Source organism: Miniopterus schreibersii (assembly GCF_964146895.1).
Source record: "Miniopterus schreibersii genome assembly, chromosome: 8".
Lineage (NCBI taxonomy): Eukaryota > Metazoa > Chordata > Mammalia > Chiroptera > Miniopteridae > Miniopterus > Miniopterus schreibersii.
The window spans coordinates 58,313,483-58,457,661 of record NC_138109.1 but is presented as its reverse complement, the minus strand read 5'-3'; the positions used below and the strand labels follow the sequence as shown (position 1 = coordinate 58,457,661).

Genomic DNA, 144,179 nt, shown 5'->3' with positions numbered 1-144,179 from the left:
TCAGACTTAGTGCTCAATAAACAGTAAACAGTATTTAGTAGTGCTACATGCTCCATGTTCTACTGCTCCCACTTGATTCCCCCCTTCCCTGTGCACTTAGATTTGAGGAATATCCAATACATATGTTCCAGCAATTGCTTATATTTTACACGATGATAAAATACTCAGGTTAAATATATTTTTTTAAATTGTTGACAGTATTACAGATGTCCCCCCTCCCCTTACCTCCTTCCACCCAACCCCTGCCCCACCCCAGGCTTTTAGCACTCTATTGTCTATGTCCCAGGGCTATGCATATATGCATATAAATTCTTTGGTTAACCTCTTCCTGTTCTACCCCACACCCCATACCTCTGGACCTATTTTGTTCATCAGTTTACTTTGTTCATTAGATTCCACATATAAGTGAAATCATGTGATATTTTTCTCTGATTGGCTTCTTTTGCTTAGCATAATAATCTCCAGGTTCATCCATGCTGTAGCAAAAGGTAAGAGATCCTTCTTTTTTACAGCTGCATAGTATTCCTTTGTGTAAGTGTACCACAGCTTTTTTTATCCATTCATTTACTGATTGGGCACTTGGGCTCTTTCCAGATCTTGGCTATTGTAAATAATGCTCCTATGAACATAAGGGTGCATATATTCTTTCTGATTGGTGTTTTGGGATTCTTAGGATATATTCCTAGAAGTGGGAAGTGGGATCACTGGTTCAAACAGCAGTTCCATTTTTAGTTTTTTGAGGAAGCTTCGTACTGTTTTCCATAGTGGCTGCACCAGTCTGCATTCTCACCGACAGTGTACTAGGGTTCCCTTTTCTCCACATCCTTGCCAGTATTTGTTGTTTGTTGACTTATTATGGTAACCATTCTGGGAGGTGTAAAGTGATACCTCATTGTAGTTTTAATTTGCATTTTTTTGATGATTAGTGATGAGCATTTTTTCATATGTCTAATGGCCATCTTTATGTCCTCTCTGGAGAAGTGTTTATTCAGCTCTTTTGCCCATTTTTTAATGGGTTGTTTGTCTTACTGGTGTTGAGTTGTGTTAGTTCTTTATATATTTTAGAAATTAGCCCCTTATCAAATGTATCATTGGCAAATATGTTCTCCCATACAGTGGGTTCCCTTTTCACTTTGAGAATGGCTTCTTTTGTTGTGTGGAAGCTTATTAGTTTGATATAGTTCCATTTGTTTATTTTTTCCTTTGTTTCTCTTGCCCTAGGAGATGTGTCAGTGAAAATTCTGCTACATGAAATGTCTGAGATTTTACTACCTATGTTTTCTTTTAGGGTTTTTATAGTTTTACAACTTACATTTAAGTCTTTTATCCATTTTGAGTTTATTGTCATGTATGATGTAATTTGGTGGCCTAGTTTTTTTTGTTTTTTTTTTGCATGTACCTGACCAATTTTCCCAACATTATTTATTGAAGAGATTGTCTTTACTCCATTGTATGCTCTTGCCTCCTTTGTAAAATAGTAATTTATCATAATGGTGTGGGTCAATTTCTGGGGTCTCTATTTTGTTCCATTGAGCTATATGCTTATTTTTGTCTCAGTACCAGACTGTTTTGATTACAATGGCTTTGTAATGTAATTTGATATCAGATATTTTGATCCCTCCAACTTTGTTCTTCTTTCTCAAGATTGCTGTTGCTACTTGGGGTGTTTGTGGTTCCATGTACATTTTTTGAATATTTGTTCTAGTTCTGTGAAATACGCCATTGTTATATTGATAGGAATTGTGTTGAATCTGTAGATTGCTTTGGGTAGTATGAACATTTTAATGATGTTAATCCTTCCAATCCATGAACATGATATATGCTTCCACTTATTTGTGTCTTCCTCTATTTCCTTTTTAAATGTCTTATAATTTTCCAAGTACAGGTTTTTTACCTCCTTTGTTAAGTTTATTCCTAGGTATATTATTTTGTTGTTATTGTTGCAGTGGTAAATGGTATTGTTTTTTTAGTTTCTCTTTCTGAGAGTTCATTATTGGTGTATAAAAATGCCATCAATTTCTGGATGTTAATTTTGTATACTGCTACTTTGCCAAATTCATTTGTTAAATCCAGTGGTTTTTTTGGTGGAGTCTTTAGGGTTTTCTATGTATAATATCAATATGATGATATTGTAAATAATGAGTTTTAATTCCTCCTTTCTAATTTGGATGCCTTTTATTTTTTATTCTTGTCTGAGTTTCCTCTGTCTGGACTGCCCTTCCATGCTTCTTCTATAGGGCCAACTTATTTTCATCCTGCAGACCTGCCTTTAAAGCTTTTCTGGCCACCCTACCTAAAGTCACTTCTCCTGCATCAAAACACTATCATACCAGCCTATCGATTTCTTTCACAGCACTCATCACAGTGTGAACTTACCTTAATTATGCATTTGATTGCTTATTTACTTCACGGTCCCCCTTTCCTTTCAACTAGGATGGAAGCTCCATGAAAGGTTGGACTTTTAACATCTTGTTCACAGCACCTAGAACAGTGCCTGACACATAGTAGGTGCTAAATAAGTATTTATTGAGTGAATAAAAGAGACTTCCTGGGAGAGGCAATGAGGTGTCCACAGAGGAGGTAGTTTCTAGTCAGAATTTGAATCATGAGCCAAAGTCTGCCAGGTTGACAAGTTCAGAAAGTGAATGAACAGCCCGGCCAGGCGTGGCTCAGCAGTTGAGCATCAACCTAGGATCCAGGCGATCAGGGTTCGATTCCCGGTCAGGGCACATTCCCAGGTTGTGGGCTTGATCAATCACTCTCTCAACATTGATGTTTCTCTCTCTCTCTCTCTCTCTCCCGCTCCTTTCCTCTCTCTGAAATCAATAAAGATATACTAAAAAAAAAAAGAAAGTGAATGAAGAATATGCATTCAGGGAATTGGGGTATAAGGACAGGAGTGAGAAGGGAGGTAAAGTAAGGAGAACAAGCTAGGTGGGCAGGTTGGGAACAGGGGATGATGATATTTTTATACTATGCTAAGGAGTTCAGATTTTACCCTTTGTGTAACTTGAGCCCCATGTTAATTTTGAGCAGCAAACTCTTGTGTAATAACTTCTGTTGTTACCATAACAAATCACCACACCTTAAAATGATACCTGTAAGTTAGAAGTGCCACCTAGGTCTCATCAGACTGAAATAAATGTGCCTGCATGGCTCTGTTTCTTACTGGAGGTTCTGGGGAAGAATCTGCTCCCAAACTTATTCGTGCTGTAAGCAGAATGCTGTCCTTTATGGTTGGTTATAGGACTAAGGTCTGTGTTTCCTTGTTGCAGTCATCTGGGGGCTTCTCTTAGCTCCTAGAGGCCTCTCTGGTCCTGTACATGGGCCCCTACATCTCCGAGCCAGGAACAACATGTCAAACCCTCTTATTTGATCTCTCTCTTACTTCCCCTTTGGCCACATCTCTCTTCTTCCTCTCTCACCATATCTCTCTGATTCCAGCTGGGGAAGTTCTCTGCTCTAAGGGCTCATGTGATTAGATTGGGCCCACAGGGTATTCCAGGACAACCTCTTTATCTTAAGGTTTAAAATCTTAATTACTTTGCTAAGTAATGTGACATATTCAGAGGTTCCAGGGATTAGAGCTCTTCTCAGTGTGGGCGGGGTACTTTACCTCTACATTTTGTGATCATGTGTTCTTGTTAGATTACTCAGCAGGCTGTGTGAGGTAATCTAATTAGAATAGAAAGGGGTGAGTCTATTCCAGGTCAATGATGGAGAACAACTGAAAAAGATAAGAAGATCTGGGACGAAGAAATATTTAACAGATTTTATCTCCAGGCTTTGGTAACTGATTAGATGTAGGGGTTGTGGACAGGAGGATTCAGGGTGGCTCTAAAATAGGGCCATTTGGATAGGGCAGAAGATCAGGCTTGATGGGAAGAGAATAGATACTCCACATTCTGCTGATGGGTCATTTATGATTAGCAAATTACTCAAATGATTTTGTTGGTAATTTTCAACATAGTACCTTTTTGAAGGATTCTTAGCATATTAAAAGGAGATTATTTAAAAACACAATTAACAGTATTTACTCATGCTTTTCCAAACTTTAACAAACATTGGATGTGCTAACAGTCTTTAGTCTTTCTTTGTGTAAAGTCTGTAAAATCATTTTTTCTAGATATTTGTAAATGGTGCTGTATAATGTTTTATTTCTATCCTCTATTTAAGAAGACAAATAATTATAATACCATAGAAATTACTGAAGGGCACCATAGGTGATACAAGAGGAAAAGACACAATCCTTCCTCGCCTGGATCTTTGTTCTGGTCTTTGAGGGGCATTCCAGCCATAGCCAGTTTGCTCAGTGGTTAGAGCATCGGCCCTTGGACTGAAGGGTCCCAGGTTCAATTCCAGCCAAGGGCACGTACCTCGGTTGCAGGCTTGATCTCCCAGCCCTGGTAAGGGCAAGTATGGGAAGCAAACAATCGATCTGTCTCTCTCACATCAATGTTTCTCTCTCTCCCTTCCACTCTCTCTGAAAAACAATGGAAAAAATATCCTCAGATGAGGATTTAAAAAAAAAAAAGGTAACTGAGGGGCATTACAGGTTTGCATTATATAACACCTGACTAATCAGAACATACTTAAAGCTGGTCACTGTATTTCAAGGGAAAAGAAAGACAAATCCAGAAAAAGTGCTTGATATGAAAGTAACACTTGTGTAGAAAAAATTATAACATAAACTTGCTAGTACAAATTTGATTGTTTTTAAAAATAGCTATATTTTATTGAACAGTTACTCTTAACAAAACATGTCACTGAATTCTTATAACAAGCCAGAGAAGTAAGGTTTTATTATTACCATGTTCCAGAGGAGGAAAATAAGCCTAAGGGAGGCTACATAACTTGTTCTAAATAACAACAGTAAATAGTAGAGATAGAATTCAAACCCTGGGCTCTCTGATTATAAACTTCATATTCTTTACTCAGAGCTCCTGGGGGAAAAGGGACTTTCCTAACTGCTATTTATATGACTTCACCTTGGGGACTTTCCGTGGGCTACCTGGCTATATCATTTTCTTCTACCCACAGTTGTAATTCATTTGTGTAATTAATGTCTGTCTCTTCCCACTAGACAATAAGTTCCACAGATTCATGAGTTTATGCTTACCCTTGAGTTTACAGTTCTTAACTCAAGGCGCAGCACATACTAGGTGCTCAGAAGTTATTTGTTCAGTAAATGTATGAATGAATGAATGAATGAGTGTCATTTAACTTCACTGGACCACCAGTCTGCCATCTTCATCTGTAAAATGAAGCAATCAGGATAGATTAATTCATTCATTCAAAGCCTTTTTGGAGACTTATGAAATGATCTCTGGTTTCCCTCACAGAGACAAAATGCAATGAAAAAAATATATCTATATGTTTATATTTATCTATATCTATCCATTTATCTATATATCTAACAACACAGATGAATTTCACAAACACCATGCTATATGAAAGAAGCCATATATATTGTATGATACCAGTTATGTGAAAATTTAGAGAGGGCAAAACTATAGAAAGCCGATCAGTAATTTTCTGGGACTGAGAGTGAGAGGAGATTGATGCAAATGGGCACAGTGCAACTTTTTGGAGCAAGAAGAGTGTTCTAAAATTTGATTGTATTGTTTGCAAAATTACATAAATTTACTGAAATCCATTCAATTGTATACTTACAGTGGTAAATTTTATGGTAGGTAAGTTGTACCTCCATAAAGCTGTTAATAAATAAAGAACACAGTTAAAAGAAGTAACAGACTGTGAGAAAATATTTACAATATACAATCAACAAAGGATTAATATCCACAAAATATAAAAACTTCTCTAAAACAATACCAAATAGAATAACTAGGCTATTTAGAAATTAGATAGGTCTAAAGGGAAAAAAAATTACTCTCATACTGCTGTGAATTCGTTATCACATTTCTTTCCAGTTTTATTTTAATGCATACTTTAACATATTGAAATCATAATTCTGTAAGCCAGATATATTTGGGGAAACCTGAAGATTTATTTGAATTATTTGGAATTGTGCTGATGAATGTAGCTGAGGATTCAGTAGTGATCAAGAAATGACAGCCTTTCAAAGTCTCTGTCCAAAAGGCTTTATACAAATAATTCTAAATAATTGAATTATTACAAGCTTTGAGACTAAATCTGAATCCTGTGTTCATTAGTCATCACCCAATGTATAGATAAACCTACCCTTGGCCTTATTTCTTCTATGCAGCAACATCCCCATAAGGCTCTAGGTTTCTTTGCCCCCATTTAGTCCTCCTATTGCCTGTCTTCTAAACTCTTCCTCACTAACACCTGGAACTGCTCCAATATCAGCAAACTGGCCTATTTAATACTGTAGTTCACTGAAGCTCAGGCCTAGCCTCCTTCCCTTCTCTACAATTTCTCCTCCAGGTGAACCAATGCATTCTCATGGCTGTGTTCTATGTCCACTCCAGGCTGTACCCTTGAGCTCCAGACCTGTATAGATAATGCCTACTTGACATTTCCATACCACACCTTAATGCTATCTGAAACTTAACAGGTTCCAAATTTTAAGTTTGTGAGTTCTGACTGCCTCCTCTGAAAAAAGGAAGAGACAAGAAGGAAGGAAAGGAGGGAGAGGAAAGGTGGGAGGAAGGGAGGGAAAAGAATGACACCGTAGTCTATGCATATATGTAAGCAAGAAATCCCAAAGTTATCATTGTTCATTGTCTCCTCCATTCCTTAAACCCCATCTGATAACTGAATAAAGAAGTTAAGAGACAGGAAGATAGAAATCAATGTATCAGTTTTACTACTGATGAAGGCCAGGTTGAAGAATATGACTTACCTATGAGTAAAATAAGTCTCCTATCCCTAAACTCCAGCTTTAGGAAAATTTACCTACCCTGTCCCTGGTAACACTAGACCACTGCAGCCCTCTCAAAAAACTTGACCCCATGCAGACCAAGTGCATGCTTCTTGCAGGCAGCTAGTCCTACAGAGAAAGTAGGAAGGGCTGAGTCTTGCAAGCCCGGTTATTCCCCCAAACTCATCAATTTCATGGAAGGAGTATAAGATGAGGCAAGAAGCCAGGAAACTTTAAGAAAATCCTCTTCATGGAAACCAGAGGAGTAGGAAAGCATCTCTTTCTTAATACAATGCAATACTAAAGCTTATTGATTTCATGTCCAGAACATCTCTGACAAATTACCTTCTCTTCTTCTATTACCTCCTCCCTGATCAAAGCTAACATCACCTCTCACCTAGACCTCTGCAATAGCCTTCTCATCATTTTAACTATTGCAAACATCCATTCTCACCTGTTTACTATCTGTTCTCCACGCAGCATCCACAGTGATATTTTGCCAACACAGATCTGATCACATTTTTTTTCTTCTTCCCCCTTCTACTTTCCCCCTTATCAATGGCTCTTAGCATGAAGACCCAAATCCTTTGCAGAGCCCTCAGAACCTTGCAAAGTCTGGACCCATCTCCTGCAGCAGGAGATCTTAAAAGTGTCCCCTTGTTCTTTGCTCTCCAGTTACACTGGCCTTCTTTCTGTTCTTGAATGCATATAAATCCCTCCTTTCACAAGGCCAGTGATATGCTGTCCCCGTGCAGGAACTTTCAACGCATTGTTAACTCCTACTCAACCTTCAGATCTAGATCGATCATCATTTCCTTGGGGATACTTTCCTATCACACCAAGTCCTTCCAAAGCATCACGTACTTCTATTTCATAGCACTTTTCACAGTTATAATTTTTCATTTATGTGTGATTATTGGATAATTTCTGTCTCTCCCTCAAGACTCTAAGCTTTGCAAGGAAGGTACCATGCCTCTTTTTCTTCACTAATATATATTCCTAGTTCCAGACACAGTACCTAGCCCATAGTGGGTTCTTGATAAATGTCTGTAGTGATGAAACACCAGAGTAAGAGGGGAGTTAGACCTAGAGTGAGGCATTGTGAAGGTTTCAGTGAGGAAGCCACCTTTAAGTGAGACCTGAAGGACGACTAAGAGCAGTTAGGTGAAAAGGAGAGCAAAGCATTCTAGGCAAAGGAACAACTTGTGGGAAAGCATATGAGGCAAGCAATAGCCTCGAGAATGTGTCCCAGGAAACAACAGTTTCTGGAGACTGGAGCTAGGAGAGTAATAAGAAGACAGCTTGGTAAAGAGTTTGGAATTTATCCTAAGGGCAATGGGAAGCCTTTGAAGGGTTTTAAATAAAGTACTGACGTGGATAGATTTGCATTTTCTGGCTGCTGTGTGGGGACTGGATTGGGTGGGAGTGAAGTAGACAAAATGTGGGTAGACAAAATGAAATCTAGGTGCAATGTGGTGGTGGCAATGCGGATAATGAAACGAATAGATTTGAGACATCCATATCTAAGAGGTAGAAGGAATAGACTTGATGACTGATGAAATGTGGTGACTGAGGGAGAGGGTGGAGTCAGAAATGACTGCCAGGCTTTTAACTTGGACACTTGAGTGGATGGTGGGCATTTATTGAGACAGGGAACACTAGAAAGAGCTTTGGAAAAAGAGGTAGGTTAGTTTGGGGCATTCTAATTTTGAACTGTTCTTAAAACAACTGAGAGACGATATACACTAAATAATGGAAATATCAGTCAGTTGGAAACAGGAATTCATTGACATGGGTATAAAAATGTGGGAGTTATTTAGATGGTGATTGAAATCCCTAGGAAATTATTGGTAATGGATGAGATGCCTAAGGAGAGTGTATGAGTTAGAAAAACATCTCAGACAATCTTGAGGAATTCCAACATATAATGGTAAAAGAGAAATATCCCACAAAGGAAATTGAGGGGGACCTACCAGAGAAATTGCAGAAAAACCAGTAGAGCACAGTGCCATGGGAGTCAAGGGAACACAGTGTTTTTAGGAAGAAGAATCCTTTTAGATTGACAGTCCAGTTTCTACCACCTACATCTATTTCTAGGAAGAAATGGATCTAAAACAATTTTCATTTACTGAGCCTTTGTGGTCCATCTTCTGGAATGTCTTCACCCCCTTTCTCTCCTTTGGGAAAGAGGGAAAAAAGTTTCACTCTATTAGTGTTTCTTAGGGCATCTTTCACATTTTACTATAGTCAGTTGCTTCCCTAACTGTCTTTCCTATTACATCATGACCAGCACAATACCTGGCACATAGCAGGAGATCAGTGAATGTTAGTTGACCAAATGAGTGAATCAATTGATATAAATAATACTAAGAATATCTGCCATTTATTGAATATTTCCTGATTCTGGGCACCTGTGAGAATGCTTGATTTATAACAATTCTTTTAAGCTTTATTAAAACCCCATAAGGGGGCGTGATTATCCTCGCCCTACAGATGAGGAAACTGAAGCTAAGAGAGAAAAGTCACTTCTCCAAAGTTAGTAAGTTGCAGAGCTGCAATTCACAGACAAGTCTGCCTGATTCCAAAGTCCATGATTTTAACCACCACCTCTCCCAAGAGAAGTAAACATTCACATTTTCCAGACATCTGTGGAAGAGACATTTTTAAACTGGCAGCTTTCCCAATTCATCTCAAATCATAGCGCATAAGCAACGGCCTGCTCTTGTTCCAAGAATGCTTTACTTTGGGTCTGCCTGAACCCCCACTGAGCTGCCCTCTCTACTTGCAAAACAAAAGGTTTTTCCTTAATCCTCTCACCTAAACCATCTGCCCTGAACAAACTTTGGCTTCCTAAGGAGAAGGTCTCTCTCTTAGGATTAATACCTAATTTTATTTTCCCCTTCCTAACAGTTATTATCCCATTTGATTCATAGTATTACCTAAGAATTTTTTGCTTGAAGTGCCAGAGTAGTTTCTTACATACCTACTCCTGGTGTTGACCTATGGTCAACACACTAGAATGTAAGTTTCGTGAGAATGGGGACCTTGTCAATCTTGTTCATAGAATTATGCCAGTATCATGAACAGTGTGATTCCTGCGCCCAGTGGTTGCATGATAGATAATAGCTGACTGAAATCAGTCTGATGGTGACGCAGCCCCAAACTTGGCTAACCGTCACGGCAACATAGACATGCTGTGCTCTGGCACTTAAAGAGAGAAAAATCATTAACTCTTGGCTGCCAAGTACCTATCAAAAGCTCAACTGAGAAAACCTGTTTCCATGAAGGTTTGCCTGAACACTCTGCTGGCCTATCCTTCTAGACCCAAACCAAGGGGTGAGCAAGTGGAGACTAAGCTGTCTTTTTGGGAGGAGGTAGAATTCTTCACAAGTCACCAAAGATAATTCACAAAGTAATCTGTCTTAAAAATGTTTTAGAGTTAGTTATATAAGTATTCCCTGATTATTGAACTAAATAAAAATACCGAGAGTACATTGTCATGTTAAGCTCTAAAATCTTCCTATCTCAATAGTTAAGGTTCCAAAAAGTTGGGGGAAATTAGGAATTCTGGCACCAAACTTCTTCATTTGGCAGGGGGTTCTGATCAAATTACAGTAAATTTTTGGATCTTCTTTTATTCTCTTTTACTAGTTCAGCAATTTCTTCTGTCAAGTATACATGCAGGCAAAATAGTAATAGTGGCTTAATTATGAATGGTGACCCTCCTGGAACCTCCACCCAGGTTCTTTATCATGGATGGCTACATGGTGCATCTGTGCATTGACTTGACTTAGGGAAATATCTGGCACATGATTACTTTTCCTATAAAATATTCATTGTTACCCATATGGATAGAGAGAGAATGCTTTATCTCTTTATGGATATTTTAGGCAGAGACCCTTTTCCCCATTTTGTTCTTTAGAAAAATTTCGTTGAGACAAGAAAACTTCCCTCAGGGACTATTACAAGACCACTTTGTTTTCCTGCACAAGTCAAAAAAATTGTTGCTTCTAGGTCTTTAGTGCTTCTTTGCAACATTTTTTTCTTATTAGTCAGGTTGGCTATCATTGCTCTTTTCCAAAGCCTACTGCCAAACTCATCAATTTCTATTCTCAATCCTTGTTTTTCCTCTTCTCACTAAAAGAAACATCCCTTATGCATCTGTGCATATTTTTAATTTTAAGTTTTTGGATTACAATGGTAGAGAAAAGAACATGCATATATCTTTTAATACCTTCCCCTCCCCCTCTTTTATTACTGTTTAGCTCTCTCTTCTGGTAGTGCCCTCACAAACAGAATATTGGCAGTCAGCTACATGACCACTGTACACTGGATTCTGGCCTAGAATTATAATCTTATATGGGATTCCTTAGTGTACTTTCAAACAAAGACTTTTGAACAAAGACTTAGAGAGAAACTCTTACTTTTCTATTTCTCCTCAAAGCAAACGTAATGTGATTTTTAATTCAACATTCCATATATATAAATACACACTCACATGTATTTGACTATTAGGCATTTGATTATTTCTTTTAAGAAGATAAAGAAATAATTTAAGGTGGCACTTCCATCTGAGGCATTAGTGCCACATTATTTCATATGGAATGATTTCTTAATAATCTGTTATCCAAACTGGGTGAGACAGCAGTTTGGCATTTATCTTTAAAGAGGCCATTGTGAAGGTTTATTGAATTTCAAAGGAAGAAAATACCTAAAGCTCTTACTGACAGTGTACCAGGTGTGTGTGCACATTTCCTTTTGCCCTTGGGTCTCCAGTTATAGAGCCTAGGAATTCAGCTTTGGTCACATACTTCTCAGCTCACAATACTCACACTAAAAGGAGGAACATGACATGGGTCCAGTTTGAACATGGGAACATGCAATGAAGCCACCTTGATTATGGGTGGCCAGGTGATCTGTAGCTCATATGAGTCTCAGGGGTGACATATGTGGGAAGTGTGTGGTCTCCTGAGGTCTACAAGGGATCAGGTAGAGCAATTTGATCAGGGAATCAAATTGCTTATTTAGGCATGGAAGTCTGAAAGCAGGGACCATTACATTTAGACTACTGCATATTCAGTGTCCTTAGACACCTCCCACCTGAGCCAAAGGGGCTCAATAGATATTTACTGGATTAATGAATGAATGAACAAAAAATTTCTTGACATGTCTGGCAAAATGGTGGAGCATATGCTATAGAAATCTGAGCACTCAAAAGATTAAAGAAGCTTCTAAAAATAAGACATGTTCAGAGCAATTTTGAGAAGACTGTTCCTTCACTTGTCCTGCTGACTTGTGCTCGAGAAGATTACATAATCATTCAGAAGTGGTGTCACTAGATTCTTGGGCTCTGCTATCAACAGGAACGCCAATGCTGCCCAAATGCTAAGGTTGGGCTCGCTTTCTCTCCGTGGCAGCTGCTTCAAACTTGTTTCACTGTCCTCAAGTTTCCTGCCCACCTCCTTCAGGACCTTTGTACAGAAAGGCTTGCTGCCATTTTACAGAGAAAATGGACAGCATGTAGCAAAAGAAATAATCTCAGCTGCTTGACATAACAAGTAGAAACGTGCCAAATTGGAGTGTTATTATTCCTTCCATTCTCTTTCTCTTTTAAATATTTAAAAAAGACACTTATACAAGTTCTGTATTAAAACTGTACATACTTACAGTGTACAAGTTGATAAGCTTTGACATCTATCTACAACTCGGGAGTCATCATTACAATCATGACAATGAACACGTCCATCACCACCAAATATATCTTCATGTCCCTCTATAATCCCCAACGCCTCCCTCTGTCCATTCTTCTTCCTCCCCAATAGGCTACCACTGATCTGCTTTCTGTCACTGTAGATTAGTTTGCATTTTCTAGAGCTTTACAGAAAAAGAGGCATACAGTAAGTGTTCTTTTTGGGTTGTTTCCAGTTTGGGCTATTACAAGTAAAGCTGCTATGAACATTCTTGTACAAGTCTTTGTTTGGATGTTTCTTTTATTTTGGGTAAATATCAAGGAGTAAAGCAGATAAATCACATTCACTATATGGTGTGCATATTTGACAGCTTAAAGAAACTGCCAAGTTTTTTCAAGGTCGTTGTACCATTTTAGATTTCCACAATCAGTGCAGTGGGGGTCCAGTTGCTATACATCCTGGCAGACACTTGGCAGGGGCAGTCTAGTCAATTTTAGCCTTTCTCACATTTGTGTAGTGATATCTCAATTTGTGATTTTAATTTGGATTTCCCTAATAACATTTTCCCTGTGCTTATTTGACAGCAGTATAACTGTATATTCATCTCTTTTTAAAATCAGGTTATTTGTTTGCTTATTGGGTTTTGGAAATTCTTTATATATTATGGAGGTAAGTCCTTTATCAATTATGTGATTGCAAAAAACTTATCCCAGTTTGTAGACTGTCTTTTCGCTCACTTAACAGAATCTTTCAAAGAACAAAATCTTTGCCTAACACGAGCTCACAAAGATTTTCTTCTAGAAGTTTTTCAGTTTCGGTTTTACATGGGGTCTATGATTCATTTTGAATTAATTTTTATATACGGATCAAAGTTCAATTTTTGCACATGGATATTCAATTTTTCCAGTATCATTTTTGAAAACACTATTCTTTCTCCACTTTTCACGTTTGTCTTTTCATCTTTGCTGAAAACTGACCATGTGTTTGTGGGTCTATATCTGGGCCCTCTATTCTCTTTCATTGATCTATTCGTCTCTCATAATGCCACACTGCCTTGATAACTATTTTCCATGCCAGTTATGTCATAGATCACTTAGCAGCCTATGAATTTGTTTTTCTTTGGACCAAGTTCCCATCCATGGTCCAGTCAGCTGCACCCAAGTGTTAGAGGGATCAGGCTTGCAAAATATAAAGCATGGCTGTTGAAGACTATTTCTTCAAGAAGGTTGAGAACAGGGCAGTTTCCTTTAACATACGCTATGGCTATACAGGCACCATGCTCTATCCTGAAAACATTCTCTCTTTCTCTCTCCCCACCCCCCATCCAATTTTACTCCCTCCAAAAAATTTTTTACTTTGTAGGCCTTTTTAAAAAATATATATATCTTTATTAATTTCAGAGAGAGGAAAGGAGAGGGAGAGAGAGAGATAGAAACATCAATGATGCGAGAGTCATTGATCGGCTGCCTCTTGCACGCCCTCAATTGGGGGGTCGAGCCCACAACCCGGGCATGTGCCCTGACCGGGAATCGAACCCTGATCTCCTGGATCCTATGTCGACGCTCAACAGCTGAGCCACGCCCAGTCAGGCTGTAGGGCTTTCTAAACTGCAAATTTGATCATATGTTTTCCCTTTAAAATCTATTGATGGTTACCCATTGCCTTTAGGGTGAAGTCCAAGTTTCTTGACCTTTGAGACCTAACTTCTGCTTCCTCTTCCAGTTTCAATTCTTTCCACCGCCTCCCTATTCTCCCTTCCTGTGCTGTTCTCTAACACAGGAATTGTCATTCTCCAAACATGCTACACTCTCTTGTTCTTCCTAGGATCCTTTCATATTGCTCCCTTTGCATAGAATACACCGCCCACCTTTTCCCCAGCTAGCTTTTAAAAGTCTTTTAGGTCTTAACTTAGATATAACATCCATTCACTTCAGCAAATGTTTATTAAGCAACTAATGAGTCAAGAACTGTACTACAAGTAAAGGATGCCATATGAACATGTAACATGTCCTCATACAGTATATAGTCTAGAGGACATGGACATTAAATAAGTAATTATAATAAAATTTATATCTACAATGATGAAGAAAGTAGAATATAGTTAAATCATGTTCCCTGATAATGCAAACCAACTATAATACACCTAGCCATTAATCCTATCCTCTACTAAGTTCAGCTCAAGTTCTTAACTTGGGGTGGGGAGAGGCAAGGTTGAATGAAGGAAGTAGGATTCTGCATTCCCAGTATTCTCTTTATCCAATCTTTCTGGATTAGGCAGATGAAATGGGCACCAAGTAACTGGAGATTCTTGGAAACAGTGCTGTGATTCTGGAATTCCCAGCTAGTCATAAGACCTAGAATCAGTCCTAGTATATTCAAGCTGGAGAAGCCCAACTCCAGCTGAGACTAAGCTAGATTTTTTTTCTTTTTAATTCTCACCTGAGGATGTATTTTTTCCATTGCTTTTCAGAGAGAGTGGAAGGGAGGGGTAGAGAGAGAGAGAGAAACATTGACTGATTGCCTCCCACAGGCACCCTGACTGGGTGGGGATAGAGCCTGTAACTGAGGTACGTACGTGCCCTTGGCCGGAATCAAACCCAGGACCCTTCAGTCTGCAGGCCAATGCTCTAAGCACTGAGCCAAACCGGCCAGGGCTAAGCTAGATTTTGAACACAGACTGGACCCTTGGAGCCCTAGTCAGCAAACAACGTAGGGCTCACCCCCAGTCATTTCATTAACTTCACAGTGATATGACCTTGTAACATGAAATTGAGTTTTTGGCCCCCATTTGTTCAGTCATAGCGCGGGCTACTGTACGCATGAGTGTAACAAAGGGAAAGCACAGACACTATGTGGGTGTGAGGTAAAGGGATGGGCGTACTTCTCTGAGAGAGGGGTATTCAGTGGAAACGTGAAGGATGAGTAGAGTTAGACCAGGTGAAGAAGTGGGGAGATGGTTCCAGGCAGAGAGAACCTTCTCCAGGGACCCTTCCCTCTGCACCCACACTGGCTTAGGTCCTCCACCTCAGTATTTCCAAGGTTCCTCTGGGTGCTTACTCCTATCTTACGCTTATCACATGTATCACAGTCGTCTTTTTCTTTGTCTCCCCTCATTAGACCCCAAGCTCCTTGTGGTCAGGGATGAGTATTTAGGACCCATCTGACTATCAATTTCCTTTGTGTGAAGTGAGAAAGAGGAATTATAGACTCTCTTAGCAGAGAGATTATAAAGGGTGACACTCCATGTAGAAAAATTAGAAATAGGCTGATGTAGGCCCTTGGGTGCAAGGATTGCTTCACAAAGAAAGGCACTTCTGTGGGAAGAAGATGGCATCATTTTCTGAAGACTCAGCCCTGCACTAAGGGGCATGATTTGGTGAGTAGAGTACAGGCTGGATTTTAGATTCCATTCATTGCTTGGCTGCGTGTCTGTGCAATGCACAAACTCCACAACTGGACATTGTGACCCTACAGATTTTTTACTACAGTCTCTTCAGTGACTAGTATAGGGCCTGACACATAGTAGGTAAATATTTTGAAAACAGTCCATAGAAATAAAAGCTTAGACTAAGGTTCCCAGTGCTGCCTTGGTACCATGTGTTTTCAGGTTGTAAACTATGGATATGGAGGTGCCTGGACAAAAATGGTGGAGCATTGTGAAAGGCAGTCATTTCCAGCAGAAGGCTCAAACTAGCCACCAAAGATAGCTTGTTGTACCAGGGGAGTAATGAGGTTACTGGTAGAACTTATTCCTGAGTCCACATGAGAATCCCTCAAGGAACTGTGCAGGGGTTTTAAGGGTCCTGCAGCAAAAAGCGGGGTCAAAACCCAGTAAAGGTTACTTCTGGGTTACTTTAGTTGCAAAGAAAGAACTTGGGTATGAACTATCCTTCAATGTTCTGTATCCCTTGGGAACTTACCTCAATTATAACAGCCTGATCAGAGTATAAATTGAGGAGATTAAGGCTTGACGTAGTTTTGAACTTAGACAGTAAATAATGATATACTGGGCCAATTACTAGGTTTATGTAAGTCAATTTACCAAAACAGGAATTAGTTTATAAAAATGTCAGGCAGTTATTCTAAGATATCACTGATTGAAAAATATGCTATTATTTTATGAACCCCGCCCAAGGAAAAAAATGCCAGTTATAAACTGTAATTAGTAAAATACATCTTGATTTCAGAGCTGTTACTATATATACATATTATCCTCACCTGAGGATATGTTTATTGATTTTAGAGAGAGAGGAAGAGGGAGAGAGAGACATCGATGTGAGAGAGAAACATGGATCTCTTGCCTCCCACACTCAACCTGACTGGGGATCGAACCCAAAACCTAGGTATGTGCCCTGACCAGAAATTGAACCCATAACCTTTTGGTGTACAGGATGATGCTCCAACCAACTGAGCCACCCGGCCAGAGCAGATGTTGCAATATTTTTCAAAAAGTGTTACAGAATTGATAAAATATGGATTATTTTAGGAAAATATAGATCTTTAAAGAAAATAAAAGTTATCTTCCTAGTAAGACCAGACTAACAGTTTCAGTTCCCTTGACAGGTACATCTTCATGACAGAATGCAGTTTGCTATCAAAGTTTCATGACACCATCTGTTAAGATCATTTTCATATAATTCCTTACTCATTGAGCAAGTAATTTGGTGTTCCTGCCACCCTTCTCTATAGGGGAGGGAAAGCATTGACCAATCTGCCTCAGTAGTCCATTATGTTTGCCAGTCAAAACTTTTACTGTAAATTAATATATTAATGTGTGACTTATACATTAGGCTCTTGCACATTTCATGCATTTGAGCTTGATTACTTCTGGTCTGATTCCCAGCCTGCAAGCTAAAAGCCAAACCCTAGAGGAAAACGACTCCATGGCATTCTCATCAGCGCATGCGTGAGATACTAGTTGGACAATAAGCTGACCTCTTTCTTTGTCAACTTTAAAATGCAAATAGCACTTTGAGCATGTGACTTTTGATCTGTTCTAACGTAAGATATTTGAGAGCTCAGTGTGTTCTTTCCACCTTCACATTGTCCAAGGGCCCAGTACAATGCCCAGAACATCGCAGGCACCGCATGAATATCAGAAGAGAGGATGGCTCCGTGACTTCAGTGCACCTTTCGTGTCTGGGTGGGGAGGGATTAAATTCCTCAGCCGCCTGGAGACCACAGCCATTCTGTGCTGAGGGTGAATATGGCAATCAGGACGGAATCAGACAGAGAGTTTGTAAGAGACATTATAGTGGAAAAAAAGAGAAATGGATAAGAAAAATAAAGATGACATTATCATGTTATATTTTCAGACCTGGGTTTCTATTTCAGACTGAATGTTTCCCAAATCTATTTTTTAAAAATATATCTTTATTGACTTCAGAGAGAGGAAGGGAGAGGGAAGGAGAGAGTTGAAACATCAATGATGAGAGAATTGTCATTGATGGGCTGCTTCCTGCACGCCCCCGACTGGGGATCGAGCCTGCAACCCAGGCATGTGCCCTGACTCGGAATCAACCTCCATCTCCTGGATCCTAGGTCAATGCTCAACTGCTGAGCCACGCCTGGCCGGGCCTAAATCTATTTTTTAAAGGTTGCAACCACCATTCTTTTCCTTCTTACAACATATTTAGAAAGTTAAATAATACATGATAGAGATTTTAAGGTTCAATTAGAAGGCATTTAATTCTATTTACAATTAAACTAGAGCTATCAAAGTCCAATTTTTAATTATTGTCATGTAGTTAAAAGAATACATTTGTATAATCCTATCTCCCAATTATTGATTACAAAGGAAATCAATACATATAATGCAATGTTTTAGCTTACTATTTAATGTTCATTTTCTTTTAGTAAACCACATGGGATAGTTGAAATTACAGATGCCCTTTTTCCTTGGATGGATCTCAACCAAATATTCTGGAACATCTGGAATCTTTCATTTTGGAAAAAATTAACAATAACTGCATTTCTCAAGTTTAACGTGTACGGAAGTTTGAAGAAGGGCTAGTGAGGGCTTTCTTCTTACCAGGAGAGGGCTGGCTGGTTAGTTGCCAAGAGTCCTTGAGTAGTGGCACTTACCCAAAGCTTGGATTTGTCTCTCAGCCTGCAGGTCCAGTTGCTTGACTCCTTGTTAGGTTTCCATAGTTAGGACTCGGTTGCTATTTCCCCTTCTTTTCTTCTTCTTTCCTTTACTCCTGAACTCACTGCCGTGGGCTGAGCCTTATTCTTACCAGGGTCGCCAGTGATCTGTACTCCCAACGGACACCACTTATCTTTCATAACCACTTTGCTACATTTATATAAGGTGTGCAGAGGCCCTGCTTTGTGCTCACCAGGCCCATTTCCTTTTCCTTTAGGGCATACAGCCAAACTACATTTCCCTGGGTCCACTTGCAGTTAAGTGGGGCCATGTGACTGGAGTGCTGAGCAGTGGAAAGTGAGAAGCGATGAGTGCCACTTCTGGGCTTGGCACTTCAACTTATCACACTCAGGATTCTCCACATGTGTTCTCTCTCCCTTCCTCCCTCCCTCTCTCTCTCTCTCTCTCTCTCTCTCTCTCTCTCTCTCTCCTTCCCTCCCTCTCTCTCTTTCTCTCTCTCTGCAGAGGATCCAGAAGAAGACTCTGAGACCTAAGGGATGGCAAAGCCATATAATGGAAGGACCTTGTGTGGTTGAATAACTGCTCCCAGGCCTAGCCTCCCCTTCCCACAGACTGCAGTGGAGTGTGACAGGAATAAGAAATGAAGCTTGTGAAGAGATTAGTCAAAGAATATGTCTACATAGCCCATGGACACAGACAACAGTGTGGTGAAGGCCAGGGTGGGGTGGGGGGTGGTTGGGTGGAGGTGGGCAAAGAGGGGGAAATGGGGGACATCTGTAATAGTGTCAAAAAAAATAAATAAAAAAGAAATGAACTTTACTGTGTCAAGCTATTGAGATTTGGGGTAGTAAGCTATTACCCATGCTTCCTTGGCTTCTGTGATGTTACACTCTTGCCTGAATCTCCTCTTGTCTCTCTGTCCCTTTATTTCTTATTTTCTTGGACTTTTTCTTACTAATTCCTAATTTTTTTCTTTTTTTTACTTTAAAAATAAATAAATATGTCTTTATTGACTTCAGAGAGAGGAGGGAAGAGGGAGAGGGAGAGAGAAACATCAATGGTGAGAGACTCATTGATTGGCTGCCTCCTGCAGGACCCCATTGGGGATCGAGCCTGCAACCCAGGCATGTGCCCTGACTGGGGATTGAACTTCGATCACCTGGATCATAGGTCAATGCTCAACCGCTTAGCCATGCTGGCTGTGCCTGAAATATTTTTTATCTAAGTTTCCATGGCCCACTGATTTCTCTCCCTACAGGTGTTTTGTGAAAAAGCTTGTGTACTTTCATGGTCTACTTCTGATATGCTGATGAATTAGAGTAATAAATGTGCTCCTAAATATTAGATATAATTTTTACTAAATATATTTATACTAAACCTATTTTGTATCATGTTTTACAATATTTTGTTTTAACTATGATTTTGGAATCTTTTTTTAAAATTGATTTTAGAGCCAGAGGAAGGGAGAGAGAGAGAGAGAGAAAGAGAGAGAGAGAGAGAGAGAGAGAGAGATTTGCTGCTCCACTTACTTATTCATTAGTTGACTCTTGTGTGTGACCTGACCGGGGATCAAACCTGCAATTGGCATATCGGGACAACATTGTATTAAAATGGATTTTAGATTCCACTGGAATCAGTGCTGTGATTCTGGAATTCCCAGCTAGTCATAGACCTAGAATCACTTCTAGTATATTCAAGCTGGAGAAGTCAAGTAGCAGCAGCTTGCTCCAACTCCAGCTGAGACGAAGCTAGGTTTTGGTCTGAGCTATCTGGCCAGGGCCTGATTTTGAACTCTTTATTACTTGTTTCCTTATCTTCCCCATTCCTTGATAAATTGAGAGTTGATTATATCTTTTTGTGTAGTTCTTTTCTTGAACTATAAAACTCATTTATTCAACTATGACTTACTGCATATGTGCAAAGAACTGCCTTACTTCTTTTTCTGACAGTGCCTGGCATAGAGTAAGTAATTGGTGAATGTTGGTTGAATTGCACAGAATTATTTGTTGTATACCCACTATGTGTAAGGCTCTGTGCTGGGGACAGTGTGAGACAAAAATAAATATAAGAGATTTGATCTCTGTTTACTTTCTTATCTCTATCTCAAACATCCTCCTACCCCCACCTAATTAACAAACATATTGTAATATTTGCAGTTCCACAAATGAGACTGACTTATAGTTTTGGTGTGTCCAGAACCAGTGAGGTCCTAAGACAAATCCAAAACTTGACTTTATTACTAGGATAGTAGATTGACCAATGTTTCATTTTTTCTCTTTGCCTGAAATTCAGAAGTATTGGAATGTGGAGAATCACCTGTTTTTATCCAGTGTGAAATTGTATTTTCTTTTTCATTAGGTCATTTGTATATTTTATTGGGTAATTCCATTCACTAGAATAACTAATGGATTAATATATTGTGCTAATATTGTCAGGATTTTAAAATATTAATAATAGCCAGGTCTTGATTTTCCTTTCTTTGTTTTTGTTTTTAAAGATTCTTCATCAGGTGAATTCATCAGAGAATAGATGTACTTTGTAAATTTTCTCCCAGGGCCAAACTATTTTTCACATCTTGATTTTCATTCTCAACTAGAGTTTTAATGTCTTTAAATATTTTGGCAATGAGCCACATAACTGGGTGTTGGATTTTTCTGGTATGCCTGCCTTTTTTTTTCTTTCTGCATTACCTTATTCAAACTTTCTGCCCTTAGCAAGTTTTCTCCCACTAAGAGATTTTTTTGGCATCTATTTTGTTTATACAGTTTCATCAACTACCACTACTTTCACTATGACAATTACTACTATTACTTATATTACCATTACTATTTCTATGGTATTACAATTTAGTTGCTGACTTCTAGTATTGCATAAACAAACAGCTTCATTAGTGAGATAAGTGCCTGGTAATGATTGAGTTCTAAGTGGTTCTATTTGCTTGTGTTGTGATCTGTCTGCACATCAGTCAGTGGTGTACATTCGTAAGAGAGGTTTTTTGTTGCTGTTGTTGCTAAATGCTTTTGTAGTGATATAATGTTAGAATTTCCATAGTACATAATACTTTTATTTATTTTTAGTCGTAAATCCAATAGTAAACTGAGAATGTCCAATATTAATGGATTCTGTAGATGAAATGGCCCAAAAGATACTTCCCATTGGCTGAAAAAATATATATACACACATTTATATGTTATTCTTTACCATAAACGAGGAAAGAAACTGCATTTTTAAAAAATATATGTCTTTAGTGATTTCAGAGAGAGAGAGATAGAAACATCAATGATGAGAGAGTCATTGATTGGCTGCCTCCTGCATGCTCCCTGCTGGGGATCAAGCCCCTAACCCAAGCACCTGCCCTGGCTGGGAATCGAACCGCAATCGCCTGGATCAAAGGTCAATGCTCAACCTCTGAGCCACGCCGGCCCAATGAAACTTTGCATTTTGAAAGAGCCCAAACAGCTGTGTGACTTTGAGAAAATTACCTAACCTCTCTTTGCCTCATTAGGTTGTAATGAAATTAAATGAGTGAAACATTGGTACATTGTAAGTGCTCAACAGTGTTACCTATTTTTATTAACTAATGCAACAAGTATAAATACCTGTTGTTTGGAATCTATTTTTGCTGATAATGAGAAGTTCCCCATCCTATAGGAAAGAGAATATTTCTCATTCTTCTCAAATACGTGCAATTATAGTGTATTCCTCCGAATGCCAAGAACATCTTGAGGGTTTGGGGGAGCACAGTTTATGACAGTTACTAAACGAATAAAACCTTTTTGTTGTTGTTGAATGAGAGAACAGATTCAGAAACGCCAAAGAATTTATTAAGGCGGGACTAGTAGATTCCTGGAACTTTGGGTGCATGTCAATCACACACGTTAGCAGCTTCTGTTCAGTTTAAAAAGCAAAACCAACAAATAGCCTTTGATAGGTGTTTCTCAAAGTGCGAAGCTGTGCCCTCAGGCTCCCGCAGTGGATACTTGTTAAGAAGGTAGAGTGCCAGAACTCTCTGGGGACCTATCGATTCTTTAAAGGGTTAACCAGTATCTCAGGTTCTTCTTATATAACTTTAATTTGGAGACCCATGGGGCATTAAGTAATGCAGGGAGAGAGGATTCGCACAGAATCAAATTGGACCTAACCCAGGGCACCTCTTAGGGTAGGCTGTTCCGCTAATGGAGATGCCACTTCTGATGCTTTGTCTGGCCATCATCTCCCAATACTCGGTCCCCTTCAGATCCAGAAGCCTTCCCCTGCCATTACTCTTCAGCGGTAACTGGCACTCTTGAGCTCGTCAGCTGTTTTCCTCAACAGTGGGAAAAGAAAAGGAATCCTGGCACGCCAGTGATTGTGGAAATCAAACGTGGGCCTGCTCCACCTTAAAGGGCCTAGGCTTGCCTAAGTATTTGGGTCTTGCAGAGTTTGGGCACCACCATATTTGGAGCGTGCCTACTTTGGGGCGGGAACCTCCTTGAGAGTGATTAGGTCAGCGCTGGGGGAGGTGACCTTGTTTGGTTTCTGGCACCCGACAACAGAGGTGCACTGTTCCCGCGGCCCCGTTTCTCTAAGGGGCCCAGACGCTCCGCCAGCTTGAAGCTGCCCGAGCGCTCCTCGCTGGCCACCCCCGCGGCCCGCGGCGCGGGAGAGGCGGGAAAGCCGCGCGCCTGCGCCGTGGGAACCGGGGCCGGAGGCGAAAAGCGGGGAGCGGAGGGGGGCCTTTGGAGCCGAGTAGCGTACAGAGCGGCGTGTGACGCGGGGACGCCGCGCGCTCCCAACGTCGCCCCGGTTTGACGCACACGGCACCAAACTGTGAGTTTCAGGGGTTATTCGGTCGGATTCACCCGGACCCGAGTGGGTTTTGGGCCTCGGGGCTGTGGCGGCGGCGGGACTGAGGGTGGCGGAAGAAGTTGGGGGACCCGGCCTTTGGCGCTTGGGCCCGGGGAGCTACGCCCTAGGCTGGGTCCCAACCATCCAAAAGGACGCATTTTGCCGCACAGGCTAAGATGGCGGCGGCGGCGGAGGAGGCGGAGTTGGTGCTACACAAGGAGCCCGGGCCCCGGGTTCGGGGAGGCGGCGGCCGCGGCGGCTGCGGGGGGCAGCGGAGCCTGAGGTGAGCGGCGGCCGCCGCCGCGGGGCGGGACTCGGCGGAAGCAGAGGGGGGGAGGACCTTTCCACGGCAGCGTCGGAGGATCCGGTAGCGGACACAAAGGGGCTGAGCTGGGCAATAGATTTGGGGGTTTTGTTTAGTCACATGAAGCCCGGCAGCCAGTGAGCAGTAGGGGGAAGGGGCTGAGATCTGGCTCGGGCCCGGGCGGCTTGGGGAGCCTGGCGGTCGCCATTGCATTGCACTGAGTAACGGGGCAGTCCGAGAGCAGTCCCACCCCCTCTGCGGGCTGCCGGGGCTTGGTCAGAAGCCCCGGTTCTGGCACTAACTGTACACATCCCTCCCCTAACGTGGGACCAGGACCGCTTAGCCCTCCCTTCCCCCCCCTCTGCAAGATCTTATGCCGCTAGGTGCCCGGGAACTTACAGCAAGAGGTAAATCGCTCAAAGTGTTTGGGTTGCCAGGGGCTTGGTGGGTTTCCAGCTAAAGCTTTTTGCTTCTCCAGGTCTGATTCCCTGGCCTTTGTGTCCCTGGGACCTTAATCTCTGCCAGAGGAAAGCAGGTGTGCTCCACTTCTCCCGTGAACCTGAAGATGAGTTGTCCCAGACCCTTCTCAGTGATTGGAAACTTAGTTGGTGGAGCTAAAGGTTTCTTGTTACGAGACTTCCGCAGACGACTCTCGTGTTGGGATCCATCCGTGGTTTAGCAACATTAGTGGAAAACTTTTTCTTGAACTGTTTTAAGTAATATTGACATAAATTTAGTTGTTTATAAAACTTTTTTGTTTAGACTTCAGATTTTATGTGATCATTAAGAAGTACTCAACAAGGGATAAATACAGGTGGGGGCCTGAATGATGATCCTCTCTTGTATGCAAATTAATAATTTCAACAGAAATTCTGAAACAACGTCTGTTCTGGCCAGTCCTGACTAATGCCAAGCTTGTTGCATCTTGATGATAGGTTAGATTTGCTTTAATAGAATATTGCCTCTCTGCAGTAGTTCAGTTACAGTTTTTTGGGTCCTACAAGAAGGAAAACATTTCAAAAAACAGACAACTCAAATTGCTTAAAGAATCTGGCGGTTTGCCTTCAGTGCCATGTGTAAGTATCCAGGGAATTTGATGGCCGCAATATTGCGTTGGTAGGATTGGTAAGAAAAAAATTAGTTTTTTATAAAGTTTTATAGACATTTAAATGGGTGAAACATGAAGGCTCGACTAATAATAAAATGCGTGTATTGCTGTTAAATCATGGCAGCGTAAGTTTTAGAATTCCTAACATGTTTTAAAGTTATACTGCACTTATGGCGACATTGTACTTTGTATATTGGTATTAACTAATATTTAAACTACAAAACTTAGAAATGACTAATTTTTTGTTTTGGCCAGGTCGCATTAACAAATTAAAATGATTAAAAGGATACTTAAACACATTGTGATCACTAACTTGAGATCTCTGTTCAAAGTAAAATTCAAACTTTTCACCTTTTCCTAAAACTTCCATTTTCCTTGTCTTTTTCAGATTTTCCCCCTTTTAGCTTTTCTCCTAAAAGAACATTATTCTTATATGAATGAATAGTAGATATATTAACATTGGCAAAGTGTTTTACTGAATAATAGTTTTAGAGTGGAAGGAATCTCAGAGAACACTAGTCTTACCTTCTCTTTTATGCTGTATTATGGGCCAGAGATGATTAAGTTAGTGGCATAATGGAAAATTGTCTCTCAACTTCTTCCCCATTGCTCTTTTCATTGGTTATGATTTCTGGGATGGGAAGGCTACCGTCTGCAGCTAACAGTAGCTAAATAAAACAAGGAAAACAAGGGAGCATGTTTGAGAATACTTGTTAATTATATACTATTATATTAATGAGAACTTCTGTGACAGTAACCTAAAAACTTATTTAAGGAGATATGACGACTTAGTTTTTAAAGTGATTGTCAGTGAAACCAACTTAGATACAAAATAATAGACATTTCAGATAGTTTGAGAGCAATATTGCTTTTGAATTTGGGGGTTTTCAAAAAGCAATTATGACCCACAAATTAAAAAACAAACAGGTGGCCTGATAAGACTTCTTGAAAAGTTTGAAATAACTGCCATTGCTACCAGTTATTACATAAGAAATGAGATAGACACTGAAAACAATGGTGCTAGTGCGTTTCATTTTGTAATAGGGTTGTAGTGTGAATGGACATGCTACTTTCGCCCTAGTTAAAAACAACTTAAGACTAATTACTACTACTGAGTAGTAGGTCTGTAAGATCTGTTAGGAAATTAAACAAGTAGTAAAATCATTTATGGTGGGACATCACAGTTACCTTTATGACTTCTTTAGATATCAAATTTAACAAAAACAGTGAGATCGTCTTGAGGTTTTAAAGCTTTTATGGGTCTTTTAAGGTATATTTAAATTACTGACTTTTCTAAGAAAGTTGATAAGCTGTCTTTTAATTTTCACCACTATGTGAGTGGATTTAATTACACATTAGTCTTGTGATAATTAGCAATACACCCAGATTATTTATAATTATAAAGTAAGTCCATCACCTGCAAACCTTACATATTTTGCAGGTTTAATTTGTCATTCAAGTTATAAGAGGTAGAGTGTTGGTTGTGGTTTAATTGAGACTGTTGGGTGTCAGGAGAAAAGAATGACTTAAGGACAGCCATTAGAGGTGATTGAGGGATACCTGCATTTCAGAGAAATTGGTTGTCAGAAAACATCAGATTCACCTTTCTCTCATCGCAAATACACTGTTAATGTTTAGTGTTACTTATTTAGACTCTCAGGTTGTGATTCCAAAGGAAAAGAGTATCTCCTAGTCTTGTAGGAATGCTTTTCTCAAGACTGCTTTGCAGGCATATCTTAAAGCAATTGTAGTTTGCACCAAATTTAGAAATTGGTATGTTGAATTATCCAGCCCTAATCTTATAGAACACTAATTTTAAGAGTCTTTTTTTTTTTTTTTTTTATAATTTTTAAAAACTTTTTAAAATTGATAGCCCTATAAAATAAAACATGAGAATAAAAGATGGCTACTGTAATATTTTGGATAGATGTTCAGATGAGCTCTAATTTTTTTACATTTGTTTATTAACCCTCTGGTATAGAGTGTGTGTTGTTTTTTTTAATCCTCACTGGAGGATGTGCTCATTGATTTGAGAGAGAGAGAGAGGAGAGAAAGAAACATCAGTGTGAGAGAGAAATGTTGATCGGCTGCTCACCTGCACTTGCCCTGATGGAGGATCGAACCCGTAGCCAAGGTATGTCCCCTGCCTGGGAATTGAACCTGCACCCTTTTGGTGTACAGGACTACGCTCCAACAACTGACCCAACCAACCAGGACAAGAGTGTCTGTAGGTGCAGAATCTGTAAATATTGCACAAAGTTAATGAGATATAGCACTGACTGAAGTAGTTCTAGAAGTATACTGTGTCTTTTAATTCCGGTTTATTAGAGGGAAATAGCTGCTTTTTATGGTGCAAACCATTCACACCATTGAATTTTGAGAGAATTGAGAATAATCAAACTGATTCTAGCACTGGCTCACCCTGCTGGTTGGCTGAAGTATTTCTCTTTCCCATCTTAGAATAGCATACATAAAGATCACTTGAGACCTAGAAAGTAGAACACCAAATTCAGTTCATAGTCTTTTGTCAGGGAGATGGTGTCTCCATGAAGAAGTTTCTTCATCTCAAGGGCCCCAGTTCTAATGTTAAATTTAATTTTTTCTTAGGTCTGCCACAGTTGAACTGTGGAGTTACTGTCTTTTTGAATTTACGGAGAACTCTTACGTGATTATGGGGAATTGGTATTGTTTAGGACATCCTTTGACAATTGGGAGATGTTAGCAAGAAAAACAAGTCATGTGAGATAACTTTCCAGGAAGAGAAAAGCAGAGGATTTCAAGAGGGAGAGAAGGAGCATGTCAGAGCCAAAGCAGTAATAGTGCACACTTCTCTTGAATGGGGGAAAATTTCCTTTACACTCTACTAATTTTTGTTCTACTCCTCTTACCTACATAAGCTGTAGCTTTCCTATTTCACTTGGGCTTCTTGGAACTGTGATCTTGTAAGTAACTTATGAAGAGTACAGATGTGATTTGTTCTTTGAAATTTAAGTCTGTTAAGTATAGATTGTGGTGCAAGTGAAGATGGTTAGAGAGATAAATACAGATTTTAGGTATTGCCTTTTACTATGTATATATTATTCATTGAAGTTGAAAATACAGCTTCTAAGACTTTTGGTACAAAGGCCAGAAACTTAAATGTTATGAGCCGAACAGGTAATTTAAAATAAAAAACGAATAAAGTGTTAGGATTAAAGTTAATTTATAGTTTACAAAGCATATTTACCTGTATTTTACCAATGATTTATAAAATTTTTAAGTGATTAACATTTTTATCCTTTCATGGTGCTCATCCTTTTACTCAAAAGCTTAGTGCATATCTTTTTCACCAGTTTCTTGAGGAAGATGTTAAGTATAACTAGTACTTTGAAAACATCATTTATTGGGGAGGGGTGATTCCCAGTTGTTGAATGGTTTGTGAAGGTAGGTAAAAGCCTTGCCAAAGTTGGAATTAAATGCCTGTTGCTTACTATCAACTTACTGAGTATTACACAGCACACACACACAAAATCAGTTGCATTTATAATTATGTATATATAAATAAAGAGGCAGGATGAGATAAGCTTTAAAAGTGTAAGGCTTGAAGTTAAATTGGTGGGGTTAAAATCTAGCTGTTCGAGCACTAGGAAGGTGGATTTAACAGTAATACCATGTACATAATTTATATAAAGTCCTTAGCTAGCCTTCTGGTATACAATGAATGCTGAGAAAATGTTATCTTTTAGAATAATAATAGTTATTATTACCATTGTTTAATTATTTTTTTCTACCGTAACTTGGGATTTTTACCTGTGAGTGATTTGGATTTATATACTTTTGCTAATGTTTCATTTTTAGACTCCTGTCTACAAAGGCAAGGTTGTTATAAAGGAAGTCAGAGGTAGGTATCACACCGTGGCTTCTCCAGTTTTAGCTTTTCAGTATTTCAGGAACACATTCCCTTTTATGAGTGTTAGCTGATGAATAAGTGTACTTGGAATGAGTACATTTTAGTGAAGTTATTTCCCAACTACTGTGGGTTTGTTTTTGAAAAAACAAACTGAATTTCTTCATCCTTAAATTTTTGACCATGAGGATGGTGGTGACCATTAGTAGATGAGGGTGTGTGGCTATGTGTATTTGTATGTAATGTACATACGGATGAGAGTAAGGAGTAGCTTCAACAGTAGCTAGGTTGAAGAGAGGCATGCTATCTTTTTATTGCTTAGTCTGAATCAGGAATTTTCTCAAACAGCATTTTTTTTGGCCATTTTCCTCTCCATGCTTTGCTTTGCTTTGTATATGTCTGTGCTAGTATGGTCTTAAACTTATTTCGTCCTTTAATTTTCTTCTGTCTACCTCCCCTACCACTGACACAAATTTCAAGTTTAAAAAAAAATTGTAAAAGTTAGTAAAAGTAATTTTAAGTTCACATGATAGGTATAAATATGAAATACTTGAAGTTTCATGTATGCTTAAGAAGTATTTTCAGCAGTTTGGAAAATGAAGGAGGGAAAATTCACCCCAATCTTATTACCCTCATATAATCATTATTATTAAAGGAAAGGGAGATAAGACTGACATTAATTAAGCATCTGTTGTGTTCCTTTTAATAATACTGTGATATATATATATATATTCCCATTTTACATGCAAGAAAACAAACTCAGACTCAGGTCACAAAGATAGTATCAAAGCAGCCAAGTCTGAATTGAGGTGTATCTTGATTCTACAGATGAGATCTTTGTCTTGCCTTCCTGTCCTTTCTTTATTATCCTTTAACCCAGCTATCTTCAACCTTTTTCATCTCATGGCACACATAAACTAATTACTAAAATTCTGCAGCACACCAAAAAACTTTTGCTGATCTGATAAAAAAAAAAAAAGTCTTTATTGATTTCAGAGAGGAAGGGAGGGGGGGAGGGAGAGAGAGAGAAACAGAAACATCAATGATGAGAGAGTCATTGATCAGTTGCCTTCTGCACACCCCCACTGGGGATCCAGCCCTCAACCAGGGCATGTGCCCTGACCTGGAATTGAACCTTGATCTCCTGGATCATAGGTTGATGCTCAACTGCTGAGCCACACTGGCCAGACAATAGGTATAATTTTGATTCACACTGAGAGGCTATTGTAGTGGCTGTTGTCATTATTTTATTGTATTTTTTGACAATCTAAGGGGAAAGGTTAGTGCTCCTGACTGAATAGTCAGGTGTAGCATGTGTCTCTTGCAGCACACCGTTAGAAAATTATTGCTTTAACCTAATTACACAATTTGTAAGTTTTATCTCCTACTTATAAAACTTAACATTATAAAAGCATTTTTTTGCCTATTCTCATTTCAAGTGGTGTCTTATTGCCCACATTGTGTATTCATATCACCATGTAAAGGCTCTTTGTCTTGGCTGCTGGATGTTGGTATGGTACAGTGATATTGGTCAAAATGGAAGCTGCTTTTTTTTTTTTTTTTTTACTGAATGTCTAGGATGAAAAATAATCTAGCTTTATCGGAACTAATACTCTGGGATTAGAAATGCTACTGGTTTAATAATACTATCCTTTCTGGTGAGACATTTATCTCAAAATTTGATGTATGTAAAATGTAGATGACATGTTTAATTTATAGCTATTTGAAAACCAAACTTTTCTTATATTTTCACATTTTGAAATGCCTTAAGCTTTCTTGTCAAAAATCTTTTAAAAATGTTATTAAAATTAAATAGGCACTTAAATCCTGTTTAGTTACTATTAGTAATTCCTAATTTAATAAACTTTAATTTATTAAAAAAAAAGCTTTATTGAGTTTTTACATTCGCATTGGGTGGATCACATATACTAAAAGATAATTTGTGGGGCATTTATAAATAGATAGTATAGGTCAGCACTACTCAAAAGAAATATGCCACAAATGTGGCTTAAAATTTCCTACAGCCACATTAAAAAAGAAAAAGGAATAGGGAAAATTAATTTTATTAATGTATTTTATTTAACCCAGTATATTCTTTTTTTAAAAAAAATATATCTTTATTGATTTCAGAGAAAGGAAAGGAGGGAGAGAGAGAGAGAGAGATAGAAACATCAATGATGAGAGAGTCATTGATCGGCTGCACCCCGAAACCTGGGCATGTGCCCTGACTGGGAATCAAACCCCGATTGCCTGGATCCTTGGTCGACGCTCAACCGCTGAGCCACACCTGGCCGGGCTAACCCAGTATATTCTAAGCATTTCAATATGTTAACATGATTGAGATATTTTACACTCTTTTTTATTTTTCACACCATCTTCAGAATCCAGTGTGTTTTTTCCTTCCTTTTTTTATTTTTTAATAAATGCTTAATGCGTAAGGAATTTTACTTAAAAATTTTTTTTAAAAAATATGTTTTTATTGATTTTTAGAGAGAGAAAGGGAGAGGGATAGAAAGGGAGAAACATTGATGAGAGAGAAACATTGATCAGCTACTTCCTGCATGCCCCCTACTGGGGATTGAGCCCAAAACCCAGGCATGTGCCCTCACTGGGAATTGAACCCTGTGACCTGTTGGTTCATGGGACAACACTCAACCATTGAGCCACACCAGCTGGGCCAGTGTGTGTTTCTTAAGGCACATCTCAATTTGGACTAGCTAAATTTCAAGTGCTCAGTAGTCACATACTGTTTTGAACAGTGCAGATATAGAAAGTTCTGTACAAGTATGGAGAAGGGATAAAGAAAATTGGTAAAGGATGGTTGAGAAAAGAATATGCTGGAGAGGAAAACATTCTGTAAAGTGATGGGAATTTAAGTGGGAGATATAATTTGAAACCAGGTAATAGAGTGGCTTGAATGCAGTTTAGGGAATTTGGTTTGTATGGGGTGTGTATATGAGAGAGAGATGTTGGAGGGTGCATAATCCATGTCTTGGTCATGAACACTTGAATGAATGTTGAATTAATATTTGTGAATTAATATGAAGCAAAATAAAAATCCTGGAAGAATACTAAAAATGCCTTGTGGATCTTCTAAAAAGAGAGCTGTGTTTAGGGAATATTCGTGTTCTGTGATTAACCATGTGGTGGAGATGATCAAAAAGGATGAGAATTGAGATAATGGTTTTTAGATTTGACCATTATTGGTGCCTTGTTCCTTAATGTTCTATTTAGATATACCTTACATACAGAGAAATCCACAAATCTTCTGAGTACAACTCAGTGAAATTTTTACATGTAAATGTACCCAGGTAACTTCTATTCCCATCAAGATATGTAACATTTTCTGTACAGAAAAAGATACCTTGTGCCCCCTCCTATTAATTTCCCCCTTACAGAAGAACCACTATTCTGATCTCTATTACCATAAAAACGTTTGGTTTATTTTTGAACTTGCTTATGGCATATTTTATCCTTTCCAAAGGTAGTGAGAGTTAATTCTAAGCTGTCTGTTGTTTGACGTTGTGTGAATTTGGATGTAAGTCAGGTGGTAGGTAGTTGGTACTGTGGCCCTTCTGTTTTTTTCGAGTGTGGTTTATGTCAAGATCAGAGAGATGTTTCTTAGTTTTCATGAATAGTAATCCTTTAGAGGTTAGCATTATGACTAGAAAGTTTGTTTAGAATATAGAGATTAAAATTGCTTACACAGATAACATAGCTGTCTGGCTTGCTTTTATTACAGTATTCTCTAGGCATGTAGCCAAGAAGTAGGTAGAGGAGGTCTTGGATTGCCTCCTTATATAGATGCCTTTTGGAATCTTCTTAAACTAGCTTCTAGGCATTATGTAAGTTAGCTTTCAGGAATTTCAGGATGCTAGGGTATTTGAGTATTTCTGATTGTGATTGTAGGGATAGGAATAAATTGGTGTACTTATGTTTACAGGTAAGTTTCTACTTTCAACCGGAAAGATTTTGACATTTTTTATGAGTAAACAACTAGAATATTACCTTAAGGACAGTTGCACAAAAAGCTAAAATCCATGAAGGACACTTTTATAAAATGCAAACTGAAATGGAATTATTGATCATGATTTTTACTTCTAGTGCTTAAATCAGTTTTATTTTTCAAATGGAAGTAATGGTTACAGCATTGTTTTTCATAAATATTGAGCAGCGGAAGTCTTACTGTATATAGTGTAACAATTGATACTTTTGGGAGAAGGATTTTTTTCCTGCGATATGTATTATAAAAAAAATTGTGCTCTAGCTAGTTTGACTCAGTGGTTAGAGTGTCGGCCCTCAGACTGAAGGGTCCCAGGTTCGATTTTGGTCAAGGACACATAACCTCGGTTGCAGGCTCAATCCCCAGCTCTGGTCGGGGGCTTGTGGGAGGCAACCAATCCAGGTGTCTCTCTCACATCGATGTTTCTCTCTCTCTCCCCCTTCCACTCTTCCTGAAAAACAATGGGAAATATTCTTGGATGATAAATAAATAAATAAAATAAATAAATAATATAAAAGTTGTAAAAAGCACATAACAATGAAAATTCAAATCTTCATTCTAGTATGCCTAGTTTTGAGGAATAGATATTTTGTAAATTGTGTAGAAATGAACATGAAAATACTTTCTCATTAACCCTTGGATTATGAATACTTTTGAGCTTATGAATGAAAATGTATAAAGAAGTTTTGTTTTTTTTAATTTGTAATACGTTTGCTTAATATACTCTTGCTCCAAGAATTTTAAGTTGTCTTGAAGAGCCGTGGCTGGTGTGGCTCATTTGGTTGAACATCGTGTTGTACACTGAATGTCGCCAGTTCGATTCCTGGTCAGGGCACAAGCCCAGGTTTCCAGCTTGATCCAAGTTAGGGTGCTTGCAGGGCAGCTGACAGATGTTTCTCTCTCTCTTCCCTCCCTCCCTTCCTCTCTGTCTAAAATAAATTTTAAAAAAACTCTTGAAGAATAAAACCTGATCTATCAGCTTTTCTTACATAGGTTTTGTATTTGACAAGTGTAGAGGCTAAAGCAAAATTGGTTAGATTAGACATTGAAAAAGTATGTTTATTATCTATAAAATATTAAGATTTTATATAATGCCTTTTTTGGCATAGATTTCAAAAATTAAAAAAACAATTAGACTTATTAACAGCTTTAAGAGCTGACTTCTCTATAGAAAAAATAGACTTAAAGGTACATTCTTTGTTTTTGTGTTTTGATAAAAATGAATGTTATATATGAATTTAGTCTTGGGAGACTTGATTATTTTATATTCAAAAAAACATTGTTTATCTAGTTATATTTTCTCTAACATTCTCTTGCTTTAATTGAGTTAGGTATTACACAAAATTCATATATTAGGGGTAAGAATGCAGATACTATACACAGCAAATAATACAGTTCCTGCTCTCCAAGATCTCATGCTCTAAGATAACTTGAAGAGTAGTTAAAAGTGAAACATTTGAATTACTGGGCTGACATGAAATATATGAATAGTATATAGTAAGACTGAATTAATAAAGCTTCTTGGCAAAAATAATTTTTTAATCTATATTTTGAGACAGTGGTCTGTGTAGATTGGTGGAGAGGGAAGGGAAGATCAGCAAAGAGGAAAGGCATGTTGGGAATTGTGGATGTAAGCATTTTCCTTGCTCAAAGTAGAGTGTTTTAAATGAACTTAATGAAAAATAAAGATAAGACTGTGGCCTGAGCTGAAGGAATCTAGAGTAGTTTGTATTAGAAATTAGAAATCACGAGTTCTACTGAAGGTTATTGAACAGAAATACAGGGAGAAAATTAGCGGCCAGATATAACATGATTGGAGAAAAGACTGAAGTGAGAAAGGACAGTTAGAGGAGGTTATTTTGAGGTGTATATTAAGAGTAAGGAATGGGTAGTTTTAAAATAAAGAAGGTGAAATGCATGCTTCCTAAGTTTGTAGTGCAAAGTTAAAATAACAATGGAACCATTTTATTATCGTCTAGTATTGAAAATAAATTTACTTGGTCACACAGTTTGCAAGTAAGTTATTAACACGAATTGAGGTATATCTGCTTTGTTCTATAAAAGAGTGATGATTTTTTTTTAAGTTTGATTTGAAAACTGAGTAAAACCCAAGTTAAGCCATAGTGGTATTTTCTGAATTGCTAGTACTTTGAACTTAAAAAAATATATTTGAGATGAATACTGAAAAGATCTTGTATTGTAATGCTGTATTTTGAGTTATAATGGTGCATTTTAGCCATGTTTTAAGACAATTCTAATTGATATAAGAGTTGGCCGGAAAACAGGAGATAATAAAAATTAGTAATCTGGGCTACCAGTATTTAAATTTTTAAAAAATAGATACTTGTTTTAACATTTAGGAATAGTTAAAAACACACAGTTTATATATAGGGGGAAAATCTTTAATATATAGTTCCTTTGGGCAGTAGTATTCTTTTAATATTTGTTATATAAGATACTTATTTTTAACTGGAGTTTTCAAAAGTTCTTAAACTGAATGTATACTATTCCTTATAACGAGTAAGATTATTAAAATAGAAAAGTAGAACAACATGAAAAAGTTACAAAAATAATATAAAGAATCTTTTTCTGCCTTTTTTAGAGTTAGTACATACAACAATGTTTGGGAGTTAATAGATTCTTAGAGTTCTAAGATAGTATGTTAGCCTTTTTTTTTAATCCTCACTTGAGGATATGTTTTTATTGATTTTACAGAGAGAGAGAAACATCCATGTGAGAGAGAAGCATCAATTGGTTGCTTCCTGTACATACCCCAACCTGAGATTGAACCTGCAACCTAGGTATGTGCCCTAACTGGGAATCCAACCCCTTGGTGTATGGAAAGGATGCTCCATCTGAGCCATCCGGCCTGGGGAATAATATGTTAGTCTTATTATGACAAATTTACATTTGAAATTATTTATTTATTTATTTATTTCATAGCTTTTAGAGAGAGTTCGATTTGTTGTTTCACTTACTTATGCATTAATTGGTTTATTCTTGTATGTGCTCTGACTGGGGATCTAACCCACAACCTTGGTGTATGAGGACAACACTCTAACCGACTGAACTGCTCGGTGACCCGGGCTCATGACAGGTTTACATTTTAACCATTCTCACAGTTATCAGGGTTCATTCAGTTAATAAAGAAGTTAGTGAAGTTTCTGGCAGCATGGTACAGTAGGTACATTTGACTCAGATGCATCTAAGTTACCTGTTGAAGCACGTCAGCTAAAGCAAAAGAGAATAGGTTTTCCCATACTATTATCACTGGGAAAATAGATTTCATCTCTGAAACTCGGGGTTTCTTTATAGACAGTACGGTGAGAAAGGATGACAGCAGAACTCCCGACTGTTCCCTGATTATCCTGATGAACTGGGGGTATTGTAATGAGGCTTACCTGAAGGCCCGGCCCTGAACCTTTCTGAAGTAGTTTCCTGTTATACCTATTTGTGCTGCAGATTTCTTGGAAATAGATGGATCCCCACCTGTGTGAGCCTCTGCACGCTGACAGGCAGTGAAAAATCACTGCCGCGTGAGGAGGGGGAGCAGTTTGAAAGGGACGAGGACTAGGACCCAAACTGACCTCCATGCACGCTGGTCCTGCTGAGCAGCTCACACTGGAACTAGGTGGAGAAGATAGAACTGGCAGTGGCTGTGGTGTGACCCGTACTCTTGTGCTATGTGAGTGAATGTTTTCTGGTGGCAGTGTCATTAACAGTAACACAAATGGTATTCTAAGTAGATCTCCTTGAGTGTGGTATTGCTTGCCTAACCTACTCTTGGTACATCTTATTTTCCAACCCTATTCACCAACTTTGCTGTCAAATTTGGCTACCCTGTAGTTTTCCAATAGGTTTTTCTTAATTAAACTGGAATTGATTTCCTCCCTCCCCTTTTCAAACTGGATTAAAAATTCTTACTGTGTGGTTTCATGAGTTTTATCTATGTCAAAATGACACAACATTGAAAATAAGGGAATGGCAAAAATAATACTAAAACTTGCAAGTTTCATCGACATCAAGCAAAGGATAAAACCTGTCTAGAACAAAACTTTTGAGTGGAAATTTTTTTTAAATAAAATATTAGGACTAGTAACCAGTATCAGGCTTAAATTTTTGTGTAATAAACTCAAACAAATAGCATTAAAACAATATGAAATATAGTTTCTTTAGAGAAATAGGTAAAACCAATTTTTTTTAAGGAAACTTGATAATTCACCTCTCAGAATTTAATAAATCAAGTAAACAAAATTCAGGCTATAAAGATCTGAATAGCTATACGCTTTATTTAGTAGATGTACGTCAAACTTTGTTTCCAATAGAGACTATACATTCTTTTCAAATTCTTGTGAATTCTTTTGAAACTGTGTCTTGGGCTTCAATGAGAATTTGAAATTTTAAATAAGAGAAATTGTACAGGCCAATATTTTCCTGACTATGGTTTAGTAAAACTAGATGTTAAAGCCAAAATGAGTCTGTCTACTTGGTTGGGGTACATGTGGGAGGCAACCAATCATCTTTATTTCTCACATCAATGCTTTTCTCTGTCTCTCTCCACCCCCTTCCCCTTTCTCCCTCCTTTTTTCCCTTCCTCCCTTCCTCTCTAAAAAAAAATCAATAAACATATCCTCTAGTGAGAATTAAAAAAACAAAATACGTCCGTGTCCTACTAGAACTCGAACTTAAATATCATACTATTTAGAAATGAACAATGAGGACATGACATCAAAACTGATAGGTGAATGAATATTAATTTAAACATGGTGGATTAAATAACCATTTACTTTTTTTGCTGTTAGATCTGTACTAGAATTAATGTTTTTAAAAAAATAGGTATAGGGTGTCAAGGACAAAGAAAAGTGGAAAGTTTATCACTATTAAAATTTTAGGAGCTAGAAAGCAACAAGTGGTAAATAACTAGATGTGAGAAAACGGAATTTATTAGTGGAGAAGGCCTAGAATTGGTGCTTTATAGCCCTGGGATGCTTCAGGATTGGTGGCTGCAGGTACCTTGAAAGAATTGTCTGAAAGTCTCTAATAACCAGTAAGCAACACATAGTACCAGGAAAGGATCTCTTCAAGTTTCTTTGATAAAAAGGGAGGATCTCTGTTCTTGCCGACACTAGTCACAGCTCGGGTTAAGGGTGTCATACTGAGAGAATTGAGTAGAAATCTACATGTTGAACTGGGAATCACCCTCAGCCTCTTTTCCCTTCCTGGTTCTGAAAACCCTGTGTGTCAGGCTCCTAATCCCAGAATATGAGATTGAAAGATTCATCCTGTTACAGCACACTGATGATCAGGAGGAAAGACCAAGAGATAACAGACTGCCCAGACTGATCATCCTACAGTGACACCTATTAACACAAATTCTAGCAACTTTTGTGTTTCATTTTAAAGTATGAGATTGAAGATCATTAAACATTTGAGGATAACCTCTATATGAGAGAGAAGAAGGAAATAGAAATTCAGGAAGAAAATTTTATGAAAAAAGTTATTGATACCTTTGGAAGTAAGGTGATAACTACATCTTTGAAATAAGAAGGGATGCTCTAAAACCAATCCTCAGAAAACTGAGCTCTTGGACATTTAGAACATGAAATAGTAGGATTGGAAATAAAGAATATGAAGGAAATTAAGAAAAATAATGCCTTCAAAGTCCTGAATGTAGTAGGCTAAAATTATGAAGCATGAGGTGGTTAGACTATTTACTTCAAATGCACTCTATGTCAGGAAGTTGCTGGAGGACATGGGTTCCATCAAAATGTTGGGATAAAAAAGAGAGGATCCAGCACAGGAAAGAAGTGATTACCTAGGATGATGGTGAAAGGAGATGCTCGGAGGGTGGCCGTGTAAGTGGGTCTGAAGAGAGTAATCAGTTCAGTTTGGGACAGGACAGGAGGACAAAGGGATATAGATATGTCTTTAGAAACACACACAAGATGGAGGTTATTTTTATCTGTCATTTCTTGTGATGTCTTTGGTTTTGTTATGAAGGTAAAAATAGCCTCGTAAAATGAGTTAGGAAGTGTCTCCTTTTCTGGTTTTATTTATTTATTTTTTTGAAGAAAATTGGTGTCAATTCTTTTAAACATTCGGTATAAAGGACATTTATCAGAGAAGCCATCTGATCCTGGGCAACCTGGGAAAGTGGGAAAGGTGTATTTAGCTTTTCTATGACTTCTTGATTAGTTTTGGTAGTTTGTTTTTCTGGGGATTTGTCCATTTCACTCAGGTTATTTAGTTTATTTCTCGTGTTCCCTTATAATCCTTTTTATTTCTTATATAAAGTCAGTAGTAATGACCTCCTTTTCATTCCTGATTTTAATTATTTGTCATCTTTTTTTCATGGTCAGCCTGCCTGAATGTTTGTCAATTTTGTTGCTATTCTTAAATTCTGTTTCATGTATTTCTGCCACAATCCCTGTTATTTCCTGCCTCTCTCTACTTTAGTTTAGTTTGCTCTGCTTCTGGTTTCTTAAGGTGGGAGGTTAGGTTATTTGAAATTTTTAAATGTAGGCATATATAGCTATAAATTTCCCTTTAAACACTTCTTTCATTTCATCCCATAAGTTTTGGTGTATCATGTTTTCGTTTTCATCTCAACATATTTTATAATTCACCCATGTGATTTTTTTCTTTGACCTATTGGTCATTTAGGAGTTTGTTGCTTAATTTGCACATATTTGTTAATTTCCCAGATTTTCTTCTCATTTATTTCTAGTTTCATTCCATTGTGTTTGGAGAACATAGTTCCTGTGATTTTATTTCATTTAAATTTATTGACGCTTGTTTTATAGCTTATCATATGGTCTGTACTAGAGAATGTGCACTTGAGAAGAAAGTGTTCTGCTGTTCAGCGGAGTGTTCTGTACAGGGGTGGGCAAAAGTAGGTTTGCAGTTATTTGTATGGAAAATAATACAATAATTAACAAATACTAATGCAAGAATAAACTCTGTTTTGTGTACTCAAAACTATAAACCTACTTTTGCCTACACCTGTATATTGTCTGTTAAGCGCTGTAGTCTATAGTGTTCAAGCATTCTATTTCCTTGTTGGTCTTCTGTCTGGTTCTATTCATTATTGAAAGGTATATACATCTCCAACTATTTTTTGTTTGTTTTGATCTGTTTTCTATTTCTTCAATTCTGTAAGTTTCAGCTTCATATGTATTTATTCTTAGAGGTACTTATGTTTATAGTTGAAATACAATTTTTGATGGATTGATCCTTTTGTTATTATAAAACATCCTTTTTTTTGGTCTTTAGTAACAACTTTTTACTTAATATCTTTGTTGTCTGATAGAGTATAGCTACTCCAGCTCTGTTTTGGTTATTGTTTGCATGGTATGTCTTTTTCCACCCTTTTGCTTTCAATTTCTTTGAATCTAAAGTGTCTCTTCTAGACAGCAGGTAGTTGGATTGTGTTGTTTTTTAAACCAATTTTGCCAGTCTCTGCTTTTTTATTGGAATGTCCAATTAACTTGCTTTTATGTAATTACTGATAAGGTAGGATTTCTGTCTGCCCTTTTGCTATTTGTTTTTTGTATATTTAAAGATTTTTTTGTGTGTGGTATTGTTCTGCTTTGTTCCTGTACTATTGCTTTTCTTTGTCCTGAATAGATTATTTTCTAATACCATTGAAATCCCTTGCTGGTTTTTTCACTATGTATGTTTTTCATTTTATAGTGGTTGCTCTGGGAATTATAATTAATAACTTTGTTTCAATTAAATTCTGAGAAATAGAAATTTAATTTCAATAATATACAAAAATTTTACTCCTGTGTAGCTCCACTCCCTCTTCTTCCATTGAGTTATTTTTGTCATGAAAAGTACATACTTGCCTGGCCAGGCGTGGCTCAGCGGTTCAGCATCGACCTAAAATCCAGGCGATCAGGGTTCGATTCCCGGTCAGGGCACATGCCCGGGTTGCGGGCTTGATCCCCAGTTGGGGGCGTGCAGGAGGCAGCCGATCAGTGACTCTCTCATCATTGATGTTTCTCTCTCTCTCTCCCCCTCTCCTTTCCTCTCTCTGAAATCAAAGATATATTTTAAAAAAAAAAAAAAAGGATATACTTAATATATCTTTTAAGTTAATAGGAGTAAAAAAGCCACAAATTTAAAAATTATACTGTCTTTTATATTTACCTATCTAGTTACCTTTATCATACACTTTATTTGTTCAGGTGGGTTTGAGTTACTATCTGTTGTTCTTTTATTTCATCATGAAGGACACCCTGTTGTATTTCTTGTACATCAGGTCTGCTAGCAACCAGTTATCTTATTTTTGGTTATATGTGAATGTCTTAATTTCTCCTTTATTTTTGAAAAGTAGTTATGGATACCTGGTTGACAGTGTTGTTTTTTTTCTTCAGTATTTTGAATATGTCTTCCCATTGCCTTCTGGCCCCCATGGTTTCTGATGAGAAATTAATTATATTTAGGATCTCTACATGTGACAAGCTGTTGTATCTCTTGGCTTCTTTCAGGATTCTTCTTTTGTTTTTTGACAGTTGATTATGGTGTGTCCAGGTGTGGGTCTCTTTGAGTTTATCCTCCTCATAGTTGCTTGAGGTTTTTTTGGTGTTTAGATTAATGTTTTTTTATTAAATTTGGGGGAATTTTTAGTCATTTATTCAACTATTTTTTGCCTCTCTCTTTCATTATGTGTATGTTTTGATATGTTTAATGGTGTCTTTCAGGTACCTTTTTTTCCCTCATTTGTTTTTCTTTCTGTTTCTCAGAGTGGATAATGTCAATTGATCTATCTTCAAATTCTCTGATTCTTTTTTGCCTGTTCAAGTCTGCTGCTTAAACCTTCTAGTGAATTTTTCATTTTAGTTATTATACTTTTCAACTCCAGAATTTCTATTTTGTTCTTTTTCATGATTTCTCTTTATTGTTATTTTCTATTTGTTAGACATTCATCTCGTACTTTCCTTTATTTATTCATTTATTTATTTTTTAAATATATCTTTATTGATTTCAGAGAGGGGAAAGGAGAGGGGGAGAGAGAGAGAGAGAAACATCAATGATGAGAGAGTCATTGATCGGCTGCCTCCTGCACACCCCCAACTGGGGATTGAGCCCGTAACCCAGCATGTGCCCTGACCAGGAATCGAACCCCGGTCGCCTGGATCCTAGGTCAACGCTAAACTGCTGAGCCATGCCTGGCCAGGCTCATACTTTCCTTTAGTTCTTTAGACATGAATTTCCTTTAGTTCTTTTAACATGTTTAAAATAGCTGATTTTAAAACTTTGTCTAGTGAGTTCAATGTCTGGTTTCCTTGGGGACAATTTCTATTGACAGCTCTTTTTTCTTGAGTATGAACCATACTTTTTTTAATGTCTTCTCACATTTTGTTGAAAACTGTACATATAAAACAGTGTGGCAGCCCTGACAATCAGATATTCTCCCCTCCCCAGTGTTTGTCATGGTTAGTTTGTTGTTACTTTAGTGTTTTTTCTGAATTCTGTATATCTCTATTCTTTGTTGTGCGTGGCCCCTGCAGTCTCTCTACTCCGGTAGCTTAGTGGTCAGCTAATGATTGGACAGAGGTTTCCTGAAATGCCTGGGACCAGTAAGTCTCCCAGCCTTTGTTGAGCAGTTCTGTGTGTGCTGCTCAACACACACACGATTTCAGCACTCAGCCAGGAAGTTTGTAACTGTGCCTTACCCTTTACTTCCTGTTTGTGCAGAGCTTCTAGGTTAGCCAGAGGTATGCAGTTAAAGCCTTCTTAGGTCTTTCTTGAGCATATGCACAGCCCTGGGCATGTGCAGAGACCTGTGCATACATGTGACTCATCTAGATTCCCAGGTATATGTTGGAGCTTTTCTAAGTCCTCAGTTTTTCTTTTTACATTTTTTGGTTAGCTTATTATTTGTCTCAACTGTTATCCACTGCCTTGGTCAGCCACAATATTAAACAATTGCCTCTGATTGTTTTTGACAGACTTTTTGCACTGGTTGAGCTCTGCATCCAGTCAGATTATAATAGTTTTGGGAGTGGGGTCTTCCAGGATGCCACTGAATTTGTCAAATAATGACAATCCTTGGGAAATGGAGTAGTGAAAGAGCTTCCACCCTCTTCTGCCCACCTTAGGTATGATGTTATCTGTGGGTTTTTCACACATAGCTTTGATTATGTTGATGTAGTTTTCTTCTATTCTTAATTTGTTGAGTCTCTCTATTGTGCTTTTTCAGCATCAATTGAGATGATTGTGATTTCTTTCCTTTATTCTGTTAACCTGGTGTATTATATTGAACCATGCTTGCATTCTAGGAGTAAATCCAACTTGATCGTTTTTGGTATAATTCTTTTAATGTGCTTTTGAACTTGGTTTGCCGAGGATTTTTTTTGAGGATTTTTTTCTCAATATTCACCAGTCATATTGGATTAGGGCCCACATTTATGATCTTGTTGAACCTCAGTTATTGCCTTAAAGGCCCTGTCTCCAAATATACAGTCACATCGGTGTTAGGGCTTCACCATATGAATTTTATAGGGACACAGTTCAGTCCATAACACCTTTTATGTAGTCCTTCTAAGTTATTTCCTAGAGAACCTACCGTCTGCAGTATATTAGTTTCCTATGGCTGTTCTAACATTACCACCAACTAGATGGCTTAAAACAATAGAAACTTATTTTCTCATAGTTCTGAAAGCCAGAAGTTTGAAATAAATTATCATTGGACAGAAATTAAGGTGTCAGCAGGATTGTTCTCTCTCTGAAGGCTCTAGGAGAGAATCTGTCCCTTGCCTCTTTCCAATTCTGGTAGCTGCTGGCATTCCTGGCTGTGGATGCAGTTTTTAAGGCCAGTGTTTTCAAATCTCTCTGTGCTCTGTCTTCACCTTCTCTGTATGTAGTCAAATTTCCCTGTCTGCCTCTATAAGGAATTGTACTTAGGGCCCACCCAAATAATCCAAGATTGGCAAAGAACTTTTGGGAGGTTGGGGGGAGCATATAAGATAACATTCACAGGTTTCTTGGATTAAGATTTGGATATCTTTTGTGGGGCCATTTTTTAGCCTATCACAGTTTTATTGCTCTCACTTTCATTTATAGTTAGTTTGTAATAGGTCCTACCATCCGGTTCTGGGTGGGTAAAGGTTGGTGGCAATGGATGGCAGAGAGAAAATATTCTCATTTCTTCTAGACATTACACAGAAAACTAGGTCTGTGGTGTTCTCAGTATGTGGTCCTGGAAGTAGCAGCATCAACTTCACTTTAGGAACTTATTGGAAATGCAAACTATTAGGCTCCACTGTTATACTTCTCTAATCAGGAACTCTTGAGTGTGGGGCCTAGCAGTATGTGTATAACAAGCCTGGGTGATTCTGCAAACCACTTTTCTAGATTATGGACATTATTAGAATTAAAACCATATTTGTCTTCCTGTCCAACTCTTTTTCTGCTTAAGGCCATTACTAAATTAGGATTTATAGCCCACAAACTTTGTATTCTGTAGATATGCAAGCATGATAACCAGTGAAATTAATTCACCCAGTAAAATAATTTGCTTGGCTTACTTTTGCAAATTGTATTTGCACTGAAGCCATAGTTACTTCATGAAGTAACATGACTGAATCCAGAAGTGATGTGAATTTTCCTTTGAATTCTTTGAAAATGTGAATTCAATTCAGCCTGAATTTTACTTGTTTTTCTTCTATATTCCTATGCAACACAAAATTTCTGTAGTCTTTCATTTAGTCTACATTGTTATGCTTTTATAATGTGCCCATCCAGTGAAAGTGTGAAAATGAGATAAATGAATTCTTGTCCACATTGTAGTTCAGAAAATACACAAGTAAACAGATAGGGTTGATATAGAGCTGCCACTAGTTACTATAATTGAGAAACACAACTTAACATAGCTGAAGAAATTAAAGAAGGATCTGTCAGGGTGACTGAGCTAAATATTGAAAAACCAATAAAAAGGTGTTAGGAAATTTAAAGAGAGATGGAAGGTAGGTATAGTTCACCCTATGAAAAGGCATGAAAGCTGAGAGTATATGGGCTGTTCTAGGAGTTTAGGAAGTTTGGTATAGTAGAGTAAATGTGAGAGTGAAGATTAGGGATAGATTGAGATGAGGTCATTGATGATACTATTGAAGGACTTGAAGCACATAGATGTGACATCTTCAAGATAAACATTGTAAAAGGGTTACTTGTACAGTTTCGGGAAGGATGAATTTGAGGTGATAGTGAGTCTGGAGATAGAAAGTTATTGTAATCTAGATATGAAAGGCAATAGGTATATTAGTGCAGTTTTTTGAGGATAAGAATTCAGAAGAGTAACAAGCCTGTTTCAGGTAGGGGAAGGAGATGTTTAGAATTCAAAGTAGGACATACTGAGTTTTCAGAATTTATAGAATGTGATAAAATTAGAGGTAGGTAGATTTTTGACAAGTAAATTTTCAGTGGAGTGTTGGGGTGGAGGTTACATTATACTAGGTTGAAGATTAAATTGAGGAAGTAGGAGAGTATCAGTATATTCTATTCTCTGTAATAATGATTCCTGGCATTGATTTGTTTGCAAAGTGCTTAGTGTTAGCCATTATTATGGCTACTATTAGTATGTACTTTTATGCCATCTCATTCTGCATGGCATAAAAGTATATACTAACTTTTTGGCATATATTTTTTCTTCTATTTTTTGGAATGTATTTTTTTAAATATATATATTTTTGATATGTACATAATTGTGTTGGGTAAACATTGATCTAGATAGAAGTATGTTTTATGAACAAATCCTGATTTTAATTATAGCTATTGCCATAATTATTATTAACTATTAAAGTTAATGAAAGCAAGTTTTGTAAAAATTTTTCGAAGAGAGCTAGAAAGTTTGTTTCTCATTTAATAGATTATTTTTTCTCAAAAAAGTGGTACTTAGCAAGTTTCATGAAGGTTAAAATAATCATGTCTTAGTTGAACAGTTTTTGGTATAGATGTCTTACAAAAAAAAGAATTGATTTGCAGTTTTTAATTTAAAAGCATTGTGTGTCATCGATGTACTTATTCATACCTGAAGCAAAAAGCTAAATCATGGTTTTACTTGTATTCTTTCAGGTTTGATTTAATTTCGAATGAGATTGTTCTTGCAGCAAGATGTTAATAAGACAAAATCTAGGTAAGTAGAAGACTACTTTTTAAAATATTAACGTACCAAAGTAGGAATAATACAATTTTTAAAAAAAATTTACCTTCAAGTTCAAAATCAATGAGTTTTTAAGTAAAATTTTGAAATACGAAGAATTGACTTTTTGATGCACTTGGTCCAGTTGATTTGGTGGGAGAAGAATACAGCTATCAAATTATGGAACTGAGTGCTTTACTCTTTTATGTTGAGTTTTATAACTTAGGTGTGCAGTTGCCAGTAACTATAAGACATGTTAGAAAATCAGATTCAATAAGGTTTGTTAGTGCGCTTCACTCCTCTCTTCTTGTGGATTATAATACTTGAATAGTCTTTGCTTTTGTGAATCTTGCTTTCTTATTTCATTAATGAAGCACTTCCACAAATTGCTTAAATTATCCAAATTGTGACTTTTTAATATGTTGAGAATTATAAATGAGTGTTTTAGTATTTTTCTTGTGGGTATCTCTGCTGAGTGGTTTTTCTAATTTAAGCATTCTCATTTGCTTTAATTTTTTTAAGACTGTTGACTTAAGAAAATTGAATTGTGGTCATGTACTTTTGGTCTTGTATGTGAAAGAATGCTTTTTAATAATATAATCTGTTGAAATGTTAAAAAATATACACTTACTAACTATTGGTTAGTGAACATGGCTTCAGGATATAAATAGAGTAAGAAAAATACTTTGGTAAAATTGCAGGAAACTTGATCTTTCTCTAATCTAACTTGATGGTTCAGCTGTCAGAAATTTGCTGATCTCAAAGGTAAAAAAAAAGCCTAGTATGAGAAGTGCTATAGTTTGAGTAATGTGCAGTTAAATATTGTATTCTCAATAAGTGGTTTAGGCATAACGTAAGCAATTTCCTTTTTATTGCTATTATGTAATAATAGTAATGGTAGTTTGAAAAATATTTATTGTCTCTATATTGTATTAAGTGTTTCTTGTGCCTTATTAATCTTTATACTACCTCCTATAAGGTACTGCTGTGTAGAAAATTTTCATTTTTTTTTTTTTTTTTTGCTTAATGGGGAGCTATTTCTTTTTCTTTAGGAAGAGTGTTTTATTTCCATAGAATGTATTAGAAGAAACTTTTGCCTGTATATCTTCCTAAAAGAGAGAAGCCACTAGACTTTTGTACTTCAGGTTTGTTTGCTAGTTGAATATATAGTGTCTATTAAAACCTTTATTTTGATTGCTCATAAGTTAGGTATTACTCATGGGATGACACTGGTTTAGTTTATTATGTATGAATTTATCCCACCACAATTATATGTGCTTTTTTATTATTAAGTTATAATTTAAGTATGGCAAAATGTGGAAAATTTAAAGTATAGAGCTGAATGAGTTTTTACATATGAGTTTACATGTATAACCACCATCCAGATCAAGATGCAGAATGTTTTTATTGTCCCAGAAAATTCCTCTTGCTTTTTCCTTACCAATCTAATATCCTTTCCCTTGAAGGTAAGCATTATCCTGAATTCTATCAGCACAGCTTAGCGTTGCCTTGAACTTAGTATATATAAAGTTATATATTCTGTACTCTTTTGTATTTTTCATTCAACATAATGTTTTTGAATTTCCTCCATGTTGTATCAGTAGTTCATTATTTTTTTAATGTTGAGTAATAGTCTCTTGTATGAACATACTACATATTTTTTATGCACTCTGTCTATATTTTTGTTTATTGGATTCTCTGAGTCTCTGACTTCACTTGCCAACATCCTATACTGCTTTCCTTCCTCTAGTTGTCCCCTTAATTTTTCCTCATCACCTGCACAATGAAATGTAAGCTTTATAACATGGCATACAGTGATATCTGGCTGTTTCAGAATGCCTGGCATTTTGTGGGTAAACAAAATATCATATTTTAAATTCCTAGTCTTGGTCCTAAGTATATGTTGTCAGCTTTCTCCAGCCCCTCACCTCCCCAGTTGCCAGTGTCCCGTCCTCCTTGTTGTAAGCTTATCTGTTGAAATAGTCTATCTCCAGCATCAGTTTGTCCTTTGAGCCAGACCTGGCCATACCGCAGTAGTCTGTTTTCTTTACTAGACTGTGAGTTCTTTGAAGGTAGACACTTTCCATATCTTATCTATCTCAGCACAGTACTTAGTGAATGTTTGTTAAACAGAACAATGAACAGTTCTGTCTCGAAATTTCAGAATATTTGCTGGAATGGGGTAGGAGCTTTAGTACTTAAGTTGTTGAGCTGTAGGAAAGAGCCTGTGAGAGTAATACAGAGGTAGCATTATAGACATTTTGGAAATAAATAAAATATTCCCCATCTTCTTTCAGTTCAGTTGGAATAAAATAGTTGGTCATTTTTGATTTTGATTACTCTTTCCAAATGAAGGCATTAATCCATGTTATGGAAATTGGAGTGTTTGTTACTAATAGTACTTGTATTAGTTATATCTTTTGTAATAGTTTGTACTAGTTATTTCTCTAAAGATTTAAAAAATGTGTTAGATTAATGGAGAAATTAGGAAGATTGGTCACATCTGTAAGAAGTAAAGAAAACTTTTCCTCATTTTCCTCAGGGTAAAAACTGTTGGAGTGGAGGAAGAACTTGAATCATAGTCTGGAATTGTGAAAACATTTTTGATTCCTATAGCTTAGGAAACTTGCCGTTTGCTGAAAAGTATTTAATTATTTTTTTTTCCCTCACCCAAGGATATTTTTCCATTGCTTTTAGAAAGAGTGGAAGGGAGTGGGGGCTGGGGTTTGAGGGACAGAGAGTGTGACACATCAATTGGTTGCTTCCTGAATGTGCCCAGACCAGGCTGGGGATCGAGCCTGCAACCAAGGTATGTGCCTTTGATGGGGAATCGAACCCATGCAGGCCTATGCTCTAACCACTTAGCCACAGCGGCCAGGGCCCAAAAGTATTTTTTAAAAGTTTATTGTAGATTTTTTTATTAAATTTATTGCGGTGACATTGGTTAATAAAATTATATAGGTTTCTGGTGTACAATTTTGTAATACATTATCATCTGTATATTGTATTGTGCATTCACCACTGCAAGTCATATCTTCTTCCATCACCATTTATCTCCCCTATATTTTTTTAAGAAATGAAACTTTTTTAAAACTTTAAAGCATATTTTACTAGTTTTCTTCCATATTTGAAATTTGGCTAGTTGGATTGGCTATTGTAGTCACCTGAGGAGTTTTTATGCCTGAAGCTTGATTGCCTTCTAGCAAGTCCAAAGCAAGGAGAGCTTCTTCCCCACTGGGATCAATTTGCTGCTTTTCCTCTCTGCAGCTTCTGCCATAAAGGTTAAACACAGAGTTGGATGTTGACCCCAACTCATGCTGTTCCTCTGTCTCCTTAAAAGGATTTTCTTAGGCACAGATTCTTATTGAATGTAGAACCTTAGTTATTTCCTATATTTCATCCTGGATGTTAAATGTATTTAGGTTTTTTTTGATAAAGTGTGAGTATTCAGAGAAATTTAATCTTGTGATTGCTAGACCTAGTATCTTTAAAAGATTTTAGACTAGGTTTTTTCCTTTAGAGTCTGATAGGTATACCTCAGTTTCAGACTCTTCCTCTTCATTTTGTGCTTGAATATTTTAGTGAGCTGCTGCTAAGCTTTTCCATTTTGCAGAATTCCTAAATTCAAGGATTTGAAGTTCTTCATGAAAGTTTGTTGTATATTAGCTTAATTTTCTTAATTTCCAAATTAACTTCTCTGGGCTTCACTTTAGTAGCACTATAGATGTGCTTCCCTTTGTTGTAATGTGAATAAGCTTCCCTTTGTTGTAATGTGAAAAAAACACCTTTAATTAATAAAATTATTTGTTCTTCATCCTTGATGAGATTGCACAGTGTACATTTGACCGTTTTCAAATATATTGCCAAGCAACATTTAGTATTTTCAAAATTGTATTTTAAAATAAAATTCTCATATTCTTCGATGTGTGAGCAAATACTACAAAAGTGTTTAAAATAAGAAGTAAAACTCTCCTTTATCCCAGCACTGTGCTCCTTGTAAGTTAGCAAAAAACAGCTTGTATGTATTCTGCATCTTTCTCTTTCCATTTACCAATATATCCTGGACATTTTTTCATATATACATTATGTGTAATAAAATTGTTTCCTTATTGGTAAATACTGGGGTAAATTTCAGGGGTTTTTTTGCTTGTATAAGCAATGCTGCAATAAATATTCTTGACTATATCATTGGGATTGTGTGAGAGTGTCTGTAGGATAATTTGTAGTAATGGACTGCTGGGTCCCTGTATATGTCCTTTAATTTCTGATATAGATTGCAAAATTGCATTGAGATTGTATCATAACATTCTTATTACTAGTTTTTGAGAATATTTGTTTCCCGACATTGTGCTACACATAAATTTGTGTTTTAATTCTTGCCAGTCTGAGTGAAAAGTGTATTTATTTGTGCATTTTTTTAACTGTGATATTTCTTAAAGGTTTGAAATGTCACCTTCATCATAACTTAATTTCATTGGAGAATATATAATTTGCAGAGATTTTTCTCCTTCATTGTTAAATCCATCAGTTAACATACCTTTGTGGTTTATGTACTGCATTCAGGTTTTAATATTGAATAAACCAGATTTTAGTAAAAGTGGCATATGCTTATGTGTGAACGAGTAGCCTTCTTTGTTCTCTTTATATTACTTATTTAGTATAAATATTTCCTGATGATGAATCTCTATAATTTGTCACAAACTATTGCTAGCATAATTTGTAAGTAGAAAGAAAATAAAAGCCATTATTAAGTATTAGGTTTATTAAGCCTAGATTAACAGCATGCCACTCAAACTCTGTTGTCTCTTGCAACTCAAGCATTAGGAAGTTTTCCTTCTTTGTGGTTATGTTTTTGCTGCCTTTAGCATGTAAGATAAGCTATATTTATTGGTCTCAGATCTAGCTTTAAAGTCAATAACTCCTTTTTAAAAATTCTTTAATTCTAGAAACTACTAAATTTAAGATCAGAAAAAAAAGAGAGGAAAAAATCCTTAACATATAATAGTTTTCTGTGAGTTTCGTTTTTTTTTTTAATCCTCATCAGAGGATATTTTTTCCATTGCTTTTCAGAAACAGTGGAAGGGGGAGAGAGAGAGAGAAATATCAATGTGAGAGAGACACATTGATTGGCTGCCTCCTGCACTCAGCTGGAATTGAGACTGCAACCAAGGTATGTACCCTTGGCCGGAATCGAACCCGGGACCCTTCAGTCCACGGGCCGATGCTCAAACCACTCAGCCAAACAAGCTAGGGCTCTCTGAGTTATTTTATTTATTTTTTTAAAATATATCTTTATTGATTTCAGAGAGAGGAAGGGAGAGGGAGAGACAGAGACAGAAACATCAATGATGAGAGAGTCATTGATCGGCTGCAGCCCCCAACACGGGCATGTGCCCTGACCGGGAATTGAACCCCGATCGCCTGGATTCTAGGTCGACGCTCAACTGCTGAGCCACGCCCGGCTGGGCTCTCTGAGTTATTTTTAAGAATTAAGGTATTGCCTTCTTTTGGGTTTACTTACTTATTTTTGCACAGTATTTCCCAGTGTGATGCCTTTGCTCCTGGATATGTTTGTATTTCTCTTAGTCTTCATCTCTTAAAACTCATCCTTGGTTTTACTATGTTGTTTTATTTGTTGAAAGGGTTAAGTAGGCTGCATTAATATGTTTTTAAGCCGAGTGGGCAATCTATTTTTCCAAAGAAAGTTTCATTCAAGCCTGTATTTATTATAAAAATTTCTACCCAAATCCGAAGTGGTTTTTAGCTTAACAATTAAAGGCTAAGTGGCAAATGTCTTTCCAATATGTGAACAGGAAACCATAAAACTGCCCTGCCAGACCAAAACATTTTGCTCTTACTATTGTTGAACCTTCTATGGTAGGTCTAAACTGTAAGTAAAGGTGTGAAATAAAACAAGGCATTAAGTAAGCCTTTATTCAAACCTAATGTTCTAGGCACTGTGCTATATGTCAAGTATGCATTGATAACTAGAATTTTCAGTGCTATATAACGAATTATGTTATCAGTCATGAAAAGAATACTGTCAGGGATGTAAAGGGGAAATATAGTAGGACTACGGAGAGAATTTTGAAGAAAGAGATCAGGAAGGTGACTTTTGAGTTGGCCACTGAAGGAAAGAATAGAATTTGATTGTAGGATGACCTGGGGAAAATGTAGACAGAAGGGGGTGTGAACTAAATTTTAGTGTCCAAAAATTATTTTGTTAAGACACTTTCACTTACCTGAATGTCCATGTTGTCAAAATTACATTTTCTTAAGTGTACTAAAGTTTACACTTTACTACAGCTTAGGAATTCATTGTTTGAACTATTCCTTTGTTCTGGTTTTTCAAACTTTTAGAACAAGTCTGATTTTGAAACCACCAAGAAATCAACTATACTGTGAAAGGTTCCATGCTTATTATTAATTTACATACTACAATATTACACTTAAGGGTATGAGGTTCATAAATAATAAAAGACTGGCTTGAGGTCAGGTAGATAATTAGAACCTAAATCCTGTAACCTCTTATTTACTGTTCTTTTGAGATGACCATTAAAACAGATATTTGAAACCTTTTAGGTTTTCCTGTCGGGGCTTAGGACTGTGGCTCTACCTTTCACATGATCAGTGTTCAGTAAATACTTGTTTAATGTTTGTTTGTTTGTTTGTTTTTGTTTTTATATTGATTTCAGAGAGGAAGGGAGAGGGGGAGAGAGAAACATCAATGATGAGAGAAAGAGACATTGATTGACTGCCTTCTACCGAGGGTCAGGCTTGCAACCCAAGCATGTGCCCTGATTGGGAAAACAGGCTCAATGAAACAGAGGATAGAATAAGTGAATTAGAAGATAAGGTAGGAAAAAACCACTCAATCAGAGCAGCAAAAAGAAAAAACACTTAAAAAGCATGAGGACAATTTAAGGGAACTTTAGGACAACATGAAGCAAAACAACATTTGCATCATAGGGGTAGCAGCGGGGGAGGAAAGTGAGCAAGGGATAGAGAACCTCGTGGAGTAAATATGAAAACTTCCCTAAGCTGGTAAAGGAGAAAGCCACACAAGTTCAGGAAGCACAGAGGGTTCCAAACAAGGAGAACCCACAGAGACCCACTCCACAACACATCATAATTAAAATGGCAAATGTTAAGGACAAAGAGAGAGTATTAAGGGCTGCAAGAGAGAGACCAGCGGTGAACTACAAGGGAACCCCCATAAGGTTGACAGCAGATTTCTTAACAGAAACACTTTAGGCCAGAAGGGAGTGGCATGAAGTTCTCCAAGTAATGAAAAGCAAGAACCTGCAACCAAGACTGCTTTATCCAGCAAGGCTGTCATTTAAAATTGAAGGTGAAATAAAGAGCTTCCCAGATAAAAGAAGGCTAAAGGAGTTCAGTACCACCAAACGAGAATTGCAAGAAGTGCTAAAAGGACTGCTTTAAGAAGAAGAAGAAATATTGAGAGGTACATCGGCTTAAAGGGGAAAAATGGCATTAAATAAGTATATATCAGTAGTAAATGGATTAAATGCTCCAATCAAAAGACATAGGGTAGCTGAATGGATTCAGAAAACAGGACCCATGCATATGTTGCCTACAAGAGACCCACCTGAGAGCAAAAGATTCACACAGGCTGAAACTGAAGAGATGGAAAAAATATTCCATGTAAATGGAAATGAAAATATTTGGAGTAGCAGTACTTATTTTTGACAAAATAGACTTCAAAATAAAGACCATAACGAGACAAAGAAGGTCACTACATAATACTAAAGGGATCCATCCAACAGGAGGAAATAACCCTTATAAACATATATGTACCCAATATAGGGCACCTAAATATATAAAAAAATTCCTTGGGTGACTTTATGGGGGAGATCGACAGCACACAATCATAGTGGGGGACTTTAACACTCCACTGTCATCATTGGACAGATCAAGAAGACAACAGGGAAACACAAACCTTAAATGACACACCAGATCTAATGGATTTAATAGACATTTACAGAACATTTCATCCCAAAGCAGCAGAATATACATTCTTCACAAGTGCACATGGAACATTCTCAAAAACAGACCACATGTTAGGGCACAAAACAAGTCTGCGAATTCAAGAAGAATGAAATCATATCAAGCATCTTCTCAGATCACAATGGCATGAAACTAGAAATCGACCAGTATAAAAAAAACACTCAGAAATACTCAAACACATGGAGGCTAAATAGCATGTTATTAAACAGTGAATAGGTTACCAGTGAGATCAAGGAAGAAATCAAAAACTTCCTGGAAAAAAATTAAACAGACAACAACCCCAAATCTATGGGACACAGTGAAAGCAGTCCTGAGAGGAAAGTTCAAAGCAGTGCAGGCCTACCTAAAGAAACAAGAAAAAGCTCTACTAAACCATCTAACACAACAACTAGAAGAATTAGAAAGAGAACAGCAAGAAAAGCCCTGAGGAAATAGAAGGAAGGAAATGATAAAGATCAGAGCAGAAATTAATGACGTAGAGACTAAAAAGACAATACAAAAGATCAGTGAAACCAAGAGCTGGTTCTTTGAAAAGATAAGATTGATGAACCTTTAGCCAGACTCACCAAGAAACAGAGAGGACAAAAATAAAATCAGAAATGAAAGAGGTGATATAACAGCTGACCCAACAGAAATACAAAGGATCGTAAGAAAATACTATGAGCAACTGTATCCAACAAACTGGACAACCTGGGTGTAATGGACAAATTCTTAGAAACATACAATCTTCCAAAGCTGAATCAGGAAGAATCAGAAAACCTCAATAAGCCAATAACAACTAATGAAATTGAAACTGTAATCAAAAAACTCCCAGCAAACAAAAGTTCTGGACTAGATGGATTTACAGGCGAGTTTTACCAAACATTCAAAGAAGAATTAACACCTGTTCTCAAACTATTCCAGAAAATTCAAGAGGAGGGAAAACTCTCAAGCTTTTTTTATGAGGCCAGCATCACCCTAATCCCAAAACTAGATAAAGACACACTACAAAGAAAGAAAATTACAGGCCAATATTCCTGATGAACATAGATGCTAAAGTCTTCAACAATACTGAAAACTAGATCCAGCAATACATGTAGCTTCTGCACAGCAAAAGAAGTCAGCCTCAACATACAAAGGAATCCCATGGTATGGGAGAACGTATTTGTCAAGGATGCATCTGATAAGGGGCTAATTTCCAAAGTGTACGAAAAACTCATACAAGTCAACGAAAGGAAGACAGACAATCCAAATAAAAAATGGGCAAAGGACCTGAATTGTGACCTCTTGGTTCAGAGGTCAATGCTCAACCATTGAGCCACGCCAGCTGGACACTTGTTTAATGTTTTATTGATTTATTTAGTATTTTATGAATTACTTATTTAACTTAAATTGGTTTTAGCTCATAATTGATACTAGTTACTAGTTTGAGGAGAAAAGATGGCTAAATACGTAATTACAATAAAATGCGATTAGTATTGCGATAATCTGTGTTCCTGGATGGCCACACTGTCTTTTTTATTTATTAATATATCAGCACTTAGGACAGCGCTTTACTCATAGTAAGCATTTAATAAAGATGTATTGAATGACTGAATGGAAATACGGCAGGGCCTCCCAGAGCACCGTATCATTTAAACTAAAACTTGAAGGAACTGTTGATGATTTACCTAGATAAAAAGTTGGGGAAGAACTGTTGTTAGCAGAAGAAATACAGTGGTACCTTTGGTTTCTAATGTAATCCATTCCAGAAGACCATTGGAGTTCTGAAACGTTGGAAAACCAAGGGATCAACAGCCAACAGCTAGGCCTCAGGATCTTGCACCCAGCTGAAGCAGTGCGGCATGTTCTACTTCTGAGGCGTGTTCGAAAACCGAAGCATTTACTTCGAGTTGATGGCGTTTGTAAACCGAAATGTTGGTCAATGGAGATGTTCGAAAACCGAGGTACCACTGTAGTACGTGGAAAGGGCGAGAGGTAAGAGAAAGGGAAGATCGGTGAAACTAAAAGAAATGTATGTTTTGAATATAGAGTTAGTTCTGCATGGAGTAAGCATGCAGGTAGTGGCTAGTGTTAAAAGATAAGACAGAGAGTAAGACTTGAGCTATTTTATTGAGGGTTTTATAAACCACTTTAAGGAGTTTGGGTTAGCTGAGTAATGAGACACCACTGAAAGAGTTTAAGTGTGAGGAAGTGATGTGATCAGGTCTGTGTTTTAGAAAAGGTCCCTAATTAAAATGTAGAATGCATTGGTGGAGAAACTAAATTGAATTGAGTGTGACCAGTTTGTACGGGCAGGATGCTGGCCTGACTTTAGAGTGGTGGTAGTTAAGGATAAAAATATATGAATGGATATGAGAGAGATTTAGACAACAGGATAGGTCAGCTTTGGAGATTAGTTATAATGGAATTGGGGACAGGAGAGTAAAAAAGGAGTTAAGGGTGCTATCCATGTTCCTGTCCTGGGAACTAGTTCTATATTCACAGATAGGATGTACTGAGTTTGACATAGCTCAAGACAGCTAAGAAGAAATTTCAGATAGCAGTTAGACACAAGAGACCTGTAACTTAAGAGTTATGAGAGTCATCAACATTAAATCTTCATAATATCTTGCAGATTTATTTTTTGTTCAGATATCTGTGTAAGATATTACAAAATATCTTTTATATGTTAAATATTCAGTTGACCTAAAGATTGTTGAAAATGACTTGCTCCATCTATATTTATAGCTGGTGTGTTTTTATTAGAGATTCTGTCCTCTGCTTATTCTTAATGAAATAAGATTTAATACCATTAATGAATAATTAATCATACTGCTGATGGCAACAGTCTTACCAAAGATGCTTGAATAGCTAAGGGCTTATTAAATGTGTTGTCTTGGATTTTCATTAATACTGTCTGATACTTAGTAGCTAAATATGAATTCTGATACTGTTTGATAATGCAGACATTTTCCAGCCTGAGTAACAAAGTTTAGGTTAAAATAGTCCTGAAGTCTTTTGTTTTGTTAATTCTCACCCAAGGATATTTCTTTCATTGATTTTTTTTTTTTTAGAGAGCATGGAATGGGGGGGAGGAGAGAGAGAAACATTGATGTAAGAGAGAGACATTGGTTGGCTGCCTCTCGTATGCTTCCTGACTAGTGCGAGGGATTGAGCTTGGAACCCGTGCATGGGTTTGGTGCATGGACAGTGCTCTAACCACTTAACCACACTGACCAGGGCAAAGTAGTCCTGAAGCCTAGGTTAATCACGATTCCGATTCAGCAAGTCATTAGGATAAAAGGTATATGTTACAGTAGGACATTGCCTACCTTGTTCGCTGTTGTATACAGTCATCATCTAGAGCAGTTCACAGGTATTCAAGCATTTGTTGAATAATCATTCAGTATTTACATATAATGTTTAATATTTAATCAAAATTTTTGTTTAGTGAAATGATAGCAGTGGCAGACAAGTTAGTCCTTTCAACTTAAAGGATTATACTTTTAGTCTATCAATATTTCCTCCCTTTAAGTTACCCTATAATCATTCATATTTGTACTGCCTACCTTCTCTATATTTCCTTCCCAACAAACAGATATATTTCACTTCCTAATAAGAAACATTTTTAATGGAATTATTAAAACATCTAATAAAAACATAATCACTTTGGATATTTTGTGTGTTCTGACATCACCATGTCTAAACTGGATTGATTAGTCGCCTCTACTCTCAAAACCTATTCTTGCTAGTACTCCATTATTTTGTTATCAAGATCAAAATCCCTCTGTATAGTTACACTGCTTATTTTCTGTCATAAAGATTCAGTCAGTTACTAGGTCTTTCATTTTATCAACATAGTGTATATTTATCTTTTCCATTCTCAGTGCTATTTTGTTTACTCCATTGCATTCATCTGTGAATGATATGTCTTTGCTCACTTCATTTTATTTGTGTAAGGATATTTAATTCAACTTTTTAGGAAGTGCCCAATTATATTATTATTCACTTGCTCAAAAAACATTAACAACTCTTTAACAGATAAATTTTAATTCTTACATCTTATAATCAAGAGCTTCCAGATTTATGTTCCAAACAGTTTTAACAGTTTCATCTCCTACTATTTTTTCAAGAAACATTTGCTGCAGCCTAATTGATTATCATTCCTTTTTTTAAAAATTCTGACACTTTCACCTTTACTCATATCTTTCTCACCAGTCTCATCCTCAGTTTATCTATACAATTGAAATTTAACCATCCAAAAAGTTCAGCTCAAATCTTGCCTGTCTTGAGGTGACATAGTTCCTAGGAAGTCATTTTCTCTCTACATCTTCTACAGTGATTATAAACTGAACCACCTGTTGGTTGAATGACTTAAAAGAGTGAGAAGATAGTAACATTAAATGTTAACTCCTACAGCACCCTCTGTAGTTGACAGGCTCTTACGTTATTTCGACTGAAAACTAAAACTGTTGTAACCTTAGATACTTTTAAACAAAAGTTTAGTGTTTACTTTTTCTACACTTGACAAGCAGATATTTTTTGCCCGATTGATTTAAAACCAAAACCATGATAAACCCAGATTTATTTTATTTAACATTTATAATAGTGCATACTATATTCCAAGCTTTGTTGTAAGTCCTTTATATAAGTATCTTCTCAATCCTCAGTTTTCAGATAAGGAAACTGAGATACAATGAGTTTAGTTGACCTACCAGTTCTGAGTTAGGATTTGGATCAGGTAGTCTAGCTTCAGAATCTGTAGTCTTAAAGACTGATAGTATTGCCTCTCATTAGAGCTGTAAAATAATTTAGCTATGAAGAGAAGTCATACAGGAAAAAAGCTATCATCAAATATATAGTCTTGCATTATTAAGGTTTTCATTTCTTCTTCACCTTCAGGCTATTTTGGAGCAAAGCTAGATACTTTATTGGTCCTCTCCTGACTCTCAGTGGTAATTTTAAAAAAACTTAATATTGATATACTTCATACTTAGAAAAAGTTTAAAATAAGCTTGCCTGTGTCTACCAAAACCTTTCCTAGAATTTGATAGGATTGATTTGGGAAGAATGAGTCTTCTAATCTATATATATATACCTCTCCATTTATTTACATCTTTGATTTCTTTCATCAGCATTTATAATTTCACCATACACATGTTTTACATGTTTCACTAAGTTTATACCTGAGTATTTTGTTTTCTTTGGGTTGATTATAAATAGCATTGTGATTTTAATTTCAGATTTTATATGTTCATTGTGAGTATATAAAAATGTAATTGATTTTTTTCTTTGAGATAAAATTCACCTAAAATAAACTATCAATTTTAAGGTATAAAATTCGGTGGCCTTTAAGATTTGTGATATTGTGCAACCATCATCTCTAACTAGTTCCAAAATATCTCATCATTCCAAAGGCGGAGACCCCTGTACCCATTAATCAGGCACTCCTCATTCCTTCCTCCTCCCAGCTCCTGGCAATTGCTAATCTGGATATCTTTCTGTTTATTTGAATTTATATGCATATATGCACAACACAAGAACATGGACAATGGTGGGGAGAGGGACTGGGGAGGGAGATGCGACGGAGTGGAATGGGTCATTGGGGAGAAAAAGGGACATTTGTAATATTTAAAAAAATAAAATAAAATCTACATTTAAAAAAAAAATTTCTTTCAGTAATATATTGTCGTTTCTAGTGCACAAATCTTTCATCTCCTTGGTTAACTTCATTCCTAAGTATGTTACTCTTTTTGATGCTATTATAAATGAAATTGTTTTCTTATAACAGTTTGTTTTTTTTTTGGTATTTTGAGTTTTCTGTATAAGGTCATGTTGTCTGAATAGAGATAATTTTATTTTTTCCTTTTTAATTTGAATGCTTTTATTTTGTTTTCTTGCCTAATTCTTGTTGCTGGGACTTCCAGTACTATGTTGAATTGAAGTAGTAAGAGCAGATTGCCTTGTTTTGTTCCTGATTTAGAGGAAAAGCTTTCAGTCTTTCACTGTTGAGTATGAGTTTAGCTGTGTGCTTTTCGTAAATGGGTTTTATTATGTTGAGGCCATTTCCTTTTATTCTTGATTTATTGAGGTGTTTTTTTAAAAAATCCTGAAATGTTATTGGATTTTGTCAAATGTGTTTCCTGCCTCAGTTGATGATCATGTTATTTTTGTCCATTTGTTAATGTGGTGTATTACATTGGTTGATTTTAATGTGTTAAACTATCCTTACATTTTGGGAATAAATCCCACTAGATCATGGTATAGTAATCCACTTAACATGCTGTTGAAGTCAGTTTGCTAGTATTTTGTTGAGGATTTTTACATCAGTATTCATCAGAGGTATTGGTCTCTAGTTTTCTTATGTTTTTTTTCTGGCTTTAGTATCAGTATTGCAGGTCTCAATGAATGAGGTGGGATATGTTTCCTCCTCCTTAATTTTTTGAGGGTTTCAAGAGAATTCTCCAGTGAAGCTGTCAGCCCTGGGAAGGTTTTCTTTTTTGGGAGGGTTTTGATTACTGCTTCAATCTCTTTACTAGTTATGTTTGTTCATACTTTTTTATTGCTTCATGAGTCAAACTTTATTGGTTGTATGTTGCTAGGAATTTATCTTTTTCTCCTTGGTTATTCAGTTTCTTTGGTGTGCAGTTGTTTATAGCATTCTCATAATCCTCCATTTCTATGGCATTGTTTGCAATGTCTCCTTTCATTTCTGATTTAGTCATTTGAGTCTTTTCGTTATTTTCTTAATCTAGCTAAAGACTTGCTAATTTTGTTGACCTTCTCACTGTTTTTTCTTTCTTTCTAATTTTTTGTTCACTAATTTGTTTATCTCTGCTCTAATCCTTACTATATCCTTCCTTCTCCTAACTTTGGGTTTGGTGTTCTTTTCTAATTTCTAGAGGTATAAACTTAGGTTGTTGATTTAAGAATTTTCTTATCTTTTAAAAGTAAGTATTATTAGCTATCTACTTCCATCACTGCTTTTATTGTATCTCACAAATTTTGGTATGTTGTGTTTTCATTTTCATATGTCTCAGGTATTTTCTAATTTCCCCTTTTTTCTTTTTTGCCCCTTTGTTTAATTTCCACATATTTGTGTATTTTTCAGTTTTCTTTATGCTGTTGATTTCTAGTTTTTCCCCATTGTGATCAGAAAAGTTATTTCTGTCATTTCAGTCTTCTTGAAATTGTTACAGCTTGTTTTGTGGCCTAACATGTAGTCTATACTGGAAAATTTTTATATGCACCTGTGAAGAATATATATTCTGCCATTGTTGGGTAGGTTATTCTGTATATGTCTGTTAGATCCAATTGGTCTATAGTGTTCAAGGCCTCTATTTTCTTACTGGTAAAATGGTTCTATCCATAACTGTTTTCTTTTGTGCTTAATAGATCTTTTTGTTCATCACTTTGATTTCCTTCTCATTTCTTTTTGTGTTAATTTTCCAGTTATTTTCTTGTGTTTACCTCGGTGATTACAATTAGTATCTTAAGCTTATATATAATAAGCTAGTTTGATTGAACACCAACTATGTTTCAATAGTGTAGAATGTCCTTATACAGTTTCATGCCTCCTTTGTTTTATTGTTACCGGTGCATGTTACATTCTTATACAATAATACTGTTTTTTATACTTAACTATGATGTTTGTTTCCTTTACTTGCCTGCATTGTTTTTATTTCCTTTTATGTCTTTGAGTTACTATCTAGTATTTTTATTGCAGCCTGAAGGAATTCCTTTAACATTTCTTGTGGTGCAGTTCTAATAGTGGTTAACTTTCTCAGCTTTTGTTTATTTGGGACTGTCTTAATTCCACCTTCATTTTTGAAGGATACTTTTTCTGGGTATAGAATTCTTGGTTGCCAACTTTTTTTTTTCTTTTTCTTTTAAATATATCTTTATTGATTTCAGAGAGAGGAAAGGAGAGGGAGAGAGAGAGATAGAAACATCAATGATGAGAGAGTCCTTGATCGAGCCCACAACCCGGGCATGTGCCCTGACCAGGAATCAAACCCTGATCGCCTGGATCCTAGGCTGACGCTCAACCGCTGAGCCACGCCCAGCCGGGCGCCACCTTTTTTCTTTTAGCAGTTTATAACTATGTGAATGCCTTCTGGCCTCCATGGTTTCTGGTGAGAAATTAGCTTTTAATATTATTAAGGGTCTCTGTTGTATTCGGTAGGTTGCTTCTGTACTTCTGCTGTTATTATTTATTCTTTGTCTTTGGGTTTCAACAGTTTTATATTAATGTGACTTAATCTTTATTTCTGCATTTATCCTCCTTGGAGTTTGTTGAGTTTCTTTAATGTTTAGATTTATGTCTTTTTTTAAATCAAATTTTGGATGTTTATGGCAATTATATTTTGAAATATTTTTTCTGCCTCTTGCTCTTTCGACTCATTATAAATATACTGGTACACTTGATGGTGTCTATAGGTCTCTTAGGTCGTGTTTATTTTTCTTAATTTTTGTGGGTTTTTTTACTCTTCAGACTGCATAATTTCAGTTGACCTACTTTCATGTTCACTGTTTCTTCTGCTTGCTCAAATATACTTTTAAAACCCAATCATTTTAATTATTGATATTTCTTATATTGAGACATTATTCACCTGGCTTCCTTTAGTTCTTTCACTGTGATTTCTATTATTTCTAAGTATATAGTAACACTCAATTTAAAGGCTTTATGTAATAATTTCCATGTCTGTGCTTCTTCAGGGACAATTTCCATTGATTCCCCTCCCCTCCCATGAATAGGACATACCTCCTTCCTTCTTTGCATGCCTTGTAACTTTTTTTCTTGAAAAACTGGATCTTTTGAATATTATAATGTGGCATCTCTGGAGAACCCTCTCCTTAGGGTTTCTTGTTACTTGCTTTGATTTGTAGTTGTGACATTTCTAAATTTTTTAAAACTATATTTTTGTCATCTGTCTTTGAAGTCTTTGTTCTTTTCGTTGTGGTCACCTAGCAGTTCGACGGAAATTTTTTTAAATGCCTGGGGAGAAGACTAAAGGAAGGGAGTGAGGAAGGGAGGAAAGAAGGATAAGAGAGGAGAGGAAAGAAAAGAAAAAAGTTTAAGGGAAAAAAATATCATTCCATGCATTGCAAATTGACTTTTTGGTTGGGCCCTCCTTCACTTCTTAGCCAGGTTACTTACAACTCTGCCTTAGCCTTTTCTTTCTGCTTGCATTGAGTCTAAAAATTAATCAGAGGTGGAAGCTAAGGATATTTTTTCTAGTCTTTTCTGAGCAGGCCCTAGGTCATGGGCAGGAATTTCTAGACTTTCTATTCTATACACAAGCTTTTCAAAGCCTTCATTCACCAAAGTACCCCTTTTCCCAGCTTTTCCTCCCAATCTTTCTAACATCCTCTGCTTCACTGCTTTTTTGTCCTGAGACAGGCATGTATGTGCATTTTGTCAGTCCTTCATTGAACCCCCAGACAGGTCAAAACAAGGTTAGCACTGCTCTCTCTGGAACCAGGTCCTCATTAACAAGAATGTTGGCCGATGTCTTTTTTACTTTTGTTGTACTGTACAGGGGGTTAGAGCTCAAGTTAAAATGCCACAAGGCTTTTGTACCATTTTTAAGTGGCTTTTTTCTTGATTTAGCATTTTCTTGGTGCTGTAAACCTTTTTACTGTTCTCTAGAGTTTGGACAAAGTTGCTTCTGAGATTTTTTGCTCTTTATTCCAGTTTTCTTTGGAGGGACAGATTCTTTTAGTTTCCCTACTATATTTGTCAGTTTTCCAGAGACACAGAACCAGTAGATTGTGTATGTATGGAATGATATTTATTTTAACGAATTGACTCATGGTTAAAACGGAGGCTGTCAAGTCCAAAGACAGTGTGAGCTGGCAGGCTGGAGACCCAGAGAAGAGCTGATGCTGGATTTCAAGTCCAAAGGCTGTCAGGCTGAAGACATAGAAAAGATGTTGGAGTTCATGTTTGAAGGCCATTTGCTGCAGATTCCTTCTTGTTCAGGGGAGGTCAGTCTTTTGTTCTATTCAAGTTTTCAACTGATTATATGAGGCCGACACATTATGAAGGGCATTCTTTGGAATTTTCCAGTGAAATCATCTTGGCCAAGATATTTCCTTTTTTGGGAGTTTTACAATTCTAAAATTTAGTGTTCTGGGCCATAAAAGATTAATTTCATATTAAGGAAGTTGTGCTCAGTTGTGTTTTTCAAGATATTGGGCCACTTTATCCAAATTGTTAATTTATGTCTAGTTGTCTGTTTCATTATTAAATTGGTAGTTTTTATTTTTGTCAGTCTTGCTAGAAGCTTATTTTACTTTTTCCAAGCTTTTTAAGTGATTTTTTTTCACTGTTGTTATTCTGTTTTCAATTTTATTTATTCTACTCGTATTTATTTACTCCTTTCTCCTTGCTTTTGGTGTATTTTGCCATTCTTTTTCTATTGTTATGCAGTGTTTCTCTTCTCAAATGTAACATTTCATGCTATAAATTTCCCTGTCAGCATTGTTTTAGCTGCATTCCTCATATTTTAATAAGTTATATTTTCATTTTTATTAAGTCCTCTTGTGGGCTTTTTTTGAGATTTTACAAGGCATGGATTATTTAGAAGTGTGTCAATTTTCAGTTGATAGAAATTTTCATGTTTTTTTTTTTCCTATTGATTTATAATTTATTTCATTATGGTCAGAGAACATACTCTTTATCAAACTGAAAGGTTACCATTCTTTTCAGTTTGTTCAGGTTTGTTTTACTGCTGTGGATATTGTCCATCTTCATAAGTATTTATTTCATGGGCACTTGAAAAGTGTTTTCCTCTGTTGCCGGGGGGAGTGTTCCGTAAATGTCAATTAGATTTTATTGGTAGATTGGGTTCAGATTTTTTAATATTCTTGCTTATGTTCTGTGTAGTAGTTGTATCAGTTGCTGAGAGAAGTGTGTTAAAAGTCTCCAACTATAGTTGTGGAATCACCTGTTTTTCAGCTATATCAGTATTTGATAGTATATTTTGTAGTTCTCTTGTTTGGTATGTACACATTTAGGATCATTATGTCTTTCTGGTGGGTTGATTCTCCTATCATTATTTAATGTCCCTCTTAGTTGCTATTAATTTTCTTTTTTCTGAAGTCTACTTTACCAGAAATTAATATAACCGGCCACTCTTGGACTCTTTTTAAAATTAATAGTATATACTTTTTTCATACTTTTATTTTTATCCCATCATTGAATTTGAAGTGCCTTGTAAGCTGCATTTAGTTGAGTTGTGTTTTTTCTCCACTCCGCTGTTTTCTTTCTTTTGATTGATATATTTAGACCAAATACATTGAAAATAATTTTTGATATGTTTCCTCTGGTTGTCATTCTTCTGTATTTCTTTTTTTGCCTTCTTGTACGTCACTTTAAGGATTACATTATTATTTGTGGGTAGGTGTGTTTTTTTAGTGTATATCTCTAATTTTTAACATATCACCTGAGTATATGTTTGTTTGTTTTTAAATTAATTTGAGAGAGAGAGAGAAAGGGAGGGAGAGGGAGAGACAGGGAGAGAGAAACATTAATCAGTTGCCTCCTTCCTGTACATACCCTGACCAGGAATTTAACCCACAACATTTTGGTTTATGAGAAAACTCTTCAACCAACTGAGCCACCCGACCAGGCATCTCTAATAGTTAGTGGTTTCTCTGGATGTGAAAATATACATATGTTTCCATAATTGCTTTTAAAAATTAAATACCTAGGAATAAATTTAACTATGGTTGTAAGAGACCTGTACTTGGAAACTTATAAGACACTGAAGAAAGAAGTTGAAGAAAATACCAATAAGTGGAAGCATATACCATGTTCATGGATAGGAGTAATTAACATCGTTAAAATTTCCATACTACCCAAAACAGTGTACAGATTCAGTGCAATTCCTATTAAGATACCAATGGTGTATTTCACAGAACTAGAACAAATGCTCCAAAATTTATATGGAATCACAAAAGACCCTGAATAGCAACAGCAATATTGAGAAAGAAGAACAAAGTTGGAGGAATTATGCTACCTGATATCAAACTATAATACAAGGCCATAGTAATGAAAACAGCATGGTACTGGTATATATAGATCAGTGGAAAAGAAGAGAGAGCCCAGAAATAAACCCATGCCTTTATAGTCAATTAATATTTGACAAAGGAGGCAAGAACATGCAATGGGCTAAAGATAGTTTATTCAGTAAATGGTGTTGGAACAATTGGACAGATATGTGCAAAAATATTTTTTCTGTATCTCCTTGGGCAAGAGAAATAATAGAAAAAATAAATAGGACGACATTAAACTAAAAAGGTTTTGCACAGCAAAGGAAACCGTCAACAAAATGAAAAACCCACTTAATGGGAGAACATATTGCTGATACATTTGATAAGGGTTTAATATACAAAATTTATAAAGAACTCATAAAACTCAACACCAAGAAAGCAAACAATCCAATTAAATGGGCAAAGGACTTGAATAGACACTTCTCCAGAGAGGACATACAAATGGCCAATAGACATGAAAAGATGCTCAACATCACTAATCATCAGAGAAATGCAAATTAAAACCATAATGAAATATCACCTCACACCTGTCAGAATGGCTATCATCATTAAGTCAACAAGTATTGAGGATGTGGAGAAGAGGGAATCCTTTTGTGCTATTCATGGGAATGCAGATTGGTGTAACCACTGTGGAAAGCAGTATGGAGTTACCTCAAAAAATAATAATGGAACTGCCTTATGACCCAGCAGTTCCACTTTCGGGAATTTATCTGAAGAAACCCAAAACACGAATTTGAAAGAATATATGCACCCCTGTGTTCAATGCAGTGTTACTTACAATAACCAAGATTTGGAAGCAGCCCAAGTGTCCACCAGTAGATGAGTGGGTAAAACAACTATGATACATTTACACAATGGAATACTACTTGGCCGTAAAAAGGAAGGGCATTTTACCCTTTGCAACAGCATGGATGGACCCAGTGAACATTATGCTAATTGAAATAAGCCAGCCAGAGAAAGACAAGTACCATATGATTTCACTCATATGTGGAATTTAATAAACAAACTGAACTGCAAAGCAAAATAGAGACAGGCTCATAGATAGCAGGCAGACAGCTCTGGTTGAGGGTTGTTGGGGAAATGGAGGGATTAAGCAAAAAAGGGAAAGAACTCATGGACAACAGTGTGGTGATTGCATGGGAGAGTAGGGTGGGTGGATGTGGAAGAGGGTATGGGGGTATAAATGGTGATGGGAAAAAAAAATATATATATATATACATATGTGACTTGCTAAGTCTACTGGTCTCAACATTTTACCACTAGGAATGAAGTCTAGAAACCTCACCCTCCTTGCCTTCTCTTTACCTTCCTCACTTTTAAACATCGTTGTCTTGATTATCAGTTGATAAAATTGCCTCAGTAATCAAAGATAATTTTTAAAGCTTATATGAAAAGCATTCTTGCTATTTTTTTTATTCATACGTGTATTCTTTTTATTGTTTCTTCTTATGTTCAAAGATCTTTTCTTTTATCCTTTTGTAATTGAAGAGCTTCCTTTTGCCAACTTTATGGTTGGTCTGCTAATGTCAAATTTTTTTAGCTTAGTTTTTCTTTGTTTGAGAATGTTTTTCCTCTTTATTCCTGCAGATTTGTTTCACTGGATGTAGAATTCGCAGTTGACCGGTCTTTTCCTTCAGCACCGTGTTACTTCTTTCTGATTTCAGATGGGAAACATGCTATTATTCACATTAGTTTTTCTCTATAGATGATATGCCATTTCCTCTGGTTAATATTAAGACTTTTTCTTTGTTTTTAGCTTTCAAAAATTTTAATTATAATGTGTCTTGGTGTGGATTTGGTTAGGTTTTCCCTGTATAGAGTTCATTCAGCTTCTTACATTTGTAGTTTTGTGTCTTTCACCAAATTTGGGGGGTTTTCAGTCATAACTTCAAATGTTCTGTCAGCCTGACTTTTCTTTCTCCTCTCCTTAGACTCCAGTGATATGAGTGTTGGAACTTTTGTTATTTTCTCACAGCTCCCAAAGGCTCTATTCTTTTTTAGCCTCTCTTTGTTGTGTAGATTGAGTGAATTCTATTGTTTTGTCCTCACACTAATTTTGACCTCTGTCATCTTTGTTCTCTACTATTGAGTTCATCCAACAACTTTTTGAAAATTTGTTGCTATATCTTTTATTTATATAACTTACATTTGCTTCTTTTTTTAGTTTCTTTGTATTTGCTTAGAAATTTTATACATACATAAATTTTAAATTTTCTTAAATTTAAGAAAAGTTGTAATGCTTATTGAATCATTTTTATAATGATTATTTAAAACAGTTATCAAATATAGTCTAATATTTGATATTTCTCTTTCTTGGTGTCAAGTGATTGTCTTATTAAAGTTGTGATTTTCCTGATTCCTGGTATGACAGGTGATTTTTCTATTTCATTCTGTATTTTTGGCTATTTTGGGAGATTCTGGATGCTAAAAATTTGTTTTTGTTTTAACAAGTATATACTTATTCAAATATAGTGTGCATATTTTGGCCTACTTTTGTGGGCTGTGGTTTCAGTGTCAGTTTAATTATATGAATATTGTTTTTATTTACTTTATGTATTTCATGCCCCTGAGGCTTTCCTTGGTCCCCTGCTGGTGCTGCTGTAGGGATTGGAAGATGCGTCCCCATACCAAGCCACCTGTTCCCTTTAAGTGAGGGAAGGTAGTCTCTGGTGATACAAAGAAGATTTTCTGGATTTGGTGCTTGTTGTGGTGGGATCTCCTTCCTGATGTTCCCCATCTACACACTAATTACTTCTGGGTGGGGGAAGGCAATCTCTCACCTGGCAATAAAGGATAGTGCTTTTATTATCAGCAGAGCCTCCAATTGATACCTCTTGCTGCTTCTGCTAAGCATATCTGATTGGGACTACAGATCGGTCTAGGGAAGGAATGAGCCTACTTGGGCTACTTTCTGGTGCCTTATTGGAAAACAATGGGCCTGGTTAACCTTCTGTTGAGTACAGAGTCATAAGGTATCCTTCCACTATGCTTCAGTCCCAAGGTAACTAAAAAGTTCATCTTCCTCTTGACTTGTTTCAGATTTCTCCTTTGATTATCTTTTGTGTTATTCCTGGTTTTATAGTTTTAATGAGCAGGAAGATTTAAGTCTAGACCAAAAGCACCATGATTACAATCCATGTTAATTACTATATTTTATTCTGTATAAGATTATTTTCATAAAAATCATCAGTTTTAAAATCTTTAAATGATTTGCCTTTTAAAATATAGCATATGTAATTAGTTGGTATACCATGAATATAGCATCTGTTAGAGAGTGATAATTTTCTAATGTTCTAAACAACAAAGGTGACTTAGATGAGAATAATTTGCCTGTTGTTTTATGGTAAGGCTTTGAAAAGATGTAAGAAATTTTACACGTGTAAATTTTAGTTTAATTTTATATATAACAGTAATAAAACCTCCATTGTAAATATTTACTTGTCCAGTTCTTCCTATCTCTTATATTATGCCTAACTAGTTTTAAGTGAATTATTAGGAAATGGAAGAAAGAACAAAATGCCTGGAAGGAAATTATACTCTATTAAATTCTTAATGCAAAAATGACTGTAAAACAGTTGTTTTTCAAGTGGCTTTTCTCACACAGTCAAACCTGTCACAAGTAAGCAGGTGCAATAAATCTATTGGTTAAAGAAATATTTCTGATTTCTACCATTGGCTTTCTTTGAAGAGCTCTACTTTAGTAGTATCTCTGCAGTTTTATTACCTATTATTTACACCTACAAGTGGTGATGTTGACAAGGATTTCAAAACATTTGTTTCTAGGTACATATGTGGCCTGGAGGGATGTTTGGCCATTGAAATATTTGAATTTCTGGAATATTTGAGAATTTGTGAAGTGTTTTTATTTTTAATTTATCTGTATTGTTGAAAGTATTACAGATGTCCCATTTCCCCCCCCCCCCATTGACCCCTTCCACCTCCATTCCTGCCCCCTCCCCAGGCCTTCACCCCATTATTGTCTGTTCCATGGGTTATGCATATATGCACGTAAGTTCTTTGGTTAATCTCTTCCCACCCCCCACTCCCCACCCTCCTTCCTTCTTCCCTCTGAAATACGACAGTCTGTCGCATGCTTCAGTGTCTCTGGGTCTAGTTTGTTTGTCAGTTTCTTTTGTTCATTAGCTTCTTCTTAAAGAAGACCCTTCAACATTTCATATAATACTGGTTTGGTGGTGATGAAATCCTTTAGCTTCTTCTTGTCTGTGAAGCTCTTTATCTGACCTTCAATTCTAAATGATAGCTTTGCTGGGTAATCTTGGTTGTAGGTTCTTGCTTTTCATCACTTTGAATATTTCTTGCCACTCCTTTCTGGCCTACAAAGTTTCTGTTGAGAAATCAGCTGACAGTAGTATGGGTGCTCTCTTGTAGGTAACTAACTGCTTTTCTCTTGCTGCTTTTAAGATTCTCTCTTTGTCTTTAACCTTTGGCATTTTAATTATGATGTGTCTTGGTGTGGGCCTCTTTAGATTCCCCTTGTTTGGGACTCGCTGTGCTTCCTGGACTTGTAGGTCTATTTCTTTTACCAGGTAAGGGAAGTTTTCTGTAATTATTTTTTCAAATAGGTTTTTAATTTCTTGCTCTCTTTTTTTCTCCTCCTGGTATCTCCATAATGTGAATGTTGGTATGTTTGAAATTGTTGTTTTATGGAGTCTTCATTATATAGGCATGATCTGTTATTAACTCAAGGTTTAGTCCTTTTTCCTCCCTGAGGATTGGGGGCAGGGGCTTAAAAGTTCCAAGTTTTTAATCATGGCTTGGTCTTTCTGGTGACCAGTCCCCACCCAGGTGCCCATCAAGAGTAGCCTAATGAGAACAAAAGATACTCTTATTGCTAAGGAAATTCCAAAGGACTTAAGAGGTCTCTGTAAGATTTTCCTATCATTCAGGAAATTACAAGGTAAGTTTTAGGTGCACTTTGTTAGGAACCAGGGGCAGAGATCAAATATGTATTTATTATATGTCACAGAATTCCTTTTATATTCAGGATATTAACCCCTTGTCAGATATGATTTACTAATATATTCTTCCATTCCATAAGTTGCCTTTGCACTCTTACTATGTCCTTTAATTCAGAGAAGTTTTAAAGTGAACAAAACATTAGTCTCTGCCCTCAAAAAACTTTTTAGTAGTGAGAGAGAAAACAGATAATCAAATAACTATAATCTGTAAGTACCATAAGGAAAAATAAAACCAGAGAGGGAGATAAAAAGAGAGCTGTTTATTTAGGATAGGATGGTCTAAGAAGAACTGAGAAGGAGATAGTTGAAACTGAAGGGAACTGATTTATACATACATTGGAGGAAGACTTCTAGGCGGAGAACATTACTTGGGGCCTGGTCAAGGATTTGCAAGGAGGCCAGTGTGGCTGGGGTACAGTGAAGAGGAAGACTGTTAAGGAGACAAGGTATAGGACTAAATGCATTTGTATGGCCATGAACTATATAACACTTATTACATACACACACACACACACACACACACACACACACACACCCTAAAATTTAGTTATTTCTTTGCCCTGTAGTAGTTCATGAAATTAAAATAGCATTATTTGGGTTCTAGACCCAATTTCAATGTGTTAGTGAAGGTTTCCCCCACACCACCAAGCAGTTCTCCAGACACGAGCTGGGTTTCTTACAGTCCACCCCAATTCTGAAACTGTCCATCAGCATCAGATTCCACAGGTTAAGGGTTTAGTCCTACAAGACTCACCATCACCCCACCTCCAACCTCTGTCAGATGGCAATCACAAACCCAAGTTTTTACCTGTCCTTCTGACCAACTGACTCTAAGTCGAATGTTCCCTTGACCCCTTCCTTTGGTTCATTTAATTTGGTAGAGTGGCTCACAGAATTCAGGAAGCTCATTACTCACTAGAATACCAGTTTATTATAAAAGGATATAACTTGGTAATAGTGAGATGGAAGAGATGCATAGGGCGTGGTGTGGGGAAAGGGCATAGAACTTTTCGTGCCCTCTCCAGGCGCGCCACTCTTTCTGCACTTCTGTGTGCTCACCAAAACAGAAGCTCTCAACTCTGTCCTTTTGGGGTTTTATGGAGGTTTTATTATGTAGGCACGATTGATTAAGTCATTGTCCATTGGTGATTGATTCAACCTACAGTCTCTCCTCTTGATGGAGAACAGATGAGTGGGACTAAAAATTTCAACCCTCTAATCACGTGGTTCTCTCCTTTGGCAACCAGCTTCCATTCTTAGGTGCTTTCCAAAACCCACTCCATTAACATTAAAAAAGACACCTTAGTAGCTCTCCTCATATAGAAAATACCCAGGGTTTTGGAGCTCAACACTAGAAAATGGGAGGAAGACCGAATATATGTTTCTTATTATAAATCACAATATCAAAAGTATTCTGTCATTTCAAGAGCTATTTTTGTTTTCTTTTTTTTAATGTATCTTTATTGATTTCAAAGAGAAAAGAAGAGGGAGAGAGAGAGATAGAAACATCAATGATGAAAGAGTCATTGATCAGCTGCCTCCTGACCACCCTTGACTGGGGATCGAGCCCGCAACCCGGGCATGTGCCCTGACCGGGAATCGAACCCCAATTGCCTGGATCCTAGGTCGACGCTCAACCGCTGAGCCACGCCTGGCCGGGCTTGTTTTCTTTTTAAATAAGAAAATTACAGTCTTCTCAAACATATTCAAATATAGAAAGGTAGTGTTACTGCTTGAATTGTCACCCCCCCCAATCCCAAATTCAAGTCCTAATGCCCACAGTACCTCAGAGTAGCACCCTGTTTGGAGATAGGGTCTTTACAGAGGTAATCTATTGAAAGGTGGGCCACAGGATGGGGCCATAATCCAGTTATGACTGGTGTTTTCCTGAAAAGGGAAAATTTGGACACAGACATACATAGAGCAAAGACAGTTTGAAGAGACATAGAAGATGATCTACAGGTGAAGGAAAAGCCTGGAACAGATCCTTTCCTACTCTCCTCACTGCCTCTACTTAAAGACTGTAACACTGTTATTAAACCTTCAGGTCTTTCGCTGTGTGTGTTTTTTTTTTTTAATCCTTACCCAATGATATTTTTTCCATTGCTTTTTAGAGAGAGTGGAATGGGGGAAGGGAGAGAGAGGCAGAGAGAGAGAGACAGAGATAGAAACATCTATCTGAGAGAGACACATCCATTAGTTGCCTTCCACTCTCATGCCTGCCAGGGCCGGGGATTGACCCTGTAACTGAGGCACATGCCCTTGGACAGAATAGAACCCAGGACCCTTCAGTCCTTGGGCTGACACTCTACTGAGCCAGACCAGCTAGGGCTGTTTCATTAATTTCTAAGGCAACTTAAAGTCTTTTAAGAAAATATGGAATTAAAAAACAACAAGCAACACAAAGTAAGCACTACAGCATTATATTCATAGTTTCTTGTTTCTAAGAAAAATTTAACATTGAAACTATAAGTCCATCATAGTAAAACATAAACACTTCTTTTACAAAAGATTGATCTCTTTTTTGTTTTTAAACTTTTGTACCAAGCTATTTTAGTGTTATTTACTTAATTTATTTAAAGATTGATTTCATTTCAATATTGTACTCCAGTGTAATTTTTTCTATTGCTTTAGAATGGTATTTTGGAATCGGGGGGAGAGGTGGATGGGGGACATCTGTAATAGAGTCAACAATTAAAAAAAAAAGCATAAGAAGCAAAAAAATTGTATTTTGGAAAAAGAATTTGCTACCACTTGGTGGCACTACGTGGCTTAAAAATGAATCAGAAGGTGCTGTTTTACATAAATGATTAAGTTCAGAGGGGATCTGTTTGATACTAAGCAACTTAATATTATAAATGTTTCATTCTGATTTTGTATATAAAATAGTAACTGGTGTACAAGTGAATTTTATTAAAATGTCATATGGAATATATTAAGTTTTAGTTTGGAGAGGGAAGCATACAAATTTTTGATATAAATAATTTATATTCTGCCTTAATCCTCTTTGTTTCTAAATGTCAGAAAAAATAATTTTGATATTAGAAACAAACATCTTCAACTTTTCTTTAATATTAATGTTTTCCATGATGTGTATTTTATTTTTTCTTATATAAAGCTAAGATTTTTCCCCCCAGGTGATCAAAGTAAATGGAACATACAGGTTTAAATGTATTTTATTATGTCTTCTCATAGCATTCTGAAACTCAGACAGTCATTTTATTTATTTTAATTAAACAAGGGATCCTGAAGTGTAGGATGTGGAAAATTATTATGTCCCCAGACGTGACTTTAATAGCTAAAGTATTTGTAATTATTGATTTCTAGGTTTCATGTACAGCATATAAAATGTCTTTTTTAAGAGCTGGAATATAATACGTAAGGAAAGTACACAGAGTATAAGTATAGAGCTCAGTGACTCACCATAAAGTAAACACTCCATGACCACCACACATCAAGAAATAGAATACTGCCAGCAACCCAGAAACCCAGTTTCCTTTCCCAGCCATTCTTCTTTTCCTATTTCCTGGAGTAACCACTGGCCTGACTTCAAAAAATATAGCCTTTTTTTAAAAAAACTTGCTTTTGGGCTTTTATATAAATATAATTATATAGTAGTATTTTTTGTCTCTGCTTAACTTGCTTAGTAGTGTTATGTTTAGGAGATTCATGAATGTTCTTACAAGTTGCTGTAGCTGATTTGTACATTTTATCACTATCTTTTTTACTGTTGGATATTTGAATTAAATAATGCTGTCATGAACATTCTTGTACATGTTACTTGGGGCACGTGTATAACATGTATGTTGAGTATATACAAGGAGTAGAATAGCTGGGCCATTGGTGTATATGTGTTCAAATTTAGAAAATAACACAAGAATTGTTTTCAAAGTGGTTGTACCTATCCCATCAACAGGATATGAGAGTTCCTATTGCTCTGTATTCTCACCAACACTTGGTATTAATAGCTTCTTTAATTTTAGCCTTTCTGGAGGATGCATTTCATTGATTCCAAATGAGATTTAGTACTTTTTCATAAATTTATTGGCTTTTTGGACATCCTCTTTTGTGAAGTCTTTTCCCCTCCCCCTCTGGCATTTTTTGTTACTACTATTGAGTTTTCTATATTACTGACTTACAGGAGTTAACATGTTTTATGGATATGAGCCCCCTTTTTCTGTTGGGGTTTCTGTCCATTTTCTTTTGTTTTTAGGAGATTTTTGTATGTGCTAGATATAGCCCTTTGTTTAGTTAACTCTTGTTGGAAAAATCTATCCCACTTTCGCTTGATTGTCACCTGATAAATATTCTTGATGAAAGGAAGGTCTTAATATTAATGTAGTTCAAGTTACTGTTCTTCAAAATTAATGCTTGTTGTGCCCTGTTTAAGAAGTCTGCGTGCTCCAAGGATATGAAGATATTTTCCTGTGTTATCTTCTAGAACAGTGATTTTCAACCGTTTTCATCTCATGTCACACATAAACTAATGACTAAAATTCTGCAGCTTACCAAAAATATATTATTTGTCTATCTGGCAAAAAATACGTATAATTTTGATTTCAGTCACACCAGACAACTGTTGTTGTGTTGGCTCTTGTCATTTTTTTAATTTGATAATCTAAAGGAAATGAGGTCAGTGCCCCTAACTTATTGGTCAGGTATTGCATGTTTTAAAAATTCTTGTACACCAGCTGAAAATTGCTGTTCTAGAGCAGTGGTTCTCAACTAGAGGCAGTTTCCCATTCCCTCATCCTACACCTTTGACCCCTGGGTGGGACTTTTGACAGTGTTCCAAGACATTTTTAGTTTTCACAACTGGGTAGGTAGAGTACTCTTGGTCTAGTGGGTTGGCTAGGGATGTTGCTAAACATCCTATAGTGTACAGAATACTAAGCATTCCACAATGTACAAAACTCACCTAGCCCAAAGTATCACTAGTGCTGAGGTTGAGAGACACTTTCCTAGAGGATTTATTACTTTGCTTTCTATTTTCTACCTAGAACTGATTAGTGTATATTTTGTATATTGTTTATTGTGTACTTAGATTTACCTTCTACCTAGAACTGATTCTGAGTATTATGTGAAGTGTAGAGGTCATCTTTTCTTTATATGGATGTACATTTTATGCAGCACCATTTATTGAAAAGTTTGTCTTTCCACTATTCTACAGTATCACCTCTGTCATCTATCAAGTGACCATATACACATGGGTCTTTTTCTGGGCCCTTATATTTTTTCTATTTGCCTGCTTCACGTACTCTTGCACCAAAACCACAGTTTTAATTTGCATGCCTTTTCCACTTTGTTGTTCTTGACTCTGTACTTTCATATAAGTTTTTATAGTCACATTGTTAGTTTTACAAAAATTGAATCTATTAATTTGAGATGGAGTTGACATCTTTATGATATTAAGTCTTCCAATCCATGAAGACATATCCTTTTATTATTTAGATCAGTGAGTCTCAAACTGTGTTCTCAAGACCCATTCAAATTCTTAGGGAGTTTATTTGGTTATATTGTTATTTCTCAACCTCGGCACAATTGACTTTTTGGGCCAGATAATATTTTGTTTGGGGGAACAAGAATATTCCATTAAATGTTAACATAACATAATGTGAAAACTGTACTTTCCAAAACAAAGTTTAGTTTAGAGAAGAGTGGCACTGTTTTGCATTTTTGCAAATCTCTTTTTTGTCTAGCTTAATGGAAGATAGTTGGATTCTCATATCTGCCTCTGCTTTAATCTGGGATATCACAAGTCTTATTGTGGACAACTTTACTGTATACTTGTAAGAAAATGAGAGTGGAAAAGGCAAATATGGCCTTAGTATTATTATGAAAATAGTTCTTATTTTGAGGATTTCCCTAATAGGGTCTTGGGGACTCCAGTGCTCTGCAGACCGTGCTTTTGGGAACTGCTTTGCAACATGTATCCTTGACCTATAAGAGCTTAATTATTTCATATCTTTCCAGACAATGCAAGGAACCTAAAAATGCTTTAATTCCATTCATTTCCTCCCCTTATCCTTGGCTCAATTTATTTACTATAATGCTCACGTAGTTTTAACCATATGTATTTTAATTTTCATAAGACATCATTGTTGTCATTATTTTAAATTTTTCCACATAGTAACCATTTTTATCACTTTTTATTCCTTCCTATATCTTCACTTCTCCATCTGCAATAATTTCTATTTCTTTTTTTGAAGAACACCTTTTAGTATATTCTTTGGTGTAGATTGGTGCAGAGAAATTCTCTTAGTTTTTGTTGTCTGGTCATGTTCTGTATTTTACCTTCACTTTTGAATGATAGTTTTTTACTGGCTAGAATTCTGGATTGGCCGCTATTTTCTTTTAACAAGGAAATTATCCCTTTGTGTTCTGTCTTCTGTTGTTTCTGTTGAGAAATTGTTAGTTTTGTCAATGTCATCCAGCCAAAAGACCAGCAAGAACACCTGTAGTTGAACAAGTTTACTTGTTACAGAGGAATTTTTTACACTGTAGGTAGCCTTTGTCTTATAAGAGGGTCTTAGGAACACCCTCTTATAGGATTTGGACTTTGGTTGGGTAATTTTAGAGAGGGTCTAAGGAAGTAGAAGTTTGTTTGAATTGAATGTTGTCAGAATATGGGGCCGTTTTATGATGCCAATTCTTCCTTTTATTTGAGGTGAAGTTCACATAACATACATTAATCATTTTAATTGTACAATTCAGTGGTATTTAGTATATTCACAATATTATGCAATCACTAGCTCTTTGGTTTTAAAAGTGTTTCAACACCCTTGTATTCGTTAAGTAATCATTTCCTAATCTCCTCTTCACTATCACCTGTTACCCTTTATTTACTATCTCTAGGGATTTCCCTATTTTTGATATTTTATATTAAAGGAGGTATACAATATGTGACCTTTGTGTCTGGCTTCTTTCTCTTAGCATAATGTTTTCAAGGTTCATGCAACTTGTAGCATGCACTTTGTTTCTTTTTTGGCTATTATGAATAATGATGGTGTAAACATTTATGTACAAGTTTCTGTGTGTACATAGATTATTTTCTGTTCTCCTGGGTATACATATCTAGGAGTTGAATAGCTAGGTCATATGTAATTCTATGTTACCTTTTTTAGGAAACACCAAACTTTTCCACAGCAGATACACCATTTTACTTTCTCACCAGCAATGTTTAAGGGCCTCTATTTCTCCCCATTCTCAGTAACACTTGTCATATATATATATATATATATATATATATTTTTTTTTTTAATGAAAGCTATTCTGATGGGGGTAAAGTGATAATTGCATTGTGGCTTTCATTTGCATTTTCTTAATGACCAAGATGTTGAACATCTTTTCCTGGGCTTGTCAGCTATATGTATATCTTCTTTTGAGAAATGTCTGTTCAGGTCCTTTGTCATTTAAAAAAAATAGGTTGCCTGTCTTTTTGTTGTTGAATTGTTTATCCATTCTAGATATTAAACCCTTATCAAATATATCCTGATAATGTCCTTTGATGCACAGGAGTTTTTTATTGATGAAGTCCAAATTATCTTTTTGTTTGTTTGTTTGTCATGCTTTTGCTATCAAATCGAATAATCTATTACCAAATCTGACATCATGAAGATTCATCCCTAGGACGCCTTCTAAGAGCTTTATAGATTTAGCTCTTATATTTTATATTGTTGATTCATTTTGGTTTAATTTCTGTACATGATACAAGGTAGTTGTCCAACTTCATTCCCTTGCATGTGATTGTCCAGTTTTTTTCAGCACCATTTTTTGAAAAGGCTTTTTCCCTCCATTAAATGGTCTTGGCATCTTTGTTACAAATTAATTGACCACAGATATTTGCTTTTATTTCTGTATTCTCAAATCTTTTCCATTGCTCTATATGTCTACCTTTATGCCAGTACCACACTGATTATAATAGCTTTTAAATCAGTGAGTACTCCTACTTTTATTTTTTTCTCAATATTGTTTTTGCTCTTCAGAGCTCATTGCAGTTCCATATGAATTTGAGGATAAACATCTATTTCTGCAAAAAAAAACCCCACTCAAAACAACATTAGAATTTTGATAGAGATTGCATTGAATCCGTAGATCACTTTGGGAAGTTTTGCCATCTTAACAATATTTCCTTTTCAAATCCATGAACATAGATGTCTTTCCATTTATATAGGCCTCCTTTGATTTCTTTCAGCAATATTTTGTAGTTTTTAGTGTATAAGTCTTTTACCTTCTTGGTGACATTTAGTCCTAGGTATTTTATTTTTGGATGGTTTTGTAAATGGAATTATTTTCTTAAAATTATTATTTTCTTAAAAATGATCCATTTTTTGGATCACTCATTGCTGGCATAGAGAAACACAACTGATTTTTTGTGTTGATCTTACTATACCTGCGTTTGCTGAATTCATTGATTATATTAGCTCTAGTAGGGCCTGTGTGTGTGTGGTCTATGGGATTTTCTATATATAGAATCATGTCATCTGCAAATAGAGATAGTTTTACTTCTTAATTTCCAATTTGGATGCCTTTTATTTTTCTTGCATAATTGCTGTGCATAGTACTTCCAGTACAATCTTGAATAGCACTGGTAAAAGCAGGCAGTCTTGTCTTGTTTCTGATCTTAGAGGGAAAGCTTTGTCTTTAACCATTGATGTGTATGTTAGCTGTGGGTTTTTCAAGGATGCCTTTTATCGTGTTAAGGAAATTCCTTTCTATTCCTAGTTTGCTGAGTGTTTTTTTTATCATGAAACAGTGTTGGATTTTTGTCAAGTGTTCTTTATGTGCCTCTTGAGATCAAGTATTTTTTTTTCTTTGTTCTATTAATATGATGTATTACATTGATTGCTTTTCTTATATTGAAACACCATTGCATTCCTGGAATAAATTCCACTTGTTATGATATATAATCCTTTTAATGTGCTGTTGGGTTCAATTTGGCAGTATTTTGTTGAGAATTTTTGCATCTATATTCATAAGGGTCTGTGGTTTACATTCGGTATCAGGCTTTGTTTTAGAGCAGTGATTTTCAACCTTTTTCATCTCATGGCACACAAACTAATTACTAAAATTCTGCGGTACACCAAAAATATATATTTTTTGCTGATTTGACAAAATAAAGGTACAATTTTGATTCAGTCATACCAGACAGCGGTGGTTGTGTTGGCTGTTGTCATTTTTTATTCGACAATCTAAGGAAAAAGAGATCAGTGCCTGCATTGCATGTTTTAAATTTTGTGTCACACCAGTTAAAAACCGCTGTGCTGGCCTCATAGAATGTGTTAGGAAGTGTTCCCTCTTCTGTTTTTGGGAAAGTTTGCCAAAGATTGGTGTAGTAATTCTCTAAATCAGAGGTGGGGAACGTCGGGCCCTTGGGCTGTTTGTGGCTCTCAGGCCATATATGGCCCCTGGAAATTATTTGGTCTGCCCTTGCAGAGGCAACTACAGGTGGGACTCAAAATTCTTTAAATCTAGGAGCTTTTTTCATAGCTAATTTTTAAGTTGATAATTTTGTATTGCCCGAGAATGACATAAATATCCAAATGGCCCTTGTCAGAAAAAAGGTTCCCCACCCTGCTCTAAATGGTAGTATTGGCAGTGAAACCATCTGTTCCTGGATTTTTCCTTTTTGGAAGGTTTTTGATTAATGATTCAGTTTCTTTACCTGTTACAGATCTGTTTAGATTTTCTGTTTTCTCTTGAGTCAGGATTGATAATTTGTGTTTCTAGTAATTTGTTCATTTCACCTAAATTGTCTTATTTTGTTGGCAATAGTATTAATAGTATTTTGTCACAATTCTTTTAATTTCTCTAAGGGCTATGTAATGTTCCCACATTTGTTTCCGATTTTAAAAGTAATTTGCATCTTTTTTTTTCCTTAGTCAATTTCTTTGTCAGTTTTGTGGATCTTTTAAGAGAACCAGCTCTTAATTTGATTCTCTCAATTTTTATATTCTCTGTGCTGTAATATTTATTATTTCCTTTCTTCTGCTGGCTTTGAGTTTAGTTTGCTCGTTTTCTGGTTCCTTAAAGAGTAAAGCTAGGTTATTGATTTGGGATTTTTTTTTCAATGTGGGCATTTACAGCTAGAAATTTCTCTTTGAATTCTGCTTTTGCTACATTCCATAAGTTTTGGTATGTTTGTGTTTTGTTTTCATTCAGCTGAGGATGGCCTTCTTAATCAGTTTCATCTGTGAGGAAGGCAGACTGAGGCTGGGATAAGCTTATCATTGATAAAAGCAGCAATCAACTCATTTAGTGAAAGAAAGGGGTGTTAAGTTTGTGTTGTGCATTGACCTTGTCTGAAGTGAATCTTTTGTGAGATATTTTTATGTTCAACAGAAGGACATGATTTAGCTGAAAGTATTAGATTAGTTCTTGGATTCCAGGAGCTGCGTTTTTTGGTTTGTTTTTTCTTTCTAAGTCTAATTATTGTCTCTGTAGGCATTCTTTTTTCTGTGACTACTTTCAAGATTTTTTCATTGTCATCAGTTTTATTGTGATGTATCTAGGTGTAATTTTCTTTATATTTATCCATCTTAGAGTTCCTGATGCTTCCAGAAACTGTGGCTTGATGTCTTTTGTCAGTTTTAGAAAATTCTCAAGCCATGATCTCTTCAAGTTTTACTTCTGTCCCATTTTCTCCTCTACTTCTGAGATTTCCATTAAATATATGCTAGATCTTTCTACTCTATCCTTTTTTGGGCTTCCTTTGTCTGTTTCCCATCCTTTTTTCTCTCTTTGCTCATTCTAGATTTTTTGTTCTAGCCTTTTTCTAGTTCACTAATTAACTCTTTTTACTTGTTTTATTTGAGTAGAAACTTTTACAGTTTTATTGCTATACAGTTGACATGCTAATTAACTCTTTAATTGTATCTAATTTTTAGTTTTGTTGCATGGTGGCCAGAGAATATGATCTATATGATTTCTATTCCTGTTTGAAATTTTTCTGTTGTCATTATAATAGTCAGGTTTTATAAATGTTCCACTTTTGTTTTTAAATAAGAGTATCTGTTTCTTGTATAGAATTCTCTATGTATCTGATCAGTGGTCTTTAAACTTTCGTTTTGCCATATCCCCTAAAAGAATTTTGAAAAACTGTGGTGTTTTTAAGGTTTTTTATTCCTCTGAGAGGAAAAAAAACAGGGAGCCATTGAAGGATTCTAAGGAACATTATATGTCTTAGGTTTTAAAACGATCCCTGTGGTTGATGTTATGGAGAAAAAATAAGGGTAGATGCACTAACACCAGATTAGGAAGGTGTTGAAATAATACAGGGTAGAGATAATAGTGGTCCTGGGTGTAGCAGTAGTGAGAATTGATTGGATTCTGGATGTAATTTGAAGATACACTAGTAGGATTTCCTGAAGTGTGAATATAAGAGTAAGAAACATTGCTCCAAGGTTACTGACCTGAACAACTGCCAGAGAAGGGGAAGGTTGCAGATTTGTGTTTGGCAACCTTTCTTTTGGAAAGTGAGAGAAAAGTGATCTTAAGAGAGGAAATGGTGCCCCAGCCAGTGTGGCTCAGTTGGTTGGAATGTCATCCTGTACACCAGTAGGTGGTGGGTTCGATTTCTGGTCAGGGCCCTCCATACCCAGGTTGCAGGTTTGACTCCCAGTCCAGCCGTGTGTGGAAGGCAAAGGATCCGTTTTCTCACTCTCTCTCTCAGATCAATAAAAAAATAAAAAATAAACCTGCAAAAAAAAAGAGATGGGTAAGGAAAACTAGAATTTTCTCCTTGATCTGTTGACTTTTGTGTTTAAAGTCTCTCTCTGTAACTCAGTTTCTCCTAATATTTGTAAAAGTTTATGATTTACATATTTGTAGCCATTTGGTAATATGAAGAGGGATTAATAAATATTATATCTTCTTGGTAGTCTTATTAATATGTAATATTAATTGGTATACTTTATTATTTAATTTTCATCTTTAGCATGTTTAATGCTTTTTGCCATAAACTTCACTTGATTTTTTGATAGTAGAGATATCTTTCTTTTCATTAACATTTGCCTAGTTTATCTTTTCATAACCTTATTTTTAATCTTGGTATTTCTTTTATAAACCACATACAGTATCCTTAAAAACAAAACAAAGCAAAACAAACATGAATACCTTTCTCTAATATATTCACAATAAATGTGAAAACTGATGTTTTTGGACTTTTTCTGCTTATTTTTATTTTTCTCTTTGCTCTGTTCCATTGTTGCTTTTTATTTTTATTGAATCAAATTTTATTCATTTTTTAATTCTAAGGATTTGAAATTATATATCTTATTTCACTATTTTAGTTAGTTACTTGTAACATTTTAAGACATTTTAAAAAAGATTTTCTTTTAATCAATGTCCACTAGTCTAGCCTTCTATGTTGAAGTCTTTTTAGGGTCTTGATTCCCATGTTACTAAATATTGTATACTTCTCATTTCATAGGAATTCATTTTGAACAATTATCGACAGTTATTAGATTTAATTGCATGTTTTAGTGGTTTGATTGCTCACTAATTTTATTGATTTTTATGTCTTTCTTTTCAGTATATTCTCTTCTCTCTATGCCTGAATATCTCCATTAATAATTCTCTCATCTGTAGATGGTAAACTTTTGGAATCCTTGCTTGTTCAAAAATGTCTATATTTTGTTGTTATACTTGAATGCTAGTTTAGCTAGTTATAGAATACTGGGTTGAAAACTATTTTCACATCTTGCAGCATGATAACTGCCAAAAATTATAAGAATGTGGGGGAAACAGGCATTCTTATATATTGGAGGTAGACATTCATTTTGATAGAAATTTGGGGAAATGATTTGGAAATGTACATTCAACAAAAAAGTACACTTACAGCTTTAAGGAACCTATATTGAAATAAAACACTACTACTATAAGGCTATGTATACAAAGATATTTATTTTAGCATGTGTATAATATAATCACGTTTCTGTAAAGGTAAACACAAAACAAATGCTCATACACACACACACACACACACACGTTTATATGAGTAAGAAAAAGGAGAAGGAGACAACTGACTATTATGTTGGTAATTGAAGTGGAAGAGAGTAGAAGAGGTAGAGGAAATTGTAACATGTATGTTCTACTTTAAGTAATTTTTTCAGGCACATCTGATTTTAAAAAATTATTTCCCTCAGAAGTCTTGACAACACTACTGATGATGAACTGTGGATTCTTGTTTCTTTGTTAGTACTCTAGTTTTCATGAAACAAGTAGAATTCTTTCTTTTATTCCTAGAGTTCTTAAATTTCCTCAGGACTTGTCAAATGGCATGCCTTTTTCTTCGTTCTACTAAGTGCTCATTGAGCCCTGTGGATCTGAAGATTTCTGTGTTTCTTGAGCTCTGAAAAATTTTTCTATTGTGTCCTCTTCTCCCTTCCCCTAGTTTCTTCTTCTATAATTCCTACTTGGTATAATTTATGGATCTAGACTTTGTGCCTCCTAACTTTTTTCTTATTTTTTTTTACCTCCCTTCTTGCCCCCGAAGTTCTGTTTTTTAGCTTATTATTTCAAATAATAGAAAATGTTTTTAATGTAATAAGCAAACATTAAACATATATACTGCATATGAGGAAGGACCTTAAAAACTATTTTATCCAATCTCCAATGCCATATTCCCTTCTCCATGGTTCCTGAAATATAGTTCAGCGTGCTGAGCCATTCAATTCACTGTTGTATAAGACAACCCTTTGCAAACACATTGATTATGTAATCTTCCTTCTTTAAGGCTTCAAACATTTGAAGATTGTTAATTATATTTACTAATTGTTAGGCTAAACATACCAAGTTTTCTCTTTATTTCATTATGTGGCATGCTAGAACTCTTAGGAATGTTCTGTATTTTTTTGTGTTTCCTCTCAATATGACATCCAGAGTAAGGACGTACCTGGATGATATGGATGTACATTGTACTCTTCTTCGCTTACATTGTAAACTAGATGAGACAGGTATATGTTTGTATGTTGTGTATAATATAAATAGGCCTAAATACTACAATAATCTCAGATATAGTATTTCAGTTAATTAAGATTTGTTTTGCAATTAGAATAACAGTTGTGAATGGCTTTCTCTTCTGAACCCACTTGCATATATCACTAACTGAAGTTGTCATGTGTTCTCAGGGATAATGTAAATGGACATAAGGTTTGTGAAAATTTGACAAATCCTAACTATAACTCAGTTAGTGGGCAACATTATCACTTACTTACAGCTGTGTAATATAGTTATTCCTGAACTATTAGAGCAAGGGCAAACTGTACTATATTTTTGTGTGAAATTATACTGCATGACAAAGGTGGCATTATGTAATAAGTACCCACAAAATATTAACCTACTTGCAATAAATACAATTAATAATGTACATAAAAGAATGAAATTAAGTTAATTTTCTATCAAAAAAGGAATTATTCATGAACAGAAAGTGGACAGCATAGATTTTATGACAGGAAGATTGTATATAATATGAATTACTGAGTGACCTAGGAAGCTTGCTCAGAGGGATTACAGAATAATTATGTTAATATGCAATTATCACCTCATTTCTTCTCTAGTAACCTCAAGATGTAGTGTAGTGAGGGTGTTATAGCAAGTGCTGATAGTTTGCAAAAATACTGATGTTTGAGATTTCTGAGACAATAAGTCTAGCTTCAGGCATATAAGTGATGATCTGTCATCTTGAAGACAGATCTGACCTTTGTACCTTTTTTTTTTTTAATGCTCACAATATATAACTACAGGCAGTTACAGCTGTAGAACTCATTATGATTTTTTAGAAAGTGAAATATGTTTTATGTAGATTTAAAATTCCATTTGCAGCTTTTTATAAAGTGTGTGAATTTTCTAAAAGAACATTTTAAAATTCAGTTAAAGAAAAATTCTTCGGTTATATGATTACATGAAGGACATAGTGAAAGTGTCTAAACATTTTATTAAAAGATCCTAATTGATACAGCAAATTCATTGAAATTTAGAGGTTCCAAACAATATGACATTAGTTTGTTTGCTGATTTATTAGTTTTCCTCTTTTAAACTTAATGAATAATACCTACCTTCAAATATGTCCCCCACTTAGTTACATTAATATAAAGTGGTGTTGGTGACTCTGTTATGTATATTTGACTATATAAAGATAATTGGAAACACTATATGAGACAGTGCAAAATTAGCTTACAGGTCCAATTCTTTCTTGCCTGGATGCCAAATAATCGGCCCTGAATGTAGGGGAATAATTTTTAATGTCAAAATTCTAAATCCGTTATTCAGTGCAACATCTTTTGATGATCCATTGTTCTGCATTTTATCTCGTTGCAACAGCTATGAGTCTTGAATACTATTAAAATATATTTTAAATATTTTTCAGTTAAAATATATTCTGAAAATTAAAACAGGAAAATTTTTCATTGTTGTTAAAATACCAGCTTAGTGAGTTAACTGATAGAGTAGATTTTTAATATTCATGTGCTAATAATAAAAAATTCTGAAAAAGAGTAACTTCTCTGTTTTTGAGTAGAGGTAATCATTAGTTTTGGGGCAAGTAAGGCATATTTCATTATGTAGGTGTGAAGGAAAACTTTGATTGTTAAATACCTCATTTTATTTTATTAAATATTTAATTTGATCTGTTGTTTTTCTTTTTGCTAGATGTGTTTTTTAGATCTGTTATGTACATATATTTTTATGGTTTTGAGCAAACAGTTTGGTATCTTCAGAATGTGAACTTACGCAAGGCTCTTATAAAGCCATTCTGGTAATGAGGATGCAGTCTCCAAGCCGACATGATCATAGTTTGTCACCCTGCTGTTCAGGGGTTACCAGTGAAGTAGCTTTAAATGGGAAGCGTCTGTTCTATCTCTGAACCTCTAACACCAGAACAGATGGGTAGAACATGGAACATGGAAGGTTTTACCTCTGAGGTGGTAACAGTGAAGCCACTCATTAACACTGAATTTACCACTTCGTTAGCAACGTTGCTTCCTGTTGAGAAAAGCTAATATAGGCTTTCAAATAGACTGAGCATATATTTGTCTACCTCTGTAATTATAATAAGTAGGAACAAAAAGTAAGTTCTTTCAGTCTAGTTTTTTAAAAATTCTGTCATCTATTTCAGATTTATGTAAGATTGTTCCTATTTGGGCAGTTAACTTTTTATACCAAATTTAATGAGAAATATCAGGAATGAATAATAGTATATATCATCAGTGTTTGCTTTTCTTTTCACTGACATTTGCATACTCTTTCCTAACACGTTTATGTGCTGCCCATTTTTAACTTATGTGTATGTGATGAAGAGACTCCTGCTGGGTGCTGCATTAGCACCATTTTGGGGTGATATCATAGAATATGATCTTATTGGAAGTCTATTTTTATTAATTTGGAAGTTTGCCAGTCTCAGAATTCTAAGACCTGTGAGGGATGGAAAAATGATTGTTGGTGTAAATAATAATGCCAAAGAAAGATACTTACAATGTGTGTTGTATTAAAGAATACATCTGTTCATAAGATAAGGTCATATTTATAAGTAGTTGTACCAGGTTGTGAAATAAAGTAATTTGAAACAATTTTTTTATTCTTGAATTAGACCTAATGTTTTCCAAAGCATGTAAGTGGTAACCTAGAAGATACTGGAAACAATAGACTTTATTGAAAATGTTTAATTTCTAATTATTGGGTTTTAAGTTCCTGCTTTCCTAAAATGGTATTACTCATTATACAAATGTAAAATACTATAAAAATGGAAGGCTTTATTCTTTATCTGGGAGTAGGAACCTAGTCTTTCTTGTTTACAAATGTATCCTTAAGACTAGAGCAGTGCTTGGCACATAATAAGGGCTCAATAAATATTTGGAGAATGAATGAACTGTACTTACTACTCTGTACAAAAGGATAAGAATATGGAACTTTATGGCAGTACTTCAAATAGTTAATAGCTAGGGTTGCCAAATAGTGGGTACTTTACATTGTACTTGAGGATTATTGGATATTTTGAAGGCCTTGCTACAATAGGTGAGTCAAGAGATCAGGACCATGATGGAATTTGCATTATTTGACTAGGCAATTCAGATTTCATAGGAAGAAAACTGTTTTTCTTCCTATACTTTATGAGCTTTTGCTCTGATTTTGCAGTTGTGTTTTTATTCATTCAACACATCATTCCTTGATTCAACAAACATTCCCTAAGCACCTATTCCAAGTGCTGTGTTTTCAGAGATAGGAAGATCACTAGGTCATAGTCCCTGCCTTCCAAGAGCTTACATTCTTTTAAAGAAACAGACAATTCCTTTATAATGTGGCCATTTCTAAGAGCAGGGTAAGAGCAAGTGTAAGGAAACTCCTAATATAATAAGGCCAATAATTATAGTCATAGTATGTATGTATGTCTCCCAGACTTTCAGCAGTCTTTTAATAAAATACTCTGTCTTCTCATAAAGATTAAATATATTGTCAAAAGTGCCTAGAAAAATTTTTAATCTACATTTTAATATGAAGTAACCTAAACTTGTAATATATTTAATGTTTCAGAGTAAAAAGTTTTAGGCCATTGCTGTACACAGTCAGATGATAAGTGGGATAACTGCCTTTAGGGAATGCCTAGAATTTGGGGGCCCAGGTTATGAAAATTTTAAATTATGTAAAACTTTATTAATTTTAACTTTCCTAATTTAGAATTAAGGGTAATTTACATAAGGAGTGAATGAAACCCTGTAAAAAAATTTTTTAAAATTAGTAGAATTTTAGGAGAATGTGAAATACTGAGAGCAGAGCAGTCTTAAATTTTTTAAAAATAAAAAAATTGTTACATACATTAGCCATGGATCTTGTTACCAAGTAAGTTTCTTTACTGAATGATGTTTTTTTACCTTCTTCTAGGAATGAACTTTTAAGTGACAAAATTTACTTCTTTGCAGTGTTTAACAATTTACATTCTCTAGTATAGAGTGTCCCTAATAAATCTACTTAAGTAAGATAACTTTCTTTTCTTTTTATTAGCAACTTATATATGAGATTTTAAAGTTTTTCTTCATCTATAGCATATTTATTTATATCTTTTGTGTTTTTGTGTATGTGTTTATGTTGTTTTCTCCTAGAGATTTTGTATATATATGGTGTTGGGTGGTTGTTGCCAAGCACAAAGAAAAATTAATCTTTGAGACACTTTTAAAGTCTTTCAATTTTTAAAGTGTTTCTTTATTCTTAGGATATTATTAGGATCTCAATATATGAAGAATATAATTAAACTAATAAAAATATGTCCTTTCAACTCTCCATACATTCTACTAGTATTTTTTTTCTTTCATGCAAATCTAAATTCTTTTTTTCCATTTTCTAGACTAAATGTGTTAAATGGCTTGCCAACAATATGGATGATTTGAAGATAAACACCGATATTACTGGTGCTAAAGAAGAACTCCTAGATGACAACAATTTTATCTCAGACAAAGAGAGTGGAGTTCATAAACCAAAAGATTGTCAGACATTTCAGAATAACAATACGTTCACTCTGCCTGACGAACTGTCAAAGGACAAATCAGAAAAAGCCTTAAGTGGAGGCCAGTCTACTCTATTTATACATGCTGGTGCTCCTACTGTTTCTGGTGAAAACTTTATCTTGCCTAAAGGAGCTGCTGTTAATGGACCAGTTTCACACTCCTCCATAACTAAGACTTCCAATATGAATAAAGGCAGTGTTTCATTAACCACTGGACAGCCTGTGGATCAGCCAACAACAGAATCTTGTTCAGCTTCGAAGGTGGCAGCTGATCTCCAGCTGTCTACACCACAGAAAGCAAGTCAACACCAAGTTTTGTTTTTGTTATCAGATGTAGCACATGCTAAGAATCCAACCCATTCCATTAAAAAACTACCTACCTCTGCTTCAGGTGGTTGTGACATTCAGAATTCAGTAGGGAGTAGTATAAAGTCAGATAGCACTTTAATAAATCAAGTAGAGGTGGGTGAGGATAGTGAAGATTTATTGGTAAAAGATGATTGTGTCAATACATTAACAGGTATTTCCTCAGGTACAGATGAATTTAGGTCAGAAAATGATACAAACTGGGACCCCCAAAAAGAGTTCATTCAGTTTCTTATGACTAATGAAGAGACAGTGGATAAAACTCCAGTTCATTCTAAAGTAGGTCTAGAAAAAAAGAGAAAGCGAAAAATGGATGTAAGCAAGATAACTCGTTATACTGAGGATTGCTTTAGTGATTCTAATTGTGTACCCACTAAGTCAAAGATGCTAGAAGTAGACTTTCTGGAACAGAATGAAGAACTACAAGCAATAGACTCACAGAAATATGCATTATCAAAAGTGAAGCCTGAATCAACTGATGAAGACTTGGAATCTGTGGATGCTTTTCAACATCTAATTTATAATCCAGATAAGTGTGGAGAAGACAGTTCACCTGTTCATACTAGCACTTTTCTTTCAAGTACCTTAAAAAAAAAATGTGAAGAAAGTGATTCTGAGTCACCTACTACTTTCAGCACCGAAGAGCCATCATTCTACCCCTGTACAAAGTGCAATGTGAATTTTAGGGAGAAAAAGCACCTCCACAGGCATATGATGTATCATTTAGATGGGAATAGTCACTTTCGCCATCTTAATGTCCCAAGGCCATATGCTTGTCGGGAATGTGGGCGGACATTTCGAGATCGTAACTCACTTCTAAAGCATATGATTATTCATCAAGAGAGAAGACAGAAGTTGATGGAGGAAATTCGTGAGTTGAAAGAACTTCAGGATGAAGGAAGAAGTGCACGATTACAGTGCCCTCAGTGTGTATTTGGTACCAATTGCCCTAAAACATTTGTGCAACATGCTAAGACCCATGAAAAAGATAAAAGGTACTACTGCTGTGAAGAGTGTAACTTCATGGCAGTGACAGAAAATGAATTGGAATGCCATCGAGGCATTGCCCATGGAGCAGTGGTAAAATGCCCTATTGTCAGTTCTGATGCAGCCCAGAGAAAAACGCAAAAAAAGTCTTTCGGGAAAGACTCTGCTACAGGATCATCCAAAAAATCAGCTACCTATGTATGTAAGATGTGTCCTTTTACTACATCAGCCAGAAGTATTTTGAAAAAACACATGGAGTACTTGCATTCATCATCATGCGTTGATTCTTTTGGTCGTGCTCTTGGACTCGGTAAAAGAAAAAGTAACATCCATGAAGAACCTGTAGATAATGATAGCACTAAACCATTAAGCAAGCAACAGTCAACCACATTTCCAAAGAACTCTGCTTTAAAACAAGATGTAAAGAGAACATATGGGTCATCCTCACAATCAAGTAATTTTTCAAAATTCCACAAGCGGCCACACAGGATACAAAAAGCTCGGAAAAGCATCGCCCAGTCAGGTGTTGTGAATGTGTGCAATCAAAACAATTCTCATAAGACTGTAATCATTAAAAGCAGCATTGACCAAAAACCTAAGTATTTCCATCAAGCAGCAAAAGAAAAATCTAATGCCAAGGCAAATAGCAACTATTTATATAGACACAAATATGCAAACTACAGGATGATCAAAAAATCAGGTGAATCATATCCTCTGCATTTCAAAAAAGAAGAAGCTGGTTCATTAAATTCTTTACATCTGTTTTCATCATCAAGTAATTCTCACAACAATAGTTTTATTTCGGACTCTCACAGCTCTGACACCAAAAGGCCAGAAAACTTCAAAGACCGCAGGCGTGTATCTGTAAAGAGAGCAGTTAAACAATCTAAGAAGGAAAGTTCTGCTGGAGGGGAAGACTTGGATAGCTATCCAGATTTCTTGCATAAAATGACTGTTGTTGTTTTACAGAAACTTAATTCTGCTGAAAAGAAAGATAGCTATGAAACAGAAGATGAAAGTTCCTGGGATAACGTTGAGCTAGGTGACTACACTACACAGGCTATAGAAGATGAAACCTATAATGATATTAATCAAGAACATGTAAATTTATTCCCTCTATTTAAAAGCAAGGTGGAAGGTCAAGAACCTGGAGAAAATACTACCCTTAGTTATGATCAAAATGATGGCTTTTATTTTGAATATTTTGAAGATGCTGGAACCAATAACTTTTTGCATGACATACATGATCCTCAGCATTTAGAAAATGCAGACAGTTCATTGTCAAAGCATAGTTCTGTTTTTCATTGGACTGATTTGTCTCTTGAGAAGAAATCATGTCCTTACTGCCCAGCAACATTTGAAACTGGTGTTGGGTTGTCAAATCATGTGCGGGGACATCTTCATAGGGCAGGATTAAGCTATGAAGCCCGTCATGTTGTATCACCAGAACAAATAGCCACCAGTGACAAAATGCAACATTTCAAAAGAACTGGCACAGGGACACCTGTTAAGCGAGTTAGAAAAGGTAAGTTTTCTGTAGATACTTTGGGCTAATATGTCTGTATTCAAATTCAAAGGATTTGAAAGTTTTGCTCAAATTCAGTCTTTATTAGCATCACATAATTTCATATTTCAGAGTTAATTGGCTTTAAGATGGTCAGTTTATAAAAAATTCTGATATCACTCTTAAAAAATTTTTTTTAGCTATAGAGAAGTCTGAAACCACTTCTGAACACACTTGTCAGCTCTGTGGTGGTTGGTTTGATACTAAAATTGGATTATCAAATCATGTTAGAGGCCACCTGAAAAGACTTGGAAAGACCAAGTGGGATGCTCACAAATCTCCAATCTGTGTTCTGAATGAGATGATGCAAAATGAAGAAAAATATGAAAAAATCTTAAAGGCATTGAACAATCGTCGTATTATTCCCAGACCATTTGTAGCTCAAAAACTTGCATCAAGTGATGACTTTCTGTCTCATAATGTTATACCTCTTGAAGCATACCGTAATGGCCTAAAGACTGAAGCTTTATCAGTATCTGCATCAGAGGAAGAAGGGCTGAGTTTCCTAAATGAATATGATGAAACAAAACCAGAACTGCCCAGTGGAAGAAAGAATCAGTCTCTTACATTGATAGAACTGCTTAAAAATAAAAGGATGGGAGAAGAAAGGAATTCTGCTATCTTTCCTCAAAAGATCCATAATCAAACTGCAAGAAAGAGATTTGTTCAGAAATGTGTTCTTCCATTAAATGAAGATAGTTCATTGATGTATCATCCACAAAAAATGGACTTGACTATGCACTCAGGTAAGAGGACATTTATGACTATCTTATGTAATTTAAGCAATTCAATTATGCTCATTTTATTGGAATATTTGTAGAAAATATTTTCTTAGAATCTTTTTAAGATGCTTTTTTTTGCAGAGCAGAGATTGGTTGTACTGTCACTTCTATAAAAATCATCAGTTGATGCTCACCAGCACTGAATTCTTTGTGCCTCATTTCTTGGTCAAAATGTAAGGTGAGAACAAAAGCAAAAACAAACAAAAAGCTGATCTGTAAAAATAAAATTTGCTGTGACTGGGGGATGGTTCTGTGGATGGGAGGTTGATGTTGTTCCAAAGCATAGCATTACCCAAAAGGCAAAACTTGTCATATTTTTGCCAGTGCTGCAGAGTAATGATGTTTTCAAGAATTAGCTGTTGGTTTTCCTATTGCTTAGGTAAAACAAAGCAAACTCAACTAAATGGGTTGGTGTCTGTTATATGTTGTGATGAACTGAAAGAAACTTCTCCCTTTCCAATTCCTCATTGTATCTTGGCATAGTTTGGGTTTGGAGAACTGTTGTGAATATGAAACATTTGTTTGGGGTTTTAGTTTTTACAATAGTGTTCTAATGGAACAGGACAGATGGTTTAGCTTAGTGCTTGTGCACCAATAGTTTTTCCTTTTCAATGGAGTATTTTTTATGTATTGACAAATGATGTGGTAGATAAAGTAGCCAAACTTCATTTGGTATTGCTAAGTTTGGTTTATAGTTTTAGACAAGAAATATTTTAAGTGCCATTATCAGTTACTTTTGGAGGTTAAGAATGTTGAAGATTAACTTAGATGGTCTCGTAATTTTAACCCTGAGCTTAATGTGTCTAAGCTAAAAGTTGGACAGTGGATTAATACTGAATAAAATTACAGCAATGTTGATTTGTTTACTTCAGGCAGACGTTGGGACATCCCAAATATTTGTAAGATAGTTTTTATTTAAGGAAAGATTACCTTGCACTCTAAGTGATTTGAAAAACAGTATATCTTGTATGGGCTTCTGTTAGCTGTACTGACCAAGGTGTAGTACACTTCAGAGAAATAAAGCATATTTTTGACTATCACAATGTTGAAGACATCAGTTGAAGCCTGTTAGGGGAGTGAGGGTTGTCTGAGAAGTTAGGGGTTTCTTATTGTTTCAACATGCTTTCTTTTCTGTGGTAACTAAGATGTTAGTTTGTTGATCATTTATTTAGCACAAAGAATTTAGCAAAAAACTTCAAGTCACTAACTTTCATTATTCATTGTGCAAAGCAATGAACATATAATGCCCAGAATAAAATGTTGTGTCTTAACAGCTGTTCAGTGATGGGTTTTACCACTTTTTCACCCAGCCGTCATCGGAAAGCCTAATTTAGTATTGAGCCTTTTACGGTTTTGTGGGTAAAACACTTTAATTACCACTTTGTTAACTAGACTTTTCATTCTTTTTTATGGATAATGTGAGCTTTGAAACTTCTCAACAGAGCTGTGCTATCCAAATCACAGGATTGTATTTTAGATTTAGGAAATGATCTGCGTAACACAGAAATCTGCAAGAAAGTGATAATAGGTGTTAAATCTAAAGGAGTTCCAAGGTTCAAGACACTTCTCTCCCACCTTTTCTAAGAGCATGGGTTGGCTCTAAATACTAACTACAAACTAATAATAATTAACTGAATTTCCCCTTCTTAAGTTAAGCTAATTCAGTGAATGCTTTTTAAACCATCCATATTGTGGTACTTTTCTTCACACTTCTAGCTAAGAAAATTTCACTTTTTGAAGTGAGAACTGGATTATAGTTTTCTTTTGAATGATAGGTATGCCTGTGAAGCTTAGAACATGTGTGCATTGCAATACGGCGTTTACAAGTGCTGTTAGCCTGTCCAACCACTTACGCGCTTATGCACGAAAGAAGAGTGCTGGACTTTTGACTGGTACAGGTATGTTTGAACAGATAACACAGCAAGTCTGTTTGATACAATACACTTTTTTTTTCTCACCAGACTGGTGCTAATTTAGGTGACATTTACGACTTTCTTTTGTAAGCAGCATTCGAGTCTGAATACACATTAAATTTCAGCAACTTGTAAACTGTTAGACATAATTTTAAACAAGCTATTTTTTTCATTTGGCTCTTATTGACTTGGGGAAAAATATAACCCAATAGAGGTGTGGAACTTTTGAGTCTACATTATTCCCATTGATTTTTAAATTATACTATTTTTTACTTTAAAATTTATTTTTGTTAATAGATTCCAGTAAGACACCTCTGTTAAAAAAAAAAAAAAAAAAAAGTAATTCTAGCTTGGGGAAATGTTTTATTAGATAGGAAAGGAAATTATCATGAAATTTCAACTGTGAAGCTTAGAAAACTAAGCAAACTAATGAGTTTTCATTTGTCTACAGATGAAATCTTTAAAGGGGCAGGCCTTAGTAATGGCCCATGTTGACAATTGAATAGATTTTTCTTTTAATGCCCCTACACTATTTTTTGGACAAATAAATATAGCTATCCACATAAATGTTAACATGCACATTTCTGTGTTATTTTTGGTTGGTTAGCCCAACCTTGCAGATACCTCTTCATACTGCTAGTTTGTGAAAAACTTTTTAGCTTACTCATGTATACTACTACTTACTACTGTATGGAATGTGTTGCTCTTTTTGTTTGTAGCCTTTCAAGCTACTCTGCTTAAGCAAATCCCATTTCTCTCTCAGCTTAAAATATACTCTTTACTAAATAGATCTACATTAATCCTTTTGCCTAAAATTCTCCTTCCAGTCTTTATATTTTTCTTGCTCTTGTAGATCACTGACTGCTGCCTTCTGCCTTCTTCTAGTTGTTGTTTTCCCAACTTTTTGTTCTTTCTCATATCTTCCTATGGCTTGCTTACATCCAGTATGTTCTTGCTACCAAAGAAATACGTGTATTCATACTAATTTCTTTTCTTCTGCTTCTGTGCTTTATTATTTAACTTGATACACAAATGACCAGGGATGACTCATGACCATTTATATTAAAAGGAGGGAATGGAGTGAGTTTTACTTTCCTGGATTAGTCGTCCTACTGTGAGGTTTTAGTTTTTATATTACTCCCACCCTCATCAAGCTTGAAAAGTGATTGCAGACGGTAGAGGCAGGGAGGCAGTGAAAATAAAAGGCTATAGAAACAGAAAAACCACTATTGTTATCATAGTCACTTCTATTGAGCACTCACTGTGTCAGGCACTATGCGTAACATTTTTCTTTACAACCAGCATGAGTTGTAGGTATAATAAATTCTCTCAGTTTTACCAGAAACTAGGTCTTAGAGAACTTAAGTTGCCCAAATTTATGTAGCTATTAATAGCAAATTTGAAATTCAAATCAGGGCTGTCTTACTCTAGACCTTTGTTTTAATCACTATTATCTACCACATACAGAATGAAAGTAATTGAAAATTCTAAAATAAAGTTGGGTTTAAGCTGGGGAGCATTCTGGAAAAGACTGAATAAACAGGAGTCCAATTAGAAAGAGCAAGGATCCAAAAAATGCTTAGGCCTGAATTAGATTTCGGAGGACTTCAGAAATGTTCTATTCTGTCAATTCAGGTACATTACTCAAATAGTCACCAAGGCAGATCTTTTAATACAGATTTTGTAGTACATTAAAAAATGCTTTTACCTCATGTGAAAATCTTTCAAAACATAGGACTCCTTATAAACAACTGATAGTAACCTTTCATTGACCAGGGGTGCATTCTAATGAACACTTTATCATCTAAAAAATTTTATTATTAGAGGAAAAAGTAATATAGGATGAATGAGAATACATTTCTTTGGGCATCGAGAAAAAAGGGGGATATTATTTTTAAGATATCATTAAATACTAACCAAAATGTCAGAAGTGTTAGAAAATATAAAGCATTTGGCAGTCCTAGGATAAAGAGAAGGGAAATGAAAAGCTGATGGAAGTGTGGGGTGGTATTTCCACAGCCCATACCCAGTTTTAAGAAAGTAAAAAACTCATGCTTCATTTCCTTGGAAATTCTGAAAGTTGCCTTGACCAGTAGAGCTATACAGATGATGTCTTTGCTGCTCATTCATGCCAACTAAGAAGTTTTCAAAAAATCAGCTGTAATACAGTGGTACCTCGGCTTTCAAATGCAATCTGTTCAGAAAACCCGTTCAAGTTCTGAAACGTTGGAAAACTGAGGGATCAGCAGCCAACAGCTGGGCCTCAGGATCTTGCTCTCAGCAGAAGCTGTGTGGCATGTTCGACTTCCGAGGCGTGTTCGAAAACCGAAGCATTTCCCTCCGGGTTTACAGTGTTCGTAAACCGAAATGTCCCTCAACAGAGACTTTAGAAAACCGAGGTACCGCTGGAATGTTTGTTTTCAACACAGGATTCTCTATTATATTTAAACTTCACATGCCTGTTCTCTTCCCTCTTACTGATTTCACTGGTAGAAAGCAGTGGTCCCAACCTGTGGTTCTGGAGAGTTCCACTGGTTATTATAAGGGGAGCTATGTAGAACATGTCTTATAAGGGATTCATCAGTTCATATGAGTAAAAGCATTATTTTTTGAGGAATAAAACACAAAATCATTTTTTAAAAGCCTTATCTTAATCCAAGTATATCACAAAACTGGAACAATATAAAAGCAAAATAGATAAGACTGTCTAAAATGTGTGTTTCTAGTTCACTCTCCATTCATGTAGATTTTAATTATGTGGTCTACTCTTGAAGAAAAAGTTAGGTATACCTAGACTAATTGTTAAAGGCCTGCTTGGTTACCTGTGATAGAATAACGTCCCAAACCTTCTTAGAAGCCACCAACTCCTGGCCTCATGGGAACTGGTGGCCTTTTGGGGGAGTGGGGGAAATACTCTAGCTGGCCTGAACAGACTAAAAAGATGCCTCTCTGCTTGCCAAAGTAGTTATTTATTGATTACTCAAATAATTCTAATGTGATGCTTATCGATTTGGGGGCAGTCATTGACCCCTTTGAGAATTTTATAAAAGTGATGGGTCCATCCCAGAAACATGCACTGATTCTTCCACAGATAAAAATACTTCTGTATATAGGCTTTGCATATCTTTTGAAGGTTATCATGTATGGACCCTTCCTCTGGTGGAAAATTGAGAAGAGGGAAGAGCCAAAATAAAAATGAAGTAGAAAGAACAGAGAACGGAATAAGAAATCCTAAGAAATCTTTTTTTTTTTTTTTTTTTTTAAGAGTTAAAAGATGCTTGAAATGCCAGAATTGTGTAACAGCAAAACTAACTTATATGGTCACAAATATAAATTAAAATGTAACATTCTTCCTAATTTTAGTAAAAGGAAATGATGAAGAAAGTAGGAAAGCTTTGGAATTGAAGAGATGGAAGAGGTAGCCATTCTTGGGACAGAGTTAATTTGCCAAAAAAGAATAAACTTCACAGATTAAAATTTTGCCCAGAACTGACCCAGTTTATCATCCATTGGGTAGGTTCAAATACATTGTTTAATAATTTCCATGTGCCTTCAATTGTGGATAATTATTTATGAAGCTGTTTTACTTTTTTAAGTGGATTTTTGTCTAGAGAGACTAATGCCAAAGGGCTTGCTTTATATTCTGTATTGTAAATTCAAGGCATACTTCTTATTCAAGAATTTATTCCAATTAATATAGACTACACTATTGGTAGATTTATTTTTCAGGTTTTGTTCTCTGAAGATTAATGTTTTACATGTTCATACAAATTGGTTCCTGGTTAATTCCTTATACAGTCTTATAAGAACATTTAATTTTAACTAAAATTAGAAATTTCATATAGTTCATATTAAATGCTTTTGGACCTTTTAACTATTGGCTTTTTTGTGTTTAATAATTTTTTAATTAAGTTATATCTTTTATGTACTAGCAACATTAAGAACACAATGTTAGTAAGTTATTAATAGAGTGACCGACCATACACACTGGTTTAGCCCTGTTTTTCCAACCAAATAATAGTGCCTTTTTCATAAGTGTCCTGGATTAGACAATAAAGTATATGGTCACCCTGGTTATTAAATTTTCTAAAATATTTTAAATTATGTAAGGCAAAGTGTATTCTATCAACTTAATCTTCAATCGGGAACCAAAAAAAAAATTGAGCTCAAAGTACAACAGTTGAAGAAAGGGAAGTGATTAAAGTCTGAATAGAGGGAATCTTGTGAAAGGAAATGTCAGTAAGATGAATGCACGTTTGCGCAACCTGTTATCTCTTGAAAAGAGTAAAGAATAACAGTCATGTTCAGCATTTTTATTGGGACTCCATTTTACATCTTGACCCTCCATACAAACTCAGCCATACACCTACTCATTCACTTACCTGAATTTACTGTGATGCACTCTAATATTTTCTATTCTTTTTCATTTAAAATTAATGCTGGTCATGACCCAGTAAATTGATTTACTACCCACTAAGAAGTCACTACCCACAGATTGAAAGCATTCCCCTTAAGTGACTCTTTCTCTTAGGGACTGATACTGACTAGAATCAATAATAGTAATATTTAAAAAATTATAACACTTCTGTGCCTGCAAGTGAATTTTCCTTTGTAATTGAATTCAAATTTGGTTACATACCATATTTTTTAATCAAGTGCTGATATTTTGGTAAAGTAAATTAGAAATTTCTAGTTACTTAAAATTAATGTAAGAAAAAATATTTTATATGCAAATGTAGGTGGGGGAAGGGCTTTATTTCATTATCTTTAGAACACTTCCATGATAACATTTTAGAAGGAAAGCATGGTTGGTGCTGTTCTCCAACAAAAGACTCACCAATGAGGAAAAAAATAATTTAAAAAAATTGGTCCTAGAGCCTTTCAGTCAATGTAATACCACTAATACAATATATCTACATTCAGTTTTTAGTAGTCAGTGTTTTACTTTGCATACCATTTACTTTTAAGTGGACTAGTAGATTGCATGTTACCTAATAGAATCTTTTGCTTATTTTCAGCTATAATGACATAATTGGTCATAGAGGCCTGCAACAACAAGTGCTAATGAACATATAATACAGTACCAGGTGCTGAGTTGGCTGTATAAGCCACCAGAAAAGTAATTCTTACATTATGGAAAGTGCTATAAGAACATTTTCTGCTGTGATGGAAAGAAAAAAAATAGTATTTTGAAAGCTTCTCAAGGTGCATTAAATAACTTGTCCTTTTTATGAATGTCTCTGCAGTGTCTTTTAAAATATTATTAAAATATTGTATCTTTAAGAAATCGCATGCTTAAATGAGTTATTTAACCCCAAAGAGTACAAGTAGAAAGTTTTTATTATGATTAAATTCTAAAGGAGCAAACCAGCTCCTAGTTAAAGCAAACACCTTGGCAATACCTCCAGAGTGGGCTGTATGGGGAATATACGAAAAGTATGAAACATGCCCTGTCATCAAATAACTTAGGAAGGCATTATTGGTAACATGAAATTATGAACATTATAAAAGTGTGCAAGATAGTATACAGATAAATGCTATATTGGATATAAATGTAGGAGTTCAAGGTATTTTAGTCTAGCCCTTCTTTTGAAGGGAGTTGGGAATTAAGTTGTGTTCCTTTCTTCCTTCTGCCTTTACTGTTTGTCTCATTGTTAAATAGAGCCTCATAAAACAAAACAAAAACAGTTCATGCTGGTATGTGTCTTGTCATTATGTTTAAAATGAGAGAGAAAAATAAAACCAGTAGTCAAAGAAAATTTTCATTCATTCAAAAAAATAGTTATTGTATTGTACCAGAAACTATGCTAGCTCTGAGGCTATAACGACCTTGTACTTAAAGCTGCATAAACATAGTCATGATCCAGTGGATAAGTACAAGTGTTACTATTGCAGAAAGGTTTATAATGTTTCAGCTAGGCCCTGAACTTGAAGGATGAATAGTTTTTGAAGAAGAGATAAAGTAGACCATTCCAGGTAGAGAGAAGAACATAGTGTGGCACAAAGGCATGAAATTTGGAGTTCAAGAGGTGCTGGGAGATTCCCAGGTGTTTGGGAAGATGGGTGGATGCTTTGAATGCATGCTAAAAATTTTAGGAAGCTATTGAAGGATTTTTAAAAATAAGGGTGAAAAATAAAAATGGAATGATATGATCAATCTTGTGTTTTAAAAAGGCATCTCTGAATTCAATGGAAGATGGGGTTCCATGTTTTCTTCGCTATAACTTACCTCTGTAGCACTGTTTTTGCCTTAAAGTGTATACCTGTATGTATTTATCTGCACAGAAATGTATCATTTATTCAGTATTAGCAAGGTAATGAATTGTTCAAGTTGAGTAAATTTTCCAGGTAGTAGTAGACTAGTGTCAAACTTGATTTTATCCTAACCATTTTGATGGTAATATTTCTGAAACGCTGTTCTTATTTCTGCCTTGTGAAACAGTAGACTGGATATAATTTAATCACCAGAGTATTTAGAGCCAACCTTATGGGTACTAATTGTTTTATTATGCCAGCAAGAATTGGACTATAGACTGGTTGATTTATTCACTTATTCAACGAGAATTGTTTTCAGCTCTTAACTGGTTTATACATTGTGCTAAGTACTGTAGAGATAAATTGGATCTTACAATATAGAAGCAGCACATAGATACATAACTGTAATACAGGACAAATTGTAAGTGTCGTTGGAGACGTGCATGAAATACTGTGGAAGATAGGAGGAAGAGGAGGCTACTTTCAGCGAAACCAGGACCCAGCAAGGCTTTTGGAAGTAGGCATGTAAAGGACATGGAATGCTAGAATGTTAATCTGTGGTATTGGAATTATTTTGTGAGGGGCCAGTAAAGATGTGTTTTTTGTTTGTTTTTTTAAGAATTTGCTTTTAAATAATTTTTTTAAAAATTTGTAAAAAGTTAAAGAATTTGGTGGGGACGTAGAGAAATTGTAGGTGAGGTAATTTTAGGAGTCTTGATCAGATCAATGACAGTAGGAATGTAGAAGAGGCATAATAGATGTCCAGATGAAGTGGGAAGTAAAATTAAGCAAAATTTGGCAGATTAATTAGAGGTAGAAAAATAAGAGGAAAGAGACAGAGGTGGCTCAGAGTTTTAAATCTTATTACTGAGAGGATGATTATAGCAGTACAGTTAATGCATCAGCTACCATGGTGTCTGGTAAGAGGGTAGCTTCATCACCTCACAGGTTGTCGTTGATCAACAACACTTCATACCCAGCTATCCATTATAACAAAGTAAATTACTGAATCAATGTTTGTTTTAGGAGAATGGAGCCTAAAATTTTTGTACCATTATAGCATATATTTATAATTTATGATGCCTACTTTTGCTGGTCATTGGTTATAAAATTTAGGAATTCTGTTTGTTTGACAATCCTTTTTGACCAACATCTTGTTTTCCATAAAAGTCTTAACTAGTCCCCTAGCATTCCTGTTGGTTCTGTTACTGGTTTCTGAGTTTTGCTTTTTATATCTTGTTTTGATTTTTTTAATAATTGACTTAACTTGGATTTTTATATGTTTGTATTTTTTTAACATGTCTAATACCTTTACATCCTCAGTTATAATGTTGTATTTGTTATGATTTCTATTCTTTTTTAAAATGATTTCTATTTTAACATTAATTTTTTGAATACTGTTTATTATCTGGATTAGGATATAGTTAGACCTTACATTAACAAGGCATTTTCCTGGCCAGAGCTAATCTCTAAGTAATCTGCTTTAAGTGGTTTACAGAAATAGTAAAATAATACAGTTGTTCTTTTTTGGATGTTAGAGCAAGAGGATGGCTTGGTGGAAACTGGTGGTCCTTCACTTATCTAAGAAGTGGAAAAGTAGGATTTACTATTTCTTTCTTGTGTCTGGAGTCTGAGGAAATGAGGTTAATTCTTGGTATCCAGTGTTTAGAAGATAACTGGTCAGCACCATGTTTGATTAAAGATTGAATTTTGGTTGGAATGTGTGAAGTACTTCAAAATTATAAAAAGGCAAATCAGATCTATGTGACATTTAGATTTACTGTTATAATTACTGTGAGCCCTATCTAATTTAAGTTGAACATGATTATATTAAAGATAATTTAACAGAAATTTTAAAGTAAGGCATTTAACTAATTTTGTAATCAGGAACAATTATTTCATTATTCCTACTAAATATGAAATGATATTTTGGAAATATTGGGAGTTTTAGAAGGCAAGGAGTGTGATGATTACATTTGTTACCAGAGAGCCACCCCAGTGGGAGGGGGCTCTCCCCCCCTCGGCTCTTGTCACGCTAGTGAGAACAAATTCCGACTAGTGACAAAGCAGTGTTGAAGCAAAGCAAGCGAACTTCTTAAGAATACACTTGGCATATAGCACAAGAGGGCAACTCAGCTAGTATGACTGCCCTACCAGGTTGGGATTCAAGAGTTTTATACTTTTCTCCCCTATGGGTTTCAAGATTCCCCTGCCAGATATGTTGGGCAGCAGACTAGATTTCAAGGTCCCCCTTTTACATTGTTTTGGCTTTTCCCAAAATTTATGAGAACATGTGGCGATTTTATCTTGGCAAGTACCAAGACTTCTGACTTCTTTGTTCAGTGGGTGAGATAAAGTCCCCTTCCCCCCTCTTACCCTCCTGCTCTAGCAGCTATCTACCCTGCCTAACATATTCAGGTAATTCTAAACAAAAGTGATTTAAAGCAGATTTGTCATATATTTTAGTGTTTATGCCAATTTTAGGTGTGTCGTAGAAAAGTGTTTGATATTGATAAGTGCCTATTTTGCTTAATAAAACATTAAGGAGAATTTTAAAATATTTTTTCTTGTCACCACAGAAATGTTATGTTTACTTGTAGCGGGGGGTATTGTTGGCTTTTGGCTTTTGGCAAGCTGGAAAAACTAGTCTGCCTTCAGTTTCTCTGTTTATAAAAATGTGTGATAAAGTATTTATGTTTAACTTTTCCCTTCACTTGCTCAAAATATTCTTTTACTAGTTGTCCCCTCTACTTTGAATTAGCAGAGGCTTCTACAAATTGAATGTACTTTTCTCCCTGGGAGACCCAAGTTTAAGTAAAGGCAGCCTTCATTTGCTTTAACTTCTCTAAACCAAGCATATGAGGCTGTTGCTACCCTTAATACATCCTCTTACTTTATAGGACAAACTCAAGCTACCTGTCTCTTTTAGACTAATGTTGTTAAGCCATAAACCTCATACTTAAGGCAGAGGAAATCTGCTTTTTGTCTTTCATCTATTCTAAGTAAAATGTTAAACCATGCAGTATCTAATTTACCCTGATTGCTCTGTGATTCTAGGTTAGTGATTTTTCTTTTTTAGTTATTGAGAATGCAAACTGTAAAAATCGATCAAAGTAACAGGGTATTGAAAAAAAGATTCAGTTTTGGAGTGAAAATATGAAGGTAAAATAATGGTGAAAAAATGTACTTCTGAGGTTGCTAATTATGTGTCTATATATATGCTTAATTCTGATTGGAAGGGAACATTGCTTTTCATAACAATAAACCACTTAAACTGCTTTATATGCACATTTTGGGAATAATGACTGGTTTGATTATGGCAGTATATACCTAGAAACAAAGATTTGGTATTGGGAGTATGGAAGTCCTTCCCAATTTTAATGGACTATAGAAGAGTAGGATTTAACAATTGTTCTTCTTAATCGTTTTTTTTTCCTTCTAGAAAATGCTGATTCTTAGGTACCCTATTTGGTTGGTGCCACTGACTGATTTGTTGCTTGGATTTCCCCCAAATGTCTGTCTGTAGGAGAGATTTTTTTTCCTATGAGGAATATGAAAAATATCCTCTGGTTACTCTCTGGTGATGAAAGTTACCTGATGTGTGTGATACACAGGTGGTAGCCAAGGAATCTTTAAGTTGGGAAAAGAAACTTATTTTCTGTTGTTCAGTTTAAAGTAAATTTTATTCTGGTTGTTCAGAGGCAACATTATGAGTTGTATTATATGGTGTTCAGAGATTGAGGTGTCTTGGATACAATATTTCTTTTGGAAATGAATTTCCTTTGGTGATTTTATAAATGTTGCATCAATTATGCTTCATGTATTGTTACATCTTCATCACATCTTCATCTGGTATATGTAAAGTGTACTTCATTTCCAATAAATATATTGCTACAGTTAACCAAAAAAGAAAGGGAGATTAAGAGGTGGAACTAAGGGCTGGCTGCCTTTCTCACTTAGGGTTGTGAATACTCAGTACCCAGAATTGTCTACATAATTTGCAAGGTCCAGTACAAAGTAAATTGTAGCACCCTGTGATAAAAAATTAAGAATTTCAAGACTGCTACAGCAGAGCATTAAACAAAGTATAGGACCCTATATGCCCTACCCCGCAAACTGTGTCTTCTAGGCACTTTATGCAAAGACAAAAGTGTACACTGAAGAAATAAGAATGTGTATTTTCAACAAATGTCTTTTCCTACCCCCATCCCTATCTTATACAAACTAACATGTTTCTTCTTTCCTACCCACCCACCCCAAAACCCATGCGGCTTTTTTTCTTTTCAGTTGAGGCTGTGAGAAAGAAAATGCTATTTGCACAGTCTTTTGTGTGTTCGGGGCTTATGAACCTTGAATGATTAATGGCACCAACTAGATTTGTTTATTTATTCATATCACACTGTGTACCCCTTGGGGCTATGCATCCTCTTTCCTCCTCTACAGAGCCACTGCCACCGCCACCTCTGCCACCAGCTTGTTAATGGTGGTGGAATGATGGCTTACCTATCCATGTCATTTTTATCCCTACTTTTTTCCTGAATGCGTTCATAGCTACTATTGCCTGCCCACCTTGTACAGGCTAATTAGATGAAGATTTTTTTCTTTCCTCTAGTAGATCTATTTCATGCCTCTTATTTTGGATATATATAATCTGGCCATGATATTAAGTTTCACTTTACCCCAGAGATGCCAACAATCAGGAACAAAACAGATGAAATAGGGGCTTTTAACTAAATGAGCAGGGAAGGATGATTGCAAATAAGAATATTCGGCGGTGAATGTTAATTTAGTTATGATGTGCTTTTTTTTACCACAGGTGTTTTTAAGAAATAAATCCTCATTCTTTGAAGTCATTTGTGTAGTGAATTAAAAAGAAAATGAAATTTATTGAAACAGTTATTGTATATGATGTGCAAAAAGGTAGAAAGTGCAAAAGGACTTATTTAATAATGTTATAATCCAAAGTAAATTATTTTTCTTCTATGTATAAAACTAAATAATGTCTCAGAAAACAGTCTTGAATTTGTATCTGTTGTATTATTTATTGATTTGTTTTTCACCAATCCAGTTTAGTGCTTTAGACACATACATGTTGTTGTTGTTGTTTTAACATAGCAGTATGGTGTTATTTTGAGGGCTCATAAGTCTGTTGTATTTCTCATTCCTATTTGATCAAAATAGCTATTTTACCAAAACTTATATTCCAAAACTTTTTGTATATGACTGTACAGCTCAATTCATTCTCCTTCCAAGTAAAATATGCCCAGTAGCAATTTAGATCCTTTATAAAGGTAACTGCAATATTTTTTTTACAGTCTTCTGGTCAAAATTGATCACTTAAACATTTTCTGCCGGCCTGAATAGGGACCTTAGGAATGTTTGAATGACTGGGTTTGTTCCTTTCTAAAGAAGCAGTTATACTCAAGGAGAACGTTACAGTTTTCTAAAACTAATCTAGTATTTTTTATAAATTTCAAGTACAGAAACAGTGTTTCAGATTTAAAATACTTTGGACAGAAAACGGTGTGTATATGTTTTGTTGTGTTTTTGACACAAGTGCAAATAAAGGCTTTGTATAAAGTTATCTATTTGGCAGATTATTAATGTACACAACTTTGTCAAACCTTTGGCTATTTAGCACAAATATTGATGAGCCCCGTTATACTAAAATTGAAAGTGTTAGTGATGTTCTTTTTAAAAATGTTCTAGTGACTCCTGATATAGTCCAAAATAAAACTGCTTTCTCTTTAGATGTAATAAAACCTATTAAATGAGAACATTTGTGTAATGGACATGTTTGTACATCATCGTTTTCATTTAATTGAAATTTTGTGTAAATCATCTTTTTCATATAGAGAATACCATATAGTTGTCCCCTTTGTGTGTATATTAATAATATGTTAAGTATTCAAATTTTTTACAGATTTTTCTGAATTGTCTAGGCAGTATTGCAAGGATAAAGGTTGAATATTAATACTAGAAAGAACTGTTCTTGTAAAAGATATTCATGTTTAACTTTCTAAATAAATAAGTGACATTTCAGGGGCTAAGACACTTAAAAATGATCTTGGAGATATTAAGGCACTGAAATATTTAAGTATAATTACCAGAGGGCCCAGGTTTTTAATATTCTTCACAGACAAGTTTCCAAGGATTCCCAATGCATGTGGTTCTCTAAACTTACTCAGAACCCTGGATACTGGAGATAATCATATGCTGACAGAGTTGTCCTACTTTCCAAAGTCATAATATCTTCAAATATTAATTACCACAAAACCTGTGACATGCTCCTTTCAAATTTAGAGCTGATCATTTATAAAGCAGCCTAAAATTCAGGGTTTTTAGAGTTTGTATAACATCAGATGTCAGAAAAAATTTTTTCCTCTGTTAAAGTAAAAAAAAAACATTTTTACACTTCCAGAGTAAACATGTCCAGTTCCATTTTAGAAGTATCACAGCATCTGAATGTAACTTGAATACTTTGTAACTGGTAAAACATTCTTCTGCATACTTTCTCATCACCCCTGCCCTTCTCCTTCAGTTTGTTTTACACACCTAGCATTAGCATTCTGTGAACAATTTTTTAAAGGATTGCTATAATGTATTTTATTTCTGTCCTACAGTAATTTATTTACATTTTAAAGGGAATTTGAATACAGTGGCAATTTTGACAACCAGCAAGCTCATCAAAGTAAGATTCTACCTGTAATCTCATGATGTACAAAATACCTGCTCTGTTCTATGTAACAGAGACAGGGATTGTGTGTGGTTTACCTTACAAATAGGGAAAGAGTAGCTGACATCTAGCTTTTGAGTGTCCTGAAATCTTTACTTCTGGTGTATCAGTTGCTTTAAAATTCACTTAAATTCAGATTGCTCACCAATGCAACTAGCAAAAAGGTGCTGATTACAAAGGACATAATACCTCACTCTTCCTACTGATTGTGAAGGACCGAGTTTCTACCTATATGCTAGACTGATCAGTGAAGAGTTTCAGTGTGACATTAGCAACATATTCATTTAAACAAGTGATGCAGAGATGTTCTATATGAATGTTGCCTATATTACATGCTGATAGAACAAATTTCCATTTATGTGCTGTCTAAATATCAGAGATTAAATTACTGGGTTTTCCTTTACTTTTTACTTCAGCAGTATTTGTTGATTTCCTATTATGTGCCAGGCTCTTGACTGAGATAAGTAATGAGAACCTTACATGATTTTTCTATTCCAGGTTTTTGTTGAAGCTTTAAATTAGCCATTCTTTAATACTTGACTTCCTATATGTAGTTCTTTACTTATGAGATTCTTCTTCTGAGAATAAGTACAGAGAAACTGTGGGCTCTACCTAGATTTTACTTTTAAAGAGGCAGATGACAGGAAGCAGAAACCAGTGGCTTGAATGAGATTTAGGCTTCTCATGGTTTTTAATTTTCTGTATGACATTTTCATTAGCATTGGCCACTTGACTACTGTAAGGAACTGTGTGTTTACTGATTTTGTAATAATAGCATCTATTCTTTTGGAATCTGGACTTTGAACAACAACTCATTTTACAGAATCATTGAATAGCCAGTTCCTATTCTTTCTTACCTAGAATTTTTCCAGGGGATTTCACATGGCAGGTTAACGGAAGAAAAGCCATTTGTGTAACTCTTCTGTTAGGTTTGTTTCCCTCCCCCTTGGATCCCTAGATATAACTTCTTACGTTCTTTTCCTGCTAATTGACCGGCAGCATCCTGTAATATTATCATCCCTTTGTCCCAAGGAATGGTGTAGTTTTATTCAAAGAGCAATAAAATGTCATGTCTTGTCTATTCCTACCTATAAAAAGATCTTTTTCCTTTATTCAGTTAGATTTTGTGGAATAACTGGTTAAAGGAAAAGCAATAAAACATTTCAGGAACAATTAGCACTAAAATTTTGATCCACTTTAATATAAAAATCTCATTTTTTCCTTTTAATTATATTTTTTAAGTAGCTATGGAAGAAAGTGTAAAGTGAAAGCATGCAAAAAATAGCATTAAACTTCTAGTCCATTTGTAAACTTATATGAAATAATCTGGACATACTTATTTTCCAAAAAGTAAAACATGTATGATTGTACATGTCATACAGATTGAGTTAGAAAATTAAGCTTTTTTTTGCCCTTTCAAATGTAGGGTTGTCATATAATTTTAAGAGCTATTATTATAGTATTCAAAGTGAATTGCTATAAAATTCACTTTTCATTAAGCCTTTTATTACACTGTTGATGTTCCTTTACTAAGCTTTTAAAGCTTGTAAGAGCTACTTAGTGAAGTAGTAATCAAGTGCAAACTTAAATAAACGGTTATAATTTTTCTGGAAATGAGGAAGATTTAACCAGATGTTAAAATGTGTATGTATGATCATAAGAGAAATACCATTATTATAACAATTGATCGATTAAGTAATTCAAGTTATTTAGTTACATTTTCTCAATTTGGTATGGTAAAGCATTATTTGAAAAAGTACACGAAGGATGTATGTAGATAATATTACTGCTGTTAGAGAACCAGCTGCAAATTAGTGCATGCTTTTGGGAATACAAGTAACTGCATACTTTCCTAACTTGGTTTAGACTGTATGACCTCCCTAGAAATTACATGTATGTCTGTATGTGTGTATTTATGTATATTTGGGAATATATAAAAAATACTGTCTTTCTCTTCTTCCCCTTTTTAGTTTTAGATTGTAAGCAAAAGAAATCAAGGTCAAGATCTGGAAGCAAGAAGAAAATGCTAACATTACCTCATGGTGCTGACGAGGTTTACATTCTCAGATGCAGGTGTGTGCTTATATTGCTAAATCTGCTTAGTTCAGATTTTGTGTTGATATGTTAGCTACTTTTTAGGGATTTTAAATTTGTGGCAGAAGGTGCATTCTCCACAATTAAATTATAAATGAACTTTTGGAGACAAGCTTAAAATCTTAACTCAGTTCATAAACGCTATACTTTAACGGATCAACTTTTTTATATTAGCGAAAGAGCCTCTATGATACTGTGAATTATAAAAATAGCTTTTTGTTGTTTTATTTATTTGCTTTGTTTGGTTTGATTTGGTTTGATTTTTTAAAGTTGTCTTTAGTTTCTGCTTATTGGGAATATATACTTCTAAGTATAGCTATACAAATTATTCACACCTCCCTCCCATATTCACCCTCACGTAGTTCAAGGAATTCTGAATTGGGTAAGGGTCTTTTAAAAAGAAGATGCATTTTGGAAATACAGTTGTTTTAAATGTAGGTTTTAAGACCTTTTATTTAATTTTAATCTAATGTTCCCATTTCTACAAATATTACTGGAGTTATTATAGCTGTTAAATATGTGAATTGGCAGTTTTGATACTGTATTAAATCGTTTTGATTTTATATGTATTTAGAAACTATTGTCCAGAGCGCGCTCTCCAATATATGGTAAAGCTTACTTCTTATGTTTATTGATTTTATGGGAATTGGTTTTAAATAAAGGGAATTGGTCATGTTAAGAAAACTGTCATTAACTTCTTCTGTAGGTTTTGTGGCCTAGTCTTTCGTGGACCATTGTCTGTTCAGGAAGACTGGATTAAGCACTTACAACGACACATTGTAAACGCTAATCTTCCACGGACTGGAGCTGGCATGGTGGAAGTCACGTCACTGTTTAAAAAGCCTGCTTCCATTACAGAAACTTCATTTTCTTTACTAATGGCAGAAGCAGCTTCATAGAACGAGGAAACCTTTTAAATAGCAAATATGAATTGGATGTAAATTTGAAATTCTTTGTCTTTTTTTTAAAGCCACATTAAATTATCTGTTTATAAATACTAAAGCAGGAAAAAGGGGAAAGGTGAATTATGGTGACATCAGAACAAATTGAGTACTTCAAACAGTAAGTAGTCTATTTTATATAGGACAGAAGATGTGTTTTCAAGGCTTACTGGATTTTGTCAGTTAACTGTATTCATTCAGTAAAAGATCAGTATATGTAAGCAGTCATTAATAAACTTGCACATAGATACTTAAAGACAGACTTAAGGAAAATTATGTTTTCTGCAGTGTTACCAGGATCAAGGTTCTGTTTATTCCCCCACAAGACTTGCATTGAAAAATAAGATATTATATTTTGTTTGTATGTATTTAGTGTTTTGTATAATACCTGGAACCGCTAACTAAATTTACTCAACTTAGGGCATTAAATATCATGTACTTCATAGATTGAGACTGTTCACTCAAATAGGGCAGAGTACTATTCTATCTAGATGTGTAAGTGTTTTTTTAAAATCACATGGAATGGTTTTTTTTATACTAAAAAGTGGAGGGAGATTTGTTTAAACAAGTATTTCTAAAAGAAATATGTACATAGTCCTGGAAATTATTTGTGGTAAGGAAATATTCTTTACTCCAGTTGCATTTCTCAGACAAATAAAGTGGTGCATCCATGCTACCTCCTACTTTGTCAACAAAGATGCTATTTACCCTTTACATTTTTGTATCATAATAGATTTTAAAATCTAATGTTCTTTATTGCAAGGCATCCTTTTGTTAACAGATTTGTTTCTTTTTAATGTTTTACCTAAAATTTGACATGCTTACAGGACAGGTTTGCCTCTTACTTTATTTAACATTGTAGAAATGTAATTAATAAAGATGCTCACTACACAATTTAGAATAGGTTTTCTCATTTATATTCTCTTCCAAAATTGATCAGTAGCAAAACTTAATACACCAATTGAAATATTTCTACATATGATGAGAATGTTTACAATTTAAATTTTAGAACTTGTTTTGGATGTGATTATATGTACGAAAATCGTGTAACACTATGCTTATGCTAAGAACCGACATAATGGAATTACTGAAATAAATGTGCTGTGAGGAATGGAAAATATGGTGCAGATGTCTTGGTCATGATAAATTGTGATTCTTCTTTTCAACTTTTTCCAAAAACAAATTAGTTCTTTTAATCTGAAATCAGATTGCTTTACAAATAACAGTTTTTGTATGCAAGCACCATTTCATTTAATTTCATGTAGTATGGCTAATACTATAGTTGAAACAAGGATATGCATTGATACTTCGTATGTAAATAAAGTTAAAAACATTAAATAAGGAGTATTTTGGTAGAGTATATACATACCTCACTGCCAGTGAAATTGCTTTCCTATGGTATATCTCCTTACCAGAAAAATCTCTAAATAAAAAAAGACTTAAAGAAAGTTACAATGTGTATAGTGTGAAGCATTTTTTATTTTTATCACTGGTGGGAATAGCCCATTTGGGTTTGTGTTTCATTTGATTTAAATTGTTTATACTTAGCAGATTACTTTATTCACATACCTTATGTGTGAAATTAGGAAATTGGACTGAATGGATCATTCAAGAGTCTCTTGATCCCTGGGGTGTACTAGATAAAGGAAAAGTACTTGTAAGTTATCTTCATTTTCAAAATGCCTAATAGAAACTGTATTTTTTTTATAAAGATGAGAGTAAAACATCAAATTACTTTTGACTAAAAATATACCAAATCTGTGTTATAGTGGTTGTCTCTTATTGAGCAAGTTTCATTGATAGTTATATTTGACTATATATATGTGTGTATATGTGTGTGTGTGTGTGTGTGTATAAAACTGGAAGACAATACTACATAGCAAGTAGAGTTCAGAAGTTTAAAAAAAAAGACTCCTGGTGGAAAGACTAGCAATCACTAGATCCCGTTTAGCTCTAATTTTTATAGTTCTGTGATTTTATCTTTTTTAAAAAAAGGTTTTAGTGATTTTTTAGAGAGAGAAGGAGAAAGAGAAACATCTGTCGGCTGCCTCCTTGCACACCCCCTACTGGGGATCAGACCCACAACCCAAGCATGTTCCCTGACTGGTAATTGAACCAGCGACCTCTCAGTGCATCGGATGAAGTTCAACCAGCTGAGCCACACTGGCCAGGGCTCATTTTTATCTTATTAAGCCTACTATCAAGATGTAGGAATACAAGAAAAATAGCTAGTTTAACCACAAGTTTCATAAACAAACCTAGATTAATTTTTTTTATGTCAAACTATATTTAAAATAATTATGTCTTTTTCTAGATGTAAAGAGAATTCAAATTCAAATTAGAAACCGTAAACTAGAGGGAATCCTAAAAAGTAAATTAAACAAAGAACATTTCTCATAGTAAAGATATTTGGGTTACAAAATTTTAAAAATACTTTAGGAAGCAAAGTTATTTGGCTTCCACATATAAAATATTGTCTCTGGTTAGGCTTTCATGTCTAAATATGGCTTGATTCAGTATTGTCTAATTTTCTTTTAATTCTTTTATCATTGCCTAAGATATTTCAGCTTTTTTAGTATTAAAGCTTTTTCTCTGGTTAAAATCTGGTTAAAAGTGTTGATTTATTTAATAGCATCAAGACACATGCTTCTTTAGAATATATTAGAACCACAGCATAGCTAATAACTCTATTCACATCTCCATTTTGGTTCACATATTAAATACAGGTTAGACAGAGTTTTTCAGTAGTAAACAAACTTCTTAAGGTCATGAACTTAACCTCTTAGGAACTGTACACTTAAAGCATATTAATCCAAAGGATAGCTTTGATTTTTTTTTTCTCTTACTGGAAAATGTAATATATATTCATTTTAGAAATATTAGGAAAATGAGAAAGCCAATAATGGGGAAAGTCACCTTTTCTATCATAACTCAAAGACATTCACTTTAAACAGCTTATAGCATTTCTCTCTCTAGTCTTATTGTTTCAGTATAATTAATTGTAATGTTTTATAATGTATCTCATTTTTCCAAGTTAATTTTAAATTTGAGTTCTGCCTTGTATAGACTAACCTTTTGAATTGTAGCTCGGGAGCATTTTCCAACACCAACAACTGATTCTCTGATTCTCCAGACACCAACTGGGAGACCAACAATTCAGTTTTGACACTGGTGACCTGGAGTCCATATTTTAAAGGGCTTATAGTCCTACAGGACTGCCCACATTTCAGATGCCAGTAGAAAGTATCAGGTCACCTGTACTTCTGGCAAACCAGCTATAAATTGGGGGTTCCCACAAAACCCATCTTCAGGTTCAATAATTTGCTAGAATGACTCAGAACTCAGGAAACTACTTGACTTTGCCAATTCATTATAAAGGATATAACTCAGGAACAGCCAAATGGAAGAGACAGTTGGGGCAAGGTATTGGGGAAAAGGGTGGTGTGGAGTGATCCATCCTCGCAGCATCTTGGTGTATTGACCAACCTGGAAGCTGTCTGAACCCCATCACTTGTGGGATTATTATGGAGGTTTCCTTACAAAGGCACAATTGATTAAATCATTGGCTGTTGGTGATTATTAACTCAATCTCTAGCTATTTTTCCCTCCATAGAGCTCTGAGGTTGGTAAGACAGAGTTCCAACCCTCCAATCATGCCCTGGTCTTTCTGGTAACTAGCTCTTGTCTGAAGCTATCAGGTGGTCCATAGCCACCAGCCATGTCATTAGCATACAAGAGACACTCATCACTCTGAAAATTTCAAGAGTTATTTAGGAGTTGTGTGTGAGGAGCCAGGAACAAAACCCAAGTATTTGTTTTTTATTATAGTTAACACTTGGATGTGACAAAAAGCCAGCATCAGTGATATTTCAGATCATGAACCATTATCAGCATTTACCCCTGCTATAGGAGGTAGCTATCAAAAATTTTTCAACAGTGGAAACTTTTCTTATTTTGAGGGCTAATCAAGTTCAGGTATTGGTCTTTCATTAGTAGCCCATAACTCCAATTTCTTGGTCCTCTAGCCTACATTTTAGACATAGGTACAACTTCAGTTTTCCCTGATTATCACAAATAACTGAATAATACTTTTAATTGCTTAGGTAAACAGTAATAAGTAAAACTTACATAAATTGATATCTAATAGTTCAAGTTTCTTACATTAAATCAGAAGACAAGATGAATAAAAAGTGAATATAATCTATTAACTTGGTTTTTTTTTCTTGTTCCTAAAATTTTAGACAAGAAAAAGAAAAATACACAGCATTCCACCATATTAAAATTTGTCTTATTAGTCTTGTTTTTCTATTTATATACTTTTGCTTTTTAAAAGAACATGAGATTAGGCTATGTAGAAATTGACTGTTCTCTTAGCAGTAGATCCACAAACATTTTTATGCCACTAAATATTAAGATTTTTGCATAATGTTTTATTGTACCACACATGATTTACTACTTCATTAAAATGTAGCACAATATTTTGCAAGATGCAGCTATAAACAGGATGAGCTTGGCAGGAGCCCAACTGAATAAGTATAGCCAACTGCAAAAAAAGGGAAGAAATCAACATGTGATTAACCAAATATGTGATTAACCAAATAGTATATATAAACAGTGGCTAAGCCTCTCTTTGGGGAGACAGAGATTTGGATGTAAATCACCTGCAAGTAAATAAAACTACCTAAAGACAACCATGTAACCCCTTGAGTTGGGTAACGAGTTCTTTCTGTTGGGTTTGATGCCTTTCATTCGTGGTGTTGATTTTCTCAAATATTTGGTTGATACTTGCTTGTTCATCTTATATTTCTTGTTAGCCTTTCTGTACATGTTCTATTGATTCAGCCTGTTTCTAGTGATTATAGGGAAGGAGTACAACCAGTATGGAGTCTTCTAGAAGTATAGACTTCATTCCTCTTTCATGGCTGAACTAAAAGCACCCAAACCTCTAGAGCCCTTCCCACCTTTTGGAGCCACCTTTCTTTGCATAGTTTGGATTAAGATTTCCTCCTTCAAACACAACCACCCAAAATCTATGGGACACAGTGAAAACAGTCCTGAGATGGAATTTCATAGCATTACAGGCCTACCTCAAGAAGCAAGAAAAAGCTCAAGTAAACAGTTTAACCATACACCTAAAAGAATTAGAGAAAGCACAACAGGAAAGATTACATAGAAACTAAAAAACCAATACAAAACATCAGTGAAACCAAGGGCTGGTTCTTTGAAAAGTTAAAAAAGATTGATGAACCTTTAACCAGTCTCATCAAGGAACAGAGGGGACACAAATAAAATCAAATGAAAAAGGAGAAGTAACTGACATCACAGAAATACAAAGGATTGTAAGAAAGTATCACCAACAATTATATGCCAACAAATGGACAACCTGGGCAAAATGGACAAATTCCTGAAAACATACAATCTTCCAAAACTCAATCAGGATGATGCAGAAAACCTGAATAGACCAATAAGAACTAATGAAATTGAAGCAGTAATTTTAAAAAAACTCCCAGAAAACAGAAGTCCTGGACCAGATGGCTTCATGGGCAAATTTTACCAAACATTCAAAGAAGAGCTAACACCTATCCTCAAACTGTTCCAAAAAAATTCAGGAGGAGGGAAGACTTCCAAGCTCTTTTTACAAAGCCAACTATCAGAGAAAACAAGAAAACAGTCCCACTTACTATTCCAACAAAAAAAAATAAGGTACCTAGGAATAAATTTAACCGAGGAGGTAAAAGACCTGTACTCAGAAAATTATAGGACATTGAAGAAAGAAATTGAGGAAGATGCAAATAAGTGGAAGCATGTACTGTTTTCATGGCTTGGAAGAATCAACATTATTAAAATGTCCATACTACCCAAAACAATCTATAGATTCAGTGCAGTCCTTATTAAAATACCAATGGTATGTTTCACAGGTCTAGAAAAAATATTCCAAAAATTTATATGGAACCATAAAAGACTCCCGAATTGCCTCAGCAATCTTGAGAACAAAGTTGAGAGGGATCACAATATTGGATATCAAACTATACTACAAGGCCATTTTAATCAAGACGGCACTGGCATAAGAACAGGTATATAGATAAATGGAACAGAACAGAGAGCTCAGAAATCAACCCATACCTCTAGGGTCAATATTTGACAGAGGAGCAAGAGCATACAGTGGAGTAAAAACAGTGTATTGAATAAATGGTGCTGGGGAAATTGGACAGATAACATGCAAAAAAAAAAAAAAATGCAACTAGACCACCAACTTGCACCATACAGAAGAATAAACTCAAAATGGATAGAAGACTTTAGTGTAAGTCACGGAACCATAAAAATCCTAGAAGACAGTAAAATCTCAGACACCTCTCATAGCAATATTTTTGCTGATGCATTTCCTAGGGTAAGGGAAACAAAGGAAAAAAACAAATGGGACTGCATCAAAATAAAAAGCTTCTGCACAGCGAAAGTAACCATCAACAAAACGAAAAGGGAACCCGCTGTATGGGAGAAACATACTTGCCAATGATACATCTGATAAGGGGTTAATTTCCAAAGTATACAAAGAAAGGCTCCTACCCCTCAACACCAGGAAGACAATCCAATTTTAAAATGGGCAGACCTGAAAAGACGCTTCTCCAACCAGTAGACATGAAAAAATGCTCAGCATCACTAGTCATCAGAGAGGTACAAGTTAAAACCATAATGAGATATCAGTTCACACCTTCTAGAATGGCTACTGTCAATAAATCAACAAACAAGTGCTTGAGGATGTGGAGAAAAGGGAATCGTAGTGCACTGTTGGTGGGAATGCAGACTGGTGCAGCCACTGTGGAAAGCAGTGTGGGGTTTTCTCAAAAATGGCCTGGCCAGCATGGCGCAGTGGTTGAGCATCGACCTAGGAGCCAGGAGATTTCGGTTCAATTCCCTGCCAGTGCACATGCCTGGGTTTCGGGCTCCATCCCCAGTAGGGGGCGTGCAGGAGGCAGCTGATCAGTGATTCATCATTGATGTTTCTCTTTCTCCCTCTCTCTGAAATCAATAAAGACATTTAAAAAAAATAAAAATAAAAATGGAACTGCCTTTCGACCCAACAATCCCACTTCTGGGAATATATTTTAAGAATCCCGAAACACCAATCAGGAAGAGTATATGCACCCCTATGTTTATAGCAGGGGTGCATATACTTATGTTCTCTCATATATAACCTTAAAGATCCGTTTATAGCCAATTTACAATAGCCAAGATCTGGAAACACCCCAAGTGCCCATTGGTAGATGACTGGATAAAAAAGCTGTGGGACATTTACAAAGTGGAATACTAGGCTATTAAAAGGAAGGAACCTCTTGCCTTTTGCAACAGCATGACTCAACCTGGGGGTTATAATGCTAAGAAAAATAAGCCAGTCAGAGAAAGATAAATACCATATGATCTCATTTATATGTGGAATCTAATGAATAAAATAAACTGAAAAACAAAATAGAACCAGCATGAAAGCTTTTTTTTTTTGATAGAAATTCACATAGATATGTATGTTATTCCCCTAAACCATTATGAAGTCATGTTATAAGAAAGACATAGTTAGCCCAGCTGGTGTAGCTCAGGGGTTGAGCTAGAAGGTGAACTAGGTCATGGTTGGATTCCGTGTCTGGGCACATGCCAGGGTTTGGGGCTCAATCCCCAGTAGGGGGTGTGCAGGAGGCAGCCAATCAATGACTGTCATCATTGATGTTTCTGTGTCTCCCTCTCCCTCTCTAAAATCAACAGAAACATTAAAAAAAAAAAAAAAAGACATAGTTATGCTTCAAAACTGTTCTTTTTAGCTCCTCAAATTCTCTTTTTAAAAAATTTAACTTATGTCAGTCCCTTTAGAGTATCAAATCAGTGCTTCATACTTACTGTAGTCACTAGATGTGTATTTTGTGAAGATACAAAAAATAGGTAAGGAATGAAAGTATATTATTTTTTTGGAAGTTCATCTGAAACATGGAAGTTTAAAATGAGTAAACTTTTTATCCTGTGATTTCAATTTTGTATTCTGCTTTTTTACTTAGTTGTTTCTGGTGATAATTGTTACTCATTTCTCTTTGTTCCATGTGACCAAGTTGCAAATTTAAAATGTCTGTTGTGTCATTTCAGAACTGAAACATTATTTACTAAAGGTAAAGACTATTATGGTAACATGGTTTGTCAAGACCCCTGCTATTACTCATGCAGCATTTTCAAGCCCTTTGAGAAGTCCATAGATCATAGCTTACGAGATCTCCTGTCACCCAGAAGGCCAATACAAAAGTACTTCAGGACATTCACAGGGAATATGGGAGAAACTTATGTTCTCTCATATATAACCTTAAAGGTCCGTTTTTCTCTACCAGACATCTGCTACTGTTGTATTTCCTTTTCCAACACAGCCGGCAGTTTGCCTTCTCCCTAAGACTGAAGCTGACGTGGCTGTTTGGATCGATGATCCGGGACTCTAGAGTACACAGTCCCCTGCATGGTATTGGGCCCACACAGTTTAATAGAAAGTCAGTTCTTCGCATAATTACTGCTGAAATCAAAGGGTTTTAAATGGTAATATTAGCACAACAGTAAGTTTTATTTTGTTCTCATGTCCCATTTTCTAGATGATCTGCTGAGCTGCCGAAAACAGGAGCAAAAGGAAGTATTCACAATTTAGCGAATAAATTCAGCTAGGGCTCACTTTATGTAGGATCTACGAATAACCTTAACAAATTTATTAAATTTTTATACCAATAACCTCTCTAAAAACTTCATCATTGAAGCGCGTGCTATCAGACCGTATTAATCCTGCCCCTTGCTGCAGTTATCGAACAATTCCCCAGTGTGCCACAGCCCTGAAGGTTTGTAGCTCCTAGTCAGTCTGCAATGCTACCCATGTCCTAGATCGTGAAGATTTCACTGTCCGTGCAAGAGGGACATTAGAGTGAGCTGCTGAAGGGGACGAAGGGGTTAGGTAGTTACCTTGGGGGAAAGTGTAATGGGCTGAGGGAGCAGGTGCCAGGACTGGGGCAGAGCGTAGGGAAACGGGGGATGGGAATGTAGAGCTAGGTCATAGGGCCTCTGTGCCACTGTAAGGGATGGGAGATAAGACCTCTAACAAATTATCACTCAGTCTCTTGGCCTCTCCCTCATGATCATGCCCTAGACCTTGTCTGTATCCATAATTGCACCTTTTTCTCAGTGTTAATATTCCTACTCTCAGAATTGCCACTTTTTGTCCTAATTTTTTCTCTGTAATACTGACTCCAGTAATTCGTCATCCCCATTGATCTTACCACCTTTTTACGGGCTCTCAACTACCCCCCTTTCTCCCTCTCTCAACCCCAATTTATTCACCAGTCCATCAAGAGCACTCTCTTGTCCTCACTCATCCTTTGTTCCTCTCACTCTGTGTACTCTCTTGGCAAAATCCCAACCCCAGTTAAACCAGCTCTGCACACTTAGGATGTTTTTTTCCTCCCATCTTAAAACAAAAACCTCTCTTTTAGCCCCTTCTCTCCTTTCCAGCTACCACACATATTTCTATTTTTTCTTTTAAAGCAAAATTACTTGTCAGAGCCAGATAGATAGTAAGCATGATAACATAATAGATAACATTTATTGAGCATTTGCTATATGTCAGGCACTATCCCAAATAGTTTACACATTAATCTTAATTGGTTCTCATAGCAACCCAGTGAAATAGAAAATACCATATTTTGCGATGAGAAAAAGGCACAAAGAGCTTACTTTCCCAACAGCTGGCAAACAGTGAAGCTGGAATTCAAATCCAGGCAGTCTGGTGTCAGAGCCTATCTATGCCCTTAACTATTAAGAGTAAAGCGGCCTGGCCGCGCATGGCTCAGCGGCTGAGCATCGACCTGGGATCCAGAAGATCCCTGTTGGATTCCCGGTCAGGGCGCATGCCTGGGTTGCAGGCTCGATCCCCAGTCGGGGGCGTGCAGGAGGCAGCTAATCAATGGCTCTCATTGATGTTTCTATCTCTCCCTCTTACTTCCTCTCTCTGAAGTCAATAAATTTTTTAAAAAAGGTAAAGCAAAGTATGTTCTCACTCTGAGTTCTCATTCACATCAGCAGCACACTCCAATTTCCAAGAGTGAGTAGTTCCACCCCGATCGTTCCTCATGAGTGGTGGTGCTAAGAGGTTCTGGCTGCTGGGCTACGTACTGTAAGGTGGAGCTTTCCATTTAACCAGGTTTCTTTAGAGGCGATTGCTTTTGGCTGAGGACACTTTCTGTTTTGTAATCTTTTGGCTTTAGCTTTTTGTGGTTTCCTTGTGTTTTGCATTTCTTACATCTCATTAGTAAGGGGCTTCAGCTGCCTCTCTGGTAGAAGCTCATAGGATGCTAAACGAATCAGAGTGGGGTCAAGGGAAAAGGAATTTTCTCCTCCTGATCTATTCTATCCCAGAAAAGAATCCCTGAGCTGAATGAGATTAGTAATAAACACAACTACTTTGAATTATACCCTCTGCAATTGCTAATTTGGAATCTGTGATGGCAGAAGGTGGCGGATTTTCTTTAAAAGCACTATCTACCAAAGTGTGGGGGGGGGTGGGGAGGCACCAATGACATAATGGCGTTACTTTCTCAGACCCTAACCTGACATTTCCCTAGAGAACTTAAAGAATTGCCTTCGATCCATTATTAATTTGTTACTTCCTTCTTACATCATCTTTGGAGAGGGAGGAATTCAATTAAACATTTAGTATGAATATTTTGTAAATAACCACTGAAATCTTTAAATAGTAAATCCTCAAGATCAGTTAAGTTTTTAAGTCTTACGAGCAAGGAAACATTAGACTTGCTCTAGCTGACTACTGACCTCATTCTCGTTGGCAGACATTTCCCTTCCCAAACAGTTACTGGCAAGGGGAGGGGTTCCTGTGATTGGCTTTTCTCTTTCTGGCTGAAACAGGTTGTGGATTCAAATACCATCCCTATAGGGAAGCCGTTACTATTTCTTACTGTTTTTTGTTTGATTCATTTTATTGGCTCCTTAAAAGTTATCCTCATGTCAGAGATAGTTTAAAACTCTCATAAGGAGCAGGCAAGATTTTCCCAGCCATGTTACTGCCCCCCCACCCTCCCCTGTACCCCATTAAATGTTCTACCTTCCTGTACCCACACATGTTTTAATTACAGTTTTCTTTTTTTCTTAATATATCTTTTATTGATTTCAGAGAGAGGAAGGGAGATGGAGAGAGAGAGAAACATCAATGATGAGAGTCATTGATCGGCTGCCTCCTGCATGACCCTGACTGGGGATTGAGCCCACAGCCTGGGCGTGTGCCCTGACGGGGATCGTACCTCCATCTCCTGGATCCTAGGCTGATGCTCAACTGCTGAGCCACACCTGGCTGGGCAATTTTCAAAAAAAATGTTGAAATTTTATTAGTCCACAAAGAAAGTTCTAAACAGTTCACAAGGAACTGATGTTAATATGAACCTACTATAAGAGAATAAAGAATTGATTTACAAACTCCCATGGTGAATGTAAATCCAACCATTTCCCAAGTGGCTGCTTTTCACTGTGGAAGTTTTATTTCTTAGGAAACAAATGCTGGATAACTTTGCCAAACCAGCCTAAACTTGATAAGTGATCTCCATTGGCCCTTTAGGAGTCATACCTGAAACATTTATCTCTTGAGTTCTAAAGAAAATACATAACTTAGGAGAAACTCTTGGATAAGAGGTTTTAATCCTATATACTTTTGAGGGAGTTGATTCCTTTTAAGACAGAGCTTTCGCCTAATTGCTTTTAGTAAATTAAAATAATTTTCATATTAATGGTGTAAAGAAGAGTAGTATTGTCAAGGATTGCAGAGACCAAGAATGTAATTTAACAATTTGTGGCCCAAGATTTTTCTGTGATGAATCCAACTGTACCTGTGTTGGATGGATGTGGCCACCTCCTGAAGCAGAGAAGGACTTTCTGTCTGTGTTAAATGTAAATAATCCTTATGGCAGGTCCTTTAGGCTGATGCCAATAGTGTGCATGGGGACGAAAGACTATGTATACTAAGAAATAACTACAGAGGAATTAACATATTGAGTAGAAGTGGGAGAGAAAACGAGGTTTGGCAAGGCTGCCCAGGTGAAGGTCTTGTTCAGAAAGAGGAGACCAGGGAGCAGAGGAGGCACCAAGGGGTCTTAGAAAGGAGGCTGTTGGAGCAGTTTCTGACTCAACCCAGTGGATATGTTTGGAGAGTCAACCAGAAGACAAAAACAAACAAACAACAAAACCCAAACTTTGCTTTCTTATGGACTACAGCTGAGGGAAAGGGAATATTTTGTGTGAACGGATGCAGGAAGGAGGGACTGCTGCTTCTCCATGACGCCCTCGTTTCTCACTGCCACTTCCTCTGGCGCAGTAACACCGCTGGAAACACCCAAATGACAAACACAACTCCAGCTGGCATTTTCTACCCAATAGAAGCAATTTTCTCCTGACCATAAGAGAGAACAAATCCTTTTTTCCATGGTTAAAAAAACAAAATGGGTGGCATTTCCCTCTGGCGGTTGATGATGGGGCCAATGACAAAGGCACATTTGAAGTCTAGCGGCTGTTGGGGGAAGGAAGTTGGGAGTAGTGGGGCGAACGCTAACCAAGTATCATCGCTTGATTTTTAAGCCTGGGTGGTTCCCTCTGAATTCGGGGTCTTGTGTTAAGCCAAACACAAGACCCCGAATTCATAACTGTTTAGTTTTCCCATCACGAGGAAGTGGACTATATGATCTGTTCTTGTACCTCTAGAATTCTGTAATTACAACAGAAAGCACCCTAATAAACTAGCCTGTACCAAGAATAGAAAAAAATAGCATATAGAGTACGGTGTCCTTTTAGTTACGTTTATGCTTCATTATAATTGGTTTATGTAACTTCTTTTTTTTTTTTAATCTTCTGGAGTCTCTACCTCAGAAAGTACTGCATAGTTCATTTTAGCAAAGATAAAAGGCAGAACTGGTAACACATCATATCGCCACATGGAGGCTAGCAATTAGACAGAAAGCCAGACAAAAATCACAAGGCGAGCCATAAATAAGAGAGAGTCTTAATGTGATTTAAATAGCGTGACTGAGCTGCATTCAGTGTCAGCCTGGTCACCAAGGCCAATGCGACATCACCGTCTATAGAGATGTATTCCAGCAAAGGACTTCTGCATCCACCATCTGGTGCCCGACGTGGGGAACACATCTCACTGAATGACACGTAACCCAGTGGGATGCACCAAATTTGCTTAAACATGAGAACATCCTCCTCTTATAACAAAAGCTGCGTAGGACCCTAATTTTATATTCTGTAAATGTCCTGGAAATGATTAAAGCAGCAGTCTTCTGGGGAGACCTCGGAACATTTACTGATCTTGTTTCCTTTGTCAAAGCCATAATTTCAGAAAGTATTGTGGGTTTCAGCTTACACCGAAAAGCCAATTAGATGTCTTTAAAAACTCATTCTTTAAGTGGTAAAATAGAACTAAACTGTGTGTGATTAAGTAATCTGACCCTCCAAACACAAGAGTTTGAGCAGAGTTTTCCAAAACTCAGAGCGGCTGTCACAACCTCCTGACGTGTAAAATGAACCAGTGAAGAAAAATTTCTCAAGGTTTTGACTTCTTAGTTTATGCCTTAAACTATGATTTCAGGCCTGTTCTAGATTAAAGGCAATCACACCCAGTCTCTAGTCTGAGAAACACTCTACTGGCCTGCTTTTGGTCTGTGTAACTTCAGAAATATGTTACACTTCAGGAGGAACAGTGTTTACCTAAATGGAAAGTGTTGATGTTTTTAAGTAAATCATTCGCAGTCCTCAGACTGCTAAACATGTTACTGGCTGTTGGGAAGGAAGGAGACTATATTGTAGCTTTTTCTGTTATTTAAAAACACCCCCAATCTACAGATCACTAGTTTAAACACTCAAGACTTTTTTTTTTTTTTATGGCCTGTGGTGTCCTTTCTGACAAAGATAAATGCTGAACGGAGGAGCAATATGTGGAAACTGGGATAACATTTAAAATAATCATTTTTCACAGTTATATAAAATTATAACGCTTTGTTGGAATAAGATGAGAAAACCTTATTCAAGAAGTGAGTTGCTTATTTTTTTAAATCCTCACCCGAGGATATGTTTTTATTGATTTTGAGAGAGAGAGAGACCTCACCGGTGGGCTGCCTCCCGCGCGTGCCCGAGCAGGGATGGCGTCTGCAGCGGGCTCTGTGCCCAGGCCTGGGATCGAACCCGCACCCTCTCAGCGTACGGGGCGATGCTCCAAGCCCCTGAGCCGCCCGGCCAGGCTGAGCTGCTTGCTTTTAATAGAGGTAAAAGGAGGTAGAAACGGCATCCTTTACACACAGTGCACTCCTAGAGGAAGGAAGATGGTCTTATAAATGAGAAACAAAAAGTTCAAAATGATCTGAGAAAGAAATACTAATAAATGTTAATGCCGATTTCCTGTAGATTGTTAATTAGAAATAGAGCGGAAATGGAGCATGTGACTAATAAGGTAAGAAATAATATGACATTCTGGGGGAAATCAGCATTTAAAAAGTTGGGCTTCTCCAGGTTTACAGTATTGATGTCTCATGTTTCCAGAATCGACCTGAAACGCTGCGGAGCCAGGTGACAGTGGAGCCGCTGTGAAGGGTGGCGAGGCCAGTGAAGACCCCAGACCAGCTCGTGCCGCTGACAGCTTTGCACGGCCAGTCGCGGGGTCCTCCTTGTCTGGAAAACCACTGGAATTACTCTAGGGAAAGAAAGAAACACACCTTAACCCATAAACTCACTCAAAAGGGCAGTAGGTGGGTCGTAGCAGTTTTAACATTTTAAAGAAAAAGGCTACTCAGTCTAATACTAGGCCCTGAGCTGCTGTCTTGAATGTAAGCCCCACCCCAGTATTGGGGTCATTATGGGGGGGAGCTTGACCTGCTGTTCCCTTTCTCCCCTGAGTTGCAAACAATAAGAAGTGGGCATAATCTTCAGTGTGAAGGACATGGGCAAAGAATAAAGAATATTGTCCATTGTAGTGGGTTAGTGAGTGAATCTTCCTCTGTGGAAATCTTTTAGAAAGTCATTGCTGTCCTCCAAAACATTCATTTTCTGTCTGTGACATAGGTGGCCCCATAGTAAGAGAGGTGATGAATTTCGCAAGTGTCTGAGCTGGAGAACAATCAGCACAAACACCAAATAATGCAAGAAAACAGGAAAATACGTAACCACACAAATGAGAGAGAGAAGTAGGTCAATATGATGACGGTGTTCAGCTAATGCAACTCTGGAAATGTCCTGCTCTTGGATAGCAAAGAAGTCTTCATTTTTAGCTGTCAGTTGACATAGATTTGAAATGAGTCTGATTTTCATTGGCTTCTATGACTTGTATACTGTTTCTCAAACAGCCTTCTGGAGAAATTTTTCAATAAAAAATTTGGCATTAATGGAATAGTTTATCAAACTTTCAATGTTTTTCGTAGTACAGCCTTTGACTTCCAGGAGATTCAAGCTCTCTTAGAGACCCTGAGAACCCCAGGGCACGAGACCAATGCCAGGTGTATTACACAGGGAGCTTGGGTCCTGGTGAACTACAATCACGAGAACTAGGGTACCTGACAGATCCAACTGCTTCTGCTGGTGTAGAAGATGTGGGGAGATAGTGGCATTTTATATTAGAATGTTTAGACTTCATTCAAACAACCCATTAAAAAACATATCCTCTTGTACCTATAGAATCACAGATCCAACATAAGTGATAACCTATTCAAGAAGTTTTAGTCCTGTTCAGTGATGTGCTAGTAAATATTTAATATCATTTTTCCAGGCAAGGAATGTGTTTGGGTTGGGTGGGAGGGCATAGGGGAGGGGCACACAGGCTCCTGATTCATAGCATTTGCCAGTTTCTGATGTACGTCCCCTCACCTTGGCCAGTCGCAAGTTACCAAAACGACATCGCTGAAGGCAGAGCTGGGAAGAGGTGTGCATGCACAAGCGCCTCTGTTGCTGCAGCAGGCCCGTGGTGCTCGGGCAAGTGCACAGAAGCACTGAAGTTCAGAAGCATCAGTATCACTCAGCGACAGCCACCACTGTCATTGTCCAGTGGAACTTCTCCCACCTGTGACAAATGTTCTAAAAAACCAAACGTGCCTTCTCCTCTGGGAGCTGTGATTCTTAAATCCTAAAGACGTCATTTAAAAAATATATATATCTTTATTGATTTCAGAGAGAGGAAGGGAGAGGGGGAGAGAGAGAAAATCAATGATGAGAGAGTCGTCATTGATCGGCTGCCTCCTACACGCCCCTGACTGGGGATCGAGCCTGCAACCCAGGCATGTGCCCTGACCAGGAATCGAACCGCGATCGCCTGGATCCTAGGTCGATGCTCAACCGCTGAGCCACACCCGGCTGGGCAAGGCTGCATTTTTTAAAAGAAGAGGCCCCCATGATCTTTTGTTGTACTATCAGCCAGTCCCTTATATGTTCCAATTGCTGTAAACAGGAAATGAAATGTTCACAGCTTAACAACTGATTCTCAGGAGCAGTAAGCACAACCTTCAGAATAAAATATTTCGGAGGCTTGTTTTACTTTGGATTTGAGTATTTTTTGGTGTTTAAAAGGCTGATTACACTGAGAAGTACTACTTACCATTCAATGAAACACCTGGCTGGAAACATAACAACAGTTCCAGAATGTCTCCATTTGCTGCTGCTGTTTTTGTTTTTGTTTGTTTGTTTGTTTGTTTTGGAAGCAGCAGAACTATTACATCAACAAGTCAATTCCTGGCCCACGTATCTTCATTTCCAGTACCTGCACATATCTCTGTAATCCCAGAACAACTGTATCTCATATCTTCAGTTTCTCTGTAAAAGAGACCATAAAACAAAAACGGCATTAACTTTTCCCATGCCAGAAAACCCAAATGGCTTGAGTACCTGCCCATAACAACAAATGTTTGGTAAGGACTGGAAGATCTATGCTTTCTCATTTACTTACGTATTTAAAAGGCAAAACCATTCGGCAGCGTGCCAAACACCTCCCCTGAACCTTAGGGGAGAAAGTAAATGATTCTTAGGACAGAGTCATTCATATCATGGTGCGGTTAATATTCATTCTACACTACTGATCGTGTTCATAACACACTGTCATTTACAGTGAACTTTCACAGGCCTGCCCTTCCCACTACAATATCGAAAATGGTGACAATGTCATCGTCCGGTCTTAGAGCCTCTACCAATGATTAATATGCATTTATTCAATAAATAGGTGATAGGTGCTTTCTGTGGTGAGACATCACGGAGTCTGTCAAGATTAATTAAACCAACCCATTAGTATTTGACTTAAGCTGGGCAGGGGTCAGAAATGTTCACACATACTTAGACTGACATTTTTATTTTCTCTCATTTTATCAGTGGGAGAGAATTTAAGCTCCAACAGGTCACCACCACGGCCCTAATAAAGTTACTAGGTTTGTTCGGTTGGCCGGTTTTTCTTCTGGGCTAGTTATTTAATGAAAATAATAAACAGTCAATGATTTTTATATACTACACATCTAAGGTCAGACTCATTTCTTTGCTGAATATTTCCCTGATAGTAACAGTGAATGGCAGTGTGACCCAATCATCTTAATTGCTGTGAGTCAGCACAGCTATTCCGCATCGCTTTTGGCTAATGAATTAGAATCGTTGCTTGGCTCTGACATGACATGTCACTGGCAAGGTGACAGCGTAGAAGAGGACAGGAAGGAGAAGAAAGCAGGGGGAGGAAAGCAAACTTTAGTCAACACACTAATATCACAATCTGTGCACAAGGAGGAAATAAAACATACAGGTTCCTCCTGATGACAATGGTAGGAAATGAGCCATGAATGATGTTCCGAAGCTTCACAGTAAGGCTTTCTGCAAATCTTATGCTCACACCTCCAGCTCAGTTCACTCAGTGATACTGGAAAATAGCTAAGGTACCTTTGACATCCAGAGTTGTGAGCTCCCCACATGGAAGAAACAAGTTGCTGGGGGAACCCTGTGCTTCGCTACAGGGGCTGATGAAGGAGCTCCCTGGTTGAAATGACATTGTTACCAACGGACTTTAAATTTGCTGCACAATGACTCAGTGGCTTTCCTTGGTGGCATGGGATATTCCCACCACCTAGGTGTTCCTCTGGGACATCTTTCCCCTCCGTATCTTTAGCAGGTGTTAGGAAGTGAAGAGCTGTGTAGAGGAATCAGATAGACACAGAAATCTCATTATTATGATCTCACAAGGCCCAAACTGGAGGTTTTCCAAGATAAAACCTTTCCCTCAGATTCTGGGATGCATGGTCAACCCTGGGCCACTGCCAGGGTGGGAGGTGGAGATACATGATTTCCAGACATTAGAAGAGCCCAATCTGGAGCCACAGTTCTGTGTTTCTCTTTCACAAGCCAACTTTTATAAATGGAGGCCCGAGCTAGAGTCATGGTTTGACTGTAGAACCACCAGATGGCACTGTGGAGAGAATGAAAGAGCATTTCTCCTTTGAAATGCAGATGTTAGATTAAGTCATCTTAGTGTAGAAAGGACTTTCTTAAACATCTAAGCCCAGTGATTAGAAAGAAAAGAGGGAAACAACTGCTTACTTCCAATGGTGGCGACAGTCTTTTTAACTGTGACTTGTTGACATATCTGAAACTAACAGAAGCCCATTTATAAACTATTTCCAGGAGAGAATGGAATAATTGCTAAGCAACATGGGGGGAAGAAGAGACAAGAAGATCTTAATAAAAATTAAACATTAAGTTGGAGAGGACCAAGGGAAAAGCACCAGAAGGAATGTAGAAATACAGAAGGAAATTGGCTGTTTCCACCAAATGCTAATCCATTTAAGGAGATAATGCCAATTCTTATTCACAAGGTAATTATGTGGAACCACATGAAACTGATGATATTCAACCATCTCTGACTTCTAAGAATGGTCATAGCCTGTGGTTCAACCTAATGAAACTAGAACCTATTAGAAACAAGATAAGTTTGTAAAATGTACAAAAGACTAAATTGTGACTCACTAATAGTAAAAGTGATAGAAAAACAATCATCCAAAAAAATTTTTAAAAGCACTATAGTCAACACCTTACCCTCAAATACCTATGGACTTTTAATCCAATATAGTCTCCAGATGCCCATGATGAGAAGACTGCAAGTTTGCAAGTTTTTATTTATTTATTTTGGAGAGAAAGCAAGTCTGGTTGCTAAGCAGGCATATTCGATTAGCCCCAAAGGAATTTAACAGCAAGCTGTGTTTTTCATTTTAAAGAATCTGGAGGATTCTAACTGTAGAGTAAGATCAAAAACAGTCACATGCTGGTAAGTATTAGTCTTTCTCTACTGATGGTGCAGAACCTGCTCAGCTGTGGAGTCTCCCACCCACAGTGTAACCTTGACCGGGGGGGACCCTCCACAGGGCCCCTGCCACGTACAGCAGGAGAGTCCGTGGGTGTCTGCAAGCAAGTGCTGGGCGTGGCTGTGCCAGCCTGGCACTGCCCCCCCCCCGGGGCAGGTGGGGTGAGGGCTCTGAGTAGGGCCATCAGGGTGCTCCTCCTGCAACTTCTCAGCCATGGTTTCTTGGCCCTTGGAGACCAGCGTTCTGTGTTTGCTAGTGGATCTTAAAAGGCCATAGAAAGTAATAAAGAATACTTCTGGGTAGTAAACACCGGAGGAAAGCAGGCTTAGCATTTGAAAGAAATATTGAATAAAAATATTCTATTTTTTCTATATGATGAATTTAAGAATAATCTGATATAGTGTAAAGGAAGGCAAACAGTATCTTGATAGCATTTTTATGGGGTAAAAACCAAATATATATATAATTTTCCCCAAAGTGTGAGAGTACTATGGAAGCAAACCAATTCCTTAGAATAGTTTTGATAAACATAAGTATAGGGTATGGGACATTTTGCTTTTACTTATATACCTTTATTTTGTTTGAATTTTTATAATGAAGATGTATCCATACATTTACTTGTATAATATTAAATATATATATATATAAACTGAAATCATAAAAAAGCTACACAAAAAACCAAAACACCAAACTTGAACTGACATTCCTCCAAAGAAGTTATACAAATGGCTGATGAGCATACAAAAAAATACTCAACATTTTAGGGAAACTCAGACCAAAACCACAATTACACCCATTAGGATGGCTACCACCAAAACCAACCAACCAGAAAATAACAAGTGTTGGCAAGAACATGGAGATACAAGAACCCTGTGCACTGTCGGTGGGCATATAAAATGATGCAGCTGCTATGGAAAACAGCATGGCAATTCCTTAAAAATTTTAAAATGGAATTATCATATGATCCAGCAATCTCACTTTGGGTATATATCCAAAAGAATGGAAAGCAGGGTGTTGAAGACATATTTTTACATCTATATTTATAGCAGCAGCGTTCACAAGAGCCAAGAGGTGAAAGCAGCCCAAGTGTTCACTGATGGATGAATGGATAGACAAAATGGGATTCTATATATGTGATGAAATATCAGTCTAAGAAAGTAAGGAAATTCTCACCCATGTTACCACATGGATGAACCCCTGAGGGACATTACGCTAAGTGAAAGGAGCCAGTCACAAAAGGACAAACACTGTATGGTCCCACTTTTATGAAGTACCTAGAGTAGTCACATTTACAGAGACAGAAAGGAGAACGGTGGATTCCAGGGGCCGCAGAGAGTGGGGAGAGGGGGCTGTTGCTTAGATAGTAAATTTTCTGCTATGTGTATCTTACCACATTTTTTTTTTAAACTGTGCAAAAGCATGCGGGGATGGTAAGGGAGGGTTCAGGAGGTGAGCAGAGGGTTTGTCTTGGTCCCCAGGAACACGCATAACTCACTCCCAGGACCTGTGGAGAAAGCCTCAACCTCACCCAGGGCTGTTTCCCAAGGGGTCCTGAGGGACTTGGGGAACAGACAGAGATGCCTGGGTGCCCCAGGAGGCAGAGTGGGGCGCAGCCAGGAGAAGGGCAATAATTCCCACCTGGCCCTTGGAACACACTGAGACTAGCCCGCTGTGAGCCCTTTTTCCTGTTCTTACCCCAGCTCTGGAATATTTTCCCCCTAAGAAAGTAATTTATTGAAAATACTATTTTTGTCCATTGAATTACTTTGTAGACTTGGTCTGAGAATCAAATGACCTTAAATATATATGGCTGCATTTTCAGTTTAATTTTCTATGCTTATGACAAAAATTTAGTGCCCTTGATTAACAAATCAGATAATTTTTAAGTCTTCCAGTTTTGTTTTGCCTTTTCATTGTTTTGGATGCCTCAGGTCCTTTGCATTTTCATAAACTTTTAGAAGCAGCTTGTCAATTTCTATTTTTGAAAGTCTGCTTACATTATGATTGTGATTTACTATTGAATCTATAGTAAATTTGGGGGGAATGACATCTTAACAACATCAAATCTTCCAATCCATAAATGTGGAGGAATGCCTCTTTATTTATCCTGGTCTTATTTAATTTCAATGATACTTAGTAGTTTTCAATGTAGATAGAGCTCTCACATACATTTTGTTAAATTTATTGCTAAATATTTCATGTTATTTGATGCTATTGTCAATTGACTTGTTTTTTTTGTATTTTATTTTCTAATTGTTTGCTGCTAGTATATAGGAATAAAAGAAATACAACTGACTTTTATATTTTGACCTAGTATCTTTCGTTCCCCCGAGAAACAGAATCAATAGAGGTGTATATAAATATATCGAGAGAGATTTTTTTAAGAAAATGCCTCCCATGACTATGGAGGCTGGCAAACCCAAAATCTTCAGGACGGGCCATCAAGGTAGGGATCCAGAGAAGAGCTAATGTTGCAATTCAAGTCTGAAGTCCATCTACTGACATTATATATATATTTGTTCAAGGGAGATCAGTCTTTTGTTCTGTTCAGGTCTTCAAGCCATCCAATGAAGCCCAGCCACATCATGGAGGGCAAGCTCAAAGTCCACGGATTTAAACATTGGTTTCTCCCCAAAACATCCTTAGAGAAATATCCAGAATAATGTTTGACCAAATATCTGGGTACCATGGCCCCGCCAACTTGACATATAATCAACCATCATTCTTGCTAAATTAACTTATTAATTAAATTTATCTACAAATAGAGATGATAGATATTTATATACCTTCTTTTCAAATTGTGCTTTATGTTTTTTTCCCCCTCTTTCTTTCTTTCTTTCTTTCTTTCTTTCTTTCTTTCTTTCTTTCTTTCTTTCTTTCTTTCTTTCTTTCTTTCTTTCTTTCTTTCTTTCTTTCTTTCTCTCTCTCTCGCTCTCTCTCTCTCTCTCTCTCTCTCTCTCTCTCTCTCTCCCTCTCTCTCTCTCCCTCCCTCCCTCCCTCCCTCCCTCCCTCCCTCCCTCCCTCCCTCCCTCTCTCTCTCTCTCTCTCTCTCTCTCTCTCCCTCCCTCCCTCCCTCCCTCCCTCCCTCCCTCTCTCTCTCTCTCTCTCTCTCTCTCTCTCTCTCTCTCTCTCTCTCTCTCTCTCTCTCTCTCTCTTTCTTCTTCTTTCTTTGCTTTATTGCCCTGGAAAGGAACTCCAGTGTTATAAGAACAGCAGGCATTATTGCCTTATTTCCAATTTTAGGAAGAAAATATTCAATACGTTACCATTATGTATAATGTCAGCTGTTAATTTTTCATAGATACTACACAGGAAAAACTCTTCTGTGTTCTGTCTACTCACAGAATACTCTCAATACTTCACTTCTGACATCCCTGGTCACCAAATGTATGTGGGTCTCTCCTCACACTAAGCAAATCTCTGATTCTTCAGACTGGTGTCCTATAATTTAACTCAATTCTTTTTTAAATATGTTTTTATTGATTTTTTTTTTTAGAAGAGAGGAAGGGAAAAGAATAGAGAGATAGAAACATCAATGAGAGAGAAACATCATCAATTGGCTGCCTCCTGCATGCCCCTTACTGGGGATCAAGCCCACAACCCAGGCAAGTGCCCTGACCTGGACCTGAACCAGTGACCTCTTAGTTCATGGGTCGACACTCAACCACTGAGCCACACTGGCTGGGCTCAATCTGACACTGTCTATGTGGATATCTCCTCAGTGTCAGTGACAGGAGACTGCTCCCACTTCAGATGCCAATTACAAGTCCAGGTTATGGTCTGTGCATTTGACCAACCAGCGGTAAATTGGAGCATCCTGTGATCCCCTCAGGTTTGATCATTAGCTGGAATGGCTCACAGAACTCAGGACATCAATTAACTTACTAGATTGCCAGGTTATTATAAATGGATACAACCCAGGAAAAGCCATATGGAAGAGATGCTAGGGAAAGGGGTACAGAGCTTCCATGTGCTCTCTGGGTGCACCACCCTCCCAGCACCTCCACATTTTCACCAACCAGGTGAACTCTGTGAAACTCTCTGAAGTCCCCACCAGGCCTCAGAATTTTTATGGAAGCTTCACTCTAGGCATGGTTGATTAAATCATTGGCCATTGGTGATTGGTTCAACCTTTCCCTTCCCTTCCCTGGAGATTGGGGAGGTGGGGGGTGGGAGACTTAAAGTTTCCACCCTCTAATCACATGGTTGGCTCCCCTGGCAACCAGTCCCCGTTGGTCTAAGGACTTTCCAGAAATCACTTCATTAACATAAACTCTGGTATGGATGAAAGGAGCTTGTTAGGAAACAGAAGACCCTAATTTTACCTTTAGACTCTGAAGTTATTTCAGGAACTGCGAACAACTATATATTGTGACAAAAGATGCCCATATAGGTCTTATCACTTAGGAAGTTGCGAAGGTTCTAAGAATTCTGGGTGAAAACCAAAGTATCTTTTCTAATTATATCACAATATGATAGTTGCCATAGTTCTAATTTGCTGAAAATTTTTATGATGAATGGATGTTAACTTTTATCAAATGCTTTTTCTATATACATTGAGATGTTCAAATTTTGGTGGTTTTTTTTTCCATTTTTTAATGTGCTCAATTACATGGGTTTTCAAATGACAGGCTAAGTTCCTGGGATAAAGTTTATTTTTTTTATATATTGTTGGATTTAATTTGTTAATGTTTTTTGAATAAGTTTTGCATCTATGTTCATAGAGTATATCTGTCTTGCAATTTTCTTTCTTTTTCCCAGTTTCTTAATGGAGAAACTTAGACAATTGATTTTAGAAATTTTCTTATTGTCATTCAGTTTAAAATATTTTTAGATTTTCCTCATAATTTTTCTTGGACACATGGATTATTAGAAATGTGTAACTTAATCTCCAAATATTTGGGAGCTTTTTAAAATATCTTATTGATTCTAATTTTATTCTTTTATGATCAGAAAACATACTTGGTATGATTTCAGCTTACTTAAATTTATCGGGACATATTTTATGGTTGAGCATTTGGTTTATCTTGATGAACATTTTATGTGCCCTTGGAAATATGAGTATTCTGTAGTTGTTGGTTGTTGTGCTCTATAAATGTCAATTATGTTAAGGTGATTGATTGTGTTGTTCACCTTTTCTGTATTCTTAGTGATTTGGGGGGGTCTGGTTGTTGGGGGAGGCATTAAAGTTTTATTTACTTATTATTTTTTTTAGAGAGAGAATGATTTGTTGCTCCACCCATTTATGCATTCACTGGTATGTGCTCTGACCAGGGATGGAACCCAAGACCTTGGCGTATTGGGACCATGCTCCAACCAACTGAGCTACTCAGCCAGGGCAAAAATCCTTAATTATAATTCTGGATTATTTAATTCTCTCTTTAGTTCCATCAGTTTTTGCTTAATGTACTTTAAAACTCTGATTTATGCACACACACACACACACACACACACACACACTTAAAACTAATTTTTTTTGATGAATTGACCCTTTTATTATGATGATAAATATCATCATAACTTTATTATTATGAAATAGGATTTGTTATCTCTGGCAATACTCCTTGTCTTGAAGTCTGTTTTTGTCTGATATTTATGTAGTAATTCCAGTTTTCATATGGTTACTGTTTTCATGCTATATCTTTTCCATCTCTTGATTTCAACCAATCCATGTCTTTAATATTTGAACTGTGTCTCTGATTTAGATATCGTGTTGTGGGATATTCTAGTTATCTGTTGCTATGTAGGAAACTACACCATACCTTAGAGGCATACAGTAATAACCATTTTCTCTCTCAAGATTCTTTGGGTCAAGAGTTTGGGCAGGGCTTGGCTGAGCAATGTGCTCCTTTGTCTTGGGTTACTCACTTGGCTGCATCCATTTCGACTTGAGTTGGAAGGTCCAAGAAGGTCTCACTCACTTGTTTGGTGCCTTGGTCTTTCTCTAAGTGGCTAGCTCAGGCTTCCTCATAGTACGGTGTCCTTAGGGTGTTTGAACTACTTACCAGGCCGTTGACCTCTAAGAGGGAGTCATCAAACAGTTATTCTACGTTCATGTGCCCCCTTTTCTTCCTTATTAACAGAAACTTACTTTTTTTTCCCCCCCAGGAAATTTCTTTTCAGGTCTGGTGTGCTTTAGGAGAAGCAGTGCCTTTCTCTATTACCAGAGGGGGATATAGATTAGTTTAATAATCCAATCACGACGAGTCTATTCCTCTTGTTAGTGACAGGTTTAGAAATAGGCCTGTGACACAGCTTTGGATAAGGCTTGAGGTCAAGGCAATATAAGGGCTTCCGGGGAAGTGTTCCAGTCTTTAAAAGGGACACAACAGAGGAATGTCCCCTTCTTCTGCACTTTGATATTATCTGCATGTAACACCTGGAAATGTATGGCCATATTGCCACCATGAAGGTCGAGGGCATAAAAGGACAAGCCAATGTGTTGAGATGACTGAAGAGAAAATGGAAAAAATCTGGGTCCTTGATGATATTACTGAGATACTAAATCAACCCTGGAACCACGAGATTCTTCCCCCCAGTTTTATTGAGACATAATTGACATATAATATTGTACTGATTGAAGGTGTACGACATAATGATTTGATATATGTATATAATATAAAATAATTACCACAATAGGTTAGGTTAACATCCATCACCTCACATAGTTACAAAATGTTTTTTCTTGTGATGAGAAGTTTTAAGATTGCCTCTCTTAGCAACTTTCAAATATACCATACAGCATTGTTAATTATACTCCTATGCTATACATTACATGCCCAGAACTTATTTATCTTATAACTAGAAGTTTATACATTTTGACCACCTTCACCCTTCTCCCCCCCCCCCAACCACCACCACTGCTGGTAATCACCAATCTTTTCTCTGTTTCTATGAGTTTTTTGTTTGTTTGCTTGTTTGTTTTTAGATTCCGCATATAAGTGATATTATACAGTATTTGTCTTAACTTATTTCACTTAGTATAATGCCCTTGGGGTCCACCCATGTTGTCACAAATGGAGGCACCATGAGATTTTTGGCTGCTCTATTTCGTGAAATAACTTTTACTTGCAGCCTAAAGTATTTTTAAAGATGTAAGAGGAAGAAGTTAAAACAGAGATGATACTGGACCCAGAGTTATTACTCCTCTATTATGAAATACTATAATTTTATGATTGGTTGGAGGGAAGATGTTAAATACATTGAAATCTACAGTACAAGTTACAAAGCAAGCAAAACACATAGCATGAATTTAAAATTTTACTTTATATATCAAATTAAAAGCCAAAGAAACAAAATCATTATTTTCCCTCCAAATGGCCTCATTACTGTGGAACTGCTGCTGGCAATGGAGCTGACCTTACACAGAGCTGGAGGTAAGAATCAGGTTGTCAGAAAAGATTATCTTGAAGTTAAAATTATGGTGAAGATTTGGGTTTAAAGATCCATAACTAGTTTGCAAAGGTAGAACAAAAAAGAAAAATCTTTATAAAGTTCCAAATGACTAGATCTTAGTCTAGTGCAGTCACACTCATCACAACTATTGCTGTGCATCTTAATCACAAATATTTCCACTTACAGACAGTCACGTGACTCCAATGGCTTGAATTTTAACAAGGTGCATTAATAGCTTATTTAAAATCATTCATTCTTTTGGTTTCCACAAAAGAGAAAATTTTAAAATATTGAGACCCATGCATGATTTTTCCCACTTTTTATCTTGCCTTATCAAGTAAAGATATTAATTAAAAGCATCTTTTACCTACTATCCTGATTATTTATAAAAAGAAACAATGTTTAACACCCCCCAAAAATATAATCTATATAATCTTGGAATTTATAAAAGATTAAATTTTGCTTAATAAAAATCACATTAACTTAGTTTTGTTCACATATTTATCACAGACGAGTGAAGCTTCTTCATGGACTGGCGTGAGCCATTGATTCTAATAATTGTCTCCTAAATCTAAATTATTATATTTAGAATATCAGTCTATTCTAAATTATGATAGACTGGAAAATGTTTAACTTCATTTTCTATACTTAAAAGTAGTTTTTTTGCTTCTTCATTCAGTGACTGTTTACTCTGTCTGTGACATGTAAGGCCTCGTGGCAGCCACTCTGGGGAACCCCAAATATGTAAGACCTAGCCACTGACCTTGATCTCCTGATGCCTTGGCTGGGTGATAAGAAATGTCCCAGAATCAGGCATATCCTGTGTTCTCTTCACCAAATGTTTTATATTTATTGATGTCCAAATGCCAGTGGATTTTTTTTTTTTGGGTCTAGTTTAATTTCTTTCAGGTTTCAACCTCATGCATTGTTGATTTGATAGCGTTAGAGATGTAGCGTTGCAAGGGGTGAAGCAAATGAAAAGCCAGAAAGGAACCATTATAGGAGAGCGTGACGACTGCAGCACCCTGTGAACAGGAGCCCAGCCACACATGGGCTCATCGCCTCTGGGGTCTGAGCTTCCAGGCTCCTCACTGAGGCCTCTCTCTCTGGCCCTCTTTAAGAAGCACCCCTGTTATTTCTGTGCTCTCTGACTTTTCTAGCCCTCAGAACTCTCTTCTAAGATGTCTGAATTTGATCAGGACCCTAAGATGATTATGTTCTCACTACAAGTGGATTGTGAACTAAATGTATCAGGTTGGCAGCCAAGATCAATAACCTTCCCTCTTTTTTTTTTTTTTTTTTATAAAAAGAAGCTCCATTCAGCAGAGGCCATTAACAGATGCTCTGTCCATAACTCAGCACAAAGTCCTCGCTCTGAGTTTTCTGGACTTGTCTACTGGGAAAAATTAGCTCCAACCCACTGTTAATTTGGTTCAAGAAGAAAGAGCTCCTGTTTCTGAGGAATGCACTGAGCAATGTTTGACAATTTTAAAATGACCAACTATGGAGAGGAGTGTTTTAAAAACACAAATAAACAGTGATTTCCCGCAACACACACCCAAGGTATCTCTTCATTATTTTCAAGCCTTTCTTTCTATTATAAAGTAACTCAAAACAGGCAAGCGGAAGCAGTCAAGTAGTCTATCGCAAATGCATATATCAGGACTCTCTGAGAGCTAATACATTTTGGTTTAATACCAAGTTTTTTGTTTCTTTTTTTTTGTGAGCCTGTTTTATAATAAACATTTAAAACATTTTCTTTCCAAAGTGCCTCTCTTCATGCATCTTTCCAAATGGTATAGTAGGCCCCAATTTGGCTAATAGGCAATGCTAACTCCCACTTTATTTAATATGCAAGGCTCGGTATTAAAGCCCTGATGAACTAATGGGGGTCATTTAAGGAAAACACCAAAGAAATGGGCTGCTTCTTACTACACTCAGTGAGATTTTGAAACACCATGTTCAGGAAATACAAGCAATTCCTGAAACTTTTCTCCCCTGGGTTATCAGAGTCCAAGACAATTGATGACATTACATTGGTCGTTCATTTTAGATTCGTGGAGCCCACAAAAATCAATAGTTTTCCATTATCAGGTCCAGCTGGGTCACTAGTCTGTCAATGAGCTGTTACAATTGCTGTACAGGGGTGAGCCTGACCAGTCAATTGCTGCTGACAGGAGGAAAACATGCTGACAGCCACGGGAACAAGTCAGAACACAGGTTTGCACTTCAGTTTGCCATCCAAAGAGACTCAGAGCAAGACCATTTTCAAGACGCAGGGCATACTCCGTGGGAGGCCTGGGGGAGGCAACCCCCACTTTTATAGCACAAGTACCTCAGGGCTCCAGCCAACCATCTCCTGTAGAGTTTCTCCGTAGTCGATGCTTTGTCAGTAAGACAGCAGGCACCAGCCAGAACTGTCCCTGAAATCGTCTTCTAAACCCCATTATACCCAGAGGAGTAGGAGGAAGGAAATCCACTTTCACTACCACCGACTCAGATGTAACTATACATATTTTGGAGAATAGAAAAACTTAAAGAGGAAGTAAATGGGACAAAGGCACCAAATATGAACAAATGTGACCAAATATGTTGCAAGTAAGTATTGACTGAAGGACAGAGGTCCTCCAGCGTTGGTATATAGGCTGCTCCCTTGTTGCCTCACTATTTATAACATTATCTGTACTTTCATCTCAACATGAGATGTTTTACTAAATCAAGCGTCGCCCTTTGGTGTCTCATCTATGCTGGGCAACATGGGGAACTGAGCTCTAGTCTTGCCCTGCCCATAATTAGGAGGTATGGAGTGGTAAGTTTGGACAAGTCTCGAAACTGCCCCACAATAATAAAATGGAGACATGATTGCCTTACCTGTTATGTCACAGATCGTCATGAGATTCAAAATGAAATCAATTGAGAGACTGTTCAAGTAAGTGAGTGTGTGTGTGTGTGTGTGTGTGTGTGAGTGTGTGTCTTGATCTCTTGAAGCTCTCCAATAAGCAAGAAGTTTGGAAGCAACTGAAAGAAGTCCTTCTTTCTCCAGAATAATGCACTAGACTAAATGTTTTGTTTCTTTAGGTGACTATATGAATAATCTGTCTCGTATTCTATCATAATGACAGCCAAAAGGAAGCGGACAGCTCTGAAGCCTTAATGGGTGTTGCGGCTCTCCTTAGTTTGTAGAGAGGCGGACCCAGAGGCCAGTAGAGAAGACACACACTGTCTGGGCTCCTGCGTGCAGAGGGACTTCCAAAGTACTGTGAATTGGTGCAGTGCCCTGGTCCCTGTGCTGGTTTTATTTCAGACGTCAAACTTCAGAGCTCAAAAGATAAATATTTTTAATTTGTTTCAATATTATGATTTTTAATGTTTCACTTGTATTAACATCTTTCAAGTATTAAATTCTAGCCTTTTTTTAATGCCTCCAGTCTTGGGTTTGATTCTTTTGGAAGTCAACATTCACTTGTGTTCCATCATCAAACAAAACTAGTAATCAATTCTATTACTGGAAGCCAACTAGCTAGGGTGTGTTTTTTTTCCCCTTTTTTTTTTTTTATTACACCACCAAAAAAAAATCATTTTCTTTAAATGAGTAAAAAAGTAGTTTTAACAAGAGCAAATTTGCTAGTAATTAGATGAACCAGTCTTATGTCTTCCAGCACTTAGAAGCATGAAATTCATCAGAACTCTCATAGCATTAATTAAAAAGAATTTATGTTTTTTTAATAAAATGCTTCATGTTTTAGCTCCTTTATTCCTCCACCAAATGTGATTATGTGGGGGCTGAAGGGAATTCAGGTTAATATGTTGACACACTTAACAATGCAGGGTCATGTTGCACAATACGCTTCACTGGTTTAGTTCAGTACACCCCCTGACAGGGCCTAATCATCCCCTGCCCTAAAGGCAGAGGGAAAGAGAGGATTTTAATTACTGCTCTGTATGCAAGTTTGCCAGCATTAAATTGAGACATAATTAGGCCTCTGAATTTTAATAATTGTCCTAGCTAATTGGGCAGACAAGTATGTTATGCAGCATGGTGTGATTAGATAATTAGTATTTCCAAATGACAAAACTGGGCTCTTGATTACAAATTTTACATGAAGGGGGAAAAAGGTAGCAAGCAGATCTTTACAAATCTATTAAGGGAGAGTTTAGCGATGTTGATAATTTAAAGTCCATTAGGAAGCAACATTTCATTCTCAGAGCTGGGGGTCTGGGACAAGGGCCTCTGGCCAACTCTGGCTCTCACTTAAGGTTCCTCCCCAGGGTGCTCTGCTTTCTTTGAGGTCTGCTGCATCTACCCTCCCTCCTCCCCCCGAGCTTAGCAGTCACCACTGACCTCTCTTTGGCTAGACACCAGATGGCAGGTGATAACTCTGAAAGAAGAAATCATAGAATGTAGGAAGGGTAGAACAGAGAAGGGGTAATCTACCCTGGTTGTGGGTAGAAGTATTTGCTGTGTCTTTCCCTTGCAAACAGCTATTCTTTCATTCTTCTCCTAGAATTCATCACTTTCACTCTCCTAAAATCTTTTGGGGGGAAATCTTAAATAAGATTTCTTCAGTTTTGAGGTATTATGTTACTGGGGTGAAGAGCATGGGCATCTGAGAATGACCTGGGTTTGAAATCACCACTTACTAGGAGTGTGACCTTCGTTAACTTAATCTTGCCAAATTTCAGTTTTCTTACTGACAAAATAAAGAACCTTCCCCATAAGACTGTTGATATGATTAAATAAAGTGATGCGTATAGTTTAAACACAGTACCTGGCATGAAATGCTCAATAAATATCGTCTATTAAATGCAAATTAAATCAATAGTGCTAGAAGGCACAGTGTGGAGGTGCTGGGTCGGGCTCTATACTACACTAGGATACTCAAATGAGACAAGCATCCATAACCCCTTTGCTTTCTGAGGAACATGGCGCCCTATTTACGCTGTGGGGGGTCCAATGGCAATAGCTGCCCCTACAACTCAAATTCGCCCCCAGATTTCCTTTCTCTCCATTCTTGCAGACAAGCCCTGCTGTGCAGAAATCATGGGGGCAGTAAACCTAAGAAGTGTGTGTTGTAAACTCTGCGTCTTACGCCTTGTGACTTGCTCTCCACAAACATCCCTTTATTGCCCACAGAGGCATACCTCTAGCTGCTAAACTTTTCTCACAGTCAATAAGCAGTAGGCTGGGCTCTAGAGCTATATTTTTCAGGCAAAAGGAATATTAACTGGATACGAACCAGAACCTGTCTAAAGATGATTTGTAGGTGGCTAGTGGATGACAATGTGATGATCGTTGGTCAGGGGAAACTCAGGAGTTCTGGATGAATATTCATGACCGTCGAGGATGATTATAAGGGAAATAACATCATCTCTGTAGCTTGGTCCAGTCAAGACAGCCCACCAGCCTGCCAGAAAATGTCTTAGGACTTTCTCAGAACTTGGATGTAAACATTCCCGCAGAGATTCCAACTCAGAATGCAGAGTCCTCTCTGTGGGCAAACTTTATATCACCCTGGCATGATCTCTACAGCCCATAGCACCTGGCAGAGAGAGGAGGGCAACCCCCTGAGACCCCAGCAGAAAAGCAGCTCAGGGTTAACTGCAGAATGCAAACACCTGGCCAGAAGCTTAGACTGAAAGCGGAAGATGTTATTCTCCAGGGTGAGTGATCCTCATGCCTCATCTGTATTTACACAACCAGTTTCTCCTCTTGAGGCTGCTGGTCTGTGTCCCCGCGGTTCACAGGGGCGCTGCTCCTGGGGTCACGCACGTGGTCGAGACAGTGGTCGCAGAGCAGAAACATCACCCTGGGCGGAGGGTGGGAGAGGGAATAGCTGTCACAGGGATTTCCCCCCTGGCACGCAGTGCTGAGGCTTCTCTCCCGCTCTTTCTGAAGAAGTGCATTTATGACTGATCACTCAACACCTTGTTGGTTCTGACTGCAGAAAACACACCTTATAAATATACGATAACCATCCTGTAATAGAGAGTGTGACAATTTACTTCACAGTGCGTTTCGGGCTGCTAATTGATCGTTTCAGTCCGGGGACGATCTGGAATAAATTATTGCCATCAAAAAGATATCACAGCTCATTCTGGTGGAAGGATCTCGTCGTCGCCCCGCGTGGGTCTCGCGGGGAGGCGATTGCGCCCCGCGGGCAGAGAGGCGGGGAGGGAGCCGGCAGGAGAGGCGGAGGCCGGGGGCGGGGCCGGCAGGAGGGGCGGGGCCGGGGCGGGACAGAGGGCGGGGCCGGGGGCGGGGCCGGCTGCCACACTCGCCGGGGCTGCAGGTCCGCCGGCGGACGGTAGAGGCCTCCCTTCCGAGGCGGCGGCGCGGGCG

At 36.5% G+C, this 144,179-nt stretch overlaps 1 protein-coding gene and 1 long non-coding RNA gene across 2 annotated transcripts in view; both read left to right on the top strand.

Moving 5' to 3' along the window:
* Positions 1–23,189: 23,189 nt before the first annotated feature.
* On the top strand, positions 23,190–118,806 carry ZNF644 (zinc finger protein 644). The gene is given in 8 exon segments (XM_081143739.1): positions 23,190–23,449; positions 24,250–24,847; positions 45,846–45,906; positions 89,275–89,291; positions 89,294–92,311; positions 92,491–93,096; positions 110,007–110,109; positions 110,837–118,806. Coding segments are annotated over 6 exon segments (3,981 nt in total). The 5' UTR covers positions 23,190–23,449; positions 24,250–24,847; positions 45,846–45,862; the 3' UTR covers positions 111,030–118,806.
* A 25,362-nt stretch (positions 118,807–144,168) lies between these two features.
* The window catches only part of LOC308560611, a 19,128-nt gene continuing 19,117 nt past the window's right edge, over positions 144,169–144,179 (top strand). Inside the window, exon 1 of the long non-coding RNA XR_013999359.1 lies at positions 144,169–144,179. This exon is cut by the window's right edge and continues 134 nt beyond it. This is a non-coding gene — a long non-coding RNA (uncharacterized lncRNA).